Source organism: Leopardus geoffroyi, chromosome X, assembly GCF_018350155.1.
Source record: "Leopardus geoffroyi isolate Oge1 chromosome X, O.geoffroyi_Oge1_pat1.0, whole genome shotgun sequence".
NCBI classification, from domain to species: Eukaryota; Metazoa; Chordata; class Mammalia; order Carnivora; family Felidae; genus Leopardus; species Leopardus geoffroyi.
This window is the reverse complement of record NC_059343.1, coordinates 112,632,752-112,776,930: the sequence shown is the minus strand read 5'-3', so window position 1 is coordinate 112,776,930 and position 144,179 is coordinate 112,632,752. Positions and strand designations below refer to the sequence as shown.

At 44.8% G+C, this 144,179-nt stretch overlaps 1 protein-coding gene and 1 long non-coding RNA gene across 15 annotated transcripts; both read right to left on the bottom strand.

Moving 5' to 3' along the window:
• Positions 1-7,612: 7,612 nt before the first annotated feature.
• On the bottom strand, positions 7,613-13,123 carry LOC123594626. Its single transcript, XR_006710810.1, has 4 exons — positions 12,900-13,123; positions 11,179-11,277; positions 8,054-8,419; positions 7,613-7,705 (listed from the first exon to the last, which is right to left on the bottom strand). It is a non-coding gene; the product is annotated as an uncharacterized LOC123594626 (long non-coding RNA).
• Positions 13,124-39,911: 26,788 nt separating this feature from the next.
• On the bottom strand, positions 39,912-97,075 carry LOC123595371 (integrator complex subunit 6-like). Of its 14 annotated transcripts, XM_045473009.1 has the most exons (19): positions 96,994-97,058; positions 96,556-96,641; positions 96,337-96,414; positions 73,555-73,704; positions 72,692-72,781; positions 72,283-72,466; positions 71,895-72,023; positions 69,533-69,696; positions 66,941-67,093; positions 62,793-62,925; positions 53,850-53,944; positions 52,683-52,793; positions 50,215-50,433; positions 49,445-49,568; positions 47,542-47,684; positions 45,688-45,922; positions 42,870-43,247; positions 41,666-41,759; positions 39,912-41,084 (listed from the first exon to the last, which is right to left on the bottom strand). In XM_045473009.1, exons 2-19 carry the CDS (start codon positions 96,625-96,627, stop codon positions 40,976-40,978), a joined length of 2,661 nt encoding a protein of 886 aa, XP_045328965.1. In that variant the 5' UTR covers positions 96,628-96,641; positions 96,994-97,058; the 3' UTR covers positions 39,912-40,975. The 14 variants fall into 14 exon arrangements, with proteins under 14 accessions (XP_045328965.1, XP_045328964.1, XP_045328967.1 ...); XM_045473008.1 differs by having other exon boundaries at positions 96,556-97,062; XM_045473011.1 differs by having other exon boundaries at positions 45,820-45,922; positions 96,556-97,047.
• Positions 97,076-144,179: the final 47,104 nt, after the last annotated feature.

Genomic DNA, 144,179 nt, shown 5'->3' with positions numbered 1-144,179 from the left:
ACTTGTCACAGCAGAGTGGGGGCCCCTGGGGGGACGCGCTAAACAGAATCTTCACACGAAGCGCAAACTGTACTAAGAGCCCTGCCTTGTTCCGAGAGGACCCCAGGCTGTGGTAATGCCGAATGTGCAAACTGCTTGTGGCCAAGTGGCAATTTCGGGTGATTTCCACCTGCACCCTGTGTTTTCTCTTTGACTTGCCGCTGTGAACGCTGTTTTGCAAAGGTTGCTTTCAGGTGCAAGAGCACAGAACTCCCCCGTTTGGGCTAACGTGAGACAAGGAGCCAACAGCTAAGTGGAGATTAGCATCAAGTGAGGCCAAGTCCTATATTAATAGTATGACCAAAGTCCTGGCCTCTTCCCCACGTTCTCTTCTGCTTTCTGGAAGCCATTTTCATCCCCGTTCCGGCTCCTCCTCATGATCGCAAAGTGGCTGTCAGGGCTCCGCAGTTACGTGCTACTTAAGTCCCGTTTCCTGGGAGAGTATGGTGGCATCTTGCCTGGCGTTCCCAGGAGGGGTCCTAGGCTTTACTGGATGGAAACCTTTCGTGCACTTGTCCACCTGCACCAGTTATTTGCTCAATGGGGCTTCAATCAGAATGTGCCAATTTGCTCACTTCAGGCTCCAAAGAGCAAATGCATAGATTGAAAGATACCATGAGACTTCATCATGGCCTCACAACGACGCCTGTCTTCAAAAATCAGAATATCATTTCCCTAGGGGTGTCTGGGTGGCTCAGTCAGTTAAGCAGCTGACAGTTGATTTCGGCTCAGGTCATGATCTCACGGTTTGTGAGATTGAGTCCCTGGATAGGGATCTGTGCTGACAGCCTGCAGCCTGCTTGAGATTCTTTCTCTCCCTCTCCCTCTTTCTCTTCTCTCTCTGCACATCTACCTCTCGCACACTCTCAAAATAAATAAAAAAAAATTTTTTTAAATAGAGAGAAAAAGAGAAAAAAAAAAAAACAGTTTAAACACAGGTCTGTGTCGCCCACTGTTGCCATCATAAGGAACTTTTGGTGGGAAGTGATAACTCTATTCCTCTTCTTATGCTCCCTGACCATCACTTTTTGTGATTCCACGAATTGGATAATGAGCTGGTGGAAAGTCTACTGGAAGCAGAACATCAGGTATAATAAGCAGAGATCTGGGGCACCTGGGAGGCTCCGTAGGTTGAGAGTCTGACTTTGGCTCAGGTCATGATCTCACAGTTCGTGAGTTCAAGCCCTGCATCTGGCTCGCTGTCATGAGCACGGAGCCCACACCGAACCCGCTTCAGATCTGTCCCTCTCTCTCGCTGCACCTCCCCGGCTCATGCTCTCTCTCATAAAAGTGAATGAACATTTATTTAAAAGATATAAGCAGAAACCTGCTGCACATCCAAGGGCACAATTACATGGGACCCTGATTTTTGTTCATCCCACATGATCTACTTGTCATGTATTTGCTCTTTCCTGAATCATCAGGGTAGTTGTCATGGAAGGAGGGCAGGGAGATTAGCACCTGGGGTTAATTTCACCCCCCCCCCGCCATCAAAGCTCCTAAAACCATTATCTGGCTCCAGCGTCCCTGCTGGTTGTCTGTCCCCAATCAGTAAGAGTTGGCTTTGCCACTTGCTGAGAGAGCTGCCTCAGCTGTCCCCTCACCTGCCTTGGCCTGAATTTCCTCTTAACAGCAGGGGTGAATAATCTCCACCACATGGATCCTAAGGAGGCGTGGAAGAAGTCAGATGTTCTCAGGGCGTTGAGTGCCTGGACCCAGTGGCACCCAGAAATTTGTGGATTCATGATGAGGGTGATGACGAGGGGCAGCTGGGCTCCTTAGTGCTGGTGACCGCTACGTGGAGACACACTCTGGGGAACCCAAAACACAAGGGAGACACTCTAAATGTGCAGAGAGCTAGGCCACAGGTCAGCATGCTCTTGGGGGGGGGGGCAGGAACACCGTCCCAAGTGAGATGTCCGCTTTAGCTCAGCAGACTCTCCGCTGTCAATGTGAACTGGATTTCTGAGTCAGTCCCCTTGAAGGGACGTTGTTGTTCTAGGCGCAGGCTCTCAGAAGTTGGGCCATCCGTATCCCTTGACCCGCTCCGTGTTGCAGAAACTCCAAGTGTCTGCCTAGGGCCACTCAGCCTTCTGTGCCGGTCTCTTGAACCGGGGAAGCCTCAGGCTGTACTTGAAGATGAAAGGGGGGGACTTGCCGTGGACTTCTTGAAGTTTAATAAAGGGAAACTTCACTACGTTGGAGCCCAGAGACCAGAAGGGGGAGCGCTCGCTCCCTACCATCTGGGGCCAATAGCGAATCCAACAAGAAGACAGGTACCTGGCAAAGCAACAGTTTCAGCCACTGTGTTACTATTCCAGCCGGAGGCAGAAAGATCTTCCTCCGCCCCCAGCAACAGCCCAGCCAATGAGAGACCGTCACAGCTCAGCCAATGAGAGACCTTCACAGCTGGGAACTGTGACTTTACTGCTGGGGACTCGCTGTTTACCGCTGTCCCCTCTCCTCTGTAAGAGAGCCGGCCTCTGCTTTGTTCTCTGAATTCGCCTGTGGTTTTGCTGGAGCTTGCTTGGCCCGGATGGCAGTTCTCGGCTATTCCCAAATACGTGCATTTTGCTGGCGAAATAACTGACGGTTTTCTTTTGAAGGCTAGCAACTTCTTCACCCGGCGAGGCAAAGTCCGCACGCTCTTTGGACTTTGCATCTCAATTTAGTAAGGAATGGAGTTTCCCTTTTGTGAGGTCCGGGCCCAGAGCTGCGCGGCTCTCAAGAGCGCACGCAGTGGAGGGAGGGACGCCTGGGGTGAACTCTGGCTTCAGCTCCCAACCAGCTGTCTGACCTTGAGCAAGGACGTGCTCCCTGGGGGCTCAGGTTCCTCGGGTGTTGAGGGGAAATCGCAGCCCCTGCCTCATGAGGTAGCTGTGGGGTTGCGGTGAGCGGGATGGGCAGAAGCCCCAGCCCATCCTGGCACGATGTAGGTGCTCTGCAAATGTGCCGCTCGGGGTGGGTGCTGCCTATGGGAGACAGTCGTGGCCCAGAACCCAGGAGAGGCTACCAGCTCCGGGGCAGAGAGGGGTGCACGGTGGGTCATTCACTGATGGGCAGGGATCTCCTTTGGGGCACACACAGAGAGCAGACTCCCCTACGGGCGCGGCACTGGCTGAGGGACACAAGCTTAGGCCTGTGTGACAGGACAGGTGTCCCTGGGAGTCGTCAGTGCTGAAGGGCTGAGGCCGAGGCTGAGGCAGGGGAGAGCTAGGCCCTCCCTCCCCTGGGAGCTCCCATCAGGGAGGGAGAGTGAGCAGAGAATGTTCCAGATCCAGGGTCAGATGACAAATAGGGACCAGTGGGAGACTGTGGGCCAGGGGCAGCCAGAGGCTGTGGAGTCCAGGGGCAGCGTCGGAGGCGTGGAAAGAACTTGGCTTCAAGGGAGACCCGGCTCCCAGTGGTTCCTCCAGGGACCCCCTCGTTTGCTCCTGAACGGGGGCTCCGTACCCAGAGTCTTTGATTCTGCATCCCCTTTGGTGAACTGAGGCTCCTGACACCATCCACCTCCCATACTTGTTGTGACGATTAAAAATAACTCATTCAATGTTTGTCAGAAACCATTTTAGCACCATCTGCTTCACTAGGTGTGAAAGAACCATGAACTAGACCCTCTTCTCACGGATCATCCGTTCCAGGTGGGAGATAAAGACACTAATAAGCAGAAGAGCTGTCAGATAAGATTAGTGCAGTGCGGAAAAAAAGGTGAAATCATAGATTTGAAATAAGTATTGTGGAGCGTGTCTGATTGTGAACAACAGTCTGTGACAACTATCCTTTCCTACCATTATAAGGGACACAAAAGAGCAATGGGACTTGATGGCTCCGGTGGTACCCTATTCCTCATTGTTGTGCTATTTTGAGCCATTTAGCAAGTAACCTGAAAGCCTGCTAGTTTTGAGTGGGGCCTGGTTCCTGAGAAAGTCCTCTGCCCCTGCACCTATGGCCTCCAGGGGAGTTTCTTATGAACAGGTGGCTGGAGAACAGAAGCAAACCCCCTCAGGGGCGCCTGGGTGGCTCAGTTGGTTAAGCGTCTGACTCCGGCTCAGGTCATGGGATCGTAGTTCGTGAGTTCGAGCCCCATGTTGGGCTCCGTGCTGATGGCTCAGAGCCTGGAGCCTGCTTGGGATTCTGTGTGTCCCTCTCTCTGCCTCTCTCTCTCTCTCTCTCTCTCTCAAAAATAAACATTAAAAAAAATTTAAAAAGCAACCCACCTCAGCCCTGGCTTACTGTCATTCCCTCACAGCAGGCATGCAACACAGTATTGATTTTATTTTGGCACATGACAAATCATCACAAGTGGGGCAGCTGAAAACACTATGCATTGATCGCCTCACTATTCTGCACATCAGAAAAACCCAGAAGGCTCATCTAGTATCTGCTGCATGACTTACAAGGCCAAGTGAAAGCATCAGCTAGGCTGGTGCTTACCTAGAAGCTCTGGGATCCTCCTCTTTGACTCATTCAGACCTAACCCTTGAAGGGTGGAGAACGAGGTCCCCATTTCCTTGCAGCTGCCAACGAGGGGCTGCCTTCCCAGCCACCCCCATGCCTTCTCAGGGGCGCCGCTTTCTCCTCATAGTGGTCACTGCGTGTTGTGTGCTTCTTGTGTTCTGAGGCTCTCTGACTTCCTCTTCCCTTCCTCGGTAGGGAAAAGCTTTGAAAGGACTCCCTGAGTGGGTCAAGCCCGCCCACATTCTTTCTGTATCTCAGGATCAACTGACTTGGGATCTTAATTACATCAGCAAAATCCCACCAGAACGGCACTCGTGCATTGTACTCGTATGTTCGATACGAGAAACGGGAATACGGGAGGCCATGATGAGAACCTTGCTGTCTTTGTCTGCTCGGGCGACTATAATAAAGTACCATAGCCTGGGTGGCTTCAACCACAGAAATCTATTTCTCACTGTCTGGGAGGCTGGGAAGTCCAAGATTAAGGTGCTGGCGGATTCAGTGTCAGGTGAGGGCTCTCTTTGTAGCTTGCAGGTTGCTGCTGCCGTTGTCTGAATGTGTGTGTCCGTGCCCCCAATGCATACGTCGAAATCCTGATTCTCAGTGTGATGGTACTTTGAGGTGTGGGCCTTTGGCAGATCTTCATGAATAGGCTGTGTGCCCTTGTAAAAGGGGCCCTGGAGAGTTCCCCCATCCCCTCAGCCACGCGAGAACATGACAAGAAGACAGCTGTCTGTGAACCAGGAAACAGATTCAGTGCCTTGATGAGGGCCTTCCCAGCCTCCAGAACTCCAAGAAATTCATCTGTTTTTTCAAGTCACCCAGTCTGTGGTGTTTTGGTAGAGCTGCCCTAACAGACTAAGACAGCTGCCTTCTCGCTGTGTCCTCACAGGGTGGAGGGCGAGAGCAAGCTTTCTATTTTCTTCTTATAAGGGCACCAATCCCATCGTGGCTGTTCCACCTTCATGACCTCTCCCAAACCTAATTACCTCCCAAGGGCTCCATGTCCAAACACCATCACACTGGGGGTTAGGGCTTCAACACATGAATGTGGAGGGGGAGACACAGCCATTTAGTGCATAGCACTTGCCTACCACACAAGCCACAAGTGGACAGCTGCCGTACTACGGTCCCACCTGGGACAGCCCTGAAGGACATGAAGGGTAAGCCTCCCAAAGGGAAGATTTTGAGCAGAGGTACAAGTGTATGGCCATGCACAGGCTGTGTTCGAGTCATTGGCTGAATGGTCGGGGACCTCGAGGATACGTGGTTGAAAATGTGGGACAAGGAGGTCTGGAGAGGACGTATGTGGATATACACCCACCCAGACAGACATCCGATGTGAAGATACGTGTGTCTCATGAGGGTGATCAGCAAAGAATAACCTTACCGGTGCAGAAGTTTAGTGATCTAATGAATAAAGTATCCATTGTGTAGATCGCAATCAGCCTCTTCGAACACACTTGCATCCCCCCCAGTGGGCTCAAATGTAAAGTCGCCAATGTGGCAGGGGTGGAGATTATGCTAGAAGTAATAACTTCTTTTTTTTAATTTTTAAAAATTTTAATTTCTTTAAATGTTTGTTTATTTTTGAGAGAGAGAGAGAGAGAGAGAGAGAGAGCATGAGCAGGGGAGGGGCAGAGAGAGAGGGAGACACAGAATCCGAAGCAGGCTCCAGGCTCTGAGCCATCAGCACAGAGCCTGATGTGGGGCTTGAACTCACGAGTGGTGAGATCATGACCTGAGCCACAGTGGGATGCTTAACTGACTAAGCCACCCAGGCGCCCCTAGAAGTAATAACTTCCAAGAAGCAGTATTTGCTGTATATCAGCATCTGACATCATTTGTTTTTCCCTCCTGTAGTCAGGATTCACAGGCGTTGAAATCAAAGGGTGGAATGGAAGTACCCTCCTGTCACTTTATCCCTAAAACCTTCCCATGCCTCTTGCTTTAGGCTTTTCTGAACCAGAGGTCTTCATCCCAAAGGGAGAAAAGCTTTCACTGAGGAACACAGTCGTGATTCCATGGAGAGGGAATTGAGACTGCTAGCTGGCCATTTTGGTTCCCTCAGCCCTCTCCATCAAAGGCCAAAGAAGGGGGTCCCATACTGGCTGGGGTGATGAAAGCAGACAATCAAAGGGAATGGGTTCCTGCTACCCAAGGAGCTAAGAAAGAGTATGTCCAGTACGTCCAAAGAGCTTACTACTCTCACATCGTGTGATTCGATTGTGGAAAATTGCAACAACCCATTTAAGGCAGGACATCTTAGTGGCCCAGATGCTTCAGCAATTAAGTTTTGAGTCGTGCTACGAGGCAAAGAACCCTGACCATGACCTGAGATGCTACCTCAGGGGGAAGGGAATGAGAAATGGGTAGTGAAAGAAAGCAGGTTTAAATACCAGCTACAACCATGGGACCTGCCACAGAAACCGGCACTGTAATAATATTCAGCTTGATGAGTTAATACATCCCTCTCCCCAGGTAAGAAAACAAAGAAACAAACAACAAACTATGCTTTCATAAGAAATTCTTAGGGCCATAGCCCAGCTTTTATTGATGGAGAACCATAAAATTACAAGACTCCATTCCTTTTTATCTTAGCCTCTAGAAGGGAATTTTCTTGACTACAATATTTTGGGGAGCTTCAACCCTACCCTATTCCATCTTACAACATAGGAAATTCGCCTTTGCTTCTCAGTGGTCTTTGCAAGAACACAATTCTCTGCTTTTCTTGTGATTAACGTTCTTGAGATGGCAGCAGGATTCCAGGTTTTCTAGTACCTTCTTAAGCTGCTGAATCAAGACTGCTCTTTTAAACCTGAAAATAAAGACAAATTTAAGGAACCAGAAGATACCTAAAGCATCTATAATGTGCTAGTCATAGTAGTGGATACAAAATAGAGCCTACAATCTCCATGGGAATAGAAAATGCATCCTCTTGGGAAAATGTAGTCTAGCAAAATACCAAGAGTGTCATCAATTGAGGGCCCATACCCTCCCCTGCCCAGACTATGATGGCCAGGGCTTGGTTTTGCCCCTGTTCAGCATTGGGCACAACTGCTTTAAAAAAAATGAGGAGTTCTTAAAAAAAAAATGGAGAGTTTTTCCACCTACCTTGCAGCTTCCTTGATGGTAAATTCAACAAATTGTTTTTTGACTACAGGAGGCCCTTGAACTTCTTCAAACAAGGTGAAAATCCTTTCATACCCTGAAAATAATTTTTAAAATTCAGTATTTTTAAAAACACAAAGATGGCTTAGAACTCATTCTTAGTGCATCCACTGCCTCAGCAACCATCCCTCATGGGCTAGAGGGCTGCATAGGGTTTGTGTTTTGAATGCCTACTAAGGAAACTATTGTAAACACCAAGCAAGCCAAACAGACAATTTTAAGAGGTGTATCGGGAATTTCGAGACCAGTTAAAGAGAAACCATCCTAAATTCTGTAAAAACCCAATTCAGCCAAAGGATGAGTCCAAGAGGTGGGTTGGATCTATTCTAAATCATAGAATGAGACTTCCCATGGTTTTATTCAGAGCCACCCTGCCACTACTTACTTCGTCCAAACTTCCGAACTTCCTTCATTAATTGATGTTTTATATCATTATTAATTTTCTGTGCCAGAGCAGCACTCATTGGCACTTCCTTTGGCACAACTCCTGCCGAAGGCACCGCTGGGACTTTTGGGTCACCTACGGAGACACTGCTGTTTTTGGCTCCTCCTCCAGGTGAATTACTACCAGGTTTGTGAGACGGGCCGTCTCTCGCGAAGTCATCAGAGAGCGAACCCTGTTGGTTGAGTGGAATACCATTTCCTGCCACATTCGTAACTGCTGGTGCAGCGGCATTTGGCAAGAAGCCATCAGGTGGGGTTGGATTATTTTTCATCTTCTTGTCACGGACTTTGTGAGTGACAGTGGCTCCTGAAAACCAAATTAAGAGATTGAGCTGTGAGGCAGGTGCATTTCATCACCCCCAGGGGGACATCCCCGGGCTCTGCGCTTTTGAGAAAATTGTTTGTTTCTTAAAGCGGAAGTAGATACCAAGTGGAAATATCAGATCCCATGAGTAGGTCTCCATAAAGATCATACCATAAGTCACTTTTTCTCTCTTGGCACTAGGAATACATACAGAAATGCAGTTTGACAGTACAACTAACAAACACTCACAGAGCCCTGACACTCGTGATTTAATGCCTCCTCGATGCCCTTTACAAGGTGGAAAGCAGAATATCTATCTTACTTGATGCCAAGATATCTGATATTGGCACTCCATCACCAAGAATCCCAGTCCGTATATGATCCTCCCCATTTGTCTTTTCTGTCTCAGAAAGGTGAATTTCCTTTTGTTCCAAGTCTGACACCCCTGCTTCATATACTCAGCCCCCTCTGTGCCAGACACTGCCGAGTGCTGGGTGATCGGCATCGAGACAATCCCTGCCCTTATGGAACTTAGATCCTCGTGGGGAGGTCAGGTGGTACGAGTAAAAAGGGGAAAGGAAATAATAAAGTGTGAATTCGCGTTGGGAAGGAAGACATTGGGGATGTGACAGAGAGTAGGAGAGGGAGCCTCCAGGACCCTGGAGAGTCTGGAACAGAGTCTGGAACAGGAGACAGGCAGAGTCTGGAACAGGAGACAGGGCGGCCTGTGCACATGAGGAGGACTTCTGGCTGCCGTGAGGGCCAGTGCAGGGCCCTAGGAGGGGACGAGCCGGGGCCGTGGAGCAAAGGACAGAGGCAGAGAGAGCAAGGACGACACCCAGAGGACGCGTGCAGGAGAGGAGGGCAGGCCCGGGTCCTGCAGAGCGTGTAGACCAGCGTCAGGAGCTCCGATTCTGTTCTGAGTGCTCGGGGGAGTTGATGGCGGGTTTTGCGATGGACGTGGCAGGATCGGATTTCCGTGCGCACGGGGTCAGTCGGGCTGCAGGGCAGTGATGGGTCAGGAGGGTCAAGTGGGGGAGCAGGGGAATCAGATGAGAAGTTGTTGTAGCAGCTCGGGGACAGACGGTGGCAGCACAGACTAGAGGGAGAGAGACCAAGGGTGATCCAGGCAAGGGTGATACAAAGGGTGATACTGGGAGTTAAGCTGCCTGTACTTGCTAAGGGGTGGAGGTGAGAGATGAAGAACAGAATAACAAGAGGAGTCATGAGTGAATCTAAGCGTTTTGTCCTGAACCCCTGGAGAAATAATAGTGCCAGGTGTGTGCAGGCTGTTAGGCAATCGCTCACAAGTGTCACAGATGTGGTCGATCTGTCCCGATTCTGGTTCAGTGACCTCAGGTTGGTAGCTTGAACTAGTCCATGGTGGGGCTATTTACACTATGGATATCTGCAAATCTAAGTATTGGAGCTTCTAGGCCTTCCATGGCTCCCCTACGCTGGACAGCAGGTTGTTACACCTTTATAAATATCACACGAATGGCGTGTGGCTCAGTCGGTTCACCTTCTGACTTCGGCTCAGGTCATGATCTCATGGTTTGTGAGTTCAAGCCCTGCGTCTCACTCAGAGCCTGGGGCCCACTTTGGATTCTGTGTTTCCCTCTCTCTCTGCCCCTCCCCCTGCTTACACTCTGCGTGCGTGTGTCTCTCTCTCAAACACAAATAAACATTGAAATTTTTTTAAATTATTAAATAAATACATAACTAAGAAAACGTTACACCAACGGATGGTATTATTTGCTGAGATCGAGAAGGCTGAAGGTAGAGCATTTTTGGAGAGGAAGAAGGTCAGAAGTTCAGGCAGAACCAACTGTATTGTAGGTATGTAGTAGACGCTGATTGGAGGGGTCATGTAAGCCGTTGCATCTGAGTCTGAAGTTCAGGAGCAAGTTGTAGTCTAGAGGTACAAAGGTGAGAGTTCTTGCAGTAAGAATAATATTTAAAGTTCTAAGACTGTGTGGAGTCGCCTGAGGGGAGAGCGGGTTGAAGAGACAAGGGCCCAAGATCCAGCTTTGGGCCCCTGCAGAATTACAGGTGGGAAAGAAGAGGAAAAAATCAGAAAAGGGAGAAGGAAAAGGGGTCACTAGCCAGGGGATAAGGAATCCAGGAGAACGTGGTGTCTGGGAACCAAGTAGGTTTCCCTGGAGCCCAGAGTGAACAAATACATCACATGCTTCTGAGAAATGAATGCCAAAGTGTAGCAGCCACCGGTGAAATTGACGCTAACAGCCTCACTGGACTATGGTAAGAAGCAGCCAGACTGTACTGGGTTAGAGCAGGAACACAACGTGAAGACAAGGAGAATATGAGCAGATCCATCCTGGTGGTGAGCCCATCATCTTTTTGTGTGTCTGGAACCTGCTTATTCTACAGCTTTTTAAAAAACGTTTATTTATTTGAGAGAGAGAAAGAGAGAGAGGGAGAGGATCCAAAGTGGGCTCCGCTTTCAGTTGACAGCTGAAAGCCCGGTGTGGGGCTCAAACTCGCAAACCGTGAGATCGTGACCCAAGCCAAAGTCAGGCGCTTAACCAAATGAGCCACCCAGGCGCCCTGGGAACCTGCTTGTTCTAACTCTTACACTGCCCAAATGGTCGGACCCAACGTACAGACCTGCCCCTCCGCTTGCAAACATGTTCGTACCTGTCCATCCCTCAGGGACATAACTATATATTTCCTCTGACCTGGCTGAGCCCTAGAGATGGGGTTCCCCTCTCTTTCCTGTTCGCTTAACCTTGGTGACGTACTTGGCCTTCTCTTAGATGATGGGCAGCTGCTGGGCTTCCTAGGACATTTCATTTGTTTTTGTTGCCCTGCTTCAACCTGATATCCTTTGTCATTATTTGCTGAAAAACATCAGTGAACACATTCCATTCAAGACAAAATCCAAGCATTGCAAAATTGCACTCTTCATATGCACAGACAGCCATGCGTTTATATTATTAATATAAGTTTTAATCGTGGTCCAAAGATTTATATTCACTTAGCCCGCACCATGTTTTCAGAAAATGCGATCCAATTTTAGTATAACCTAAGTGAAATAAGGAGAAGGTAAAATACAAGGTTTTTGTACAAAACCAAACATGGGACAACCACGTTTGCTAAGATTGCTGGAGAATGAGTGGCTTTCATCAATCAAGCTTATAAACCCACAGTTACCTCTTTGGAGAAGTACACACCATTTTGCTTCAGCTTTTGTTGGGGAAAAAAGAAAATACCTTTTTTGTCCTTTTGTGCTTTAACTCTATTAACAAATCCTGATTAACACTTTATTAAATGCTACATGGAGACGGTAAAAGGTCGACTAGATTGAACGTGTAAATCTCCCCACCTCTAACCTTATCGAGATTTAAATATGTCATCCTTGGAGCTGGGTGGGTATAGGGAGTTCTTTTCAGTGTTGGTGGATAAAACAGGAAGTCAAGGGTGTAATAGGTTAGCTAAAAGCTGTTTTCATCAAAGGATAACTGCCTCATCTGAATACAGTTGTGATAAAAAAAAATATTTTCCCAGCACGTTTGTTTGCGCTTCCCATAAAAGAGGAATCCAGAATGGTGAAAACATTTTCATTGAGCATTTAGTCTCCAACAGGTACTGTTCTAAATGCTCTACGCTAACTCATTCCTCCACCAACCCCTCTGACTTAGGTGTGATTATTATCTCTCTTGTGAAAAATGAGGAAACCAAGGCACAGGAAATTAAGAAAAACTCCAGTTAACTGAGGAGTTTGGGGTGAGGTGGCTAACTTTAGGTCTTGTGTTGTTACCGAAGAATTTGTTGCATGTTCTGTGCCTTTATGTCAATGATCTCTCCAATGAGACCAGCTATGATCCTCTTTGCCCACGTGCTTCAATAGTCAAGTCAGTATGTCTCTCTCATGCACACTATACACATCTCCCATTAAGATGTCCATAGGACAATCCAACTATGGCAACATCAGCTAGCACTTCAATTTCAAGAGGAACACTTATTTTCTAGATAGAGCACTAATGACTTGAAAAATGGAAACAGAGAAAGTAAACTGTGATCTCAATACGAAGGGAGTTACTGCGGGGTGGGGTGGGAACAAATATAGACTCTGGAGCCAGAAAGATGTGGATTCAAATCCTGGCTCTATCTTTTGTCAACTGTGTCATTCAGAGCAACACGTTTGACCACTGTTAGCCTTGATTTCTTCTTATGAAAGGGGGGATAGTAATACTCATCTACAAAACGGTGGTAAGTATTAAACGGGATCATTTAAAACACCAGCTTCTACTCCAATAAATGGCAACCACTCTTTCTGTTCAACTAACACACTCTTGGATCAGGAGGCTCCTACTTTCTGTTCACATGAGATTCCTTGTGTCATACTTTGTCCCTTAAATAAACAGAAGTAGAGCACATGACTTACATTCATCTTTTGAAGAAGAAAATAATTATACAAAGAATACCACAATTTAGGCAGAAATAGTCATAGTTATCTTACCTTATTATCGTCTCGAAGCAGCTAGCTGAGAGTATAAAGCCTTTTAGGTTGTTCTGGATTAGCCTTTTGAGATGGAGAAGCTGTTGTCTTCAGATTCTTCTCATAGTTAGCTATTTGTTTAAGTAGAGCACTCCAATGGGAAAGTGGATAATCAGTGGAAAAGACTTTGATGCTATACAGCTTAAATGTACTATCCATTAGGGAGGACGTGGCCACCGTTGGCGACGTGCACCATGGCAACAAACAGAGTTTAGAATCTCATATCTATGATCTCTATTATATTTTAGAATCTAGAATCATCACCCCTCAGCGAAGTCATTATTCAGTCCACCATCACTACTGCCTATAGGCTCACCACTAGGTCCAGAACAATTCCCTTTTGCTTCAAGCTAGGTTTAAGAGTGGGCTGACCTCCCTTATACCAGCATCCCAACTAAAGGACCATACTTGTTCTCCTTTTGGAAGAACCTAAGCTCCATGGAATTCTTTTACACTTAGTCCATAGAACCTTGAGTACTGGGCCTTAACCTCTTTGGATGATTTGATTAAACCTACATTCTTCTCAGAAAGACCCCTTACAAACAAAACTCGATGTATAATTTCAAGGGTGTGCCCAGCCTAAGATCTGTTAAACTTAATGGACGGATGATCCCACTGAAAATCAACAAATGGGGCAAAGAAGCTTTATAGACTGACACAAATTATCCTGCATACTATCAGTTAAATTGTTTTCATGTAAATAAGGAATTCTCTGCTGAACTCATAACTGTAGGCAGTGTGATATAGTATTAGAGTGTGCAGTCTCTGGAATCTTATAGATCCACATTCCACCACTTTTCAATTGGCTAAACCTGGCAGAACCAGTTAAATTCTTATTCAAAATTTCTATTACCATAAAACAAGCGTAAAACAGTATCTACCTCATTGGGCTGCTTTAAGGATTACAAGAGATAAAGCATGAAGAGGATAGTGTATGTGATGCTTAACACACACCTCCCCTTATGCTTGAGAAAAATAAACGTGGACTGGGTAGATGTAGGGATTCAGTGAAAAAGGGTATTCTAAATATTAAAGTATTACAAAGTAACCTACTCACGCAATAAACATGCAAGCTAAACTTGATATTTTGATAATCCACAAATGTCCTAAACAAAATCTTGTCTGTCTTTAGCGGATCAATCACCTTCTAGTTAAGTAGTCTGACTACCACATGCAACATCATAAACATTTCCAGATTTCAAAACTTGCTACAAAGCTACAATAATTAAGACCATGTGGTACTGACGTAAGAATTGACATAGAGGCCAAAAGAACAAACCTGAGAGTCCAGAAATAAATCCTTAATCTGTGATCCGTTGAAATTCGACAAGGGTGCCAAGACTATTCAATGAGAAACGAAGTCTTTTCAACAAATGTTGCCAGGAGAACTGGACATCCATAAATAAAGGATGAAGTCAGACCCCTTCCTCACACCATAAACAAAAATGACCCAAAGTGGACCATAGACCTAAATGTAAGCAAATAGTAAGTGCCAACCGCAAAAGAGCTTTGTTAGCAGGAAAAAAAAAAAAACAACAAGAGCATTCACTCATGTTTTAATTCATTGTCAAAAATCTAAATTAAAAAATTAAAAATAAAGAAGGAGAAAATAAGCATAAAGAAATACAAAGGGGGCTCCTGGGTGGCTCAGTCGGTTAAGTGCTGATTCTCGATCTCGGCTCAGGTCATGATCTCACAGTTTGTGAGTTCGAGCCCTGCGTTGGGTTCTGTGCTGACAGCGTGGAGCCTACTTCGGTTTCTCCTTCTGGTTCTCTACCCCTCCCCCACTCTCTCTCACTCTCAAAATAAATAAACTTAAAAAAAGAAATACAAAGTAAAAGCACAAATTAACTTGCTAAATACAGTCCAAATATTATCTGTAATTATAATAAATATAAATAGACTACACTTGCCAGTAAAGGTTGCCAGTAAGGATTTTTTTAATATAATTTATCGTCAAGTTGGCTAACATACAGTGTATATAGTGTGCTTTTGGTTTGGCGGGTAGATTCCCGTGATTCATCACTTACATACAACACCCAGTGTTCATCCCAACAAGTGCCCTCTTCAATGCCCATCACCCATTTTCCCTTCTCCCCCACCCCCATCAACCCTCAGTTTGTTCCCAGTGTTTAAGAGTTTCTTACGGTTCACCTCCCTCTCTCTCTGTTTGTAACTATTTTTTTCCCCTTCCCTTCCCCCATGGTCTTCTGTTAAGTTTCTCAAGGTCCATGTATGAGTGAAAACATATGATATCTGTTTTTCTCTGACTGACTTATTTCACTTAGCATAACACCCTCCAGTTCCATCCACATTGCTCCAAATGGCAGGATTTCATTCTTTCTCATTGCCAAGCAGTATTCCATTGTATATACAAACCACATCTTCTTTATCCATTCATCAGTTGATGCACATTTGGGCTCTTTCCATAATATGGTTATTGTTGAAAGTGCTGCTATCAACATTGGGGTACAAGTGCCCCTACGCACCAGCACTCCTGTATCCCTTGGGTAAATTCCTAGCAGTGCTATTGCTGGGTTGTAGGGTAGATCTATTTTTAATTTTTTGAGGAACCTCCACACTGTTTTCCAGAGCAGCTGCACCAGTTTGCATTCCCACCAGCAGTGCAAGAGGGTCCCCGTTTCTCCACATCCTCTCCAGCATCTTTTGTTGCCTGAGTTGTTAATTTTAGCCACTCTGATTGGTGTGAGGTGGTATCTCAATGTGCTTTTGATTTGTATTTCCCTGATGATAAGTGATGTTGAACATCTTTTCATGTGTCTGTTGGCCATCTGGAGGTCTTCTTTGGAAAAGACATGTCTATTCATGTCTTCTGCCCATTTCTTCACAGGATTATTTGTTTTTTGGGTGTTGAGATTGGTAAATTCTTTATAGATTTTGGATACTAGCCCTTTATCCCATGTGTAATTTGCAAACATCTTTTCCCATTCCAGTGGTTGCCTTTTAATTTTGATGATTGTTTCCTTTGCAGTGCAGAGACTTTTATCTTGATGAGGTCCCAATAGTTCATTTTTGCTTTTATTTCCCTTGCCTGTGGTGACATGTCGAGCAAGAAACTGCTTTGGCTGAAGTCAAAGAGGTTGTTGCCTGTATTCTCCTCTAGGGTTTTGATGGTTTCCTGTCTCACATTTAGGTCTTTCATCCATTTTGAGTTTATCTTTGGGTATGGTGTAAGCAAGTGATCCACTTTCATTCTTCTGCATGTTGCTGTCCAGTTCTCCCAGCACCATTTGTTGGAGAGACTGTCTTCTTTCCATTGGATACTCTTTCCTGCTTTGTCAAAGATTAGTTGGCCATATATGTGTGGGTCCATTTCTGGGTTCTCCGTTCTGTTCCATTGGTCTATGTGTGTGTTTTTGTGCCAACACCATACTGTCTTAATGATTACAGCTTTGTAGTAGAGGCTAAAGTCTGGGATTGTGATGCCTCCTACTTTTCTTTTCTTTTTCAGGATTGCTTTGGCTATTCGGGGTCTTTTGTGGTTCCATACAAATTTTAGGATTGTTTGCTCTACCTTTAAGAAGAATGCCAGTGCAATTTTGACTGGGATTGCATTGAACATGTAAATTGCTTTGAGTAGTCATGACATTTTAACAATATTTGTTTTTTGAATCCATGAGCATGGAATGTTTTTCCGTTTCTTTGTGTCTTCTTAAGTTTCCTTCATAAGTTTTCTATAGGTTTCATCATACAGATCTTTTACACCTTTGGTTAGGTTTATTCCTAGGTATTTTATGGTTCTTGGTGCAATTGTAAATGGGATTGATTTATTGATTTCTCTTTCTGTTGCTTCATTATTTGTGTATAGAAATGCAAATGATTTCTGTACATTGATTTTGTATCCTGTGACTTTCCTGAATTCATGTATCCTGCGACTTTGCTGAATTCATGTATCAGTTCTAGCCGCCTTTTGGTGGAGTCTTTCTTGAGGGTTTTTATTAAGAAATGATGCCGGGGGCGCCTGGGTGGTGCAGTCGGTTGAGCGTCCGACTTCAGCCAGGTCACGATCTCGCGGTCCGGGAGTTCGAGCCCCGCGTCAGGCTCTGGGCTGAGGGCTCAGAGCCTGGAGCCTGTTTCTGATTCTGTGTCTCCCTCTCTCTCTGCCCCTCCCCCGTTCATGCTCTGTCTCTCTCTGTCCCAAAAATAAATAAACGTTGAAAAAAAAATTAAAAAAAAAAAAGAAATGATGCTGTATTTTGTCAAATGCTTTTTCTGCATCTATTGACAGGATCATATGGTTCTTATCCTTTCTTCTATTAATGTGATGTATCACATTGATTGATTTGTGAATATTGAACCAGCCCTACAGCCCATGAATTAATCCCACTTGATCATGGTGAATAATTCTTTGAATATGCTGTTGAATTCAATTTGCTAGTAACTTGTTGAGAACGTTTGCATCCATGTTCATCAAGGATATTGGCCTGTAATTCTCCTTTTTGTGGGGTCTCTGTCTGGTTCAAGAATCAAGGTAATGCTGGCTTCATAGAATGAGTCTGGAAGCTTTCCTTCAGTTTCTATTTTTTGGAACAGCTTGAGAAGGATAGGTATTAACTCTGCTTTAAATGTCTGGTAGAATTCCCCCGGAAGCCATCTGGCTCAGGACTCTTATTTGGTAGGGGATTTTTATAACTGATTCAATTTCTTCACTAGGTATGGTTCTGTTCAATTTTCTACTTCTTCGCGTTTGAGTTTGGGTAGTGTGTTGGTGTCTAGGATTTGTCCATTTCTTCCACGTTGTCCAGTTTGTTGGCATATAATTTTTTCAGAGTATTCCCTGATAATTGCTTGTATTTCTGAGAGATTGGTTGTAATAAATCTATTTTCACTCATGATTTTATCTATTTGGGTCCTCTCTCTTTTCTTTTTGAGAAATCTGGCTAGGGGTTTATCAATTTTGTTTATTTTTTTCAAAAAACCAGCTCTTAGTTTCATTGATCTGTTCTACTGTTTTTATTTTGGTTCCTATATTGTTTATTTCTGCTGTAATTATTTCTCTTCTGCTGCTGGCCTTGGGGTTTCTTTGCTGTTCTACTTCTAGTTCCTTTAGGTGTGCTATTAGATTTTTGTATTTGGGATTTTTCTTGTTTCTTGAGATAGACCTGGATCGCAATGTATTTTCCTCTTAGTACTGCCTTTGCTGCATCCCAAAGTGTTTGGACTGTCGTGTTTTCATTTTCATTTGCTTCCATAAGTATTTTTTATTTCTTCTTTAATTGCATGGTTGACCCATTCATTCTTTAGCAGGATGTTCTTTAGCCTCCATGCATTTTGAGGTTTTCCAAACTTTTTCTTGTGGTTTATTTGAAGTTTCATAGCATTGTGATCTGAAAATATGCATGGTATGATCTCAATTCTTTTATATTTATAGAGGGCTGTTTTGTGACCCTGTTTTGTGATCTATCTTGGAGAGAATGTTCCATGTGCACTTGAGAAGAATGTGTATTCTGCTGCTTTGGGATGAAAAGTTATGAATATATCTGTCAAATCCATCTGGTCCAGTGTATCATTCAGGGTCATTGTTTCTTTATTGGTTTTCTGCCTAGATGATCTGTCCATTGCTGTTAAGTGGAGTATTAAAGTCCCCTGTAATTACAGTATTCTTATCAATAAGATTGCTTATGTTTGTGAATAATTTATTTATACATTTGGGTGTTCTAAATTGGGGGCATAAACGTTTATAATTGTTAGCTCTTCTTGATGGATAGACCCCATAATTATGATGTAATGCCTTTCTTCATCTCTTGTTCCAGTCTTTAGTTTAAAATCTAGTTTGTCTGATATAAATATGGCAACTCCAGCTTTCTTTTGACTCCCAGTAGCACGATAGTTCTCCAGCCCCTCACTGTCAATCTGAAGGTGTCCTCAGGTCTAAAACAGGTCTTTTTTAGATAGTGTATAGATGGATCTTGTTTTGGGGCGCCTGGGTGGCTCAGTCGGTTGAGCGTCCGACTTCAGCTCAGGTCACGATCTCGCGGTCCGTGAGTTTGAGCCCCGCGTCGGGCTCTGGGCTGATGGCTCAGAGCCTGGAGCCTGCTTCTGATTCTGTGTCTCCTTCTCTCTCTGCCCCTCCCCCGTTCATGCTCTGTCTCTCTCTGTCTCAAAAATAAATAAACGTAAAAAAAAAAAAAAAGATGTTTAGATGGATCTTGTTTTTTATCCATTCCAATACCCTATGTCTTTTGACTGGAGCATTTAGTCCATTTGCATTAAGCATTATTATTGAAAGATATGGATTTAGAGTCATTGTGTTATCTGTAGGTTTCATGCTTGTAGTGATGTCTCTGGTTCTTTGTAGTCTTTGCAGCATTCCACTCACAGAGTCTCCCTTAAGATCTCCTACAGGCTGGTTTAGTGGTCATGAACTCCTTCAGCTTTTGTTTGTCTGGGAAAGCCTTCATCTTTCCTATTCTTAATGACAGCCTTGCTGGATAAAGGATTCTTAGCTGCCTCTTTTTCCTATTCAGCACATTGAATATTTCCTGCCACTCCCTTCTGGCCTGCCAAGTTTCAGTGGCTAGGTCTGCTACTACCCTTATGTGTCTACCCTTGTAGGTTAAGGCCCGTTTGTCCCTAGCTGCTTTCGGAATTCTCACTTTATCTTTGAATTTTGCCAGTTTCACTATAATATATCATTGAAAAGACCTATTCCCGTTACGTCTGAAGGAAGTTCTCTGTGCCTCCTGGATTTGGATGCCTGCTTCCTTCCCCAGATTGGGGAAGTTCTCAGCTGTAATTTGTGCAAGTACACTTCTTCCCCTTTCTCTCTCTCTTCTTCTGGAACTCCTATGATATGGATATTATTACATTTCATTGAGTAACTTAGTTCTCTAATTGTCCCCTTGTGGTCTAGTATTTTTTCTCTCTCTCTTTTTCTCAGCTTCATCCTTTTCCATAATTTTATCTTCTATTTCACTTATTCTCCCCTCTGCTTCTTCCAGCCTCGCTGTCCCTGCATCTAGTTTATTTTGCACCTCATTTATAGCATTTCTTAATTCATCATGACTATTATTTAGTTCCTTGATCTCTGTAGCAATAGATTCTCTTCCTTCTATGCGTTTTTCAAGTGGAGTGATTCATCTTCTGACTCTTATTCCAAATTCTTGATCAGATATATTGTTTATATCTGTTTTTGAGAAATTCTTTAGCTGTCACTTCTTCCTGGAATTTCTTTTGAGGAGAATTCTTCTGTTTCATCATTTTGGCTAGTTTGCTGTCCCTTATGTGTTTTAAAAGCTTGTTAAGTGCCCTGCACCTGCAAGCACGACTATATTAAAGAGGGATCATACACTGTCCAGGCCCTGGCCCTTCAGGGAGTGTTTTGGGAGTGTGTTACATGCTCTCTGCTGTTGTGACTCTGGTAGTTTTATCTTCCTACTCGTAGTGGTGGTTTGGACCCTCCACCACGTGTGGTTTGATTTGTGAGTTGAAGTAACCCTGGGAAAAAATTTTAAATGGGGGTGGTGGTGGTGGAATAAGCCTTATCCCATACAAAGAGACAAATGACAGGGGCAAGGAAAAAGAAAAGAAAAGAAAACTGACCAGGGAGAGAAACTATATGGCTTAATCCAGAGAGAAAGAGGAAAATAAAGAAGGAGATGCAGAACAGATGTAAAGAGAATAGATTAAGTATGTCTGCTTAAACAAACTAACAACCAGAATAACCAGACTAGAGAAGGAGAGAAATAAGAGGAAGAAAAGGGAGAAAAAAAAATTTATATATATATAAAATGTAGTAAGAATTGCCCCCAGATTAAATCAGAAAATGCAAAACTGCTGGGTGCCTTGGAACCAGTGGCAGCACTGGTCTGGAGGAGGGGTTGTCTGGTTGGTCAGCATCAATCTTAAATTTTAAAAAAGTTCATGTTTATTCATTTCTGAGAGAGAGAGAGAGAGAGAGAGAGAGAGAGAGAGAGAGCATGAACGGGGGAGGGTCAGAGAGAGAAGGAGACACAGAATCCAAAGCTGGTTCCAGGCTCTGAGCTGTCAGCACAGAGCCGGATAGGGGGCTGGAACCCAGGAGCCATGAAATCCTGCCCTGAGCTGAGGTCAGATGCTCAACCAACTGAGCCACCCAGGCGCCCCAGGTCAGCAATGATCTTGCTTGGGTAGACACGTAGTTACCAGGCATGGAAGGGCGTGGTTTGGTGTAAGCGGGCCCGCCTCCACCCTGGCCCCTGGCCCGTTCCCTGAAGCCCCCCACCTTGCTGGTGATTGGGAGAAAACTGGCGACACTCCATTCTCTCCTCCCTGGACTGGGTGTCCCAAACCACCCTGTTCAGGGTGTCCTCACAGTGCTGTGTGGGCGTGAGCGGCCATTGTTTTTTCACTCCACAGTCCCCCGCGCCTCCCAGGTGCTCGGCTGGTACCTAAACCCCGATGTCTTAAAGGGTCCCACTCTGTGCTCCCTGGTACCAGGAAAGTGCCGCTCTGCCCAGCCGATAAATGGCCTCTGGCTGGCGGGCGCAGTCTTTGTCCTTTGAGTGGTCATACACCTGCTTCCCCCAGCACTCGAGGGAGGGGACTGCTTTCTCCCACTGCCGACTGCGCCTCTGAACTAGTTACCAGTTCCGGGGCTGGCTCCCGCCTCCCCAGGGGCGCCAACTGGGCAGCCGGCCCCAGTCGGGAACGAGCCCTGCAGTTAGAGATTGGATCTTTCTCCGTTTTTTTCCAGTCCCCGGTCCCTGGTCTTTCTCTTGTGCAAATACAATCCTACACCCCCACAGCCTCTCTTTCTCTTCCCTCTGTCTCTCTGCAGAAGGGGATCCCTCCCCTGCGGGCCTACGCCACCCATTTCTCTCTCCCAGTTCGCAATCACACATCCGTGGCCCACCAAGTTGTCCCCGTGAGCCCCTGGAGACGTCTCTGTCACTCTTCAGCCCAGACTCTTGGAATTCCAAGTCCTCTGGCCTCAACAATGCTGTGTTTGAGGGACAAGGGCACTTCGGGTCCCCCTACTTCCCCGCCATGTTGATCACCTTCTCTAGTAAGGATTTTTTTTTTTAATTCTAGTTATATGTTTTTTAAAAGAGAAACATTTAAAATATGAGAACACAGAGTGATTATTAAAAAAATAACATTTTTTACCAGGCAAATATTTTTTTATACCAGGCAAATATTAAGCAAAATAAAGCTGAGGTAATTATATTAATATCAGATAAAAGAGACTTTAACAATGCATTATTACAGGAGCGCCTGGGTGGCTCAGTGGGCTGAGCATAGGACTTCGGCTCAGGTCATGATCTCACAGTTTGTGGGCCCGACCCCCTTGTCGGGCTCTGTGCTGACAGCTCAGAGCCTGGAGCCCGCTTTGGATTCTGTGTCTCCCTCTCTCTCTGCCCCTTCCCTGCTCACTCTTTCTCTCTCTCAAAAATAAATAAACAATTGCAAACAAACACTGCATTATCACAGTGCAAAACTCACTATAAAATAACTGCATTTTATTTCACCAGAAATGTTTGACGACTGTCCACTCACATAAACCTAATAAAATAGCCTCAAAGATACATAAAGCAAGAACAATTAGAACTACTGAAGGAAGTTGAAAAATTCACCTTTATTGTGGAAGATTTTTTAACACAATTCTCTACATTATTGTGAGTTCAAATAGACAAAAGATAAGTAAATGCATAAATGTTAACAATGCAAGTAACAAGTTTGATCTGTGGCCATTTATGGAAACTTATATACAACAGTAATAGTGTAAATTCTTCTCAAGCATATATATATAAAAATGGGCCATGGTCTCAATGACGTTCAAATACATAGTTTCATGCACCCCCATACTCTCTCAACAAAATGAAATTAAATTAGAAGTCAAGAACAGCAAAAGAATGTATTTTGAGATTTTAAAACACTCTTCTTTTTTTTTTTTTTTTTCAACGTTTATTTATTTTTTTTGGGACAGAGAGAGACAGAGCATGAACGGGGGAGGGGCAGAGAGAGAGGGAGACAGAATCGGAAACAGGCTCCAGGCTCTGAGCCATCAGCCCAGAGCCTGACGCGGGGCTCGAACTCACGGACCGCGAGATCGTGACCTGGCTGAAGTCGGACGCTTAACCGACTGCGCCACCCAGGCGCCCCTTAAAACACTCTTCTAAACACATAGAAATGATTAAGGAAAATATTACGTAACAAAACTTTTTGGATGCAGTGAAAGTGGACCTCAAAGGAATAGCCTTCCTTATGCTCTTTTGTTAAAAAAGAAAAAAAAGCCTGACAATCGGTTATCTGTATCCAATGTTAGAAGTTGGAAGAAGAGTAGAACAAACCCAAAGAAAACAGAAAGAAGGGGCTAGTAAAGATAAAGCAGAAATTCATGAAATAGAAACTGCAATAAAGTCAACAAAATCAAAAGTTTGTCCTTTGAAAACAACAAAAACACAGATAAACCTTTCATGAGATTGACCAAGAGAAAGATAATCCACCAATAAATAATATTAGCAGTGAGAAAGGAAACATAACAATGGATCCAGCACGTATTTTTAAGAGGGCATCGTAGGGGCCCCTGGGTGGCTCAGTCGGTTAAGTATCTGACTCTTGATTTTGGCTTAGGTCATGATCTCATGGTTCGTGGGTTCAAGCCTCGCATCAGGCTCTGTGCTGACAGCTCAGAGCCTAGAGCCTGCTTCAGATTCTACATCTCCCTTTCTCTCTGCCCCTCCCCTGCTCATGCTCTGTCTCTCAAAAGTAAACAAACATTTAAAAAAGAAGAGATGGTAAATAGTGTGAGCTTTATATTAAATTTGAAAACTTAGGTGAAATAGACAAATTCACAGGAAAATATAACTGCATATCTGTGTGGAAATGATAATCTTTTTAGTGAGTCCACTAGATGACCATATGGTAAAAATGAACCTTGATCTTTACATCATTCCATACATGAAAATTTATTTCAGATGCATCAGAAATCTAGAAGAAAGCTTGGGACTCCATGACTTTGGGATAGACATAGATTTTTAAACATGATACAAAAAATAAATCTAAGATTGGTTAATTGGACCTAATTAAGAACTTCTTTTCATTAAAAGACACTATTAAGAGAGTGAAAAAGTAAACCAGAGACTCATAGAAGGTCTTCATGATATATACATCTGACAAAGGAGTTGAGTTTAGAACTCCTACAAACTGATAAGAAAAAGACAACCCCCCAAAAATATGGACAAAGGGCCTGACAAAGTACTTCATAAGAACATTCCCCAAATGGCCACTAAATATATTAATAAGTATAGCTCATTAATCATCAGAGGCACATAAATTAAGGCCACAATGCAATGCCATTAAACACCCACCAGAATGGCTAAAATGTAAGACAGACAATGACCATATGTTTGTAAGAATCTGACATAACCAGAACTCTAATGCATTTTTGGAACCAGATTGATACACTGGTTCCCCAGTTCTCCGGTTGGCACTTTATCACAATCATCCATTGTGACAGTGTGACAAATTGTGAAGTTACGGCATGCCATGGATTACATTTATCCCATTTACCACTGGCAGGAAGCAGAGCACTGCACCCAAGCCCAAAGGCACAATCAAATAAACTCCAAAGTCTTATCTTAAGGGTCTACCTCAAGGACCATCCTACCCACAACACCAGCTCTGTTTCAGAATGCATCACATCAGTAGAGAGAAACCACAGAGTAATTTGAACAGTGAATGATTAATATAAAGAATTATGAACTATAATGGGGGAGAGGGGGAGTAGAGGAACAAGAGACTGGCTAGTAAGAAGTAAGGAGAGCTCTAGGAACACCTGGGTGGCTCAATCAGTTAAATGTTCGAGTCCCACGTTGGGATCTGTGCTGACTGCCCAGAGCCTGCTTGGGATTCTGTCTCCCTCTCTCTCTCTCTGCCCCTCCCTTGCTCTCTCTCTCTCTCTCTCAAAATAAATAACAATAAACTTAAAAAAAAGTAAGGAGAACTCTAAATATAGAAAGAGCAAATATAAGGAGCAGCTACTGTCCCCAAAACTGAAATAGAGCATCTATCTGCAATGGACTGAATGTTTGTGTCTCGCTCCCATAAATTCATATATTGAAATCCTCATCCCAATACCCAATGGTATTTGCAGGTGGGATCTTTGAGAGGTAACTACATTATAAGGGCTCCACTTTCATGGTAATTACATTATGAGGTCTCCTCCTTTACGGGAGTGGGATCAGTACCGGTGTAAGAACATTCTCTCTGCTACATGAGGATGCAAGAAATCAGCTGTCTGCAAGCCAGAAGAAAGCCCACACCAGAACCTGCCCCTGTTGGCACCCTGATCTTGAACTTCCAGCCTTCAGAACTGTAAGAAATAAGTTTCTGTTGCGTCTTAAGCCACCCAGTCTATGGTCATTTGTTATAGCACCCAAGATCGTCTATTCCCCTCCAACTTCCCCCTGCCATTGTGAAAATAGATCATTCAAGGAACTGCCCCTCCGCCCCCCTTTTTCCTTGGCCAAGTTAAAGCACTCAGAGAGGAACCTTCCAAGAATTGAGTTTGATCCCACAAGGAAGACTCTCCTGCTCAGAGCTGAGGAGCACCCAGGAAGTATCCTGTCTAGGCTAAGATAGAGCATATAAGGCAAAGCCCTTCTCACCAGAAGACTCTGATATATTATTATGGGCCCATGGAGGTGTAAGCGAAACTGCAGACTCCCAGAGTGTTGCGGGCACACTGCCCTGCAGCACCCCGCCCCGGAGAAGCTGCACGATGCAGAGCCTGGTGCTGGGGGCACCCAGGGCCCCCAGGAGCGGGCTCTGCCGGCCATCCAGCTCCAGGATGCAAAGTGTCCCTTTCATTGTCTCTGGCGCCCTCTATAGACAAGCTTCGGTAACAACTGCTGCAAGAAAACATTTCAACGACGCAGAACATTTCCATAGAGCAAGACAAGAGTGAATTTGGAGCTTATAGACAATATAACCAGGCACTTTATTAACACATCGGAAGAAGAATGTCACACAGTCATCCAAAAGAATGCAAAAAAACCCCACATGGAATAAAAAGCAATGACTATTCATGAAAAAAATTGTAAAGCATTTGTTTAGAAGGGTATACAAATCTACAGAAATCTACAGCAGACACTATTCCTAGGTGAAGAATTAGAAGTAGTCCTTGTAAGATCAGAAACGAAGATGCCCACTGTTGTCCCTTCTATTGAACACTCCCTACAGGGGTCCTGCCTGGCACCTTAAGATGGAGAACAGGGCTGTACACAAAAAGCAAGCTGTCAGACTGTTCAATTATGGGACAAGCCCCTGGAGTGGTGCTTTTCAAGGAGTCACCAGGCACGTCAAACAGTGAAAATTGTCTAGGAATAGAGATTGCTGGGGAGCTGCAATCACTTCTGTCCCCTCCAGTGGCGGACAGCTTGCTGGCGTTCAGAGCTACCCTGGATGTGAGGTCATGGGTTTCGAGGCCACCGCGGAGCTGGGGAGGGGGCGGTGGGAATAGTGCTGTTACCACAGCCCAAGGCTCGCTGTTCCTACTGGGATGTAGCCAGGTTTCGGGAGTAAACGCTCTTCTGGCCTGGCAAGCCTTGGGTTACTTTGCACAGTTGTGAGCCAGTTCGTTTAGATACGATGCCTGTGTTCATATTGCTTTTATGTTGGAGTGGATTTTCACAGGATCTCATTCCACTATCCCCCCCCCCCCCCCCCCCCCCCGCGCCTCTTCGTGTATGTTACATTTTGAACAAAGTCTAAATCCAGTGTATCCGGTTGTAAATTACTTACACTGTTTCTCTTCTTGTTTTGGAAGAAACTAGAATCGGCAGTCCTGCCTGTTAGGAAGAACTCCCCAATCCAGGCCTCATGCATTGCTTCTCCAGCCAACTGGTTTTCGTGAAATCCACATGGGCATATGTGAATCCCCTTTCGGAGAGGGTATTCGTTTTTTTATTTTGTGTCACAATTTGCCCCCAGTTTAGTGACTTCAAAACGTATACCAAACTTGGTGGATTGAAACAGTGTTTGTTATTTCTTCTCCCACAGTTCTGTAGCGTGAAGTCTGGCTAGTTTTGACTCGGTTCTCTCCTTTGGGGCTTGAAAGGCCGAGGTCAATATTTTAGCTGCGCTGGGTTCTCATCTGGAAGATCCGGGATGGAATGAGCTTCCACATTCACCGGGATTGTTGGCCGAAGTCAAGTCCTTTGTCCCGTGAGACCGGTCCTGCATTTCTCACAGGCTGTTAGCTAGGGCTCAGTGTCACCTCTAGAGGCCACTGTCGGGCCCTTTTCAGGGGCTCTGTCCATCTCCAAGTGAGCAATGACACATCAGATTCTTCTCGAGCTTGCTAACTACCTCGGCTGCCTGCAATGCTACCCAGCTGGAGGAGACTGCAGAAAAGGCTCAGGAGGGGAGCTCTGGCACTCCCATGAATCCCCCTCTAAAGGTCAGATGGGAGGACACCGATATGACGATGGGAGAACACCAGAGGGCAAAGGTCACGGGGAACATCTTCAAATTCTTCTCTTCTCTCCAACAGAAAGAAGTTAAGGTAGCAGGAGTCAGAGCCATGGGTTTTGGGCCCACTTCCTCGCGCAAAGCCCTTGTGGCTTCAGGACCTGCTTGAGTTGATCTCATACAGCCACTTGCATTGGAAAAGGGGTGCTTCTCTGCACACCCACTGCTGTGACTGGTGGGTCCCCCAGGTTAGGACGGGCAGCTCGGGTGACCTGGGAACTCGGTGTCCCCTGGTCAAGCATTCGTTCCTGCTAAGTCCCAGTGGTAGGCCAAATGTTGTTCAAAAGGACCAGGATGACATTTAATATATCAGGGATATTAGTGCCACTTCGGAGCTGGGGTCCTGTGATCTTGGATAAATCTGATAATTTCTTGTCTCCAGTGCACAGTCACACTGGTGAAGGGTTGCAGGCCCCTTTGGGTATGAATGGAAGAAAGATTAACAGTAGAAACTTTTTATTGTAGAAGGGTCTTTCTTCAAGAGGCCTCCCCTTTATACATGAGTTTTTGGATCTTTAACCAATCAAGGTTGGGCTTTGATTGACTGAGGGACCCTTCGTTGTAAGGGGAGTAAGCAGGTGTATGTCTGTAATGCCAGAGATCCTGCAGGGCATCTCCTAATACTCCCATGTCCACTCACTACGGTCAATGCAAACTACACCAAGCTAATTCACTTAGGACTGCTAATGGCCATGAACCTCGGGAATGAAGGTTTAGGTCACCCCAGTACAAACAGGACCTCTCCGGGAAAGATGCTTGCCAAGGGCTAAGGGAATGTGGAATGGGTAATTAGAAAAGTAACCACACAACCATTTGCAGAATGAAGGACTGTAATGATTCTGAGTGTTACTTCTTTATTTTAATATGAATAAGTTTACATACATATTAACCAAATATTTTGGGGTTTTATCCCTTCTCATCCCCTTAGCTGCTAACATAAAATGTGGTAATGAGAGCTAACTTTATTCTCAATAAATAAGATGCAGGATATTAAAGGCAGGGGTGGTTTAGGTAGCAAAAGAATGACAAAGATCTAAAGGCAAAAGTTGAACATTGTATCCTGTTTAGGAAAAGCGTTAACATGATATCAGTTATGAGCAGGGAGTCTTGTTGGCCCAGGAATATGGTTTTGTTGCTGCCTTTATTCAAAGATTAAGTGTGGTTTAAAGAGTTGGTCACTTGGGGTGCCTGGGTGGCTCAGTCGGGTAAGCATCTGACTTGGCTCAGGTCATGATCTCACAGTTTGTGAGTTCGAGCCCTGTGTAGGGCTCTCTCCTGACAGCTCAGAGCCTGGAGCCTGCTTAGGTTCTGTGTCTCCCTCTCTCTCTGCCCCTCCCCTGTTCACTCTCTGTCTCTCTTTCTCAAAAACAAACATTAAAAAAAACACCATTATTATTGTATTTTTTTTGCTGGTGTCTCTGCCTCTTTCTGTTTTTTAAATTTTAATTTTTTAATTTACATACAAATTAGCGTATCGTGCAACAATGATTTCAGGAGTAGATTCCTTAATGCCCCTTACTCAGTTAGCCCATCCCCCCTCCCACAACCCCTCCAGTAACCCTCTGTTTGTTCTCCATATTTATGAGTCTCTTCTGTTTTGTCCCCCTCCCTGTTTGTATATTATTTTTGTTTCCTTTCCCTTGTGTTCATCTGTTTTGTCTCTTCAAGTCCTCATATGAGTGAAGTCATATGGTTTTTGTCTTTCTCTGACTAATTTCACTTAGCATAATCCCCTCCAGTTCCATCCACATAGTTACAAATGGCAAGATTTCCTTCTTTTTGATTGCCCAGTAATACTCCATTGTATATATATATATATATATATATATATATATATACCACATCTTCTTTATCCATTCATCCATTGATGAACATCTGGGCTCTTTCCATACTTTGGCTACAGTTGATAATGCTACTATAAACACGGGTGTGTGTGTGTCCCTTCGAAACAGCACCCCTGTATCCCATGGATAAATGCCTAGTAGTGCAATTGCTGGGTCGGAGGGTAGTTCTATTTTCAGTTTTTTGAGGAACCTCCATATTGTTTTCCAGAGTGGCCGCACCAGTTTGCATTCCCACCAGCACTGCGAAGGGAGATCCTCTTTCTCCACATCCTCGCCAACATCTGTTGTGGCCTGAGTTGTTGATGTGAGCCATTCTGACAGGCGTAAGGTGGTATCTCATAGTGGTTTTGATTTGTATGTCCCTGATGATGAGTGATGTGGAGCATTTTTTCATGCGTCGGTTCTCCAAAGAAGACATCCAGGTGGCCAACAGACACATGAAAAAAAAATACCATTATTGATTGGAAGTGTCTTAGTTCAGGCTGCTGCAACAGAATACCATAGACACAGTGGCTTAAAAACAACAGAAACTTCTTTCTCGAAGTTCTGGAGGGTGGAAGTCTGAGATCTAGGTGCCAGCGTGACTGGATTCTCATGAGGGCCCTATTCCAGGCTGCAGACGGCTCACTTCTCATTGTGTCCTCATATGGCAGAAAGAGCACAAGAGAGGTCTCTGAGGTCTCTTTTATAAGGGCACTCATCCCATTCATGTGGGCCCCACCACCATGACTTCATCACCTCCCAAAGGCCCCACTTCCTAATACAATCACATCGGGGGCTACGATTTCAATTTGAATTTGGGGGTCACACAAATATTCAGTCCATTTTAGTAAGTAAATTTTTTTAAACTTTGTATTTTTAGAGAAGTTCTAGGTTCACAGCAAAACTGAGCAGATACAGAGAGTTCTCAAGTATCCCCTGCCCCACAGATGCATAGCCTCTCCCCATCAGCATCCCTCCCAGAGGGATACATGTGTTACAACTGATGAACTTACTTTGATGCATCATAATCACCCAAAGTCTGTAGTTTACATTAGGGTTCAATCTTGGTGTGGCACATTCTACAGATTTGAGTAAATGTATAATGGCATGTATCCACCATTATAGTATCACGGAAAGTATTTTCACTACCTTAAAAATAGCTTCTGTGCTTGGCCCATTCATTTCTCCTCAATCTCTCCAACTTCCAGCAACCGCTGGCCTTTTGTTGTCTCCATAGTTTTGCCTTTTCTGGAATGACAGATAGTTGGAATCAGGCAGTAAACGGCCTTTTCATATTGGCTCCTGTCACTTATTAATATGCATTTAAGGTTTCTCTATGTCTTTCCATGGCTTGATAGTTCATTTCTTTTTAGCACTGAGTGACATCCTGTTGTCTGGAGGTACCAGTTTATTTATCCATTCACCTACTGAAGGACAATGGTTGCTTCCAAGTTTTGGCAATTAAGAGTAAAGCTGCAATAAACACTCATGTGCAGGTTTTTGTGTGGCCATAAGCTTTAAGCTCCTTTGGATAAATACCAATGAGAGTGACTGCAAGATGGTATGGCTAAAGTGTGTTTAGTTTTGTAGGAAACTGCCAAACTGTCTTCCAAAGTGGCCGTACCATTTTGTGTTCCCACCAGCAATGAATGAGAGTTCCTGTGGCCCCACATCCTTGTAAGCATTTGGTGGTGTCAGCGTTCTGGATTTTGGCCAATCTATATGAGTATAGTGGTATCTCATTGCTGCCTTATTTTGCAATTCCCCAATGACATATACTGCGGATCATCTTTTCATATACTTATTTCCTATCTGTATATCATCTGTGGTGAGATGTCTGTGATCTCTGGCCCATTTTTTTTAGTTGGCTTGTTTGTTTTCTTATTGTAGGGTTTGAAGAGTTCTCCGAATATTTTGAAGACTAGCCCTTTATCACATATGTCTTTTGCAAATATTTTCTCCCAATCTGTGGCTTGACTTCCCATTGTCTTGACATCGTCTTTCACAGGGCAGAGGCTCTTAATTTTAATGATGTCCAGCTTCTCAATTTTTCTTTTATTAGTTGTGCTTTTGGCGTTGTATCTAAAAAGTCATCATCAGGGGCGCCTGGGTGGCGCAGTCGGTTAAGCGTCCGACTTCAGCCAGGTCACGATCTCGCGGTCCGTGAGTTCGAGCCCCGCGTCGGGCTCTGGGCTGATGGCTCAGAGCCTGGAGCCTGTTTCCGATTCTGTGTCTCCCTCTCTCTCTGCCCCTCCCCCGTTCATGCTCTGTCTCTCTCTGTCCCAAAAATAAATAAAACGTTAAAAAGTCATCATCATACCCAGAGTCCTCTAGGTTTTCTCCTGCGTGATCTTCCAGTAGTTTACTACTTTTGTATTTTACATTTCAGTCTGTGCTCCATTTTGTGTTAATTTCTGTGAAGGATGTAAGGTCTGTGTCTACATTTGTGGTGTGTGTGTGTGTGTGTGTGTGTTTGCACATGGATGTCTAGTTGTTCCAGCACCATTTGTTGAAGAGACACCTTTGCTCCATTGTATTGCTTTTGCTCCTTTGTCAAAGATCAGTTGACTAGGAGGGGGAGTTAAGATGGTGGAGGAGTAGGGGGACCCTAAGCTTGCCTCATCCCTTGAGCACAGCTAGATAAATATCAAATCATTCTTTTTTTTTTTTTTTTTAATTTTTTTTTTCAACGTTTATTTATTTTTGGGACAGAGAGAGACAGAGCATGAACGGGGGAGGGGCAGAGAGAGAGGGAGACATAGAATCAGAAACAGGCTCCAGGCTCTGAGCCATCAGCCCAGAGCCTGACGCGGGGCTCGAACTCACGGACCGCGAGATCGTGACCTGGCTGAAGTCGGACGCTTAACCGACTGCGCCACCCAGGCGCCCCGATATCAAATCATTCTTAACGCCCAAGAAATCAAGCTGAGGACTGAGAGAACAAAACCGCAAGTCCACAGGTAGGCTCATGGAAGGTAGGAGTTGCGAAGAGTTGATTTGGGGGAGATAAGAACTGCAGGTGCGGTGGGTGTGGTGGACGGCAGGGAGTCCTGCTTACAGAGACTACCACAAGGTATTATATGCAGCAGGACGCAAAATCTGAAGCCTCAGAAGTCCTCCACAGCCAGGGTCGTGCCTGGCGTAGTGGTGTTTCTGAGGGGAAGGAGGGAAGAGTCCCATGAGCCGACAGCATGGTCTGAGGATCCCCTGGGTCACTAGGGGAAAAACAGGTCCTCTGCTTGAAGTGCCTTTGGGAGTGGCAGCAAGGCTTCTCCAGGGACAGAACAGGTGGTGCCAGGTGCCACACTGTTCCCAGGCGTAGGAGCAGGGATGCCGGCTGAGGGCATCGAGACTTGGTGCCAGCTTTCCGCTCCACTTTACCATAAACTCTGAGCCACTGCGTGGTTGTGGGACCACTTGCCCGGGACCAGCCCGCAAATGGCAAAAGCGTGGGGAGACCCTCCCCCAGAGGATCCGCGCGGGGACCTGCTGCGCGAGTCCCTAAAATTTGGGGTTTAGAAACCCAGCTGTGTGCTGAGATAAAACAGCTTGGACACCAATAGGGGGTGAAGGCAGGGATCTGGTGGAAGCTGGGGACACAGGAGGGGTGACTGTTTGCTCCTCTTTGAGGACTTCCTGAAGAGGGGCAGGTGCGAGCTTTCTGCTCTGGGGATGACAGAGCAGGGTGAGGCCAATTTGCCCCCTGGCCATCAGCCCTGACTGACCCCAGTGAGCTAAGCAGCACCACCGAGTGGAGACTGGAGCCTCTTACACCAAGCGCAGCCCTCCTGCACTCTGCGGGGGCATCTCCATAAGGGCAAGTAGGCGTGAGAATCAGGACAACGGGTGCATCCTCCAGAAGACCACCACAGACCCCTCGCATGCACCAAGCCTACTGATCACAGAGTGCTGCAAAGCTTCAGCTCTAGGGGAAAAGAGGATCTGGCTTCCTTTCTGCTTTTATTTTGCAATTTATCTTATTTTTGATTACAACATTTTTTTCTTATATGTGCTTTTACTTTTAATTTTTAGATCTAGCTTCTTTTAGCAAGCAGCCCAAAACACACCTAGGATATCCCCCCCCCCTTTTTTTTCTGGACAAAATGACAAGCTGGAGGAATTCACCCCAAGAGAAAGAACAGGAAGTAGAAGTAATGGCCAGAGATTGAATGAACATAGTAATCAGTCAGATTTCTGGACTAGGATTTAAAACAACAATTATAAGGATACTAGCTTCTCGGAAAAAGTATAGAAGACCCCAGACAATCCCTTATTGCAGAGACAAAAGAGGTAAAATGTAGTCAGGCCAAAATTAAAAAGCTATAACCAAGATGCAAACCCGACTGGGTTGCCATAATGAGGATGAAAGAAGGAGAGGAATGAACCAGTGATGTATAAGATAAAATTACGGGAAATAATGAAGCCCAAAATAAGAGGGAAAGAAAGGTATTGGATCACAAAGGTATATGTAGGGAACTCAGCGACTTCTTAAAACATAATAATATTTATATCATAGGAGTCCCAGAAGATGAAGAGGGAGAAAGAGGGGAAGGAAGTTTATTTGAGCAAATTATAGCTGAAAAGTTCCAACTGGGGAAGGACACAGACATTGAAATTCACGAAGCACAGAGAACTCCATTAAATTCAAAAAAGCCAGCCATCACCTAGACATATCATAGTCAACCTCACAAAATACACAGACAAGGAAAGAATCCTGAAAGCAGCAAGGAAAAAAAAAAATTCTTCACCTACAAGGGAAGACAGATCAGGTTTGCAGCAGATTTGTCCACAGAAACTTGGCAAGCTGGAAGGGAATGGCAGGATATATTCAACGTGCTGAATGGGAAAAATATGCACCAAGAATCCTTTATCCAGCAAGGCCATCATTCAGAATGGAAGGAGAGATAAAGAGTTTCCCAGACAAACAAAAACTAAAGGAATTTGTGACCACTCCCCCAGTCCTGCAAGAAATATTAAAGGGGACTCTTTGCGGGGGGGGGGGGGGAGACAAAAAGCAACAAAGACTAGAAAGGAAGAGAGAACATCACCAGAAATACCAGATGCCATTAAACTCATATCTTTCAATAACCATTCTGAATGTAAATGAACTAAATGCTCCAATCAAAAGACATAGGGTATCAGAATGGATTAAAAAAAAAAACAATACCCATCTATATGCTGCCTACAAGAGACTCATTTTGACCTAAAAACACCTGCAGATTGAAAGTGAGGGGATGGAGAACCACCTATCATGCTACTGAATAATGTCTTTCAAAAGATAGACAGAATAGCCATACATATACCAGAAAAAACTAGATTTTAAAACAAAGACTATATAACAAGGGATAAAGAAGGGCATTATATCATAATTAAGGGATCTACCCATCAAGAAGATCTAACAATTGTAAATATTTATGCCCCCAACTTGGACACATAGATCAATGGAACAGAACAGATAACCCAGAAATGGACTCACAACTATATGGTCAACTAATCTTCGACAAAGCGGGATAGAGTATCCAATGGCAAAAAGACAGTCTCTTCAACAAATGGTGCTGGGAAAACTGGACAGGAACGTGCAGAAGAATGAAACTGGGCCACTTTCTTATACCATACACAAAAATAAATTCAAAATGGATTAAAGACCTAACTGTGAGACAGGAAACCATCAAAATCCTAGAGGAGAATATAGGCAGCAACCTCTTTGACCTCAGCGGGAGCAACTTCTTCCTAGACATGTCGCCAGAGGCAAGGGAAAAGCAAAAATGAACTATTGGGACTTCATTAACATAAAAAGCTTCTGTACAGCGAAGGAAACAATCAACAAAACTAAAAGGCAGTCTACGGAATGGGAGAAGATATTTGCAAATGACATACCTAATAAAGGGTTAGTATCCAAAATCTATAAGGAACCTATCAAACTCAATACCCCCCCCCCAAAATATGCAGTTAAGGAATGGGTAGAAGACATGAATAGACATTTTCCAAAGAAGATATCCAGATGGCTAACAGGCACATGAAAAGATGCTCAACATCATTCATCATCAGGGAAATGAGAATCAAAACCACAATATGATACCACCTCACACCTGTCGGAATGGCTACAATTAATAACACAAGAAACAACGAGTGTCGGTGAGGATATGGAAAAAGGAGAACCCTCTTGCACTGTTGGTGGGAATGCAAACTGGTGCAGCCACTTTGGAAAATAGTATGGAGGTTCCTCAAAAAGTTAAAAATAGAACTCCACTAAGGTCCAGCAATTGCACTATTAGGTATTTACCCAAAGGATACAAAAGTACAGGTTCGAAGGGGCACATGCACCCTAAGGTTTATAGCAGCATTATTACCCATAACCAAACCAAAGAGACAGCCCAAATGTCCATCGACGGATGAATGGATAAAGAAGATGTGGTATATATGTGCAGTGGAATATTACTCGGCCATCAAAAAGAATGAAATCTTGCTGTTTGCAATGACACGGACGGAGCTAGAAAGTATAATGCTAAGTGGCATAAGTCAGTCAGAGAAAGACAAATACCATAGGATTTCACTCATATGTGGAATTTAAGAAACAAAATGGATGAACATATGGAAGGGGGAAAAAAAAAAGAAAAAGGCTAACAAAGCATGAGAAACTCTTAAAGACAGAGAACAAACCGAGGGTTGATGGAGGGAGATGGGTGGAGGATGGGCTAGATGGGTGGCAGGTATTAAGGAGGGCACCTGCTGTGATGAGCACTGGATGTTATAAGTGAGGAATCACTGAATTCTACTCCTGATACCTCTATGGCACCGTATGTCAACTAACCGTAATTTAAACAAAAATTTGAAACGATAAAGATCATTTGACTATTTTAGGTGGGTCTATTTCCAAGTTCTCTATTATGTCCCACTGATTTATTTGTCTATTCTCGCACCAATACCACCCTGTCTTGATCATTGCACCTTTATAGTGAGTCTTGAAGTTAGGCAGCGTTAGCCCTCCAACTTTCGTCTTTGCTTCTTATTGCGTTGCCTCTTCTGGATCTTTTGCTTCTCCATATAAATCTTAGAATCAGTTTATCAATATCCAGAACCCAACTTGCTGGGATTTTGATTGGGATTGCATTGAATCTGTAGATCAAGTTGGGAAGAACTGACATCTTGACGATCAAAGACTGGAGTTTTTAACTCTCAGACTTGTGCACACTAAGCATCCAGGAATTTGTCAATCATAGTTCAGGTTTTTCTACCCCATTCTCATGGTGGTTTTCTATCATTAATCTCTGCTCCAGCAAGCCATGCCTCGCTGTTATTGACCTATGTCTCGCTAATCTTGGGGGTAGTGGTTTGCCCTGTGTCCTCCCCTCACTTATAGATCCAAGAAGAGTTGTTGATTTTTCAGTCTGTTCAGCCTTGTACTTGTTGGGAGGGAGTAGCAACTTCCAAGCCATGCGGGACCAGAAACCAGAAGTCAATGATTTTTTTTTTTAAGTTATTACACTTCTCAAAAAATTTAAAATAAAATTATCATATGATCCAATGATTCTATTACTATTCTATACTATTACTCAAAGAAAACAAAAACACTAATTTAAAAAGATATATACTCCTATGTTTACTGCAGCATTATTTACAATAGCCAAGATATGGAAGCAACCCAAATGTCCATCGAGAGATGAAGGGATAAAGAAGATGGCTATGTGGGGGGCGTGTGCATGCGTGTGTGTAATGGAATATTTTTCAGCCATAAAAAAGAATGAAGTCTTGCCATTTATACCAACATGGATGGAGCTAGAGGGTATTAGGCTAAGGGAAATGAGCCAGTCAGAAAAAGACAAATACCATATAATTTCACTCATATGTGTAATTTAAGAAATAAAACAAATGAACAAAGGCAAAAATACAAACAAATAGCCACTCTTTTTTTGGTTTATTTATTTACTTTGAGAGATTAAGAGAGAGAGAGAGAGAGAGCAAGGAAGGGGCAGAGAGAGAGAGAGAGAGAGAGAACAGACTCTTAAATGTAGATAGCAACCTGGTGGTTGCCAGAGGTAAGGTCAGAGGGGGATGTATAAAATAGGTAAAGGGGATTGGGGCGCCTGGGTGGCGCAGTCGGTTAAGCGTCCGACTTCAGCCAGGTCACGATCTCGCGGTCCGGGAGTTCGAGCCCCGCGTCGGGCTCTGGGCTGATGCCTCAGAGCCTGGAGCCTGTTTCCGATTCTGTGTCTCCCTCTCTCTCTGCCCCTCCCCCGTTCATGCTCTGTCTCTCTCTGTCCCAAAAATAAATAAACGTTGAAAAAAAAAATTAAAAAAAAAAAAGAGTAGAAAAAGTAAATAACATCTTTATTATAAAAAAAAAAATAGGTAAAGGGGATTAAGAGTATACTTACCATGATGAGCACTGAGTAATGTATAGAATTGTTGAATCACAATATTGTACATCTGAAATTAATGTAACACTGTGTGTTAATTACACTGGAATTAAAAAAAAACATTATGACACTTCATAATTTTGCAGGTCAGGAATTTGAGCAGGGCTGAGATGGCAACCATTCTGCTCCATATGGCATCACGTGGCATCAGATGTCACCTGGACTGCTCCAGAGCATTTTGTTGTTGCTGTTGGTGTTGTTGCAAATTACACGTAAAATGTACCGCTTTAAAATTTCCCACTCAATGGCATAAAGTTGTGCAACCCTTAAGGAACTCTCTGGTTCTAGAACTTTGGTACTCTCGCCAAAGGAAACTACACTGGCAGCCATTGCCCATTTCTTCCTTTCCCCACGCTCTCAAAACCAGGTATCTATTTTGTGTCTCTATGCATATGCCAGTTCTTGATATTCCGCCTAAGTGGAATCACACATATATGCCCTGTTTTGTCTGGCTTCTTTCACATTCTTTCTTCCACGATGCTTTCGATGTTCATCCATGCTGTGGCACGTGTCAGTACTTTATTCCCAGCGATGTATGAGGGCTCCAAGTTACTCTATATCTTCAACACACTTATTTCCTTTTTGACAACGACCGTCTTGGTAGATGTGAAGTGTTCTCTTATTGTGGTTTGGATTTGCATGTCCCTGATTACATGTTGACCATCTTTTCATGGGCACGTTGGCCATTTACACTTCACGTGCTCCTTTGTGTGTGTTCTTTGGAGATGGGTTTTTTCAAAAGTTTTTTGGCCTATTTTTCCTTAGATTGTTTGTATCTTTGTTGTCGAGTGGAAAGAATGCTTTTTATACTATGGATACTGGACTTTTATTAGATCTATGTGTTACAAATATGAAATACTCCCATCTTATGGATCATCCTTTCACTCTCTTGATAGTCCTTTGAGGTACAAAAGCTTTTAATTTTTATTTATTTTGAGAGAGACAAAGACACTAAAAGAGGGGGAGGTGCAGAGAGAGAGGGGGAGAGAGAGAATCCCAAGCAGGCCCTGCGCTGACAGCCTCACAAAGTGTGAGATCATGACCTGAGCCAAAATCAAGAGTCGGACACTCAACCAACCGAGCCATCCAGGCGCCCCTAAAAGCTTTTAATTTTGATGAAGACAAATTATCTATGCTTTTCCTTTGTTGCTTGTGCTTTTGGTGCCATATTCAAGAAACCATTGTCAAATGCAAGGTCATGAAGGTTAACTCCAAAGTTTCCTTCTAAGAGTTTTAGGGATTTAGCTCCTATTGATTAATGTTCGTTGATTTTTGTGTCTGGTATGAGATGAGTATCCAACTTCTGTTATTGATTTCTAGTTTGATTCCATTATGGCAAAGGAGCTACTTTGTATGGCTTCCATCTTTTAAAATTCATTGAGACTTGTTTTATGGCTTAGTAGACGGACAATCCTGGAGAGTACTTTGTGAGCACTTGAGAATATGTACCCTGCTGTTGTTGGGTGGGCGCCCTACAGGCGTCTGTTAGACCTAATTGATGTATAGCATTGCTCAAGTGCGCTCTTTCCTTACTGATCCTCTGACTAGTTTATCCACTATGGTGCTGAGCCTAACGCTTCACCAGAGGTGAAATCTTACGGTCTTCTCAGGTCTTTTCGACTCTGAGCCCTGCCCCGGGCATGCACATGGTTTTCTAGATACCCAGGTACACACACAGGAGCATTTCAAAGCCCTCATTCTCCAAGGTAACTCATTCCCCAGTTTTTCCTTCCAGGAGTTGGGTGAACCCGAAGCAATTGCCCCCCTTGCGTCAATCCTTCAGGGAGCTCCAGACAGGTTCAAACAGACGAACATAATTTCTTGGGACTGAGGTCCACTCTCCTCCCTCCAGAAGCGAGAACCCAGACATAGAACGTAAGCTGTCATCCTCAAGACTGGGGGGGGGGGGGTGGCAAGAATACGTTCAAATGCCACAAAACTCTCTTATCACGTTTCACTGGCGTTTCTCCTGATTCAGTGTTCGCTTGGTTGCTATAAACCTTTGCTATCTTCCAGAGTCCTTCATTGTGACAGGTGTCTTTTTCAGTGTTTTCAGTGTTTCTGGAGAGGGACTGACCCCCAGAATACCCTGCTCTGCCATTGCCCCCAACATCGCTGGGTTCTGTGAGTGATGTTTTGAAGTTTCAATCCTTATGTTAACATCTTCACTTTATAATGTGCACTCTGTTTTCTGAAAGGAGTAACAAGTCACAGGAAAGATAAAACTAGAAATGTCTCCAGCATTAACAAACTTGTGAAAACCAATAAAATGATTTATTTTATATATGCAAACTCAAAATCTCTTTGTACACTTAAATTTCTGCAAAGTAATCCAGACAAAACAATACTGCTCCATATAAACCTTTGTATAAACCTTAAAGGAAATATATACATTATTTTTTTTTTCTTTTAGTGCTCCCAAAGCACAGAACGTACAAGTCTGCCTGAAGACTTTCGGTCATCACACGCAAGAACAAATGTCAGGGTGGGGGTAGCCTCAGGTGCACTTTGTAATGTCTCCAGACAAAATAGAAGAGAGTTGGAGGTAGATCATTTGTGACTCACCCTGCCCCCTCCCCCAGGGAAATAAGTTACCCGCATAGCAGCTTTCTTACTCTTTGTTTCAAACTGTCCTGAATATTGCATGGTTTAAAAGGCACAACTAGGAATTGTTGAAAACTGTTCGGCACACACAAGATGACCACCAAGCAGCGCTCCACGTTACAGGTGGCTCTTAGTCACTCTGGAAATGCCCAGAACAGCAAAGTTCATATGAGGAAACCCTTGTCACATCTAGAAGGGGCGACAGTGGGGCGCCCGGGTGGCTCGGTTGAGCGTCCGACTTCGGCTCAGGTCATGATCTCGCGGTCCGTGAGTTCGAGCCCCGCGTCAGGCTCTGTGCTGACAGCTCGGAGCCTGGAGCCTGCTTCGGATTCTGTGTCTCCGTCTCTCTCTGCCCCTCCTCTGCTCACATTCTGTCTCTCTCTCTCTCTCTCTCAAAAACAAATAAAGATTAGAAGGGGTGACAGTGCTTACTGAAGTTGACCTGCTGAATTAATAACATCACCTTCCTCAACTGGGAAAAAAAACAACAAAACAACAAATTAATACTTTCAGAAAAACCCTTAGCCAGCTTTTACTTCCAGAGAATCATAAAAAAAAAAAAAAAAAAAAAAAAAAAAAAAAAAAAAGCTCCATGGCTTTTTCTTAGCTTCGGGAAGGCAATTCCCTTGCCTAAAACATTCTAGGAAGCTTTGACAATATCATCTTCCATCGTACAGCATAGAAAACTTGCCCTTTTTTCTCCTTGGTCTTTGCATTAACATGATGATCTTCTGTTGATGTGATTAACGTTGTTGAGGTGGTGGTGGGAGTCTATCTTTTCTAGTACCTTCTCAAGGTACTGGATTAAGACTCGTCTTTTAAACCTAGAAATAAAGAGAAATTTTATTAACCGAAAGATACTCGAAGCCTTTCCCATGTGCAAGGCGGAACTGGTGGTCTACACGCGGCTTAGCAGGGGCGCCCGGGTCGCTCAGTCGGTGGAGCATCCGGACTTCGGCTCAGGTCGTGATCTCGCGGCTCGTGAGCTTGAGCCCCGCGTCGGCTCTGTGCTGACAGCCTGGAGCCTGCTTCGGATTCTGCGTCTCCCTCTTTCTCTACCCCTCCCCCGCTCATGCTCTGTCTCTCTCTGTCTCAATAGACATTCGAGAGAAATTTACCAAAAACGAACAAAAAAAGATGCGGCTTGGCAAATACTGACAGTGCCAGCTTGAGGGCCTGAGCCCACCTCAGGCTGTGGTGAGCTTAGAAGATTCCACAGACGTGGATGAATGAGTTGGACCCCGATAATACCAATCTCACTGCCTCTGGAGACAGCCTTAACTACGAGAGAGAGCCAGGGTTTGAGAAAACCAAGGGACAGCTCATTCCACCCCCCGCCCCCATTCTGCATTGGGCCCTACCGCTTAACGGCAAGCGGAGACGAAGGTCTCCACTTTACACCCACCTTGCAGCTTCCTTGATGGTAAACTCAACAAATTGTTTCTTGACTGCAAGAGACCCTTGCACCTCTTCAAGCAGAATGAAAATCCTTTCATACTCTGAAGATATTTAAAAAAAAAAACCCAAGACCTCAGTATTCTTAAAAAATACGAATAGGAAATAAGATTCAATCCTTACACATCCTCAGTATATCAATCCTCACAGGTGGAAAGTGATCATTTGTATTTTAAACACTCGAACCCAAACATCCGCGCATCAGCTACTAAGGAAACTCTTGTAAACACTGAACAAATGTGGCAGACTGAATAATGGCCCCCAACGTTGTCCACACCTTACCTCCTGGAACCTGCGAATATGTTGCCATATGCGGCAAAAGGGACTTGACTTTGCAGATAGAACTGAGCTGTGGATCTTGAGATGGGGAGATTATCCAGGCTTATGCATCAGTGTAATCACAAATATCCAAATAAGAGGAGGTGGGGAGTAGAATTGGGGCCAGAGAGAAAAGATGTTAAGGACAGGAGCGCGGCTAGACAGGAGAGAAGGCCCTGACGTTACTGGCTCGAAGCTGAAGGAAGGGGCCAAGAGCTAAGGAGCTCAGACAGCCCGTAGGAGCTGGAAAGGGCAAGGAGACAGATTCCCCCTAGAGTCTCCAGAAGGAACACCTTTCTGTTAGCCCCGTGAAAATAATTTCAGAATTCCGACTTCCGTGACTGTAAGGGGAGTACAGTTTTGAGCCACGTGGTTTGTGGCAACTTGTTACGGCAGCAAAAGGAAACTATTACAATCAGTAAGGTGCAAAAAGAGAAAAGGGTGTATTGGGTCCTTTTAGTTAAAGCAAGAGGAATCACTTTACATTATGTGAAAACCCAGGGTGCTGGGTGGCTCAACTGGTTGAGCGTCCAGCTTTGGCTCAGGCCATGATCTCATGGGTTCATGAGTTTGAGCCCCACGCACGTCAGGCTTTGCGCTGACGGCGCGGAGCCTGCTGCATTCAGATTCTCTGTCTCCCTCTCTCTCTCCCTGCCCCTCCCCTGCTCGTGCTCTCTCTCAATCTCTCTCAAAAGTAAACATTAAAAAAATAATAATAATGTGAAAACCCAATACTTCCCCAATACCTCCAGAGATAGCATGAATCTATCCTGAATCATAGAATTATGAGAAGGACCTCCCATTATATTATTGACACTTGTGTTTTCATTACTTACTTCGTCCAAATTTTCGAACTTCCTTCATTAACTGATGTTTTATATCAGCATTGATTCCTTGCGCCATAGCAGGAGTTATTTGCAAGGGGTTCGGTACAGTTCCCAAAGTGGGTGTCACCAAGGCTTTTCGATCATCTACAGAGACACTGGAGTGTTTGCTTCCTCCTAGAAGTGCATGCGTACCAGGTTTGTGAATCAGGCCGTCTTTCCTTAGACTAGTGAAGTCGTCAGATAGAGAATCCAACTGGTGGTGGTGTGGAATACCATCGCCTGCCATATTCATAAGCTCTGGGGGAGCAGATTTTGACAAGAAGCCATCGGGTGGGATCTGACCATTTTCCCTCTTCTCCTCATGGACATCAGGAATGACAGTGACATCTGGAGGCCAAATCAAGAAGGTAAACTGTGAGGTGGGTGAGTTACGTCAACCCCACAGGCAGATCTTCACGTTTGAGGAAATTATTTGTTTCAAAAAGCAAGAAGGTGTACAGAGGGGAGGCTGAGACCCCTCAAACCGAGCCCAGGAAAATAATACAACAAGACCACCTTCTTTTCTTCACGGCACTCCCAATACATATGGAAACCGAGTCGGGCAAGACAACTACTGAGCGTTCTCAGGTCCCTGGCACCCGTGGTTTAGTGGCTGCTTGTGCTTTACAAGCTGAAAGGCAGCAAGTCTCACTTGATGTCATGATTTCTGTAATTTACATATAAAATGCCATGCTTAAGAAAATAAAGAAAATGCCAGGCTTCACCGAGCTTGCCACCAGACTACATGGGCCCCCTTCAATTTCTCTCCTCTCTATCTCAAAAGTTCTAAGAAAACAGAGGTGGCCGTTAGGCCTCGAGGTTCTACATGTAGTCTGTCACCAAAAATCTTTGTATGTGATTCTCATCATTCCCTTCTGTGACAAGGAAATGGGTTTCCTTTTACTCCAGGCCTGACACCTCTACTTCATATGCTCTGCCTCCTTCCTGCCAGGCACTGAGACAAAGCCAGAGGATCGGCAGTGAACGAGACAGACAAGAACAATCCCTAACCTTACGGAACATACATCCTCATGGGGACGTCAGATGGTATGTGTAATTTGGGCAAGGGGAATAATACAGTTAGAATTCTTGTTGGGAAGGAAGGTATCGGGGATGTGACAGAGAGCAGGAGGGGGAGTCTCCGTGACCCCGGGGTCGGGCAGGGCCCTCTGAGGAGGTGACCCGTGGAGCAGGAGACAGGGCGGCCTGTGCACGTGAGGAGGACTTCTGGCTGCCGTGAGGGCCAGTGCAGCGCCCTAGGAGGGGACGAGCCGGGGCCGTGGAGCAAAGGATAGAGGCAGAGAGAGCAAGGAGGACACCCAGAGGACGCGTGCAGGAGAGGAGGGCAGGCCCGGGTCCTGCAGGGCGTGTAGACCAGCGTCGGGAGCTCCGATTCTGTTCTGAGTGCTCGGGGGAGTTGGTGGCGGGTTTCGCGACGGACGTGGCGGGATCGGATTTCCGTGCGCACGGGGTCAGTCGGGCTGCAGGGCGGTGATGGGTCAGGAGGGTCAAGTGGGAGAGCAGGGAAATCAGATGAGAAGCTGTTGTAGCAGCTTGGGGACAGACGGTGGCAGCACAGACTAGAGGGATAGAGACACAGGGTGATCCAGGAATCGGACTGGGTGTCAAAGTGTCGGCACTTGCTAAGGGATGGAAGTAAGAGAAGAATAAAAGAGAAATCATGGTGACTCCGAGGGTCTTCACTGAACCCCTGGGGAAATAATGGTGCCAGGAGTGTGCTCTTCCTGATCTGGCCCAGTGACCTCATGTTGGCCTGACAGCGATCACGTTGGCATCTTTTACACTGTGGAAACCTGCAAACATTATAATCCAGGGCTTCACCCTCCCGGCCCCCACACACTCGGACAGCTGGCTGTTGCACCTTTACCAGCATACTGCCGGATGGTGTCACTTAACATTAAGAGTCGTGCCTGCGGCAGGCGGCAAGCAGAGCTGTTTTGGAGAGCGCGAAGGTTAGGAGTTCTGATGAAACACGTGAAACCGAATTTTATTGGTCTATGGGGCACCTAAGTGGAAATACCATGTCCATGGTTAAATTTAGGTCTGGAGTTTGAGGCAAGGTGTAAACACCCGAGTTGTTGACATGTAAATGTCCTGGAAAGCCCAAGACTGCATGGGATCACCTGGGGTGGGGGGGGTGGTGTCTGGAATCCAGCTTTGGGTCCCTACGCTATTCACAGGTGGGAGAGAAGGGGAGAAACCAGAAAAAGAGGGTGAAGAGGAGTTGCCATCAAAGGGAAAAGAAAACTAGGACGTGTGGTGTCTGGGAACCTGAGAAAGTTTCCAGGGAGGAGGGAGTGAACAACTGTGACAAGTGACGCGAAGAAGCCATGGCAACACGCAACAGACCCTGGGGGCCGTGATGACGCCTGTCTCAGTGCGGTGGGGAGGCAGAGCCAGACCGCACTGGGCTAGAGCGGGAGCAGGAGTTGAGGACACAGAGAGCCAGTGCAGACCCAGCCTCGTATTAAGCTGGTTTGCTCTTGCTGCGTCGAGAACCTGCTTCCCCGTTCTGACTCACGCAGCAACACGCTCCTATCCCCGTGTCTCCCCCTTGTGCTAGTTACTACAGAAGTATGGATCTTCTCGCCTCAGACAGTGACTCTGCTCCCCACGGGGCCCTTTGTACCTACCACATTGATGATTTAATAATGGTTTACTTAACGAACAAAAAGCGGATACAAAGGAAATGAACACAAAGGAAAATAAGGCTGTTTAGTGTTAGTCTTCTAGGAGCCATAAGGAAATCACAACCACTACTCTATACCTGTATGTACAAGGGTGGGTTTTATGAGGTTTGGATAAGATGGGAACCACGAGGCTGAGGGTGGTCCCTTTCCGCCCACATGGTTAGTTACAGTGGGTGGTGTTTGTGGTTTCGCCAACAGCAGGGACATACTCCGCCTTCTCTTAGATGACAGAGGACTGTTGGGTTCTCCGGGGCGCTTCACTTTGTTCTGTGGCCCTGCCACGAATTCATCTGCTTCATCAATCATCATTCCCTAGAAAACACCAATGAACACTCTCCATTAAAGAGCACAGCGCCCGCACGCGGCACGCGCACACTCAACCATACATCCTGTTACCAACACACGTCTTCATCACGGGCCAGAGATTTACCGTGCCCCACCTAGACCCTGTTCTCAGAAAGTGCTACTCCAGTCCAATCTTGACCTAGCCTCGGTGGAACAAGGAGGAGATGAAAAGATAACGTGTTGCCAAGGTCAAACACAATACCATCATGATTAACCAGAAAGCTTGAGAAATGAGCAACTCGCATCAACCGAAGAGGTTACTTTTCGGAGGAAGTACAGACCATTCGGAAGCGACCCTTGGCAAGTGAACCAATTCTCTTTTGTGCTTTAAATGCATCATTAAGAAATATTGACTATCACTGTACAGAACACTGCATGTGGACGGTAGAGAGCAGGTTGACAGAAAATGTCACTGCCCCAACAGCAACCTCACGGAGGTTCAAATATGTCCACCTTGGGGGCTTTTCATTCTTGGGGGTAGGTAAAGGAGGACAGCCAGCAGTGCAGAGGGTTAGCTAAAAGCTGTTCCCATCCAAGGATAACCCGAGAATATGAAAATATTTTCATAAAATCATGATAAAAGACTCTTCCAAGGCATTTTCCAAAGCAACACGGTACAGAAAGGGGAAACCATACACCCTGAGCATTTACTGCATGTAGGTCATGTTTGAAATGGGTACACGCACTAACTCAATACTGCAAAGGACTCTGGTAAGTGTAATCATTATCCCCGGGGGTTCAAATGAGGAGCCCAAGGCACAGAAAGATTAAGAAAAAGTCCAATTAATTGAGGATTGGGGTGAAGTGGAATATCTCTCAGTCTAGTTTTGTTACCAGACAGATTATTATATGGTCTGCAGCTTAACACCAATAGTCTTCTCCATGTGTGCAAAGAGAATCCCCATTTGTCTTCATCCTTAGATGGTCAAGTCGGCATCTCTCTCTCTCTCTCTCTCACACACACACACACACAAACACACACACACACACACACACACACACACACACACACCTCACATTTAGATCTCTACTTGGACAATCCAAAGAAAGCAGCATCACGTGGTACTTCCTATTTCAAGATGAACACTTCATCACCATCTGGCTAGAGCACTAGAGATCCGAGTAATGGAAACAGGAAATAACTGGTGATCTCAATATTAAAGGAATTAGTGTGCAGAGGTGGGAATGAATACAGACTCTGGAGCTGGAAAGATGTGGGTTCAAATCCTGGCTCTTCTCAGCTGTGCTACTCAGAGCATACCACTTGACCACTGTGAGCCTTGGTTTCTTCTTATGAGAGGACAGATGGTAACACTCATCTGCAGAACCGTTGTGGCCATTCAATGTGATCGCGTAAAACACCAACTCCTACTAGGTACTCAGTAAATGTCACTTACTCTTTTCTTCAAGCAACACACCTTTGTATCAGGAGGCTCCCCCTTTCCATTTACGGAGAGCCCTGGAGTCCTATTTTATCCTGTCAACCAGCAGAGGGAGAACCTCTGATTTATATTCACCTTGCCCAGAAGAAAGGAATTATAGCAAGACTATCACAACTTGGGCAGACTTAGAAATAGGTATCTTACCTTCTTATCTTGTTTGAATGGATTGCCAAAAGTATGTAGTCTTTTTGGTTGATCTGGATCAATCTCTCGAAGCGGAGAAGCCAGTGTCTTTAGATATTCCTGATAGTTACCCATTTGTGCGACTGGAACACTATGAAGGGAATCTGTAAAATTACCGGCAAAGAAACAAATGGTACACAGCTGCAGTGTGTGCATCATGAGGACAAGGGGACACGATCAGGGGCTCAGTAGGTTGAGCATCCTATTCTTGATTTCGGCTCAGGTCATGATCTCATGGTTTGTGGGATCGAGCCCCGTGTCAGGCTCTGCGCTGACAGCATGGGGCCTGCTTGGGATTCTCTCTCCCTCTCTCTCTGCCCCGCCCCTGCTCACATGTGTGCATGTGTGCTAAATAAATAAATAAATAAAACTTTAAGAGGGCATGACCATAGTCTGGTTTGGCAACGTGTACCTTGGCATCCACTAGTCTAAAATCTCAACTTTTGGGGGCACCTGGGTGGCTCAGTGGGTTAAGTATCTGACTTCAGCTCAGGTCATGATCTCACGGTTCATGGGTTGGAGCCCCGCGTCAGGCTCTATGCTGACAGCTCGGAGCCTGGAGCCCGCTTCGGATTCTGTGTCTCCCTCTCTCTCTGCCCCTCCCCTGCTCGTGCACGCGCTCTCTCTCTCTCTCTCTCTCTCTCTCAAAAATAAATATAAACATTTAAAAGCATCTCCTCAGGGTACCATCACTACTCCCTACAAGCTCAAATCACCAGGCCAAGTACAACGTCCTTAGGCCTCAAACCAGGTTTGAAAATGGGCTGACACCCTGTATGCCACCACCCAGCCTGAAACACCATATTTGTGCTGCATTTCAAACAGCCTGGCCTCCATGGTTCTCTCTTATCATCCAGAGACCTCGGTTCGTAGGCCTTCCATTCTTGGGGAATGTGACTAAATCTATAGGCTCCCTTCCTGGAGAAGCTTCCCTCCTCTCCACAGAACTCAGTATATAATTTTAGGAGGCCGACCAGGCTAAGATTGAACTCCTTTTAGTGGACAAATGACCCTGTTTCAAATGAACACAATGGAGTCAAGGGGAATTGTACACCATCACCAACTGTCCTCCACACTGCCAGCTTCATAATTTTCATGTGAACGAGGAATTCCGGACTGAATTCATCACGACAGGCTGGGTTGTGCCATTTCCAAAATCTGACAGACCTAGGTCCCGCCACTCTCCAGTTCACTAAACCTGGAGTGGCTATCAAAATGCTCGCCCTTGGGGCGCCTGGGTGGCGTAGTCGGTTAAACGTCCGACTTCAGCCAGGTCACGATCTCGCGGTCCGTGAGTTCGAGCCCCGCGTCGGGCTCTGGGCTGATGGCTCGGAGCCTGGAGCCTGTTTCCGATTCTGTGTGTCCCTCTCTCTCTGCCCCTCCCCCGTTCATGCTCTGTCTCTCTCTGTCCCCAAAATAAATAAACGTTGAAAAAAAAAAATGCTCGCCCTTGAGAGAGATATACCAAGAAACAGACTCTTAATCATAGAGGACAAACCGATAGTTACCGGAGGGGCGGTGGGTGGGGGGGATGGGTGAAACAGGTGATGGGGATGAAGGAGGGCACTTGTCACGAGGAGCACCGGGTGAGGTAGGCAAGTGTTGAATCACTGTATTATACACCTGAAACTAACATGACACCGTATGTTAACCCTACTGGAATTCAAATAAAAACTTTAAAAAATGCTCACTCTCCGTGAGCCAATGAATGCACACCTGCCCTACAACCTGAGAACAGGTGAAAATGAGCATTCTAAGCCTGAAAGTATTACAAAATAACCTACCCGTCATGCAATAAGCACCTTCATGTAAGTCAGGCTTGATATTTTCCTAATCAACAGAAAACACTTCTTTGTTCATTTACCTTCATCTTGTCCAACAATAAACTTGTGTGTTTTCAGCAGATTGGATCTCATTCTGGTTAACTGGTCTAAAAGACCTCTACGTGGAATATCATAAGCATTTCTGTATGTCTGAGGTTTCAAATCCTGTTTGAAATGGAACAAATAATTTCAGTTACTCCTGAGGCTTTTAATATAGAAATGTAATTCTTAATGCTGCAGTGTATGTAAAATCGTAGTGAAGAGAGGGATATTCAATACGATAACTACCATAGAATTTTGCCAGTGGAAACCTCGCCTTTGCTGGCCTTGTTCCAAATTCTAACATAGCCACAACATGCTCCAACCACTGAGAACATCCTTTCCCAAGTGTGTCAACTGGCCTGGCCACCTCTGCCCAACGTGGACCTCCTCTATGGGAACTCTTGGTGTTAGAGGTCCCTGCTGGGCTGGCCAAGACTTTCTCGAAGCTGCACTCCTGCCTGAGACCCTTCACACCCAATTCTCTTCCTCGTCCCCTCCTCTCACAGGTGCTAGATCAGCCGTGTGGCCTGAAGGTTCCCCCGCCAACTCCTGTTCTCTCTCCCCTTGATCCTTCACAGACATTACCCCCACACATATCTTGCACATTTAATTCCATATTGGCGTCTGCGGGCAGGGCAATTCCTAAACTAAACCGTTGATAAGTACGAAGTCCAAAACAGGATCGTAATTATTTCAAAACTAAAATACTATGGCATAAATGCATCAGACAAGCTCAAACAAATACAAAGTACTTATGTCCACAATTTACCTTGTTTAAGAGCCCTACTTGGAAGCCAGCAAATTCTTTGGTATTCAATTCTGTCAGTCTTGGTGCACTTTCCCCTATGATTTCTTTCAATAGTTTTCTAAAATTTTTACTGTGGGTAAAGGACACGCCACCTCCAGAATGATTTTTCACTTTGATTCCAATTTCCTGGGGAGGTTTCTTCCCCACGGATGCTAGTATCCGTTCTGACTCTAGTTTGGTCTAAAATGAAAGTACATAGTATGTTATGAAAAGATCTATATTATCACTGTTGTTTCTACTACTTAAGAAAGGGAACACTTTAAGAACCCCACAGAACACTTTTCAATGGTAAATCACAGGAAAATGGGTAATTAAACATTTCCCTGTGCTTCTCTGCACTATCACAGCAAACAGGGAGGTGGGGGTGAGAAAAATAACTTACTACATTTTTTCTCTTGTCTAATGGCAAAATTATGATTGGATCATGGAGAGAATGGAAACCATGGATAAGAATTACATTCATAGACATTTAAAATCACATTTTGTCGCTGTAAAATCTAGTCTAAGTCAGTATATTTATTTCAGACCCAGACATAAAGGTTTAAGACTCTGTATTTATAAATGTAAACTAGGGCTAAAATTCAGATTACACAGATTGGCATTACATCTGGAAATAATTCAGCTGTTTGTTTCTAATATCGGACCACCCCCCCAAAAAGTAATGCTTAAATTTAAGAAACGCTACCGCGCAAATGATCTGTAATATCTGCTCAGTAAGTTTCTAGCTAACTTACAAAAAAATCCTAATGGACGCTATTAAACCGCATTGATAAGTAGTGCCCGACGGTGACTCGTAGCAATATATTGGGCATATCTGGTGATTCACATACATGGTTCAAGGAACACTGGTGACACAGTTGTTATTAAATTAGTAATTCAATTAGTGATTAGAGTGATTACAAATTAGTAATAATTTGGTTCTTTGAAAGAAGGGATTCCACCAGTGCCCAGTAAGCCCAAAAGGGTTTTTCATTCCTTACGGTTAGGTCGGAGAGATTCATTAATTCTCACTATGATTGGAATTAAGTATGCTTCTTATCTTTGGCACAAAATTAAGTCATGAAATAAGGGACAAGAGCAAATGAAGGGTCTGTTTCCAGAAATGGTCCCGAAACCTCATTTAGAAAACTACACAAGCAACGTGTTCCAGAAGGTCCCAGAACTTGCACGACTCAACCCTGCTCACTATTCTTCCTGGTGGCCATACCCTGCTGACACAGCCTTAAAGGCCTAAGGTAGACATCAAATAAAAAAATATATGTAAATCAATAGGTCAATCACTCAATAAATAACCAAAACAAAACATTCACAACAACAACAAAAACCTATTGGCGGAGAGGAAAGGGGGTCACGGGGACGCTCGGTGGACCGGAAATCTAGGTCTGCCTGTGCTTTCTTTTGCATTTATGAGCACACTGGGCCGGCAGGAGCTGGTAAACTCCAGACCATACTTCCGTTTGTGCCGGATCCTAGCAAGGTGTGTCAGCGTCCCCAACTGCGGAGTCATTTTGGTTCTTTAGTGAAGTCTGACACTCTTTTGCTTACGGCCGTCTGTCTGCTAAAGGCCCAACTTCCAGACCTATGCGACTTAAAGCCTGACCGCCACTGCAGACGCTACCACTGCCCCCGACCTGGGAGCACCCTTGTGCATAAGAAGAAAGTAAATAGGCTGCATTAATTTGTCATAGGACGGAACCCACTCGTATGGCAGTAACGCTCTACCTCGGTAGCTCTGCAACACTTCCATCCTGCAAGAATGGGCTAGGTAGAGGTGAGAAGTATGGTAAGTAAGGGTGAGTGGAGGATGAGGTACTAATAGAGGGGCAGGCAAGGCACAAGGTGAATAATGGTGAATGAGGTGGGGCTATAAAGGAACGGACGGAGGGCAAGAAGAGAGGAGGTTGAACTCCACTCTTCGGGTCCCCAAGGGGCCTATCACCCTCCAGCGTGAGGAACACTGGTCTCATCTCCCCCTCGCCAAGAAAGAGCGTGTGCATATGTTTATTGCCTAAGAACTCATTTCAGGCCAGACGTTGAGGCACACCATGCCTCAGTGTGCCGACCTAAAGAAGGGGGAGGCGCTAGCCCAGTGTGATTGGAGGAGAAACTAGGTTGAGGATAGACAACATGTGACCCATGAGATCATTTTCTTAAGCCTCTGCCCCTCTTAGGCCACAAGATGTCAACCAGCTCGTGGGTAGCACAAACTGGCAAGCAGGAGAAACGGCACAGCATCCAATGACACTGACAGACCCTTAGCTGCAGCTTAATGGTGAAGCTAGAAGCCATAGAGAATCACATTATCACTAATCCATAAAGTGGAGAGATATATACACATTTAATTTGAAAAATGACAATTACACTAAAGAATAAGGAAATGCACTTCTGAGGGCAAAGGATTTTTGTTTGTTTGTTTTTACCAATACTACCTGTTGGCTGAGTTTTTTAAGGTAAGAGATAACACTGTAACTAAGTCCACAATCTAAATTATCTGATATCAGATTTGGAGCTCCCATCATCCTTAGTGCTTTCTTTAATGGCTATAAGGAAACAAAATACACAACAGTAAGAATAGAATAAATCTTAAAATACTCAAAGTTCAGTTATAAGGGGCAAAGGGACATGATTCATTTCTTAGAAGTCAAGGTGCTGCACATAAAACCAAACATGGAACATTAAAAAGTGGCAATGAAAATAGCAGAGGAGTAAGGAGCAGAAAGTAAAAAATAAAAAGCAAAAAAAAAATAAAAAAAATAAATAAATAAATAAATAAATCAGAAGAGAGTGGGATAAGAAGATCAAGAAACAGCATATTCAAACAGGTAAATTGCTTTCAGTCTTAATTCCCAAGTCATAAAGTCATGTCATATTGCATTTTATCGTGCACCCCATTCCTGCCATGGTAAATACTAACGCACCCCAATTTCTCCTTCCAGTGACACCAACAGTACCATTTAAGATTCTGCCTTTTCACCTCTAGAAACTTGGCTTAAGGTTTGCTACATCGGCCTCTGAAACGATTTTGGTAATCTTGATTTCGATTACATGACCAGTTCAAAAGCATCACGAAGATTTTTCTCAAGTTGTAAACACCCAAATGAGGCCAAGTAACTTTTGATTCTTTTTGGATTCCCCTCCCCCAACCAGCGGCCCTGCTTCCTGCTGTGTCTAGAACACATTTGACAGGCAATTGGCACATATGCCGCCTTCCAGAATTTCTTCTTTCAGAGGGAAACCCCACATTGAAAATTTCTAGAGTTAAAAAGGGAAGTTGACATTCACACACGAATCCAGACATATTTTTCGCAAATTCCAAACTTCCAATTTCACAAGGTTGCTTTTGCTAAGAGAAACAGAGATGTGTTTTTATAAAAATAACCATGGCAGTTAAAGGAAATAAAAGAAGCAATTCTCTTTTGTGCCACCATGACATCTCCAAGGTCTTACGCATAATTCGCGAAGACGGTGGCGATACAGATATTTAGAAATTAAAAAATCTGTCTCATTTCGGGGGTCAAGTTTTTGGCTCACTGACATTTCTTGCAACAAGAATCATCACTGATACAGTTAATGCACATATACGCAGAAATACATACTAATAAGTAGTATGGAGGCAGAGTTTTTAAGTAGCTGTCAAAAGCCTGTCGCCACTTCAGATTTGGCTTAAGCTTGTGAACTTTAAACAAGTCATCTGCAAGAGAAAACCAAACAAAATATTACGTTATTCCAATCCTAAATTCCAAGATCTAAATCAAGCACATCCGTTATAGCATTTCCTAGAAATCTCAGTGTAATTAAAACATTACATTAGACGAACCTTTCTTTGGAACTTATTTGATTGTCTTTTTTTGGGGGTGCTCTTTGCCAACATTATATATAGCATTTTTCTAGCAAATAAAACAAATTCTCAAGTTACCTACGCCTCTTCCATGTGCGAAGCTTACATAAAATCTAGTATTAAAGCACCACCTCTGAGCCACAGGAAATATTTTTCTGACCTCCTACATGCTGGTAACACTACTGTAGTTATGTGTACTGAGGGGGAATCCACGGACATTGGTTGATAAATGGAGGCTGTTAAGGTGTGCCTGGGTGGCTCAGGTTGTTAAGGGTCTGACTCTTGGTTTCGGCTCAGGTCCTAATCTCACATGAGTTCAAGTCCCGCCTGGGGCTCAGCACGGAGCCTGCCCAATTCTCTGTCTCCCTCTCTCTCGGCCACCTCCCCCCGGCTCTCTAAATAAATAAATAAATAAATAAATAAAGGCTGTTAAAGCAACAACAACAAAAAAATTAAACTCACAGAGAACAGATTGGTGGTTGCCAGAGGCTGGGTGGGGGAGAAGGGGGCAGGCGAAATGGCTGAAAGTGGTCAAATGATACAAACTTCCACTTACAAAATAAAGTCCTGGCGACTATAGTTAATAATACTGTGCATATTTGAAAGTTGCTCAGTGAGTAGATCTTCAAAGTTCTCATCACAAGAAATTTGTGACTCTGTGTGGTGATGGATGCTAACCAGTGTTCCCAGTGTTTTTTTCACAATAGGAATACAAATATTGAATCATTATGTTGTACATGGGAAACTAATATAATGTTACATGTCAGTTATATCTCAATAATGAATAGAGAAGTAAACAGTGAGTGTTACATTTTTGGCTGAAAGGTCAAGGTAAGAAGCTTTACAACGTATATGAGAACAAAAGCAAAGCCTCTAACTTTCAGGCAGAGACCGCAAACTCCAAATTATGCTTTGGATCCTCTTTAATAAGTCCATACTTTGTATAGTCCCTCCCCTCCCCCCCCCCCCCGCCTTCTTCATGTCTTTCATTTCCAAACTTTGGGTCTGTCAAATGCTAGTTACCAATTGGGTCATGACACTAGCAAAAGCTAGTAGAGATGTTAGGTTGTAGTTCAAAACTCTGTACAACTAAATATATTCTCTTGAATACTATGTGTGTTAATACCACTAAAGACACTGTCCTTAAGTAAGCAGATCTATCTTTTCACACTTAAATTTAATTGTTTTAATAATCTAAATGCATTCTATACACTACAGGAAAATTTTCAAAATATGTCATTATTCCCTTCTGAGGGAAAGAAAAAATATATTTTATATAATAATTCAAAATCAATAGCCCCACACATCAACAGGAGCCTGCCACGCTTACTATAAATACCAGAGATATTTCAAATCCGTCTTCTATTTTGTTTTTTCAGGTTTCATTGGCTCTCATCCAACAAAAATCCAAATGCTTTACTTCCAGGGACAAAAGCATCCCAACGCCACGTGCATAATTTCTCTACGATTAGGGCTATTCTTTGAAATTCTGAATTACTACAGTCAAGAAAAACAACTACACGTTTTCTTCCTTTTACTGCTATAATAAATGATTCACCCCTGCCGAAACTAATTTAAATGAATTTACAAAGTCATAAAATGTAGGTCTTTTGTTCTTTTGGTGCAGGGTAGAAAGAACAAAGAAAACCAGATCTGAAGAGATTTCTGGCTCATTGTAACATGCAGGTCCTTTAAAGACCATTCATATCTGGACAGAAAGGAATGAGAGACTGTGGAAATATCCTGTTACACTTGGGTCTTTATGTGGAGTCTGTTGGGAATGAAGCAGAGTTTTGGAAACTGACACATTGAAAGACCACAAGACCGGGGAGACATCTAGATATAAACAGATTAGATAGTGAAACGAGAATCAAGAATACTCTTAACATTTCTAGCAATGCCGACTGCAATGATTCCACCAATTAGTCTAATTCAGTCTAATTATTTCTTGCCGGAGTTTTTGAAAGGGGGGAAAGAAGACAGAGAATGTTCCACAATCTAGATTAAGGGTAGAGAACCACTGGGGTAGCACCCCTTTAGTCACATTCTCCGCAGTTCAGTGAATGATTTCCATGGCATGAGGTCGCCATTCACACGGAGTCTCCACAATGGGACCCCGAAGACGCCATAAACAACCAAGGCGTCAACATTTGAAAGACGAGGAGACCAGAGGATAGGAAAGTGAAGTGATAACTGCTGACACCTCAAAGACTACTGACATTTTCTCTTCCATTCCTTTCTCCCCATTTCCGGCAGCAAAAAAAAAAAAAGAAAAAAAGGGTGGGGGGAAGATGTGGGTTTGAGCTCCAGGCTCAGCCACACGCTTGGCAGAGTAAGCTTTGAGAAATTGCTTCCCTTTCTGGGCCTCCATTTCTTGTTCGCCTGATCATAACTGGTCTGAATCTGAATTTTATTTTTTGCACAAGTCCCAGTTCTTAAGTTAAAAGACAAAGCTATGGGGCGCCTGGGTGGCGCAGTCGGTTAAGCGTCCGACTTCAGCCAGGTCACGATCTCGCGGTCCGTGAGTTCGAGCCCCGCGTCGGGCTCTGGGCTGATGGCTCAGAGCCTGGAGCCTGTTTCCGATTCTGTGTCTCCCTCTCTCTCTGCCCCTCCCCCGTTCATGCTCTGTCTCTCTCTGTCCCAAAAATAAATAAACGTTGAAAAAAAAAAATTTAAAAAAAAAAAAAAAAGACAAAGCTACAACAAGTGTCTTCATTTCTGTAGTTGTTGGCCCTCGATAGAAAAAATAATTTCCTGGGGCGCCTGGGTGGCTCAGTTGGTTAACACGACTGACTTCGGCTCAAGTCGGGATCTCACGGTTCGTGAGTTCGAGCCCCGTGTCAGGCCTTGTGCTGACAGCTCAGAGCCTGGAGGCTGCTTCAGATTCTGTGTCACCTTCTCTCTCTCTGCTCCTCTCCTGCTCGTTCTCTCTCTCAAAAATAAATAAAAAGATTTTTAAAAAAAGAAAAGAAAAAATAATTTCCTTAGTGAGAGATAATCTTCTTGCCGACTGTGTTGTTCTGGTTGCCACCCTACTGACATGATTCCTGTGATAGCTCATTGACGCAATTAAGCCTCACTTACCCATTCCAGGTTAAGTTTTAGTGCTTCGATAATTAAACCTCGATTAACTACTTCTGATGGAAATCTTGAATTAATACAGAAAAAAAAACAAGGGTGACCTTAATGGACAGTTATGCAACTATGCAGTAATACAGTGATGTTCCTGGGCATTAGGAGGTATATGTGACTTAACTTGCCCTTTTCCTCAATGCCCTGTCCACCAAACTGCAAAAAAGCCCTATATCTTTATATAATGTCCTTAATATGGACTAGCAGTGCCTTTAAGAGCTATGAAGATAACATAGATATTAATTTATTTAATCCCAACTAAATGCCTTTGGGGTACCCCCCACTATCATTACCCCCCACTTTACAGATGAAATGCCTAAGGCACAGAGAAGCTATGTATCTTATCCAAGATCACAAAGCAAGCAAACAGCAGAGCCAAGATCCATACCAGGGCAGCTATGCTCTGTAGTCCATACTCTTAACACTATGGGGCTGCACGACCCAGAAAGCGAAGTCATGGTGGAAATGCTGAGAGTGTCCATTTCAGAACTCCACATGAAACTCAAGTTTGGGGTTTGGGGGCACAAGGACCTCCAGCCTCAAATGGTGTGAAAAACCCTGTGCTCCTGGGAAGACACAGGTTACAGAAAAGCGTGGGAATGGATATTTATTTTTTAATGTTTATTTATTTATTTTGAGAGAGAGAGCAGAGAAGGGGCAGAGAGAGAGAGAAAGAGAGAGAGAGAGAGAGAGAGAGAGAGAGAATCTCAAGCAGGCTCCACGCTCAGCACAGAGCCCAACTCAGGGCTCAATGACCATGAGGTCATGACCTGGGCCGAAATCAAGAGTCAGATGCTTTACCAACAGAGCCACCCAGGCGTCCCTGAAAATGGATATTTAAAGCCAAAGGGCAGAATGGGAACTAAGTCGAGGATGGACTGACCTTCAGATGGATGTGTGGGGCTGGAGAAGGGGGAGGAATCAAAGGTGCCTCTGGGGATTCTGGTTTGAGAGGTTTACCGAGAGATGGTGACGCTCTAGGCAGGGTGGGATGCTCCGTGTCACAGCGTAAGGAGGACCAGGGACAAACGAGGCCCGTGTATCTCTTGGGACAGAAGCGTTTCATGGAGAAAGGGAACTTGACACTTGGGGAAGAGAGCCATACCAGCCTCATGGGGGACCAAGAACACAGCGCCAGGACCTCACGTAGTACTGGGGAGTGAGAGGGTGCGACGTGCGGCAACTTAGGTGCGACGGGTTTTAGACAAAGGGAGAACAACTCAACCGTTATCCCACGTCCACATCTGACCTCTGCTACCCGCAAGACCACCAAAGGCCAGGCCTAGAGGGAGGGGCGTCTCGTGAAGTGCAGCACATCTCAGTTTCTAATGGGAGACCAGCTACTCTAGTTAGGGGCACTTTCGCATGATACTTTGGAAGGCAGGCTGAGCTTAGGCCAAAGATGAGGTCCTAAAATTTGGCCCAGAATAGTTCTATAGAACTTTTCCACTGCCCTCCGGTGATAAGGCCACCCCCACCCCTGCAGTGTCCATGTAGACCACGTGGGGAGGAGTAACAAGGAATTCCTAATTCTTAAGGTATTGTTCTAGTGAGGATCCAGAACTCCCACCCCCCACGGCAATAACAAGGAGCCCCTCCCTTTGAATGTCAACAGAGGCCAAGTGGGGAACCTGGACTTCTAACCCCCTCCTGGCACTGAGGAAAGTCAGTACCTACAATCTCTGCCAGGAGTGTGACAGGCAGCTAAACCAGAAGGCTTAAATAAGATAGAGACTCGTAACAGAATACTGAAAATGAACAGGATTCAACTGAAAATCACTCATCATACCAAGAACCAGAAAGATCTCAAATTCAAAAGACAATCAAGAGATGCCAACGCCGAAATGACAGACACATTAAAAATGTCCGATTAAGATTTAAAAGGAGCCGTCATAAAAAATGTTTCAACGAGCAATTATAAGCAGGCTTGAAACAAATGAGAAAAACTGAAAGCCTCATCAAAGAAAGAGAAAGTAAAAAGCAGAAGATGTAAAGAAGAACCAAATGGAAATCTTAGAACTGAAAAATCCAATAACCAAAGTAAAAAGCTCAATGGAACAGCTCAAAAGCAGAATGGAGGGGGCAGAGGAAATGATCAGTAAACTGGGAAAGAGAACAGTAGAAAGTACCCAATCTGAATAACAGAAAACAGAAAACCTACCCCCCTCACATACACACACACCAAAAAATGACCGGATACATGATTTGAAGAATTTCCGCCATTCCATAGCTTGCCTTTTCACTCTGCTCATTATGTCCTTTGATGCACAGAAGTTTTTAAGTTTGATGTAGCCCCACGTGTTTATTTTTGCTTCTGTTGCCTGTGCTTTCGGTGTCCTCTCTCTCTCAGTATTATTTTTTTATTGTAAGTTTTTATTTGAATTCCAGTTAGTTAGCATACAGTGTTATATTAGTTTCAGGTGTAGAATTCAGTGATTCAACACTTCCATACATCACCCGGTGCTCAGCACAAGTGCCCTCCTTAGTCCCCATCACCTACTTCACCCATCCCCCACCCACCTCCCCTCTGGTAACCGTCAGTTTGTTCTCTATGGCTAAGAGTCTGTTTTGGGGGGGGGGGGAGGGGCGCCTGGGTGGCTCAGTTGGTTAAACATCCGACTTCGGCTCAGGTCATGATCTTGCGATTCGTGAGTTCGAGCCCCACATGGAGCTCTGTGACGACAGCTCAGGGCCTGGAGCCTGCTTCAGAGTCTACGTCTCCCTCCCTGTCTGCCCCTCCCCTGCTCACATGCTGTCTCTCTCTCAAAAATAAATGAACATTATAAAATTTTTAAAAAGAGTCTGTTTCTTGGTCTCTCTCTTTTTATTTCCTTTTGCTCATTTCTCGTTTCTCAAATTCCACATGTGAGTGAAATCATTTGTCTTTCTCTGACTTACTTCGCTTAGTATTATACTCTCTAGATCCATCCATGTTGCAACAAATGGCAAGATTTCATTTTTATGGCTCAGTAATATTCCATTGTGTATATATACTACATCTTCTTTAACCATTCATTGATCGATGGATACTTGGGCTGTTTCCATATCTTGGGTATTAAAAATAATGCTGCTATAAACATCTAGTGGCATGTATCTCTTTGAATTAGTGTTCTTGTATTCTTTGGGTATGTATCCAGTAGTGTGATTATGGATCATATGGTAGTTCTATTTTTAACTTTTTGAGGACCCTCCATACTGTTTTCCACAGTGACTGCACCGGTTTTCTCTTATTATTTCTTACAATTGCATGTGAATCTACAATTATCTCAAAATAAGATATAGTCTTAAAAGTAGAAAAATAGGGGCGTCTGGGTGGCTCAGTCAGTTGAGAATCCGACTTTGGCTCAGGTCATGATCTCGAGGTTCACGGGTTTGAGCCCCACCTAGGGCTCTGTGCTGACAGCTCAGATTCTGGAGCCTGCTTTCGATTCTGTGTCTCCCGCTCTCTCTGCCCCTCCCCCACTCTCGCTTTGTCTTTCTCTCTCAAAAATAATTAAAGTTTAAAAAATAGAAAAATAATACCATAAAACAGTCTACGTGAAGATTATCTAGTCTAATCCTTCCCTTTATAGTTGTGAAAACTGAAGTCATAAAGGATGAGATTGTGACATGGATAGTTTTCTGCTAAGTGAAATAAGTCAGCCTGAGAAAGACAAATACCATGTGATTTTGCTCATATGTGGAATCTAAAAACACAAAACAAATGAACAAACAAAAAGGAGCATCAGACCTATAAATACAGAGAGCAAACCGATGGTTGCCAGAGGGGAGGGGGTGGGGGGGGATGGGAAAAATGGGTGAAGGGGAGAGGGAGGTGCGGGCTTCCAGTTATGGAATGAATAAGTCACGGGACTAAAAGGCACGGCATAAGGAATGTAATCAATGGTATTGTCATAGCGTTGTATGGAGACAGATGGTAGCTACCCTTGTGATGAGCACAGTGTAACATACGGACTTAGCCAATCACTATGTTGTGTGCCTGAAACTAACGTACCATTGTGTGTCAACTACACTCGTTTTTAAAAAATATTTTTAAGGAAATAAGTCACTAATAAATAATAAACTTATTTATGAATTTATACATGTTTGAATTTATATTTGTTATACTTATATTTATACTTGTATGAATTTATATTTGTTTATAATTTAAACAAATCCACAAAATATAGGTACTTTTTATTGGTACCCTTATTAATATCAAAGACATAACCTATATTTTATAGCAATGACAATCACCTTTCAAACTTTTTTTAATGTTCATTTAATTTTGAGAGAGAGAGAGAGACAGAGACAGAGCAGGAGTGGGGGAGGGGCCGAGAGAGAGGGAGATACAGAATCTGGAGCAGGGTCCAGGCTCTGAGCTGTCAGCACAGAGCCCGATGCAGGGCTTGAACCCATAAACTGTGAGATCATGACCTGAGCCGAGGTCAGAAGCTTAACCGAGTCAGTCCCCCAGGCGCCCCAATGACAATCACCTTTTAGAGGATATTTTTAGATGAGACTAAGAAGTGAAGTAGACTATGTACAAAACAACCATGCTAATCCATTTACGATGGCCCGTTCCTAACCTGCAACATTTAAAAGAATTGCTTTTTCAGTACATTTAGTACAAATAGAGTTCACCGCACTAAAAATCTCATGCTTTTAATGACTGGGTTAAACTTAAAGGTTGACACTTTTTGCAAAAACCCCACCAAATAAATATGTTCGCAATTCACAGCTAGGAGGATACCACGTGGTACTCTATTACTCTCAACAGATGCGGCTCTTTCAACGAGAAAAAAAAAATCTCTACTCACATTTTCAGTGATATCTCAGTAACAGCTGCCGAAGCTGTTCCTTGTAGAATTGTACCATGGAAACTGCAGCTTCTACAACTACAGTCATTACAGAATTTACCCTTGTACTTGTTTCCTTAACTTGCCTGAAACAGATGCCTCCAGAGCATTTAAGACTCGTTTGTGGAGGAACGAGTGGGAGCCAAAACCCGCACAGAAGGCCTACTTCCTGGAGAGGTTCTTGGAGCATTAACCCCAATCAATGGAATTTTGTGTCCCAAATTAGTCTACGAAAAAGCCAAGCGCACTTTAAGCCGGGGGCGCAGAGGGGGGCATGGGGAACGGCAGTATTGGAGCTAAGCGTCCCTTCTGTCTGATGTGAAAAAAAAAAAAAAAAAAACAGCAAGAAAATGAACAGAACAGAAAACAGTGTGTAAATGCTATCCTTCCAAAGCAGTTTTCAAACTTTTCTATATCCTGCTATCACTCTTGGACTACATTTAAAATGCTTAGGCCATTATCCTATTTTTCATTTCTGTTGTATTTTAAAGATGATAACGTGGGAGCGCCTGGGTGGCTCAGTCAGCCGAGCATCCGACTTCGGCTCAGGTCATGATCTCACGGCTCGTGAGTTCGAGCCCCGCGTCGGGCTCTGTGCTGACAGCTCGGAGCCTGGAGCCTGCTTCGGAGTTCCGTGTCTCCTTCTCTCTGCCCCTCCCGCCTTCTCTCAAAAATAAAATAAAACATAAAAAAGAGTTTAAAGATGATAAAGTGGCACATACTTTACTTACCTAAAAGAGGGAGTAAAACTGGGTAGTTGTACGGCATCACAAAGAGGTTTACACAAGTCAAAGTCGTACTGGCTTTTAAATAACCAAATGGATAACCAAGTTCATTGTATTTTCCACTGCTGGTAACAAATACCTAAAAACATGGAGTAATATATAGTTATGACAATAAGGATTTTATGCGAAACCACACTCCCAGCAACATCTAAGGCACAGCTAATTTATGTAATTTAAAAATGGCAATAGTGCTTCTAGCCTATGGTTATGCCCAAATATGGCATACTAAATCACATCGCAATTCCTGTATACATTATATTAAGAAATGAGGGGCGCCTCGGTGGCTCAGTCGGTTGAGCATTCGACTCTTGGTTTCAGTTCAGGCCCTGATCCCAGGGTTGTGGGATTGAGCCCCATGTCGGGCTCCACACTGAGCATGGAGCTTGCTTGGGATTCTCTCTCTCTCTCTCTCTCTCTCCCTCCCTCTTCCCCTCTTCCTCGCTTGGGCCCTCTTTCTCTCTCTCTCTCAAATAAATAAAATGAAAAAAAAAATTTTTTTAAGAAAAAGAAATGACACCGTACTGTGCAATAACCGCTCGGAGACCACAACGTCCAAATATTTACTTGGTTAGCACAATGGCAAACAAGGCTGAAAGAGTGCTAAGCGATAACCAGCCATTAAAACAAACTGACTTCTCAAAAGAACAAGTGGTGACTGGAGTGGAGGCTTTAGAAAAATGGAATCTGGCCCCATGCCTAAAGCATGCAATTACAAAAGCAAAGCCCGTTTAAAGTAGTATGCTAACACTCCTCACGTGTACGATTATCAGTCTTGCTCTTCTTCCTTTTGGTACCCCCATTCCCCTATCCATTTATTCATTTTTCATCCAATAATTTTTTTAATGTTTATTTACTTTTGAGAGAGAGAGAGAGAGAGAGAGCGTGAGAGGGGCAGGGCAGAGAGAGAGGGAGACACAGAATCCGAAGCAGGCTCCAGGCTCCGAGCTGTCAGCGCAGAGCCCGACGCGGGGCTCGAACTCATGAACCGTGAGATTATGACCTGAGCCGACATCGGATGCTCAACCGACTGAGCCACCCAGGTGCCTCTCATCCAATAAACGTTTATCAAGTAGCCTATGTTAAGCCAGGCACTGGTGCTAATTCTTTTGAGGCAGCAAGGAGATGCTTTGGTTCAGTCTGGAAGGCATTTTTGTCTTATAAATTATGCTGGTAGAGCAAACATTCACTAAAGATCAAAACATTAATCTTCATTCCGTGTGACTCCATCTTCTCCTTTATTGATATTCCTGATTTGCTATATATTATATTGTCAGTTCCCATACACTCGCTGTGCTGTGCTGAAGTCCTCTGGCTACCATGCCTTCTCAGTGTTCCGTGTTTGCTCTTTGGCCCAAATCAGGGCACCAACATATACTTTTAGGGACCTAGACTTTTGTCTTTTCCAAAGTCCTTCAGCAGGATCATTTAAGCCAAAAGTCAAACCCTGGTGCTAAAGAGAATCCATCTACCTTGCTAATTGCTGGTACCAGCAATATCATCTACCAGTTGAGTAAATTGTTGCTATGTTTAGTCATAGCTAAGAATAAATCTTTCCTGTGCCATTTATGACCCCACGTACAATGAGTTGCGCCGTAAAACAGGACTCATCTAGACTTTGGGTCATAATCTGAACCTTAATAGAAACAAATATCTGTAATAACACATGGTAGGTTTTGCCCTATTTCCTAAGTGTGTATAACAGAAGAGGAAAAATCATCATAAAGGATCAAAAGCATTACACACACTGTCAAGGGTCAGACCTATGATTCCCATGAAGGGAGAAACACTGTTTTGTTTCTCTCTCTCTCTCTCTCTCTCTCTCTCTCTCCCTTTTTCCCCTCCTTCCTTTCCTTCCTCCCTTCCTTCCTTCTCATAAGCCCTTCGAGTTCTTCCAAATTCCTTATCACTTGCAGATTCAAAGAACTTGGGGGTTCAAAGGGATCATTAGAGACTGTCTAGAGAAAGTAAGTATCTGGCCCAAGACCACATAAACTGGTGGCAGAGTTAAGGGTTGGAATCCAGTCTCCATTAGGAATTAGCCAAAGTTCCTGGCTCCTGGTTCATCTTATTCTTGTTCATCCCCACTAATTCATTGCATTAAAACTACTCTAAATCAAAGTAACGTAAGGTACGGGAGATAGGCATGTGGCATAGTTGAGGGGTGGTGCAGGAAGCCAGGGCAGGATTTAAGTTTCTTTGGATAAGATTTACAAGAAATGTGCCATTTGGAAAAGAGGGCTTATGTTAGCGGAAAGCTATAATTTGTATTTGCTTTTATTGCGAAATTTTTGTCAACGCATGAAGTCAAACCTCCTATCTTGATTTTAACATTCTACTATCCATAGCTCTACATTTCTAGCACATTTCCAGTGCACTTAACCGAAATATAAACATACATTCAGAAAAGTGCATGAATCATAAGCATACAGCTCAATGGGGGCTCCTGGGTGGCTCAGTCGGTTGAGCGTCCGACTTCAGCTCAGGTCACGATCTCGCGGTTCGTGAGTTCGAGCCCCGCGTCAGGCTCTGTCCTGGCAGCTCGGAGCCCAGAGCCTGCTTCGGATTCTGTGTCTCCCTCTCTCTCTGCCCCTTCCCTACTCATGCTCTGTCTCTCTCTGTCTCTCAAAAATAAAAAGAAAACATTAAAAAAAAGTATACAGCTCAATGAATGTTCACGAGGTGACTGAACATGTGCAATTGGCACCCAGACCAAGAAATAGATCGATGACCAGAAACCCCCTCATGTCCTTTGCTGGTCACAACTCTGCACCCGCAAGAAAAACCACTATTCTGGCTTCTGACAGAGTAAGCCAACTGTACCTTTTTTTGAATGTAGACCAAATAGAATCATAGGACGTGGGATCTTTTATGTCTGGCTTCTTTTGCTCACTATTATATTTATGAGATTGTTCTGTTTCTTGCACTTTTACAGGCTTGCTTTAAGCTTGCTCCTTTTTTTTCTAACCAGTTTTAGCATCTTTGGAGAATTTAAGTGGCTTAAAGACAGCTAGTAGCAATAATCGCACGTTTTAGGATGAAACAGACGGCAGTCTAAAAGTGTTTCTTGTGTAAATAGAACCTAACAATCACTGATTTGCTATATGGTGCTGTAGTCTAGAAATAGAACAAACATACTTCCAGCGTGGGGCCTCCTTATTATATCCAAATAAAAAGGCTGTGACTGCCGTGTCTGGATTTTTACAAACTAATATCCAAAGGTGAATCTATTAACGAATCAGCAAGCCCTTCTGGCTGGAGTACAACACCTGGAAGAGCCAGCATATGTGCATTTGCCTCGTCCAAGTAAAATCCACATTACACACGCCAATGTGCTTGGTACAGGAAGAGAAGTTTGGTTACATTACACTCATCCAAAAAGTAGTTTCAGGGCTTAAGGTTTGTGTGTGTGTCTGTGTCAAAAGTATTTTGTACACATGAAACTAATATTACCCTGTATGTTAACTAACTGGAATTTAAAGAAAAGCTTAAAAAAATAGATCTTGTGGGGCGCCCTAGTGGCTCAGTTGGTTAAATGTCCGGCTTCGGCTCAGGTCAGGAGCTCGCAGTTCATGGGTTCGAGCACCGCTCGGGCTGTGTGCTGACGGCTCAGAGCCTGGAGCCCGCTTTGGGTTCTGTGTCTTCCTCTCTCTCTGCCCCTCCCCCACTCACGCTGTCTCTCTCAAAAATGAATAAACGTTAAAATTTTTTTTTTAAAAACATAGATCTTGTACTTCCAATCTGTCAAGTTCACGCTAAGGTTCAGCTGCAGAAGCCACAGCTAAATAGAAGGACATCCTTTAGGTTAGGGATGCTTAACCTGGGGTCCCTGAATAGGCTTCAAGGGGTCCGCCAAATCCTCAAATACACAGGTGTCATCAGATTCCACTGCCTTAAATGGCAATGTCAGGAGGCTAATGATTCCTATCACACTGAAATGATTTGCTTGGCCCTGTTGCTTATTTGATAGGATTTGTCAGAAAAGTTATTAACAGATTCAGTCTAATTATTCCTAGATTAACCTTTGCAATTTCTCAAAACAATTCCCCGATCCCACAGTGATTACAGACATTGGGCCAACAGGTAAGAGGAAGTACCTGCCAGCAGGTATGGGGAGACTTTCGTTCCAGGATGTACTGAGTTAAGGGTGAAGGTTCAAGTTCATATTTGTCAAAAGGAAGTTTGTCTATTACCATTGGCTCACAATCTACACAGGAGAACCTCACAACAGGATGAGATGTTCGTGGAGGCTAAAAAACAAGAGGGGAAAATACGGTCCGTTAGCAAGTGAGCTTATATTTCTGACAAATCTGCAACCCCTTTCGTGTTTTTGTTAAACCATCGCTGAGATAAAACCAGCGCTTTGAAAAAGAGGGCATCACCAACGGCTTCCATCCGGGAAGGGCCCACAGATTCTTTATTTCTTCCATGTACTTGGCATTGGGAGGAGGAAAGGTAAATTCAAACACTTGTAACTACCGTTTCAGCGAAGTGAAAACTACAACTGCTTTGAATACGGTTAGGAAGTCACCGATGATCCATAGGATGAACCCTGATTTTCAACTCCGCTGTTGCAACCTCCAAGCATGACCCGCCCTTCATTCCTTTGTACCCAAAAGGTTACGGATGGGCCAGACGTGGCTAGCAAAGAAGAAATCCATGAAGATTTCTGATGAGTTGATGACAGACCGAGAGCCACTAACAAGCAAAATGAAAAACCGTAAAGGCATGGAAAGGGCAAGGCAGGTGCCCCCAAATGAGCCAGTCCCAACACCCAGGACTAGTGGAAATTTTTTTTTTTTAACTGAAATTTTTATAGCACTCCTCACACCCACACGCTTGCCTTGAACAGCTGGGGCTGGGTATGCTTTGGACTGGGCTGCAAAGGCCTCTGTGCCTGGGGTAGCAGAGCAGATTGGTGGGGCAGCCGTTTCGTTAACAGGTTTAGCTTGTGGGGATAGAGAGCGCCCGGGAGAGACATGGCGGCAGCAAGAGAAATCCCAAGAGATGAGAAGACAGGACCGGGTCCCGGGGACAAGGGTGAGATGTGGCTGCACCTGTTCTTGCCGAGAGCTCTCTAAGCCGAGCATGAATGTGACAAACCATCTCTGTTTCCCCTTTAAAGGGGAAAAACATGCTCCTCTGCCTTTATGGTTTACACACCTACAAGATGTGTTGGGAGTCGAAACAAACAGCCATCAGATGTGCTTTCAGAGCTGGAGGGATGGTAGGTAACACGGGTGATGTGGGAGTGAGCCGGAATTTCTTTCATTCCAGGTTTTTCCTGATTTTCATTTCAATTAGACTTGAGAAATATTTCTGGCTTTTTACATTTAAACCGATTTAAAAAAAAAAAAAAAAAAAAAAAAAGGCCATAAAGACCAAGTGAAGCCCCGTCACTGGCGACAATGAAGTAAATTCGTGACCAAAACATTCACTCTCTCGGGTTTGGAGCTGAGAGCAACTGGGCACCGGGATCTGACCAGTGTGTCACCTTGGAGCCCTGAGGGAAGGTGGAGGAGATGTACCCTCACTCCCAGCCGGGGCGGAAGTGGCCCTTCAGTCCTATAGTCTCATGGCCTCTCCTGAAAACAGGAGCCTAAAAGGAGTAAGCCAGGAGAAAATGCAGTTCACGTCAGAAATTTCTAAAACGTACACAGAACAGAGATGGGCTGAAGCAGTAAGGGGCTAAACTGAAGGCTCGGTGATTGTTTTGTGCCCACAGAAGGAGGACTGCTCTGGCCTTTTTACAGAGGCTGCGGGGAGGAAGAAGGGGGAGTGGGTTTCGTGCGCTTTCCCGTGTTAGCAGATACCTGTCTCCCACAAAAGTCCACTTCATCTGGGACTAAAAAGGAGCAACTACAATGTCAAACCCTCCTCTCCTGAATGCAGTGAAGAAAAAGGAAAGTCCTCATTGAGAGATAATTTTTAAAAGATCGCTTAGTTACGGCGCCTGGGTGGCTCAGTTGCTGAAGCGTCTGACTCTTGATTTTGGCTCAGGTCATGATCTCAGGATGATGAGATCGAGCTCACCATGTGCCAGGCATGGAGCCTGCTTGAGATTCTCTCTCTCTCTCTCTCTCTCTCTCTCTCTCTCTCTCTCTGCCTCCTCTCGAAATATATATATATATATATATATATATATATATATATATATATATGGCTTAACTACCCATCATTGAGAGGTACATTGCCAAAGAACACAAGTCCATTGACTACAAAAAGATGAAAAGCAGGTCCACAAAGTTCCACTAGGTGTCTAGTGACTCCCTAGAAAGATGTAGAAGAGCTTCTGTTTTGAATATGTTTCTAGAACCTACACAAGGTGCAAGCTAAATTGTAATTCCCTGAGGATGTACATGAAAATCAATGCTAGCACTCTTCAGACATTGCGTCTGCCATGTAAATCAAGTCAGCCACTCTGAAATAAGAGCCAAGCCACCGATCGCAACACCATCAAAAATAGCCATGCCCTAACATCCAAAGTGGGCAGCTCAAGTGGCAAAAGCCACTGAAAGGAAGAATGCCAGAATAGCACAAAGTCCTCTCTTGCTTTTTGGTACAAGCTTAGACTCCCAGCAAGAGATAGAAAGCATGGCTTAAAATCCTCAAAGTAATTTACAAGGGTCACTGTAATCAGGAAACGGAAAACCCAAATGATGTTTACCATTTTGTTTTATGCTACTTACTAGTGAAGGTAAATTCTGATCTGGCCAAAAAGATTCTGGAATTGGCCAATGTCCAACAGGAACACCAGTTTTAGAGTTAGGCCGTACATAAATCAGCTTATGGCAACTATGCCAGGGTTGAGCAGCAAATGAATTGCTTGGCCTGGATGAATCCGTAAGTCCATCTACAAGTTAAACAAAGACAGACACTAAGGCATACAGTTCTTTTTCCAGATGCTGATCTTCTTGTACAAAATTTTCAGCTAAAAGCAAAGTACAAAACAAACCAAAACACCCCGATCCTTAACTATGCCCCAAATGCGTAGTTACATCGAAAACCATTATAAAATTAATTTTCAATTTGCTGAGATTTGGACACATTAATTAAACACAGCACGCCAACTAGAGTTATTCTTCCAAATCAGGCAAATGAAATCACTCATCCCCTGGTATAGTTTTTACATTTGTGGAATCTGACAAAATAGGTCATAAATTCCATTTGCCTTTTCTTTCTAGTCCCCATTAAGTGGCAAAAATATGCTTGACTAAACCCACCCAATGACTACAAAAGCAAAATGAAAACGATCCAGATTCACCCCAAGATAGAAGGAATGTAGGGGCGCCTAGGTGGCTCAGTCGGTTAAGTGTCCGACTTCGGCTCAGGTCATGATCTCTCGGTTCATGGGTTCGAGCCCCGCGTCGGGCTCTGTGCTGACAGCTCAGAGCCCAGAGCCTGCTTCGGATTCTGTGTCTCCCTTTCTCTCTGTTCCTCCCCTACTTGCACTCTCTCTCTTTCTCTCTCTCAAAAATAAACAAAGATTAAAAAAATGTTAACATGGAAAAAATTAAAAAAAAAAAAAGAACCCTAGACAAAGGAGAAATGGAGCTAGAAAGAAAAATCTGAGCTATTTACATGACACCCAATCCAATAGGCTTCCAGTATGACCATCCCCAGTTCACATTAAGGTAACTGAACACAAAAGTATGGATGAAGCAGTGAATCGTTAGCAATACATAACATGTCCTTCCTTTACAATTATGTTAATGACCTTAAAACAGACTGTGAGGCCTCAGTCTTCTGTGGTGGGTGTTCTTAAACCGGAGTCCAAGAAACTCTAGAATTAAATACAAAATTGTGTTTGTGTGGCCTATGTCCGTTCTTCTAGGGAGAGAGGTCTCTATTTTTCCAACAGCTTCTCAAAGGGTTCAAGGCACTAAACATCAGAAAGGTCAGGAGCCACAGGATCCATGGCTTCCGACAGAGACGTATGTCTTTCTGAGCAGCTATGACTGATTGTGGCCACACAATTAAAACTCATGGATCAGGAGAGCCTCGCTGAGTCAGTCGAGATAGAGCATGCGACTCTACGTCTCAGGATTGTGAGTTCAAGCCCCACACTGGGCATGGAGCCTACTTAAAAAAAAAAAAAAAACGTATGGATCAGGTCAGACAGGCACGGTGGTAATGATGTGTGTGAGAGCACAGGAGCGAGGTGAAGTGCACAGTGCTCCAGGGCTTGTGGCGCAGGGATGATTTGAAGGAGAAGACCCTTCCCCTGTACGAAAGGACCTCTGCTATCATCCACTGCCATCATCTGTCTGTTTTGAGATGTGGAACATTCTGTGAGATGTCATTTGAAGAGAAAAGGTTCTGCAGTTAAACAGTGGCCAGAAAAATACTGGCGTAGGATCTTATAGGATATCAGCAGTTTCCGGATAAAGGTTCACGATCTCTTGCTGACATACGGTACCGAACACAGATTTCATAAAGATAGCGTGGCCCATTTGGCACTCACAAGACCAAAACCAGATTACTGGTTAAGCGGCACTCCTCCATGATTCTCCAGGTACTTCGTTCATAGAGAGGTGAATAATGCAGGGTATCCCAAGACTGGGACCAGGGAAGATGAAATGGGTAGGAAAAAGGAAGAATTTTCTTTTTTTTTTTTAATTTTTTTTTTCAACGTTTATTTATTTTTGGGACAGAGAGAGACAGAGCATGAACGGGGGAGGGGCAGAGAGAGAGGGAGACACAGAATCGGAAACAGGCTCCAGGCTCTGAGCCATCAGCCCAGAGCCCGACGCGGGGCTCGAACTCACGGACCGAGAGATCGTGACCTGGCTGAAGTCGGACGCTTAACCGACTGCGCCACCCAGGCGCTCCAGGAAGAATTTTCTTAAGAAGGTTTGCCACTGGATCAAAGTTGTTAGCATCAGACCACCTGACACGTGAACGCATGGCCATTGTTTGGATGGATGTTTGCAACCACACGAACGTGTGTGGATAGTACAGGCTGTGTCTATTATCAGTTTACTGTCTTTCCAACCTCAGATCATTCTCTGGGGCGCAAAAAAAAAAACACAAAAAAGTCACGTACTGTACCTTCTCCAACAGGAAGTGGATCTGGTCCCGTTTTTTCAAAGTTAATAACGACACCACTCTGAATTTTCTGAACTAGAGATTCTAAACACTGATTCAACATTCTTTGTGTTCTAACACAGTAGGAGCGACCTATACCAGAAGGAAAAGCAAATAGTGTCAGTTTGAGCAAATAAAATACTACTTAACAATGTAAGCATCTGAAATCGTAGAGTATATCTTGAACCAATCATAACTATGTTGGCTGCAAACATCACACTCATGATGAGCTTAAGCAGGAGAGCTGAAAGATTCTGAAGGAAAACAAGACAAGACAGGATACGGCATTTAAGCAAAACCATACTCTGCTGCTCTGAATTCTTCCTCTAGAAATATGAAATATTGCCAATACCTCCTGTGACTTCACACATCTGTGTGATGGCAGACTCATCAGTTGGTACACTCCCTAGATGCTCTGGTTCCGTAGAAGCCAGTCCAGGCAAACGCAACACCAGGGCAAATAACCTTTGATCCCAACGAAAAGGTTCTTTGGTTAGTTCACTTCCAGGCAGAGGAGAATTCAAAGGAAGATGAAGCTGATAAGGCAAAAGTTGAAAAGTTTCATCATAACAACCCATACAAAACTGAAGAGAGAGTCAAAAGGGTCATTTTTCTTTCATGTACTCGGTAATCTTTCAAGGATTGTGAAGACGGAAGGTCTGATCAAACTTATTCTTAACTGGAAACGTATGCCTCCCACAGAAATAGCTGCATGTTCTCCGCCATTTAAACGAAATTTACAAAAAAACATGAAATCTCACCTCTTCCTGAACACCAGCAGTACTTGTTAACTTGTTTCCATCTGTGATGGTAATTAAAATAGATGGTTCTAAAAAAAATGGATTTCTCCCCTAAAATACATTTAAAAAGTATTAGAGCCATGTAAAGTAATAAAATGGTATTTAAACTTTTACATCTGCCTGGCCAGTGATCTCTCAAGTGTGTGATAAAATTTGCCTGGATAAACAAGAAGGAAAAGATTAGGGATTGAAACGGGTGGGAAATCCAAGTAACAATCCCTGCAGAGGTAACATTCAGAATGGACTGAGGGATTCTTATCAGTCCGGAACTCCCTCAACTCGCATATCCAAAAACTCCTCTCCCTCTGCGGTCTAAGTAATCATAAAAGAAAGAGACTGGCAAATTCCTGGCACAGGTAGGGGGACATTAGTGACTCATGCTCTGCAATCTGGACTCTACTCTGGTTACTGTGAGCAGAGTTTCTAGGGCAGGAAAGGACACCACTATTTCTTCATCCCTTTATCCATCAATGGACACTTCTAGAACTTTTTCAATCGAATTGGGAGAGGCGAGAGGGAGCTAAGGACACTGAAAATTTCTCTTCAAATACCTTGTTCCAACACTTGTCAGCAATTTATTCATCCCATTCTCAGACACCTGATGACCTGAGGGGGAGGCAAGTGGCACTACACATTTTATGATCAAGCCACATACAAGACCCCCCAAAAGGGGGACATTTTTTTAAAGTATGTGTTTAAAAGATATGGACTTCCTTTGGGCTGTTGTGACAAGTAGCAGAAAACTTGGTAACCACGCCCAGTTTTAAATTCTTACCCCAAGTCACCAAAATAAATTAGCTGTACTCACTCAAAAGTTTTTTTACCTGTCCATAATTGTCTATTCCAGATATTAATCTATTGAGATTTAACAAATCAAATGAGGATCTTAGAGCCTGACCAAGAGTAGTCAGTCCAGAAGCCTGAAGATTTTTTAGTTCACTCATGAATGTTGCGTGATTTTCCTTCCAACCAGCCTGAAAACCAAACATTTACAAAGAAATTCCCGATTACACAATGAACAATATATAAAGTGCAAACAACCACTAAACAGCAAGTATCCAACCTCTAACAGATTCACTAGTCCCTCGATCTAATTCTAGTCTAGATCTTGGCTGATCGGAAAGATCTGTCGGCGTTAACGACCAAGAGCAAAGAGGCAAACGGTGCATTCGTCCATTATGGCTGGAAGGCTCTGGCTCAAGAAGTCCAATCTTCTAGTCAGGTCCAATCAAACCTACCCAAACACCTCAGTATTTACCTTAGTTTGACACTGATGATGAGCATGAAGAAAGGAGGAGAGGAGGGGCTGTTTTTAAGTGCGCTGTCCTTGATAGAGACAATTCGCTACTGAGGGGCTGAACTGCATGAACTTTTCTAACCAAGACTCTTCCCCCCAAACAATATGTTCACTTTAAATAAGAGTCGAGGGGGAATTCTAGGAATAGAGCCACCACTATTCGGAGACAACCTTTCTGGCATCTTCAAACATTCAGAAAGCCCCACGTCTAGCAAAAGGGGAGAAAGAAAAGAAATTTAAAAAGTTTTGGCAAAGAAGCAGCCCCCAGGCCCTCCCAGCAGCTATGAGCAGCAGCAAAGAACCAAAGACCCCAGGCCAGCAGCCAACATGCTGTGATCGAATGGTTTGGAGACCAGGAGGAAAAGATCACGTTGACTGGGGGCCGGTAATGGCTATAAAAACAAAGCAGCACCAAATGCAAAGAAGAGAAGCCAAAAGAAGAACTGGCAGTTGACAGCAGGTCACAGAGGAGAAGGCCAGCAAAGGAGAGAGCAAACAGCACAGCTTGGCAACTGGGTGGGACAAACAGCCACCTCAGTGTTGGTGACACTGAGGGCAGCAGTGTGATAGGTTGAATGCTGAAGTCATGCCAACCAGGCCGGTACAGCTGGAGGTGGAGGGCGAGAGCAAATAATAAGAGATCAACCAAATCATTTCAATTTCATGTCTGGCCGAAGGCACCCTGGCCATTATCCATACAACTCCAGCAAACGTTCTCTCTTCTAGTTTCATAGTCTCCAGAAGCAGTTTGGGTCAGAATGACTGAGATATCTGCATGACCCTGAGCGAGCCTGTTGGCCCCAGGGACCGAGATGGTATTCTCTGGAATTGGAGAGGATTAGGCAAGCAGGGACACTGTGCGAGGCTGTGCGTAATATAAGCAGCGGAAGGAGTCATTCACATTGGAATCCGACAGAATGGCGCCCCCTTCGGCTGAACCGTCCAGAACCCGCATAACCATACAGGGTGAAGGTCCTGGGTTAATATCCATTCCAGTCCAATAGTCTGAAATTCTGTGAAATTAAAGATGTGCTTAGCCGTTGTTGTTGTTTTTTTTTTTTTTTTTTTTTTAATATTCCTGACATATCCTACAGATCGAAGGGTCTAAAGGTAAAACCTTTCCACGTGTCCCTTTGGCCAGATTGTATATATGACTTTTAGTACCTAGGGAAAGCAGAGCATGAGAATTCCTTGTGGCCTAAGGAAAATCTTAGGCCACAAGCAATTATGGCCTTTTCACTAAAAGCGTAGTTACAAAGAAAGCTTGTGTGGAAATTGTCCTCCTCAAATACCTAGAACTATCAGCACGTTGCAAATCACACTGAATTAAAAGATGAGCTTTCTTCTTCGTGGTGGAAGAGAAAGGTATGCATTTGGGAGGGATACTAGCAATTCTTTCCTTTCTTCAACAAATTTGCATGGGCCAACTATGCCGTACTGGACAGAACACTACACGCTGGAGATCTAGAAAGGGAAAGGATCAGCCCTTGAGGAGTTCCTGTCACAGAGGCATGAGAAATGTATTTATGGGCACTATAAAGGACAAGTGACCAGAAGGTTAGGGAAGGCTCCTCACGGAAGATGGGGCATCGGAAGAGGAGCAAAGGACATCCTGCACTGATGGCAGGCGTGGAGGGGCAGGCCAAGGAAGAGAACAAGAGTCCACGGAAGGATAGGGCAGGAGGCAAGGCTGATAAGTGGGGTTCTGGCTGTACAATGCTTTGTAGTTTGGATTTTATCTGTTGGCTCTGGGAATAACTTGAGGGTTTTAATCAGGGCAGCGGCTTGATCAGATCTGTGTTTTAGCAAGATCGTTCTGCTGGGGAGTTGGAGAACAAACTGGGGGGTGGAGGGGAGGCAGGGAAACTGGTTTGGAAACTGTTGCCATAGCTTATGGGAAGAGCAGAGGGGAGGAGAAGGGGCTGCGGGTGAAACAAGAATTTCAGAGGCGGCGGCAGAAGGATTTGGGAGCTGATCAGAAGGGATGGGCGAAGGACCCAGGTCATCCATTAGGTCGAGCTTTGTGGCCTGGGCAAACCTGAGAATGGTGGGCCCTTCCCTCACAATCCACTTTGTAAAGTTGACTGCTTTCTCGGAGTTACTTCACGTAGCAATCTTACTTCCACATTGTAAATTCCGCATTATACCCACAGCGAGCGCTGAACTCCTGGGAGCCGCAAAGCAGTCCGCGGCATGACTAAAGAAAAATGAGCAGACAGCTTGGTTTGGTAAAGGGCTGGGGTGAGATGTGGGTACCACTTAGGCAAGCACCCTGTAACTCCTCCATATTGAAAATAACGTGTCCCGATTGTTCAGAGTCTTGCTAATTAACCTGTCGGAATGATTGCTCTTTCGATTTCTCTTTAGCCTATGGATTGGAAGGAAGCATTTTACAAATCATTCCTGCACTTGAATCGCTGGCATTCTGTTATCAGGTCAATCCCAATTCTTTGCGATGAACTGAACAACGCAAGAACTAAAAGCCCCTAAACGCATTCCTCACCATACTGAAGGGGAAAGAGCCTATGGATTAATCTCACTATCTTGAGAACTTCATTAATGTGACAAATTTCTTCCCAAAAGATAATCATGAAGAGCCAGTGGCAGAAAGTCTGTGTTTCTATTTCTCGCTCATTGTTTGGAGTTGATTTTCTTTTTCTTTTTCTTTTTTTTATAGAAATGAATTCAGGACAGCCCGTTTCCTAATACAGTCTTCTTAACACAGTCTTTTCTTTCAAATGACTCCAAAGGTACGCTACTCTCAGGTCAGTAAAATCTTGACTCACGATAATGAGTTCCGTACATTCTTATGGAAGCGTTACAGCTTACCAAGTACTTTCACATTTCACATTTGGTTAGGACAACCCTATAAAATAGGCATGGTATTACCGTCCCTATTTTGTTTGCCGAAACCAGGAAGAAGTAAGACTTAAGTCGGTCTTGTTTGTGGGGGTGATAGTGGCAGGATTGGGGATCGAGCCTCGCATCGGCTCCACACTGAGAGCAGAGCCTGTTTGGGATTCTCTCTCTCTCCCTCTGCCCCTTCCCTGCCCTCTAAAAAAAAAAAAAAAAACGAAAACAAAACCCCCAAAACACGGCTAGTCTGACTTGAGATGTGAGGTAAGTGTAAAATCCATGCGGCGTTTGGAGGACTTAGAAGAAAAATAAGAATGACAGTATCTCAGTATTTACTTTTATATTGGTTATGTGCCGAAGTGATAGTGTTTTAAATTTTCGCAGTTAACTAAAATGTATGACTAAAAGTTCCACCTGTTTCTTTTTACTTCTTAACGTGGCTACTAGACGAGGTTACCATTTGTGTATGGCTGGCATTATATGTCTGTTGGATGGAGATGTGCTAGAAGGACCTGGAGGTCAGGCAAGGGAGCTCGGCCTGGCTTCGGCAGACAATAGACTCATTACGGATTCCAGGGGAGGGGGAAACGGGATCAAAGCAGTGTCTCAGGAAGGTCAGTCTGGCAGTGACACATAGGACAGATTGGGGAAGGAAGGCAGGCTACAGATTTCTGTCCATAGCCAGCAAAAAGAAGCTAGGAGCCTTGACTAGTAATCCCAGCCTGAGGGAATCAGGACCTGAGTTAGCCTGGGAATGAAGAGGAAGGCAGAAACATTTTAAACCAACAAGATAGGACTTGGTGACAGACCGCCCATGTGCGTGAAGGAGAGAGCGCAAAGATGGTTACAAAACTTCTAGCCCGGGAGACCAGAGGGACAGAGGTTTGGGATGAAGGAGCAACCTGAGACGAGTGAACTCCTGAACTAAGGGTTGACCGTCTTAGGTCAAGTTGTAAAAGTCTCCCTGAAATAAAGTCACAACGATGATGAAGACAGTAATGGTGGTCAGTAATAATCATAGGGAATGTGCATCTGTGCTTATGTGTCAGGACCTCACTTAGGCTCAGCATACCATTCTATCTGTAGCCTCATCTGGGCACCTTCACCACCCCACGAAGTAGGTGCTGTTATTACTTCCATTTGATAGATGAGCACACTGAGGCTCAGAGAGGATAAGCAACTTGTCCAGGGCGAACTAGGAAGTGACACGGCTGGGATCTGAACGCAGGTAGCCTAATTCTAGAGCCCACCAATTTAAACCACTATACCCGAGAATCTTCTAGGTAGTCCACAGCCTCACCTTGGAGACAAGTCTTGTTATAGCTCCAAAGTCATACACTGAATGGAACTTCCAAATTTCCTTTCAGTGAAACTTCCTTTCCCTCATGTCTAAATGCAGACCAGTTGCGCGTGGGGAGCAGTGACCTAGGACTTGGAAGACCCTGGTCCATTCGTGGCTATAGCCAACTAGCAAAGCAACTGGTCCAGAGTAAGTCGTTTATCCCTTACTGGGGCTGTTGTCTCATCTAAGCAACGAAAAGGTTGAAAAACCAACTGGAAGGTCCCTTTGGGTTTTTGTATCTTGTAATTCCATACCTTTATATAAATCTGACTTACAGAAAGAAAACGACTCACGTCTGAATCAGTACGTTAGTTCGGGCCTGGTTGAAATGTGTATTGGCAACTGAAAACGTCTTTGAATGCCAACAGAAGAAGTGTGGGCTGTTCAGTCTACCAGTGCCTTGGGTTCTGTCCCAGCTCCAGACTAGCCACTAGCCATTTATCGTCCACTCATATCACCACAGAAAGGAGAGAATCTGCCCTCCTTTCCTTGGAAGGGCAAAGCCTAAAAGAAATATGTCCTACTATCCTCTGCAACCTTATTAAGGCCCTGCTCCCATCTCTAAAGGTCACTTGTAATCCAATTCCAAAATACAAATGACCTTGTTAGGCTTAGTGTCATGTGCAAATTTAAGGAACACGCTACGAATCTCCTCATCTAAGGTAACTGAGGAACATATTTAGGGCAGCTACGTCTAACTTTCCACAAGAGAAGTGCCCCTTGAAAATGACATGAATGGAATAACTTGCAAATCGAGAAATAAATGAAGGGGTGCCTGGGTGGCTCAGTCGGTTAAGCATCCAACTCTTGATCTCAGCTCAGGTCTCGATCTCAGGGTCGCGAGTTCGAGCCCTGCATTGGGCTCTGTGCTGGGTGTGAAAGGGAATTACAGTGAATCTTTTCAAAGAGCACAAATAGTCCTTCTATATTATAGGTTGTCACATGCCAGGCTCTCTCTCTGTCCCTCTGACTCGGTGCTGAGCCACTGCACTGACCCATTCTGGGCACACACGCCCGAAAGCCCATTTGGATGCTCCCCTGAAAAGCTCCGCCCAAGTCTTCCTGGGATCCAGGGAGAGAAAATACAAGTTGCTTCCCTCTCCTTGACAAGACTTGTTTAAAAAAATCTTTTATTCAAGGAAATGAAATCAGGCTGGCAACATTTGCCCTTCAGAGTCCCATACAGAGGGGGCTATCCTGGACCTTGGGCTCTTCTTCGAGGTGATTACAAACTAGATGATTAACGGATTTGAGTATTTTCCCAGATGTCGCAAGTTAAAGCCAAAGAGTTTAAATTTAGCAGGGCCACCATTTCTCTTGTTGAAAGATAAACTAGTTTCCTTTTTCCATCTGTTCTCCACAAGTTGGGGGTGGGGGCGGGGAACTGGTTCTGCAACAACTCAAGACAACCTGACTAAATCGACTTCAACAGCATTTTTCAACCAACTCACTTTCTTCTGCAACCTGACATTCTATCGACTTTGTCACGGCATATCGTCCTTGCATTGGTAACCGGACCAGTGAGACAGAATGACATGGAAAGGAAGAAGCCCTGCTTTTCCAATCAAGTCCGCCTCCCAAGGAGACACATGACTTTTCCCTCGAGCCTTATACGGAATATCCGTGTGAGTTAAAGCTTGAAAAGCTTCTGGAGTTTTCTCCTCACGACTGAAACAGACTCTAATTCGGACAGAGAGGAGACACGGTTTACTTGGCCTCCTACGTAAACAGAACACTGTGACAGCTGAATCATCTTAAAATGTTCAAGCATCTTTTTCAATTGTGTTTACCTGCAGCACACCTACAAAGGAGGGTGCTAACATGATGAACGCAAACATTAGGAAGACGCTGTATCGGTGAAAGAACAGAACTGTCTTGCTTCTCGTATCTCTTTTAAAACTTCCTTCCGGGGGCGCCTGGGTGGCGCAGTCGGTTAAGCGTCCGACTTCAGCCAGGTCACGATCTCGCGGTCCGTGAGTTCGAGCCCCGCGTCGGGCTCTGGGCTGATGGCTCAGAGCCTGGAGCCTGTTTCCGATTCTGTGTCTCCCTCTCTCTCTGCCCCTCCCCCGTTCATGCTCTGTCTCTCTCTGTCCCAAAAATAAATAAACGTTGAAAAAAAATTTAAAAAAAAAACAAAAAACAAAAAACTTCCTTCCGGCATTGCATTCTCTGACCCTGACACAACTGTTTTCCCCCTTAGAGCTCCAGCAATTTGGACTGGTAGCGCTTTTTTGTGGTTTTTCTCCCTTGGCTCAAGGTACTGGTACGCTTCCAGGTTCGACAGGGGCTATCTAGGATTCTGTGTTTGATGTGCACTGACACAGCTTCTTCTTATAAAATTACTTAAGACCATCCAGTTCTCTTGGATTCCTTCTTGTCTAAGTTACTTCCCCAGGGGCGCTTGGTGTCCTGAACTTGCTAAAAGCCTCAAAGTCCATTTGATTTGATTGCATCAGTTCTCTCCCTGAGACAACTGAAATAATACCAGTCAAGACTATGCAAAAGAATTCTAGCTTACTTGAATCTCCTAGTTTTTAAGAGACATTCTTAAGAAATTGACTCCCTAGCATGATGCTAAGCAAAATTAGTCAGAGAAAGACAAATATCATATGACTTCACTCATATGAGGCCTTTAAGACACAGAACAGATGAACATAAGGAAAGGGAAGCAAAAATAATATACAAACAGGGAGGGGGACAAAACAGAAGAGACTCATAAATATGGAGAACAAACAGAGGGAGGGGGGATGGGCTAAATGGGTAAGGGGCATTAAGGAATCTACTCCTAAAATCATTGTTGCACTATATGCCAACTAACTTGGATGAAAATTTTAAAAATAAATTAAAAAAAGGACATTAAAAAAAAAAGAAATAGACCCCCATACTACACTGCAGAAATGTATTTGACAGTCTATGGCCTGCAGGATTGTTTTTCCAGCAGATGGCTAAAGGCCCACATCATGAGCACCTATTTTTAAGTAAACTGGGCAAAGAAATGATCCACAGTTTGAGTCTACTGACACAAAGTTCACGATTTTGCATCATGGGTCTCTAGAATACCTAGTATGAGGGATTTTTTAAGGGGATAAACAATCCTAGCGGTAAGTCTAAAATATCTGCAAAATGCATTTTTGAGTTTTCAAAATTTCTCTTGCCCCAGAGAATCAGGAAGAAATTATGAGATAGAAGCCACATTTTAGAAACTTTTCTCCTTTCTCCAAGAGTCAATTATATTGTTAGTGAAAGAAAAATATCTTAGAGTAGCAAAGACTTTGCCAAACTCGGTCAGATACAGTGTTAAATGTTTCCTCTCTCACTCTCAGACCATTTCAACTGTGGCTATTGACCTATTATCAGGAAAAAAAAAAAAAGCTATTGTGCAGATCACATGCTCAATTGTTCAGACTTTGGGTTCGGATAGGAGACATTTTATTTTTATTTATTTAAAAAAATTTTTTTAATGTTTATTTTTGAGAGAGAGAGACAGAGTGCAAGTGGGGGAGGACAGAGAGAGAGAGAGGGACATAGAATCTGAAGCAGGCTCCAGGACCTGAGCTGTCAGCACAGAGCTTGAACTCACGGACCTCGTGATCATGACCTGAGCTGAAGTCGGACGCTTCACCGACTGAGCCACCTAGGCGCCCCCAGATAGGAGACGTTTTTATGAACACATACACAAAATAAAAATGAGCAAAGATGGCCTTGGAAAAACGCAAGGACAGGAGTGAGAGCCACCCAAACACTGCAGAAAGAACTGAACAGAGGAGGCCGCAGAAGGGCCATTCATTACTTTCCAAAGTATTACATGGCATCTCTTTCTTCCAATTTTTAAAAATTATTTTCTCAAAAAAATTTATGACCATTTTAAAATTTTGTTTTATTTTTATTTTTTTAATGTTTATTTTTGAGAGAGAGAGACAGAGACAGAGAGACAGAGTGTGAGCAGGGGAGGGGGGCAGAGAGAGAGGGAGACACAGAATCCGAAGCAGGCTCCAGGCTCTGGGCTGTCAGCATAGAGCCTAACGCAGGGCTTGAACCCATGGAGGTTGAGATCATGACCTAAGCTGAAGTCAGTCGCTCAACTGACTGAGCCACCCAGGCGCCCCATGAGCATTTTTTTAAATGTTTATTTTTGAAAGACAGCATGAGTGGGGGAGGAGCAGAGAGGGGGGGAACCAAGGATCTGAAGCAGGCTCTGCGCTTACAGCAGAGAGTCTGATGTGGGACTCGAACTCACAAACCATGAGATCATGGTCTGAGCTGAAGTCGGCTGCTCAACCAACTGAGCCACCCAAGTGTCCCTATGAGCAGTTTTTTACATTATGCAAGTAACACACATTCAATGTTAAAAATTCCAACAGAAATATGAGGCCAGTCAATACCTTCCCCAAACTCCCAGGGCCACCCTCTTGAGAGGTAACCATTGCCAGGAATCTGTCTTGATCATTGAACTGTTATCGGCAAACAGAAATGACACCAATGAGATGGAGTCCCATTTACCAATGAAAATGGAGTGACATTCATCAACATAATGAGTAAGTGTCCAAGAAAGCACAAGTAAGCATGGCCAGGAACCGTTTTCTAAAATTTAAAAAGCAAGTTTGAAATCACCCTGAAATCCATACCTCAATTATTCGCCTTCCTGCCTTTCAGTTACACCGTTCTCGCCTATACTTTTTTTGGAAAGAACACTGGAAATAACCTAATCTAATCCCTTCGTTTTACAGATAAGAAAACGGACCACATAAAAGGTAAGTGACTTACTTGCCCAGGGTCACGTATCTATCTAGTCAGTGGCAGACTGTGGCTAAGAGTTGAAGTGACACCCCTTGCCACACGTACACGACAGTGCGTGGGGTGATCTACCAGACAGGATGTACCATGACCATTTTTTTAAAACCTGATTTTTGTAAAAGTACCTAGATTTAAACAGACTTCTAACACACAGCTTGGAAACGTCACTATGAAATGGAGGTTACAAGTAAGCTTTTAAGAAACACGGAGAGCTTTGCCCCGCACATCTTCAGCATTCTTCCATAAGAAATAAAACAGGAGGGCCCCCCACTTCCCAATGCCATGGCTGTATGAAAGCCTAGATTTTTTCCCCTGGAACCTGCAGTCTGCTGTCTAGTTATGCGGGCTCCCTTTGGCACAGACAAATGCAAAGAGAGATGGGGCTCCAGATTAAACCGTGCCTCCAGGCAACTTCAGGCCAATTTAAATCACAACCTATTGGTCTAGTTCAGACTAATCAACCTCTAAAGGTCATACTCCAGCCTCTTCCCTCCTCCTTTAGCAACTTTGCTTCATTATAATAAAGCACCTTTGGTCACATCCTCCCCCTCGAGTCACACCCTCACTGGAATGCTGCCAGTTCACTCCTCCCTCCCTGCCTCCCCCGCTTCGTTTCTCTGTATCTCCCTCCTTCTTTTGGTTCACTGATGCTCGAAGGGAGACCAACTCAGGGGGTGGAAGAGACAGGTCTGGCTGATGCAGGGAACTCCCGTGGGCAGATGACGGGGAATAAGTTTCTATGCACTCATGGAGCAGATTGCAGAGGGCTCAGGATGGCATCCATAGGCCTAGGGAGTCTTTGGAGGCTTGGTTGCGGGGACAGGGGTCGAAACCATCTTTTTTCGAAACTTGGTGGTTGGTGTGGGAAGAGTAGGAATTTGGGGGGTACTTTGGAGAACCAAGTCGAAGGTTGTTAACAGTGGTCAAAGAACCAACTTTCAGGATCTGGACTCAGGTGATGGCAGCAGAAATTGGGATGAAGGAACGTATGTAAGAAGCATTTCCCAGGGATGATGGACAGATCTCAGAAGAAATGGAAGGACAGGGTCAAAGGTAAATAATGCCTTGCTTTCAACCCTGGGTGACTAAAAGCTGGGAAATATGGAAAAGAGGATAGGTTTAGAACCACAGGGTCTTCTTGACATGGTCACTATGAGCTGATGGCAGGACAGACAGCCAAGTGGAGATGCCCTGTAGTCAGCTACAGGTGCCTGGGTAAGAGACTGAAGATGGGGAGCCATCGGTGTGGAAGGAATACTTGAAACCGCGAACAAGGCAGTCAAGGGCAAAGAGAACAAACATTAGTAACTCAGCCCTGTCTTACTCATACTGTTCCTTTCTTGCACGAACATAAATGCGTTCTGCCTTTGGTTCACTCGCATTCAAGTCCAAAATGTGGCTCTTGGTACTAAGTTTACTGAACTATTTGACCTATGGGGCAGGATATAAATAACAACAACAACAACAACAAAACAAAAAAACAACTGCCATTAACGACTCATATAATCAGGAGCACATGGTTTAAGAAACAGAACCCCCACTTTTTCTCCCGACATCTGGCACATCAGTACAAAAGCCTTCGTATACCTTTTCTCTGGTTAGGACCCCAGTGGCTGAGTGGGCGGCATCGCTGTTCCTTCTTGGAGATCCACCCTTCCCAGCTTAACTAAGCAGGAAGGAGAAATAGGTATCTGGCTCCGGAAGGGGTCGGGGATTTGGGGAGACTGGGAGATGTGGAGGGAATGAGAATGTCAGGTAAAGGCACAGGCTGATACATAAAACTCCGTAAAGGTGCTTATGGTGCCTTCCAGCCTTTTCCAAGCCGCTCTGCCTCCCCACAGGTTGTGGATTGGAAGAAAGCAACGGTTACTGTGAAGTATCCCAAATGTCTTTCTTTTCCTTACCAGAAACACATTTGTCAGGAGACTGATAAAGTCAAAGTGGCAAAATCAGATCCTGGCGGCCACTAGAAGGCCAAAGACTACCCTGCTGCTTTTTCAAGCCTACTGCTTCTCCTATAGGGTCTACTCAGCCCAGACGAACCGTCCTCAAACTCCACCCCCGACATGGACACACTAACCAATCTCAATCCCCACCAACGCCACACGCTGCCAGGGTAGGGGCAGACCTGTGGCCCATCAAAAGCCAAACTGTTTCACAAACGAATGCACTGTGATACTCGCCTAGAAATCGTCAGAAAAAAAAAATAAAACTAGTGACTCTGGCAGTAATAATGTTCAGTCAGTGAGTGCTTGCTATCGTGCCAAGCACTGCTATACCCAAAACAACCGTATGTAAGAGCATGACAGTTCTGTCTAAATAACATGGCTCCAGGACATATATCATGACGAGAAAATACAAGTGAGAAGTTATTAAAAGGAATGTTCTCCCACGACTGATAGGAAAAGTAAAGCGGCTCTTACCGAAGCCTCTGGAATAGAGACAGACCCGGGTCACTATTTGGCTGTGTTACTTAACCTCTCTGGGCCCCGGTTTCCTTATCTGTTAAACGGGGATAACAACAGTACCTCTGACTTAGGCTGGTTGGGAAGATAAATAAAATAAATACCTTATATTCACTGGCACATTGCCCAGTGCATAAGCATTACTCTATAAATGTCAGCTGCTGTTATTAGAAAGCTTTTGTATTATTGTTCATTATTACAAGAAAGTAGTTATATGTCCAATCCTATCTGTAAAAGTCGGATAACACCTTCGACTACAAGGGAGGGTTTTAGAAGGACCCCAAACTATATATGAAATGTTATATGTAAAATACGTGCCATTCAGTACTTTTGTCCAGACTCGGGATTAAACATTGCTTTTGCTTCCTTAAATGGAAGTCATTACAGTAACAAAAAATAACGTGGTCACTTCTGTAACCCCCATTAGGAGGACTGAGGTTAGAGAAAGTAATAATCATGGGAGTTCTCCTATCGTGTGAACCTGGACCCACCCCCACCCCCCCTTTCAATGCTACTGATGACATCCCATGATATAAGACAAGGGCTTGCTAGGGAACATCCAGAAAGTCTTCAATAAGAGCAGTGATACAAACCTCCCTTTGTTTCTTAGGTTTTGTACTATGCCAAGCTAGAGAATTTATCCTTTATCCTACTTTTATTGATGAATACTGTTCCTAAGAATTCTTGGGCCAAGGAGCTCTCTAAGTCAAATGAGGGCTATGTCACATATTTCTAATAACACTAAAAGCATGGAACATTTCGAGCCACTGGTGAGCACACATTACCAACAGAATTCTGAATTCCCGCATTTACATTAGGAGTTCACACATATATTCTATTGTACTTAGCCTAGGAAAACACTTCTAACCCGACCAGTTAGATCACCAAACTGGCTTTCAATACAAACAAGAATGGGATGCTTTCATATTTTGCCCCAGGGCCAAGGGTTATCAACCCATCAACTCTGAACTGTATGATAACCTTTCATACACAAATGAGTCCATTATGGTGTCAATTTTAAACAGAACTTGAAGAGAAAGGAACTCCCTTGGCAAATAATTTCTAGGATGCGAAAGTCAGAAATATCTTAAGAAAGAATAGAAACTAACACCGCTGTCCAACGGAAGTATAGTGCATGCCACATATGTCATTTTGTATTTTTAAGTAGCCACATTTTTAAAAACTGAGGTAGGTGAAATTGACAGTATATTTCATTTAACCCAATATATAAAAAGTATGGTTGCTTAAATTTGTAATTGATCTAAAAGTGGTTAATGAGATGTTTTATACATTTTTGTACCGAGTTTTCAAAATCAAGTGTTTAAATTACATTTAGAGCACATCTTTTTTTTTTTTTAATTTTTAATGTTTATTTTTGAGAGAGAGAGAGAGAGAGAGAGAGAGAGAGACAGAGCGCGAGCTGGGGAGGGGCAGAGAGAGAGAGGGAGACACAGAATCCGAAGCAGGCTCCAGGCTCCGAGCTGCCAGCACAGAGCCCCACGCGGGGCTCCAATTCATGTACCGTGAGATCGTGACCTGAGCTGAAGTGGACGCTTAATTGACTGAGTCACCCAGGCGTCCCACAGTTACAGCACATCTCGATTCAGACAAGTCACCTTTCAAGTGCTCAAAAACCACATGTGGCCAGTGGGTACTGTTCTTAACAGGGTAAATCTAGCCAATCTAAAACATGAATGGTATATTTGAAGAGCTGTGCCTACTCTCACCAACACCTCAGCCCTTCACCCTCATCACTGGAGCCTTAATAATGTCGCCCCCCGCCCCCACCATCCCTGAGTTGTGAAAAAGAAGGGGGAAGGATGTGTTTTTAACAAATCACCTTGGAAACCCAAATCCATTTCCCCCCGTGGAAACAATAACAAACACAATCGTTCTCTGGCTAACTGACATTAAGGGTTAAGAAGGCTTTCCTGGGGAGGAAGGTCTGGGAACCTAATCACCATTTAGAACATTGTATCCAGGAGATAGTGTGGTCCAGCTCACAGAAAGTACTCACACCAAGGGACTGCCTGGGTCTCTCATTTACACTCTCGGTGAAAGAGAACCAGACAGAGGCCATGTTTACAAAGAATTCTTCATTTAAGAACTTAAGCCAGGGGGTCCCGTCTTCATCCCTGTCGCTCCCCCCATACAGAGGGTCCTTCGACCCTGCCTTTCTCTGGGAAGCGCATCTCTCCCTGAGTCGCGGGACCTGTAGCCACGTTTGACCACTCCGTGCACCTAAGAACCCTGTCTCGTGAGCCGTTCCGATTATCTTCTCGAAGCACAGGCAAACGGAGGACAATATCTGCCCTGGCCTGACACGCGCCCTGCCCTTCTGCCATCCCGTCCACCCCGATCCCAACCTCCAGGCCAAAAGCTCTCACGCGATCAGCACTGATGCAAAACGAGGCAACTGCAACTCCATTTTGGGGGTCGCCTCCCCCTTTCCTTCTGCCCACTCCCTAGCCCACCTCAAGGCAGGCCACTGCGCATAAGCAAACACATGTACAGACAGCAAATCCACAGTTAAGCGTCTGACTCCTGATCTCAGCTCAGGTCAGGATCTCACAGTTCCAGAGTTCAAGCCCCACATCGGGCTCTGTGTTGACGGTGTGGAGCCTGCTTGGGATTCTCTCTCTCCTTCTCTCTGACCCTCCCCCGCTTGTGCTCTGTCTCTCTCTTTCAAAATAAATAAGCAAACTTAAAAAAAAACAAAGAGTCCACTGTTCTGCACACACCCCATACCTGAATCCACTGTTTCCAGTCACCTTTTTCCAATGTCCATTCTCAAGAACTTTGATGACTAGGACTGCGTCTTTTACTCTGCTGGTCTCTCCCTGGGCCAGGACTTTCTGGCCTATGTCATAGGCCCCTGTAACAGACCTGGTCCAGAGAGGGTGCTCAGTGAACATACGGCAAATGAACAGCTAGACTGCTACAGTAGCACTCCACTGGCAGACTTCTCTTCAGGAAACACCATTTTGATCATATCACCACAGTGGTGACAAAGGTCAGACCAACAGTTACCTGCAGGAAGGAAGGGATCACAGGAAGAAGCATTTTCTGAGTTGACAGAAATGTTCTGTATCTTGGTCTGGGGTGGAGGTTACATGAACGTATAAAGGTGTAAAAATGCATTGAGTTGTTAAGATTGCTGTGTTTTAGTGTATCAGTTATACTTCAACCAAGAACGGGGATGCATATACATTGGTCTTGTAAAAAATACAATTCTGCTACATTACTTTTTGCCTATTTACTGAGTACCTGCTAAAATCTAGGCACTCCCTTAAGCGCTCAGGGTTCCGATAGCAGTTCAAGTATGTGCCCTTGAAAGAACTCACATTAGGGAGGCCAACATGAACACCGGGAATCACCACATGACACGCTAATTGCTAAGGTGAAGGTCTGGACAGTGTCAGGGGATCACAGTGGGAGTTGTCACACTGCTGGGAGTGTGGGTGGGGCAGAGGGCCAGAATGACTTTTGAGAATGTAGGATCAAGAGTTGAGCCACGTCAGGTCAACAAGTGTGTCCCCGGCACAGGGAACAACATATGCGATGTCACAGAAGCAAGAGGCATAGTAAGTCTGGGGAAGACAGCCTTCTCGCTGTGGCCGGAGGCTGAGGTCCAGGAGAAGGGAAAGGAGTGGAAAGACACAGTTGAGAAGGCGAGCTAGGGTCATGGAAGCCTTGGAGGAGTCTGGCTTTTACTCTGAAACGTACTGGGGAAGCCACTGAAGGATTTTAGGAGGGGGGTGACTTTATTTTACTTTTAAGAATGACCGATTTAGGGGCACCTGGATGGCTCAGTTGGCTGAGCATCTGACTCTTGACTTCAGCTCAGGTCATGAGCTCAGGGTCCGTGAGTTTGAGCCCAGCGTTCGCCTCTGTACTGACATCGTGGAGCCTGCCTGGGGTTCTCTCTCGCTCTCTCTCTCGCTCTCTCTCTCTCTCTCTCCCTCTCTCTCTGCCCCTCTCGCGCGCTCTCTCTCTCAAAATGAAATAAACTTAAAGAAAAAAAAAGAACGACCAATCCGGTGGCAATGAGGGGGAGGAATCAGTGAGGGGCAGGACCAGACCAGAAGCAGGGAAACCAGTGGAGTGGCTGTTGCAAAAGCAGTCCAGGTGAGGAAGGACCAAGAGTGAAACAAGGGAGAAGCAGGTAAGAATGAATGGCTAGAGGAGAGATTTGGGGGTACAGAACACACAGGACTCTGCAATTCTGCCAGCACTCCCCGTCACCTGGCAGCGGGTGCCCAGTCTGGAGGCAGCATTTACTCCCCTGGCCAGAGATCTAGTCTTTTATAGAAAACTTCGCTTGTTTTTTTTTTTTTTTTTTTTTTTTTTTTTGAAGAAATATTTTATTCACTGCAAAACAACCAGCAGAGGTTCAGATAGAGTGGCATATATGAGCGATGAAGGGTTATTTGTATAGGCTTTTCACTAAAGTTCTAATTCCTGGCATAAGGGAAAAAAGTGCTACTACTCACGGTACCTCACTCTTAAAATTCTTTCCGGGAAACTACATTTAAATCCTAAGTTGGACAAAAGTCTGCAAGCATTTACGTCGTAGGTATGTGTGTATAACTGACATATTGTTATATTAGTTTCACGTATACAACATACGGATGTGATATTTGTATATATTGCGGAATGATCACACATTAAGCCTGGTTAACATCCACTGCCATGTATAGCCACAACATGGTTTTCTTTCTTGCCTATGATGAGAACTTTTAAGATTTACTCCCTTCGCAACTTTCAAATATGCAACACAGTATTTTAACTATCATCACCATGCCACACATTACAAAAAAAAAAAAAAAAAAAATCCCCGTGACTTATTTATTTTATAACTGGAAGGTTGTACCTTTGGAGCCCTTCAGTTATTCTGCCCACCTCCCACTTCCCGCCTCTGGCAACCGCCGATCTGTTTTCTGTACCTGTGAGCTTGTGTGTTGTTTTCGTTTTTTTGTTTAGATTCCACATATAAGTGAGATCAGATAGTATTTGTCTTCCTCTGTCTGACTTACGTCACTTAGCATGATCCATGGTTTGCCAATGGCAAGATTTCCTTCTTTTGTGCAGCTGGATAATACAGGTATCACTATTTCTTCATCCATTTATCCATCAATGGACACTGATGTTGTTTCCATATCTTAGCTATTGTAAATAATGCTGCGATAAACACAGGGGCCCGGGGGTGCAGGTAGCTTTTTGAATCAGTGTTTTTGTTTTGAGATAAATACCCAGAAGCAGAATTGCTAGAGCATAGGGTAGTTCTATTTTTAATTTTTTGAGGAACCTCCACACTTTTCCAGAGTGGCTGCACCAGTTTGCATTCCCACCCATAGCACACAAGGGTGCCCTTTTTTCCACATCCTCGCCAACACCTGCTATCTCTTATCTTTTTGAAGACAGTCATTCTAACTCGCATGAGGTGAGACCTCATTGTGGTCTCGATTTGCATTTCCTTGATGCTTAATGACCTTGAGCATCTTTTCATGCACCTGTTGGCCATCTCTAGGTCTTCTTTGGAAAAAACGTCTATTCAGATCCTCTGCCCATTTGTAAATCAGATTGGTATTTTGCTACTGCGTTGGAGGAGTTCTTTACAGATTTTGGATATTAACCTCTATCAGATACATACGTGATGGGCAAATATTTTCTCCCATTCAGTGGGTTGCCTTTTCATTTTGCTAATGGTTCTCCTCCCTTTTCTAATTTCAAAATAACTATCATCGCATGCTTTGAAGGGCCAGTGAGGAAGGTGAAAAGGAAGCTAGGTCAGGGGAGACACAATTCATCATAAAAGTCAATGCACCGCCTTTGTGGCATTTTGCGTGTAGAGTGCACCCTCTACTCTCATGTTGCTCTCACAGGCCGTGTGGCTACTGTTTCACCCAAAAGCACTTCCTTAGCTTCCAACCACAGTGAAAGGCTCCCCTAAAGGTCACTCTTCTGTCCAAATAAGGCCCATAAAATACACTTGTGGGCATATGAAAAAGTTATGCATTCGTTAAAATACCAATAAATGCTGGGAACACAGGTCATTTAAAAAGCCCAAGTTTAGGGGCGCCTGGGTGGTTCAGTCGGTTAAGCGTCCGACTTCGGCTCAGGTCATGATCTCACGGTTCATGGGTTCGAGCCCCGTGTCGGGCTCTGTGATGACAGCTCAGAGCCTGGAGCCTGCTTCGGATTCTGTGTCTCCCTCTCTCTCCGCCCCTCCCCTGCTCGCACTCTGTCTCTCTCTGTCTCTCAAAAATAAATAAATGTAAAAGAAAAATTGTTTAAAAAGCCCAAGTTTACTTCCTAAATCTGTAAGCCAAAATACTGCCTTTGCTGATACATGTTGATAAAGGCATACAGATACCAGTAAACACAACTAGCTACAGGATGTGAAAAAAAGCAACACTCAAGGGAAAGTTTCACTTTTTCAAATGCTCTATGTTTTCAAATTACAGACTTGGGCTAGTTCTTTGAAACATCTCTTCCTATTTATATATATATAAAAAAAAAACACTTCTGCCCACTATTTATACATGTGTTTCAGCTATTTCTAGAAAAGTGACTCAGGTTTATATTAAAAAAGCATTTCCTTCAATAAAAAAGATATCATTTTAAGAAAGTCACTTCAAACATCAAACTATTTTGAATATTTATTATGTTCCCCAGTCTTATGGTTCACTTTCGTCTTGGTGCCCTCAATTTGCTGGGAGCTGGTAGTACCCACAGGCTTACCTCAGCTATCTTTCACTGAATAAAAGGAAATTGTGATTCATGGCAAAACAACACACACAAGGCAGCGGAACCTCAGCCAAAACTATTAGGAACTAGTATGCAAAACAAAGCCCACTTAAAAAAAATTTTTTTTACTGTTTATTTATTTTTTTTTGAGAGAGAGAGACAGGGAGTGCGTGGAGGAGGGGCAGAGACAGAGGGGAAACACAGAATCCGAAGCGGGCTCCGGGCTCTGAGCTGTCAGCACACAGCCCGGCACGGGGCTCGAACCCACGAACCCAGAGATCACGACCTGAGCTGAAGTCAGACCCTTAACCAACTAAGCCACCCAGATGCCCCTAAAGCCCACTTTTTAAAATCATGTATTAGTCTTATATGGATATACTCGAAATTTTAAACTATTAAACAGGGTTTCATCCCAGCTGTGTAAAGATACCGTTGTACGAAAGTAGTGTTAAGCCTTGTGACACTATGTATAAAACGTGTCTACAAAGCAAAGCTTGAAACAGATGTAGCACAAAATGCTTGCATTCCACATGCTTTCTATATGGTCCCCAAATCAAACCGAATTCCATCCACGCCAGACTGCAAGTAACAGGTATGACGAATTTTAAAAGAGCACAGAGCCATCCCTAAGTGCAGTTAAGAATCCACTCAGCCCTACGTGAAATACTATATTCATGTACACAACAGTATACATCAGAGAAAAATTCCAGCCACTGTAACTTTTGACAAGATTTATTGTCAGAGCCTGTAAGTGGATATACTGGGAAGAGTTCCACGCCTATTAGAAAAAAAAAAAAAAAAAAAAAAAGCCCTCCCAAATGCACAACTCATGCCTGTTTACACCACCAACAGCCCTGAATCTTCCAGTAGCACACACACACAAAGAAAAATTCGTTCGGGGGGCGCCTGGGTGGCGCAGTCGGTTAAGCGTCCGACTTCAGCCAGGTCACGATCTCGCGGTCCGTGAGTTCGAGCCCCGCGTCGGGCTCTGGGGCTGATGGCTCAGAGCCTGGAGCCTGTTTCCGATTCTGTGTCTCCCTCTCTCTCTGCCCCTCCCCCGTTCATGCTCTGTCTCTCTCTGTCCCAAAAATAAATAAACGTTGAAAAAAAAAAAAAATTCGTTCGGCAGTGTTTGGAGCTGGATATAACCAAGACCTGAGAAATAAGTAGTTATTTTGAGAAGAGATAAACAATGACCCTCCAACTGGAGAGCAATTGAGAAATACAGTTCACCCTATTCTGCCGAAAAATAAGCTACCAGCAAAGCCCTATGTAACATCACTGGGCTGAAGGGACCCAGACTCTTAACGGAGAGTGAAGTTTTGAGTAGGGACCAAGATGCCTGCTGACAATCAAAGAAAGACCAATTTGATAATCGGTGTGACGGAAAACAGACCTTTCTGGCTCCCAGCTATTAGCTAATGAAAGACTCAAGTAACTTTTAAGAAAAATTCACCAGATGTTCTAAAATTTCAGGCCTTCCCAAATGCCTAGATCCTAAAAGCCAAAGAACAAATAGTTACCACATGCTGAGGGGAGGGGTGGGGGAGGCAGAGGACTGGCTGAGGAGACCCAGAAAAAGAAAATGCTACCAAAGATGTATGTACATCGTTCGTGATTCAGGTACGGACAGCAACATGACGAGAACATCATTAAGGTAACTAACCAGTAACCATTTTCTAGCGCATGTAAGTATCATGTGAGATTAAAATGAAAAACCTGAGCAAACCTTTGAAAAGCACCAAGACTAAATCATAAGCTAACTAATGATCGTTAATTAAAAGTATTACACAGGGTGCCTTCTCCTATCCCATCTACAGAAGAAAACAAAGATCAAATTCAACTTGGAAGGATGCTTTTTTTCTAAAGGGGAAAAAATGTGATATATAACATGGCAGGATTAAGAGAGCTGAGAGATGAAATTTCCACTAAAAACAAAGTCCAACTTTCCCCCTCTGTTCATAGAACTATCTGGAGCCTCTAAAATACCATGGATAAGTTACACAGCCACTAAAAATTTTAAGTATGAAGACTATGTGGCAACCCAGAATAATTCATGGGACAAAACAGGCGGGAAAAGCAGGACATAAAGTAACATGTATATACCATGATAAAGATGCTAGGTAAAAAGATGTCACCATGGTTGTTGGGGGGGGGGGGGGCTGTGGGATGGGGTGGGAAGGTGAGACTTTCTTTTTCCTTTCCAAAGATTCTGTAAATATTGCCACGAAATGTTTCTAGATCAAAAACAACAACAACAACACTTTTAAATGGCAAGTCTTGGCATTTCAGAAAAATGTTAAGTAAGTTATCCTTTAAAGAAAAAAAAAAGCCACACGGCTTTGTGGCTTATCCTTTTTCCTACTTCAAATTAAGGAGAATTTCAAATGGCCACCCTACAAATGGTGGGTTCTTATCTGTATTAGTACTCAAAGGGTGTAGACTTTCAGACTTAGGACGTACAAACATCTGCTTTTCTATGTGGAAAAAAAAAATGGTCACACCCTTTTGGGAAACTGACATTTTTTAAAAGCTTGTGGCATTTTGGAAGCGGTCTACTTGCTGCAGTTTTTAACACAGATAAATCACAAACTGAAAACAAAGCCCCCAAACCAGAACAGTTTGAAGGGGAACCTAATAATCAAACCGTGAACCCAAGCTACGAGTTACAAAATTAAAGCCTCCCTTTGGCTTTATTTCTGAAGGCACGCTCTCTCTGGCCAACTCTTCAGTTTGGTAGGTTCCATTCTTTTAAACACTTCCCTCGGCTGAAACGGATTACAACATGTCCCGACTGCAGCTCCCCAGCACAATTAAGATAATTCTGAGAAAAAGAAGGCGTCTAGCAAAAGACGTCAAGGATTATGGTAATAGATTTTTGAAATTTCAACATGCAAGCAGGACTCTCATGCAGGTTGACTTAATAGTCTGAGTTCTAGTTTATCGAGCCACTGCAGGCAAGGCAGTTCTTTATCTCCTCACCATTAGGAACATGAACTAACTACCCCACGGAGGTTAAATCCTCCCTACTTTTCGCCTGTAGGTCAGAATCCCGTGGATCGAATCATCGAATTGGACTACCGCAGCCTCGCGCAGTCGAGTCCTCCCCCTTCCTTCCTTTCTTCTCCCCGGACAAATCCCTGCGTGGCTAACAGCAACCTAATTTAGGATGTAAATAGGTAGGCCAGGTCCTTAAAAAGCTCGGGCCCCCAGTGAGTTCCGATCCGCACGTCCCCGCCCCAGCCCGTCGCGGCTTCGGCGGAGTCTGCAAGGAAACACTAACAGTCGCTAAGGTGCCCGAGAGCGGGCTGGAGCGGACCGATCCCGGGGGAGAAATGAGAAGTTTCTCCGGGTCTAGGGTGGGGGGAGGCTAGCTCCGCGGGCAGATCTGCCATCGGGTGGGGCGGGGTAGAGACCACAGACGTGCACGGGCTCCGGCTCCACTCCGAAGGCCGGCGGCTGGCTCTGCCACGCTCTCAGCAGGAAGGGGAGGGGAGCGGGAGGAAGAAGGGGGAGGCGCGGGGGGGGGGGGGGAGGGGAGGGGCGGGCAGAGGAGGGGGGAGGGGGAGGAGGCTGGGCCGGGAGGAGGAGGAGCCGGCGCCGGGAGAGCCCGCGCGCCGGGCCCGCAGCACCTCGGGGCGGAGTCGCCCAGCCCGCCCGGCCCCGGGGCCGCCGCCGCCGCTCCCGGTGCGCCCCGAGGGGGCGGGCCCATCCCGCAACCTCCCTCCCGGTGTCGGGTCTTCCTTCCCCTCCCCTCCCTCCCCTCCCTCCTTTCCATCTCAGCAGCGCCCTCAGTCTCCCTCTCTGGCTCATACAAAAGCAAAATGTCCGCCATGTTCCGAGGCCGCTGCGGTCGGCGCCGCCGCCGGCTCGGCCTCCGCGCCGTTCGTCCCGGGGCCGCCCCTCCGGCGTCCCCCGGCCCCGGCCCCGGGCGCCGCCGCCGCTCCGCCCGCCTTCCGCGCGCCCCCCCCCCCTCCCCGCCCGCCGGGCCCGCGCGCCCCGCCGGGCGCCGCAGCACCGCCTCGGGCGGGGGCAGGGGCGGCAGCCCCGGGGAGCCTGGCTCCCACTTCCCGCCCGCCCACTCCCTCGGTGGCCCCTTTACCTTGATGCAGTACGGGGGTTCGTCGTAGGTGACCAGCATGTACCTGTCTCCGCGGCTGGCCGGGTCCCGGGCGCGCAGCTGCGGGACGAGGGATGACGGAGGGGGCCGCGAAGGGAAGGAGGGAGGAGGGGGCGATACAGACGTTACAGAAGCACCTAGATCCACCACCACCCCCATCCCTCGGGAGCTCTCCCCAGCTCTCCCCTCCCCTCCCTTTACCTTCAAGAATAACTCCACAGCGCCTTTGGCAATGTCCAAATAGGAGGTGCCCAGGTCAGTGCGCTGGTTCATAGAGGCGGACGTGTCTATGAGGAACAGCAGGATGGGCATCTTCCCCCGCACCCCTGGCTCCGCTGCCCACTCTCCTGGCCCTCTTGCCCTCACTGCCGCGGACTGCCACCCGAACCCTCAACTCTCGCAGAGGCAGGGTGCAAGGAGCAAGAGGAAAAGGGGGAGACGGGACGGGACGGATGGAACTGTTCCTGGCCTCCTCTTTCTGCAGCCCCACCTCCTCTCCCTCCAAGGGAACTTGAAAGTGGGAGCGTGTGTAGCCCTCGGGGCCCTCCCCCTTTCCCCTCCCCTGCCACCACTACTGCCGCCGCCGCCGCCGCCGCCGCCGCCGCAGGGACTACTGCCCAAGCATCCGTCCACGCTCACTCAAGCGCTCGCCCCAGACTGAGAGCTGTCTCTGTTCACCGACACACAACTTCTGTCCGCTCACCTACCATGGGCACCATGTGACCAGAAACCACGCCATTGGCTGCCAATTATGTGGTATTTGCATATTCATTAGATGACAGGGCAAGGGGCGGGACTTGGGCGAACCCTGGGAGTTGAAGTTTGAACCCAAGCAGGGGGTAAGTGAGGGGAGATGTTAAGGACCCTCCTTTAAACGACTTGGAAGCCGTTAGGATACTTAGGGTGGTTTGGATGGATATTCTCTTGCTCTTCAAACACGAGGGCTCGAAAGGAAGAGTGAATTTGAGCAACAGTTGCGCAGCACTACAGAAGCAGATGCTTGGACAGGCTGCACAGAAAACGCTCTGCTAACTGCAATCGATCAATCCTGCCAGTGGCTAAGACCAAAACATTTCAGAAGCAGCAAACTTCTTTCCTGGCAAGACCTACTCGCATTCCTTTCGATGCCTCCCCACTCTTGATCACTATTTGTAAGGCGGCTGCTGGCCTTGCATTCCACATATATCTACTTAGAAAGAAAACTAAAGCTTGGAACAAACACGGTTACCTAAACTGGCCTTTTGTATCTACAAGCTTCTTCAGTTTCATTGAGCTTTTCAAGTATTGGCCTGCCTGTGATAATTCCACCCATGGTTGTGCCTGCTACAGCCTTTACACATGGGAGGTTTCCCACCCTAGGTTCTGATTCGACTCTCACTTATTGAGCACCCATGATGTGCCGGGCACCCACGTTGGCTTTATCTAATCTTTGAAATAATTGGGCTAGATGGCGTTATATTTGATTTCCAGTAAAGGAAAGTGCAGCTTGCTAGAATTAGGGTAACACTGAGGGATATTCTCAAGTCTGGTTCCATGGAGAGGCTCAGTAGAGGGCCAACCGTGCTCGGCTGACTACTTGGTGTAACACAACTTTTAAATATGGAGGTGTGATCCCAGCAGTATGCTATGCATAACATGGAATCCTGAGCTTCAATGAGCTTACAATTCATATGTGCTTTGTAATGTAATACCTATATACGCACACACGCACATGTATACATATATAGTACATGCAGACACATTCAATAACATTTTCAGAAAAAAATAAGATTTCAGAAGAGGCGCCATGGCAGCATTTGAACCAGACACAAACAAGCAATGCAAATAAAGAGTGCAATGAAAGCAATGGTCTAGTGGTCTGGAAGTTCGGAAGGTTTCATGGAAGGGGCACCGAGGCAGAAGGGAGGGATTCTGGGTTGGAAGGAATAGGGTGAACAAAAATTCAAACCAGTAACAGTTATATGCATGGGGCGTTCCAGGCCAGTCTGGTGGGATACACCTGGTGGGAATTAATGAGGAAATCAGGATGAAAAAGACACTAGCAGCTTCCATTTCCATTCTGATACAAATATGGTTAGAGCAGGGCAAGGTTCACATGGGCCAACGAGCTGAAAGTGCAGGACTGGTTGGGGCACTGGTGTGTTAGTTTTCTACTGCTGTGTAACAAATTACCACAGAGTCAGCAGCTCAAAACGACATGCATATTTGTTACCTCACTGTTGCCATGAATCAGGGGTCTGGGCATGGAGCGGCTAGATTCTCTGCTCAGTCTCAAAGGCTGCAATCAGGACGTCGGCCAGGCTGTGTTTTCATCTGGAGACTCGACCGGGAAGGAATCAGCTTCCAAGGTCAGTCAGCGTGTTGGCAGAATTCATTTCCTTGTGGCTGTCTTTTTGCTGTTGTGACCCTCTCCGGAGGCTGTCCACAGCATGGCTATCTGCTTGCTCAGGGCCATCAGGGAAACTGCTTGCTCCCATCTGCTGAGATGGAGCCTTATATGACGTAACTTAATCTTCAGTGACACCCATTACCTTTGCCGTATTCGATTGACTAGAAGGAAGTCACAGGTCTCATCCACACTTAAGGACAGAAGATTATACAGGAAGTAACATCGGGGGGTGGACATCATGGGAGTCATCTAAGAATTCTGCCTAACATTAGGTGGGGGTGGGATTATTACCTAGAAACAAACTTTCCCTGGCTCACAGCTTTTGCTAAAGTCAACTCCAAGTAATAATATGCCACTTTCATTCCATGAGATCAATGCATGGGGATGATTGGTTGATTTGGTTGAAGATGTACAAGATTTCCTATCAGGAGTTTATATCATATATATATATATATATATATATATATATATATATACATACATATATATATGATCATAATATATATAGAAAAAAAATATATATATGATATATATATTATATCAAGATTTCCTATTAGGAGTGTATAGAATATTATATATATTATATAATAATATATAATATATATAATTTAATAATATGTAATAATTTAATATATGTCATATAATACACATAAAAATACCATTTGTGAATTGAGGCAGATCACACTCCCTATTTATGCATTTATATCTATATAAAATACTTATTTATAGTAATAAATATAATAAATATTTAATTATAAACATTTATATTATATTATATTATATTATATTATATTATATTATATTATATTATACTATATTATATTCTATTATAGATGGTAGGTAGGTAGATAGAGGTATGCCCCAGTTCACAAATGGCATTTTGAGATGACATACAAAAAATCTTTATACTTTCCTCCCAACTTTTCCACAATGAGTGCCCTACTTTTATAATCAGAAAAGAGATTATGTTACAAAATTGCATACAAAGTATTCAAAACAATCCCTCCAAGGTGAATACTATTGAAACAGTTTTCAAAACGGCTTCAGCAGTATTCCAGAAGCACACATGGTTTCAGTCAGGCAGTGCTCCCTGTGTTGGGGGCAGGCGGGCCCCTCAGGACCATCCTTAGGATGTGCTCCCCATGCAGGTAAATGCCTTTTCATGGTTTTTTTCCCCCCTAACAGGGCATGTTATTGATCTTTCTCGGCATAAGGACAAATGGCATTGAAATGATATAAATATAGAATCTGAAATATATCTGTGTCTCATTATAAAACTATAAAAGTGACGATATATAAAAAGATAGCCATCTAGTGGATTTATTGGCTTCTTCAGATCGCACCAAACCCCAAGCCCACAGCATACAACCTCTCTTCTTCGCTTCCTGGAGGAAGGTAAACCTTGTATTGTGCTTGAGTGTGCATATATACCTCTTTATTGCATTTCTCTGGCACACATCAACACTGAACCCCTCAGAGCACTTCCTTTTTACGTCTTTTTCCACCCTGGACCACCAGTCCCCTCTGTTATAGGTTAAGTTGTGCTTTGGCTTTGCCTCCTACTGGAAGGTACTCTCCTGGAGAGCAGATAGAGCCTATAACCAGTGCCTGGTGCAAAGAGCCTGCTCAGCAAATGGTTGTTGAAAGAAATTGCTCGCGGCACTGTTTTTCATTGTCTTCCTGGGTGCTGCTTTCCTTGGGTTCCCAGCCTGCCTTGTTGGCCCCTGCCTGCCACCCCCCCCACCACCCCCGCTTAAGCAGGATGGCTCCCTGTCTCTTTGGGGTTTGAGCACCACTGGGCTTCTTCAGGCCGAGCCCCTGAGCTGATGATCCCCACCACGCCCACAAAAACAAAATAAAACAAAACAAAAACAAAACCCTGCTGCTTCCCTGTGGTTCTTCTACTCATGCTTCCTTCCGAAATGACTCTTCTTTGGGCCACTGCTCACCGTTTACCGCCCCCCCCCCCTCCCCGCCCCCAGCGAAACCCTGTGCCTGACTACTTTCCCATTTCAGGCCCATTTTCACTGCCAGGCCTCTGGCCAGGTAACAGGATTCTTTGTTCTTTGCAGCTCTATGCCCTGCACTGACCGTCCTGTCTTCTTTCTGGTTTCCTCATGCTTTTTGAACTCGTGAGCTCTTGAAAAGAGTTTCCTCTTTCCTCTTCATGTCTCTGCCCTTTGTCTGCTTTTCTTTCACTGGTAGCTTCTAAATCAATTTGCTTTAATACCTCACCATACTCCCCGATTCCAGATCTGTCTACCTTATGGCTGGGGTTAGCAGACATCTCTCCGGAAAAAGTTCCTACCAAGCACTGCCCTCCTGGCCTTCATTCCCTTCACAACAAATGTTAGCATGCTTTGTCCCACGTTTACACTCCCTGGCATTGGCCGTGGTGGGGTATTTGGGTGACAGCTGGTTTGACTTCTCACTTCCCAAAAATGTGTGACCCCCTGCCTTTAAGTGGACCCCGATCACTGCATGTTAACAAAAAGACCCGACTTAACCTGATTGTTCCCCCTTCCCGAGTCGCCTGTCGTGGCTCGGAGGGGAGTCAAATTTGTCTGGCTTCTGCAGCACCTACTGCCTCCTCAGCCTTGCAGTCTGGCTTCTCTTCCCAGCACTCTTTGGAAACTGCTCCGATGTCCCCCAGGGCCAGCTCCTGGCCAGATCCCATGGTCTGGTCTAGATTTCCTTTGTTGAAGGCAGAGCTATCTGTCACTGGCCATTCTGAGCTCTCCCTCCCCGGCCACCTTTTCTTTCATCACCTGCCACTTCTCTGGGCGTCTTCCTTACCCTTTGGACTCTTTGCTTTCAACTCCTCTGACTCCTAAACTTACTCTCTGTCTCAGTGTGTGGCTACCTCTTTTCCCTCTCCTACTGTTCCACAAGAGACTTTGCCATTCCCATGGACAGTATCCATTTAGTCATTCTTTTTTTTTTTCTCCAAATATTTCTTGGGTGCACCTGCTATGTGACAGGCAATATCTTGGTGAGGGGCGCCTGGGTGGCTCCGTGGGTTAAGCATCCGACTCTTGATTTTGGCTCAGGTCATGATCTCACCGTTTGTGAGTTCAAGCCCCGCGTTGGGCTCTGCGCTGTCGGGGCGGAGCCTGCTTTGGATCCTCTCTCTCCCTCTGTTTCTCTCTGCCCCTGCCCCACTCACAAGCGCATGTGTGCTGTCTCTCAAAATAAGTACATAAACTTAAAAAATAAAGGGAGAGAGAATACTTTAGTGAACAAGGGAACTGGTGTATTAGAATGGTTGAGAGCTTGGATTTGGGGGTTCAAATCCCAGCTCTCCCCATTACTAGCTCTATGACCTTGGGCAAGTTCCTTGACCTCTCTCTGCCTCAGCTACCTTGTCTGTATAATGGTCATAACAGTATTGCCTCATAGGACTGTTATGAGGATCAAAGGAATTAATATTTGTAAAGAGTTTCTAGAGGTGCTTAGCACAGAGTCAGCTCTATGTCAGTGTTAAACCAAAGCAAGAACAGATATCATCCGTGGCCATGGAGATTATATTCTATTGGGGAAAATAATTAAAAGAGTAGATGCAGTGTATGTATGAAGTGCTGTGAGAGAGGCAATGCATTGTGTTATGGGGACACTGGGAAGGAGCATACGCTCTGCAGGGTGTGGAGAGGTCAAGGGGACACACAGAGAAGGTCTCCTGAGGAGATGACTTTGAAGCTGTCACTCAAGAGGAACGAAGGGAGTAGCCTGGTGAAGGAGGGCTGGTGCAGGTGAGGCATGGCTCAAGGAGACGAGGGACAGTGTTCTAGACAGGGAATGGTGAGGTGGGCAAGATTCTGAGAGACATTAAAGGAGACCTAGTAGATGAGCAGAGAGAGAAAGAGAGAGAGAGAGAGAGACACCTAGTAGAGGGGCACCTGGGTGGCTCAGTCAGTTAAGCGTCTGACTCTTGACTTCAGCTCAGCTCATGGTCTCGTGGTTCGTGGGTTCGAGCCCCATATCAGGTTCTGTGCTGATAGTGTGGAGCCTGCTTGGGATTCTCTCTCTCTCTCTCTCTCTCTCTCTCTCTCTGGCCCTCCTCCACCAGATAAATAAATAAATAAACTTAAAAAGAAAAAGGAGACCCAGTAGAAAAAGGAAAGTTCTGTATTATTAAAGGGCAGGGAGGGCAGAGGAGCAGGATGGGCACAGAGGTGAGCAGGGGCCACGCCACGAGCGCCTAGTAGGCCCTGCTAGGGAGGGACTTTTATTCTGGGGGCAGTAAAGGACCGCTGAAGAATTATTTGGGTAATATCAGTCCATCTTCAGCATAGACAGTGGGTTAGGTGTGGGCAAACATGGAATCCGGAAGACAAATTAGGAGTCTCTTTGTTTATTCTGAGCGAGCCAGGTTGTCATGTAAACAAGGGGATGAGGGGAAGTGCATGGGTGCCAGGGACCCTTAGGTGGTAGGACAGTCAGGTGTTAACCCTTGATTGATTGTGGGTGTGAGGCAAGGGAAGGAGCTGAGGAGGACCAGTACCCTGGCTTGGGCAACAGGGCAACTGCGGGGCCACACGCATATTGGGGGGGTGGCTCATGCAACAAATGTTTATTAAGCATCTACTACGCATCGGACATTGTTCCAGGAGCTGGAGAAACACCTGTGAACAAGACAGGCTGAGCTCTCTGCCCTCAGGAATGGAGGGTAAGTGAGCAAGCAAATATCTAGTGTGGGAGATGGTGACAAGTGCTACGGAGAAAATAAAGGAAGGAGACCCAAGTATAAAAGAAGTCGGAGGCAAGCTGGCCGGGTAGAGTATAAGAATAAGCCTCCAAGGGACGAGAAGCCACCCCGTTCTTGCAGAGTTGGGGGGAACACATCAGACTTATGGGTGCGTCGTTACTTAAGCGCGAACTATGTGCAAAGCAAGGTGCTTGGCGCTTTGCACACCTAATTTCAGGGCGAGAGTCCTGTGAGGTGAGGCCTGTCCATCCCATTGTGCCGGGGCCGGAAACTGCAGGCCCTCAGGGGCTCAGCTGCCTGAGCCCGGAGCCCCAGCTCTCCTTCCCCACTTGGCAGGAACATTAGCGGGATGAGAGGGTACGTGCAGGTGCCTGAGAGCCCACCCCCGGATTCGAGGCAGCCCAGCAGGAATCAGCTCACCAGCAGGATGCAGAGGGGCCTGAGAGAGGAGGGCGTGAGTGGTCCACCAGCCCCAGGCGGCACCACGGGCCCGCAGACTGCCATCTCATCCCCCAGGGGTAGGCCTTGGATAACCCATCCTGCGAGGTGGTGTGGGACCTGGGTTTGCTGTGATCTGCCTGCCGGCGGCTGTTGATTTACCTGTGCCCAGGGAACCTTCTTTGTGAAACCTGATAGGAGGAGGACTGGTGAGGTAACCCGAGGGGTGTGAGATCCAGGCCGGTGCCAACCGTGGGCGGCAAATTGCCCAGCACAGGGGCCGAGCACCATCCTTTTTAGCTGCTCCTTTCTGCCCTGAGCTCAGACACAGCGAGTTGTATGGACATTTATAGACCTGGTTACCCTGAGAGGTGGTGCAGGCTACAAATAAAAATAGCTGGTGATGAAGTTTGGCCCAGAGCAGCCCCTGGACAAGGTCCCCAGAGGTTTTTGCCACTTGGGCAACTTCCTGTCACCAGCCGGGGTGCAGGAGGCTCTGGGCTGAGGTCCTGGGATCCCAGTGTTTCCCCTTCATATCTTCTGCTGTGCTCGCCTCCTTCCTCCTCACTGCCCTGAGGCCACTGCCCCAGTCCCCGTCGTCGTGTGGAGCCTCAGTCAGACACCCACAAGGCAAGAACACCGGCACTCTGTGGCGCTCCAGCGGCGTACGTCAAACGCAGAATGATTCCAAGCACAGCAGCAGGGCAACCGGCCTTGGCCTTGGCCTTGGCGTGTCTGGCCTCTGGCAACCTGGAGCCCTTTTCCTCTGCCTTCCCCCACATCCACCAGGTCACTGAGCACCCAGGAGCCTTTATCTTGTAGGTATGACTCAAACTCATCTCCCTCCTTATCCCTGGATTCAGGCCCTTTGCGTCTGAGTTGCCAATGGCACGGACATAACTTTGGTTTCTCTTTGTACGTCCTAGCAGGATTAGTGCTGTGACAAACTCTCCCACAGCTTACACCGAGCCACAGCTGCTAAAAAAAAATCACTTCTCTTCCTGTGGAAACACAGATTTCATCATCTTTCCCTCTTCACCTGAACACTGTTGTTTTTTTTGAGTTTTTTTAAATGTTTATTTATTTTTGAGAGAGAAAGAGAGACAGAGCATGAGTGGGGGAGGGGCAGAGAGAGAGGGAGACACAGAAGCAGGCTCCAGGCCCCGAGCTGTCAGCACAGAGCCCGACGCGGGGCTCGAACTCACGGACAGCGAGATCATGACCTGAGCTGAATGCTTAACTGACTGAGCCGCCCAGGCGCCCCTTCAACTGAAAATGTAAAGCCAAACATTTATAGACAGAATCCCCATGAGGCCACCCAGGCACCTCAACACTGTTGTTTTTTTAAAGTGACAACATTTAAACCATGTTAGAACATATTCTTTAAAATGTGACAATAGGGGGGCCTGGGTGGCTCAGTTGGTTGAGCATCCAACTCAGGTCATGATCTCACGGGTTCGTGGGATCGAGCCCCATGTCAGGCTCTGTGCCGGCAGTGTGGAACCCACTTGGGATTCTCTCTCTCTCTCTCTCTCTCTCTGCCCCTCCTCTGTGCATGAGCGCACGCTTTCTCTCAAAATAAATAAACTTAAAGAATTTTTAATGAGTAAAAAAAAATTAAAAATTAAATGTGACAATACTAGGACAGTATTTGTACTTAGGGGTGGGGAGAAACCCTTCAGCTAGTTTATTTGTCATAATCACTTAATTTGTCACAAATATATTAACTAGATTCCCCACTCTCCCTCCTACTACATGGGGACGGAAAAGCTCTTGACAGCAGGGCTGGCTGGCTGAGCACCACCCCCTTAAGAAGCCACTTACCTGGTGTTCAATTCACCAGCTATTTATTTAGGCCCGCTTCACCTGGCACTCTGCCAAGCGCCTGGGGCAAAAAGATGAATTGATGTGGTTCCTGCCTTGGTGTCTACCCGTAGGGGAAGTCTGGTAAATGCTGAGCTCTGGGGAGAGTCTCACAGGGTTCTATGTGAGCACAGAAGGGTAAGGTGTAGTCAGCTAGTTATCAGGGAAAGCCTCCTGGAGGAGGTGATACCAGCGAAGAAACCAAGAGGCAGTCGTATCCCAGGATAAAGGACTAGTACGAGCCAGAGTCTGAGGGCTTGAAACAGATTAACGTGCACGATGGCCTTTGCTGGTGCCCTGCCCCAAGTCCCCACAGCTGCTGTGAATGTGGGCTGCTAAAAGCTCCCAAGTTCTCTCCCTTCTCTGGAAAATTGCCCTGAGGTGTGAGAGCTGCCTTGGTCCAGAGGTCAGGCACCACGCCACGCGGGCAGCCTGCCTGCCTGCCTCCCCTCCTCCAACCTGCGGCCAATGACTGATGGACACAGTTCCCTTGCCTTAGAATGGGATCACTTTGTGGTATCAAACATCCTTCATAGGGATCTGGGATCTGGCCAAAGCTAGACTCCAAATGGGACCACATCCTTCCCCAGCTCCGTTCCCTGCTCCAGGGGACATCCCTTATTCCCTTCTTCCTGGGAGCTCTCCCTCAGTAAATTACAAGCACCCAGATCCTTGTCTCAGGCTCTGCTTCTAGGGAACCCGGCCTGAGATGGTATGTTTGATGAACTTCTAGAAATGTGGCCTATCTTGTATTTAAGGTATGAATCTAGGAATAATTGGAAGATTAAACCAGATTAAACCCAAGAATTAGGCAAGAGCCAGATCATAGACAACCTTGTATGCTGTGTTCAAGACCTTCGAGTCTTTTTTATTCTTACATTAAGCCTTTTATATTAGACTACAGCACTCTTCCTCAAATTACGCCTCCCACTTTGATGACATAGCCTCCCCACATTCACTGACTTATTCATTTAGGCCAAGGCATAGGGGACTACCGGAGTCCTTAGCTAAATACAGAGCTCTCTGAAAGTGATAATCCATTGAGACATTAATAGTGTAATTCACCTTAAGGTATGATGTAGGTGTGAGAGATTGTATTTTCCAAAGATAGTCACACCCATGGATCTTGCTCATGTGCTCTTACCATGTGGCTAACTTTCTTCCCAAAGTGAGGTCTGTTCTTCCTGCCCTTGAATCTGGGGATAAGGGCTTGAGACTGCACTGGCCAATGGCACGCAGTGGAGGCAGTGCCGGGGGACGTCCAAAGCAAGGTCACAAAGGCAATATGGTTTCCACCTGGGCCCTTCTTTCTCTCTTGCTCTCTTTCTGTCAGGATGCTCATTCTTGGAACTCAGCCACCATGCTGTGGGGAAGCCAGGCCACCTGAACAGGCCACAAGTTGGCATTCTGGTTGATACCAGCACCAATCTTCAGACACTCGAGTGAGGGAAACATCAGACGATTCCAGCCCCCATATTCTGGATCTTCCAGCAGAGGGCACAGATGTCATGGGGCAGAAACGAGTTTTCCTCCTTGTGCCTAGTCTGAATTCCTGACCCACAGAAACCATACAGATGCCACATGATTATTGTTATCTTAAGTCACTAAGTTTTGGAGGAACTTATTTTGCTGCAATAGAGAACTGGTACACTTGTCTAGACTCTGCAGTTACGATAGCACCTTTAAAATTCTTCCTTTAGCTTCCCTATCCAGGGAACTGGTATCCCCAGGTTCTTTCAGTGACTTAGCTCTCAGTTTGCATATAATTAGTCATGAAGTCCTGTAGATTTTCCTCTATAGAGTATGTCTGCCATCGGTCCTTTCTCTTGGTGCTTGTCTCTCTCCAGATTAAAGCCCTGCCTGAATCATGTTCAAATGTCTCCAGAACTGCCAACTTTCACAAAAGCACAACTTCCAGATGGAATTGTACAGTTCCAGCTGCAATTTATATATTCCATATATATATATGTACATATATATATATATATACACATACACACACATAAATTACACTTTGCTTGTTCATTGTAATAAATTTAGATTTGTTACAATACAGATGTATTTTTTAAAAAATGAACATCTCACTCACCAAAGGGAATTACCGTTAACATTTGCTATGTTCTATTGCAAACATTTTTCTAGGGGTGTGTGTGTGTATAAAAATGTATATGTTATATACACATACACAATAGATATGTTTCAGAAACATTTTTTTTTATTAAATTTTTTTTTCAACGTTTATTTATTTTTGGGACAGAGAGAGACAGAGCATGAACGGGGGAGGGGCAGAGAGAGAGGGAGACACAGAATCGGAAATAGGCTCCAGGCTCTGAGCCATCAGCCCAGAGCCTGACGCGGGGCTCGAACTCACGGACCGCGAGATCGTGACCTGGCTGAAGTCGGACGCTTAACCGACTGCGCCACCCAGGCGCCCCAGAAACATTTTTTTTTTTTTTTTACAAAACTAAGATCACAGCACACACGATGTTCTGCAATTTTGCCTTTTTTTTTTTTTTTGCAATTTTGCCTTTTTACCTAACATTACTTCCTGCTTCTCTTTTCATGACAGCACATGTGGATCTGCTTCATTCATTTTAAGAGTTACACAGTCTATTGCACCATCATTTATTTAACCATTTCCTTGTTGAAAAACATTTGGTTGTTTCTACATTTTGCTACCAACTAGTGCTGCAATGGGTACCGTTGTGCAAATGTCCTGATGCCCTTGTGCCATTTCTGTGGAAGTGGTTGGAGTCCTGGAAATGTGACCACTGGATCGTAAGGTGTGGAAAATTTAAATATTTTTTACAGTTTTTTTAAGAGAGAGAGAGAGAGAGAGAGCGTGAGTGCAAGGGTGGGGGAGAGGGGCAGAGGGAGAAAGAGAGAGAATCCTGAGTGGGCTCCATGCTCACACGTGCAGGACTCAATCCCACAACTCTGGGATCATGACCTGAGCTGAAATCAAGAGTCAGATGCTCAACCCGCTGAGCTACCCAAGCGCCCCGACAATTTAAATATTGATAGGAAATGCAAGATTGTCCTAATGGGGTCGGACCAATTGTCACCCACATAACACTTTAGCCAAAACAGGGTACTATTAAGGTTTGCTAATCTTTGCCCTATACAGTCATTAATATGGACAAGGTAGCTCTTGAAAGCACTGTCAGGAGAAGGTGTTCACCAAAGTAAGGGGAAAAGACAGAAGGCACAGTGTAATTCCATTTTTGTGTGCATGCGGAAAGTGTCTGAAGTATATGTAACACAGCATTAACAGAAGTTCCTTCTGGGAAGTAGGCGAGTCTGTGGAGAGCTTTAATTTTTTTCCCCTTATAGTTAAAAACAATTCTGTTTAATACTGTCAGGAAAGATCTTTTCCATTTTGAGAAACACTGCATAAATAATGTAAATGTTAGAAACGTGCTACGCATGGCTAAAAGAAAAAAGGAACAAGACGGGGAAACAATGAGCAAGCAGTTAGAAATCTACAGTTGACATCAATTCCCTTCTGCGAACTGTGGGAACCGACTACAGAGACATAATTAGACTCAACATCAAATGGGCTTTATAAATACACAGCCCGTATCCCATTGTTTAACATAGCTCACGTGTAAGGGCGCTGAATGGCTCTTTGGCAAACGTGTGGTAAATCAAAATTCTCATTAAATTAACTCTATTCTAATAAGCTGCTGAAACAATGAAACATTTTGGAAAATAACAATCCTCAATTAAAAGAGAATAAACCTTCAGTGGCTTCCCTTCACTTAAGATGCTGTTTTTTTTCATTGTGGTGAGCACAGCATAATGTATAGATTTGTCCAATCAGTGTGTTGTGCACCTGAAACTAATGTCACATTCTGTGTTAACTGTACTTCAGTTTAAAAAAAGAAAACAAAAACTTTTAATCAAAAAGAAATCTTTATTCGAAAAAAAAAAAACCCCAAAAGATGGTGTTTCCCAACCTTACTTGCATGTCAAAATCATTCCAGGTATTTTAAAAGAACAGATATTTAGAGGCACCTGGGTGGCTCAGTCTGTTGAGCATCCGACTTTGACTCGGGTCATGATCTCACAGTTCGTGGGTTCGAGCCCCACGTCAGGCTCTGTGCTGACAGCTCAGAGCCTGGAGCCTGCTTCGGATTCTGTGTGTGTCTCTCTCTCTCTGCCCCTCTGTCATTTCTCCGTTTCTCTCTGCCCCTCCCCTGCTCTCTCTCTCTCTCAAAAATAAATAAATATTGAAAATTTTTTTTGGAAAAAAAAAAAAGTACAAATGTTGCACCTGGACGTTTACAAATTTCCATGACTTCTGGCAGCATTTGTAACTCAGTGTGAGGCATGATGCTGCGTTGTTCCAGTTGTTGGACCATTCAGGATATCACCTAGGAGGAATTTGTTTTAATCAAGGTAGAATTCTCATACCATAAACTGCATCGTTTTGAAGAGTGCCATTCATGGGTGATGGGCATTGAGGAGGGCATTTGGGATGAACGCTGGGTGTTGTCTGTAAGCCAATTTGATGATAAATTATATTTAAAAAATTAAAAAATCAAGAGTGCCCTTGCATTTAGCATTTTCACAAAATCACGCGACCATCATCACTGTCTTATTCCAGAACATTTTATGCCCAAACGGAAACCCCATGGCCATTAGCAGGCACTTCCCGTTTCCTCCCAATCCTACCAGCCCTGGCCACCACTAATCTAAGTTCTGCCTCTATGGATTTGCCTGTTTTGGACATGTCATATAAATGGAATCATAATATGTGGGTGGCCCTTTGCATCTGACTTCTTTCATTTTACATAATGTACTTCATTCGTTTCCGTGGCTGAATACTGTTCCATTATGCGGGTATGACACGTTTTGATTCTCCGTTCTTCAGTTGATGCGTGTAGGGGTTATTTGCACTCTTTGGCTATTATGAACAAGGTCTGGGGAGCTTTTAAAGCTACAAAATTTCTGGGGCTCACCTCAGACCAATGGAAAGAAAGTACTGGAGGGGTGGGGGAGAGGTGGTGGCTGAACATTTTTGTTTTAAAAGGATCGAACTCACTGGGCTAGCCTAAGGAGAAGCCAGAGTTGAGAATCACTACAGAGATATCCCTAAGGGAGTGATCTTAAAATGTAGTCCCCGAAGCTGCAGTATTGGCACGGACTTGACAGGCGCATTTCCAAACCCCATCCCACATTTAGCCAATCTTAATATCTGGGGAATGTGCGCAGCAAATCGTGCTTTTAGCAAGCCCTCCAGGCAATTCTTTTTTTTTTTTTTTTTTTTTTTAATGTTTACTTATTTTTGATAGAGAGAGGGAGAGAATGAAAGCGAGCACAAACAGAATAGGGGAAGAGAGTGACGGAGCCACAGAACCCGAAGCAGGCTCCAGGCTCTGAACTGTCAGCACAGAGCCCGACGCGGGTCTCGAACTCACGAGCCGCGAGGTCATGACCTGAGCCGCAGTCCGCTGCTTAACCGACTGAGCCACCCAGGAGCACCCAGGCAATTCTGATGCAGGCTCAAGTCTGAGAATCACCGTGCCTTCAAATCCCCCCAAATTCAGAATTTCAACACATATCTGTAGACTTCCATTTCCAGAAGGATGGAGTAGATGTGCTTCCCCCTCGTGCTCCCACTAAGTACAGCTAAAACCCCTGGACATTACTTATGAAACAAACCCAAGAAGACACTTAAAGGTGGGAAGAAAAAGGCAGGTGGAGGAGAAAACACGGGATGCAAAGAACTGAACAGTGAAGTCTCTCCAGACTGGGTTCTGGAGAGGCTGGCGACCCCGGATGCCAAAAGGCACAGACAAAAATGCTCCAAGCTCTCCCTAGCCAAAGACCAAGGAGAGAGGCAGCCTAGCAAGGTGGAAATCTTTCAGACAATAACCACTCTAGCCAAACCCCACGGAAAATCCTGAAGCCTCAACCCAGCCATTCTCATGGGGTCCCGGTGCAGAGCCTATACTCCGCCCCCAAGAGGCTGTCCCAGAGCTGTCTCCTCCCCCTGCCAGGGTGGAGTTGAAAAGGCCTAATGAGGGGTCAGGACCTCTAGCGGAATATAGGTCACCCCACACCACCCACAGTTCCCGAATAGCAGCGAAGGCCCTGTGAGAAGTAAGCAACAAAGCCTTCCAACCTTTTCCACCCGAGCGGGTATCAGTGGAGACCATGCGAAGAGCCAGAATTACCATCCCCGCACAGCAGTAATGGGGAGCCACCCCAGGCAGAGACTTTGCTTCCCTTTACCTCCCCCCATTTATAATGTCATTGTCTTCATAAATGACGACCGGGTCAAGGTAGCGTTTTCGTCTTTGCTTCGATTGTCAAACACCATTTAGAAAACGTGTCTCCTTTTCAGGTCTCTCAGTTATGTTTTCTACGCTCGCCCAAACTGGGGAAATGATGGTACCCGTAGACTGTGATGAGTTCTATAGGCATCAGGCCCAGAGCAGCCACTAAAAGGTTGTAAAAGAAGATACACTAAAAAACACTGTCTTTGCCTCAAAATGGGATTCTAAAAAAAAAAACAAAAAACCAAACATTCAAATAACCTACAGGAAGCACTGTAAAACAGAGAAAAGTATCAGGGACAGAGGAGGAGCATTACATAATGATAAAAGAGCCAATCTGCTAAGAATCCCGAATGTGTATGCACCAAATGGCACAGCTGAGGAGTTTGTGAGGCCAAACTTGATAGAACTGAAAGGAAAAATAGATCCACGATTTTAGTCGAAACATCAACACTTCGCTCTCAACAACCGATAGAACAACCAGGCAGAAAATCAGCAAAGATACAGAGGAACCAAACCATCTACCAAAAGGATCTAATCAACATTTATAGAATATCCCATCCAACAACAGAGGAATGCACATTCTTTCCAGGCCCCCGTGACACATCATACCAAGAGAGACCATACACTGGGCCATACAACAAACCTCAACAGATTTGAAAGAATTGAAAGCACACAGTTTGTTCTCTGACCACAATGGGATCAAATTAGAAATTAGGAAGAGAAAGCTAACAGAAACATTTTAAAACACTTGGAAACTATAGAACACGCTTCTAAATAATCCAGAGATCACAAGAAGAAGTTTCAAGGTGAAATTAAAAAAATACATTGAACTGAATGAAAATTAAAATCTGACATATAATTTCTGAGACCCGGATAAAGCAGTGTTAGAGGGGAAATTTATGGCACCAAATGTTTACAATAGAAAAGAAAAGAATCAGGGACGCCTTGGTGACTCAGTCGATTAAGTGTCCGACTCTTGATTTCAGCTCAGGTCATGATCTCACAATTTCTGAGTTCAAGCCCCACATTGGGTTCTGTGCTGACAGCGAGGAGCCTGCTTGGGATTCTCTCTCCCTCCTTCTCTCTCTCTCTCTCTCTCTCTCTGCCCCTTCCCCACTCTAAATAAACAAACAAGCAAGCAAGCAAAGACACATTTTTTTAAAAAAGGAAAGGATCAAATCAGTAATTTAAGCCCCAATTTTAAGAACTCAGAAAAAGAAGAGCAAAATAGATCCAAAGCCAGGAAAAGGATGAAAATAATAAAAAAGCAGAAATCAATAAAATTGAAAGGAGAAAAAAATTACATAAGATCAATGAAACGAGAAGCTGGTTCTGTGAAAAAGTATATAAAATTTACAAAGCTCTAGCAAGACTGAAAAAGAAAAGAAAGAGAGAAGACACAAACAACTAACATCAGGAGCAAAACAGGGGACGTCACTACAGACTCTGCAGCCCTTGAAAGAATAATAAGAAAATACTACAAATAACTCTACACATGGAAATCTGAGAACTTAGATAAAAATGGACCAATTCTTGAAAAGCACAAACTACCAAAACTCACCCAATAGGACATAAATAATTTGAATAGTACTACAACAATGAAAGAAATTGAATTCAGAACTTTACATCTCTCTAAAAAGACCTCTCCTGGCCCAGTTGGTTTCATTAAAGGATCTTACCAAACATTTAACAGACAATTAACATCAATAATCCACCATATCTTCCAGAAGAGGGGAACACTTTTTCAACTCATTTCATGAGGTCAGTTTTACTTTAATATCAAAACCAAGCAGAACACACACACACACACACACACACACACACACACACACACAAAAAACCGACCAAAAAGTATAGACTAATATTCCTCATGAACCGAGACGCAAAAATCCTCAAGAAACTATTAGCAAATAGAATCCATCAATATAACAATTCTACTACATAACCAATTGAGTTTTACTCCAGAGATGCAAGGCTGGTTCTGTAGTTTTAAAAAATGAATCAATATAATCCACGATAATAACTGGCTCAAGAAAATCACATGATTTTTTTAAGCTTTTATTTATTTACTTTGAGAGAGAGAGAAACAGAGGGGCAGGGGTAGATAGAGGGGGAAAGAGGATCCAAAGTGGGTTCTGCACTGACAGCAGCAAGCCCGTTGCAGCACTCAACTCACGAACCCTGTGATCATGACCTGAGCCGAAGTTGGACACTTAACTGACTGAGCCACCCAAATACCCCCAACCACATGATTTAAATTTTTTTTTTTATTTTAGAGGGAGAGAGAGAGAGAGAGAGAGAGAGAGCTCGAGCAAGGGAGAGAGGCAGAGGAGACAACAGAGAGAGAGAGAGAGAGAGAGAATCCTAAGCAGGCTCCACGCTCAGCGGGCCTTAATCCAATGACCCCGGCATCATGACCTGAGCCAAAATCAGGAGTCAGACACTCAACTGACTGAGCTACCCAGGTGCCCCGAAAATCACATGATTATGTCAATCCATGCAGAAAAAATATTTGACAAAATTCAACATCTAATTATAATTTTTAAAACACTATTAAAAATAAGAATAGAGGGTAACTTCCTTAACTTGATTAAAAAAAAAAATCTGCAAAAATCCTTCATCTAACATCATGCTTCATGGGGAAAGAATGGATGTTTCACCCCTAAGACTGGGAACAAGGCAAGGATATCTGCGCTTACCACTGCCATTCAACATAGTGCCGGAAGTTCTGTACGGTGCAGTAAGACAGGTTCATGGATCTCATCTCCCACTCTGGGTGTAGAATCTAGGAGTTCGCATTCAACAAACTCCCCAGCAGATTCAGGCAATGAGAGGACCACACATGAGAACCTCTAGTTAGGGTTAACGTGCTCGGCCAAGGGCCGAGAAGATCCCAGATGTCCAACCTTGTTGCGTCTTGCACTATTCTTTCTAGTTCAGCATCTCAACCTTGGCTACACATTAGAGTCATCTTGGGAACTTTAAAAAATCTGCCTGTCGGGACCACGTACCAGAACGATTAAAACCGAATAGCTAGGGGAGGGGAGCCCAGAGTATCAGTATTTTTAAAGGCCCCCTAAACAATCCCACTGTGTAGCCATGGCTGGGAAACACAGTGAAAACAGGAAAGGCAATGACCTGGTCAGGATGTAGTCTAACATAGGGAGACAGCAGAGAGAAGCAAAGTGATCAGGCTAGGGTGGTACTTCTCGGTCCGTGGACTCCATGGGGGCAGGGACTATCTATCCTGTTCTCGGCGGTATCCCCAGCACCCAGTGCCAATGAAGTATTTGTAGCATCAACTAAAGCATGAGTCTCATTTTAGGAGCATCTGCCTCAGAATCACCTAGGGCAGTCATTGAAACAACAGATGTCCTTCATTGTTGCACGACTGCTCTATTTTGCGTGGAATACTTCTAATGCTCCCTTGTCGTTTTCATTAGGCCAGTCTTCCTAGCAGCTTCCAAAGTATTCCATTAGAAGACTTTCAAGGTCATTAGCAGAATGAGAGCATTCGTTCATTCACCCAATATTTATTGGCCAATGAGCTCTGCACTCTGGAGGCAGCAGCCTTCTAGTAGGGAATATTACACAATAAACATATGAGTACACTAGGAAACATGTAACTATAAATCACCAGAAGCTCCATGAAAGAAAAGAACATGATGTGCTCTGTGAATGAATAACAGGGGAATCGAACAGACTGGAGAATCAGAAAAGGCCTTTCTGAGGAAGCAACATTCTAGCAGATTTGTAGGATGTGTGAATTAGTCAGTAGAAGAAGGACAGAGATGAGCTCTCTGGGCAGAAGACATGGCCTGGGTGATTGTCCAGAGTCAGGAAAGAACTTGGTGCTTTTGAAGTGAAAGAAAGCCCGGGTGGGCAGAGCACAGTAGCAAGTGGCAGAGTGGCTAGTGAAAAAGGCAGGAAGAGCTCATTCGGGGATTTGTTGGAGAGAGGGAAGAGCTTGGATTTCTTCCTGGATATGGCAGGAAGCCACTGGAAGGCTTGATCAGGGGAGTGGTACGTATGGTCCGGTTGACCCAGCTGCTGTGTAGACAAAGGATTGTAGCGGGGCACCACTGGAAGGAGGGAGTCCACATGGGAGGATCCCAGGGTACTCTGGGTGGAGCAGTGGAGGCAGGAAGGAGTAGATGCATGGGATGTTTTTGCTGGAGAAATGAGCCTTTTTCCCCATTCTGGTCCTTTCTGTATCTGCAAGCGAGGAATCACATAGAGCTCCGTGTTAGGACACAGGGGCACACACGTGTAAGGCTAGAAATACTCTGGTTGGGAGAATTGTCTCAGTTGCACAAGAACAGCCCACGGGTGGTGACAGCCTTGCTTCAACCACTCCAGTTGGAAAGGAGGGCATCTCAGGAGAGATCAGTGACCCACAACAGATTCTTTTGAAATGCGATGGAGCCATTGGTTCTTGAATTTATTTGTTTCACTGAGGCACAATTTAATTCCGTTGAAGGCACAGATCTTGCCTGCCCAGTCTTATGATCTTTGCAAGACGTACACAGCCATGTTACGATTACCCAAGTAATCCCAGAGAGCCCCCCCCAACCCGTGCCTATTTCCAGTCGATGCGTACCCTCTCATAGGTACCCGCTATTCCAAATTATATCACCATCAGTTAGTTTGGCCTGTTCTTTAGCTTTCTATAAATGGAATCATACTGCATATATTCCTTCATGCCTGGCTTTTTTTCCCCACTCATCATAATGTTGTTGAAATTGTGTCGTGTGTATCAGCAGAACATGCCTTGTCACTGCTGAGTAGCACTCCATCGTATGAATACATCCCAAATGGTTTCTCCATCCTTCTGCTGATGGGCATTTGAATAGTTTCCCAGTGGCTGTCAGTCTGAATTTCATTAAAGTTTTGTTACGGGGTAAGACGCAGCTTCAATTCACTTTTCACTTGTTTACCTCACCACGTTCTACCTCAAAGTATCTACTCATCCATCCATCAGCTCCCTCCCTTACCATCGTCTAACCTTGTCAGTGAGAATAGTCTTCTGTTCTTACTTTTTCCAGAAATGCACGGATTCTCACTCCAGTTGTGTCTATCCCTAGAAACCGGACGAGAAACGTCAGCTAGATTCTTACTTAGAATACCTTCCTTCGCAGGGAGAAGATTCACAGTTGTGATAGGAATCCAAGTAGGTGATGAAGTCTGTGTCCCATTTGCTATTTTAATCTCGTATTGAGGATAAGCGTTTCTCAGAACTGGCAACAAGAATTTTTTTCCCAAAACACCTTACACTTTCCAGAACAGAAAGAACTAGTGAGAAAAGTGGTGTTGTCTTGCATTTTTGAAACTCTCTTTAATGTCTGGCATAATAAAAGATGGCTAGATTCTCAAAGTGGCTTCTGCGGTCAGTCGGTTGCCATATGCTGTTTTGGTTACAGGATGTAAAGAGAATCGGGCCTCCTATAGATATGTAGTTGGAAAAAAAGATTAGTGTTTTAATAACTTTTTCAGATAACCAGGGATATTTTCCTTTGCTACTACACCGTGTATTCTGCTAGATCTGGAGACTTTGGAAGATAAGAGGTTGGAGTAATCCAGTGTTTGAGGTGTCGAAGGAGCTATACACTTTCCTTTAGATGCTGTAGATGGGCCAGGCTTCAACCAGGGCAAGATTTCTCAACCTTGGCTCTACTGACATCTTGCATAGGGTCATTCTTTGTTGTATGTTGGAGTGGGGGAGCATTATGTGCATAGTAGGGTGTTCACCAGCACCCACTAAATGTCAGTAACACCTCCCCCACAGTAGTGACAACCAAAGATGTCTCCAGACATTGCCATTGCCAAATATCGCCTGGTGGGGCAATGTCACCCCCCATTTAGAACCGCAGAACAGGCACCCCAGAAAGACCCTTTAGGCTGGACTAAACAATTCCAGATGAAAGCTATGTAAGGAGCTTTACTTTGACCATTTTACTTAAATTTCTGTGTTGGAAAGACAATTGAAAACAGCTATCGTTTCCTAAGTGTCATTAGGCACTTTGCAAACATTAACTAATTTACTCCTCACATCGACACTATGAGGTAAGTATTAATATCCCCATTTTACAGATGAGGTCATCAAAACTCAGAAAGATCATCATGTGCCCAAGAGAGGGGGAAGAACTGGGATTAGTATCTGTGTCTAATTGATTCCTCTGCTTATGCTCTGAACCACTATAGTGTTTGTTTTGTTAGAAATGTAGTTTCCTCTGTGGATGTTAATATCTGGCACACGTTGTATAATTCTGTCCAATGACCTTATTGAGATAACGGAGTCGTGTACGATTTTAGATGGGAAGTAGAATCAGGGGTGACTTCTTGACCTAGTACCTGGAATGGCTTTGGGATAAACTTAATTGAAGCATTACGTTGATGGATTGCAGAGATTTCTGGGGTAAGATCAAAGAGACATAACTATAAGGCCTTGAGGGAGCAAATTACCCATCTCATTGGTTCTAGAAGCCATGGCAATAATTAATCAAGCAGTCTTGTGAAGGTGCTGGCAGGACTTTTCTGATACCTCTGATTATCTCCCCCAAGGGAGGACGTTACTGCTTCTGATTGACCCCAGGCCTGGCTGTTAAGCTTTTTGCTTTAGCGGAGGAGAAAAATGTTTGAGGAAATGGTAACCATGAACTCTAACCTCTAGGGCAGTGTTCTTCCAACTGCCCATCACAATGCTTTCGGGGTCATAAATTTAGTGGCTCATGAACAGCGTTTAAGAACAAATAGAGAAGACCAGAGCAGAAAGCATCCCAGCCCCCCCCCCCCATTAGAGGCAGGACTGGCTACAGAATATGGAAAATATGGGGTTCCTCATCAAAAGGCGGGACAAAGGTGGTATGAAAGGCATGTAAATATAAAGCTTTTCCCCTTCTTCTGCAGTCTTTGTTTTGACTTATCACAGAATTTTTACATACGCTTTATCTGTTATCATCCTAAGGAAACAAAAACTTTGGTCATTGACATGAATTTTACCATACGTTTTTATGTTTTGCAATGCCAGGTTAAAATGCAAATGTAAATAAATAAATAGATAGATAGATGCATAGATAGATAGATAGATAGATAGATAGATAGATAAAATGCAAATGTAACGGGGCACCTGGGCAGCTTGGTTGGTTAAGCGTCCAACTCTTCATTTGGGTTCAGGTCATCCTCCCAGGGTGTGGGATAGAGCCCCACGCTGGGTTCTGCACTAAGCCTGGTTCGTGAGTGCGAGCCCCACATCAGGCTCTCTGCTGTCAGTACAGAGCCCGCTTCGGATTGCAGTCCCCCTCTCTCTCTTCCCCTCTCCCCCCCCTCTCAAAAATAAGTAAACATTAAAAAAATTCTCTCTCTCCCTCTGCCCCTTCCCTCCCGCTTGCTCACACTCTCTCTCTCTCTCAAATTAAAAAATAAAATGTAAATGTAAGAACATCTAACCAACAGGCCGAATCACCATGCATGCACGTATACTAAGTATTCAGTTCCTACCAGAATAGTGACCACACTTCACAAAACTCATTCAGCTGTTTTGATTTCATTTCATTTTCTAAATTTTTATTTCGCGTTCTTTAAATGTTTGTTGGGATATAATTGACATATATAATGATACTCGTTTCGGTTGTACAACACCATGATGTGCTATTCTCATCCCAAGGGAAAAAATGTTATTTCCTTTCTTGATACATGTCCATTTCACCAACAGTCTCCACCTTCAGCTTCCCGATGAGTAAGGATGGATGAAAGGAAAGGGTGGGTTTCTCTTTGCCTCCTGCGTCATTATTTCCAGCATCCATGGTTAGCTAATACGGGAATGTAACTCACTGGGGTATGCTGGGGTTCCTGGGTCTCCATGCTTCTCAGAATGCCACTGACTTCTTTCTGTGCTGGAAACAAGCTCTGGTTCGAAAGGAAAAGTGTGGCCTCTGGTTTGTCACCACCACCTTACGCAGTTGTAGATGCGACGCGCTCACTTTGTCCTGGCCCGGAGTCTTGCTGAACTCCGCTGCACCACGGGCCCGCCGGAGTGCGGCGCCCCGGAGCGTGGGGGGGGGGGGGGGGGGGTGGCGGCATCCGCAAAGCCGTGGGCAAACGAGCGGCGGGAAATGACAGCAGACACGCATGTTGCCCGAGTTTCATCTGCGCATGGGCAGGCACCACTGTTCCACCCGACTTCACCTGCAAAACACAAGTTCAAAAATAAAATTACGCAGAATTTCAAGACAGCAACAGCAGAACATTAAACCAAGTGTGGGGGCCCTTCTGAGCACGGACCTCTGTGCTACTGTACTAGCCACATGCCTGGGAAGCCGGCCTTGATTATAAGGTATTGTTTACGAATGTTTTGTTTTAGGGGTGTGTGTGTGTGTGTGTGTGTGTGTGTGTGAGACAGTGTGTGGTATGTGTGTACTGGGATTGTCACCAAAGTCTTCGAGTCCCTGCTTTTGCCTTTCCCCTCCCCTACTGGGAGTTGGAGTTTTTCTGAAAATAGTAAAGGGATTTTAGAACAGGATTGAAGCCAGCTTTTCAGTGTGATGCAGGTTCTCTCTGTATCCTTTTAACCCCTGCGTCTCATGTGGCTGTTATGACAAGACAGACCAGGGTCACCTCCTGTGATGGGCAGGCACCCTTGACCTCACCCAAAGAGGAAATCATAGTGGGCCAAGGAGAAAAAGGCAGGCCTACCTCTAGCCTAAATTCCTTTAAGCTGAAGGACAAGAGGTGTCCTTTCATGTCACTTACACTTCGGGCCAGTTTACCAGGAAATGTAACCACTTAGAGACTCAGTACTACGTTGGCTCTTTCCTTGGGCATCTTTGGGATTCGGGAATCTGCAGGGTTTGGCCAGCAAGACGGCCTTCAAGGATCCGGAGAACTTTAGCCATACTTGTCTTTTTCATTGTTCACATAATAGGCCTTGACATTAGGGGCGCCTGGGTGGCTCAGTCGGTTAAGCGTCCGACTTCGGCTCAGGTCACGATCTCCTGGTTCATGGGTTCAAGCCCCGCGTCAGACTCTGCGCTGACAGCTCGGAGCCTGGAGCCTGCTTTGGATTCTGCGTCTCCCTCTCTCTCTCTCTCTGCCCACCCCTCCCCCGCTCTCGCTCTCTCTCTCAAAAATAATAAACATTAAAAAAATTAATAGGCCTTTACATTACCTTTATGTTTTACATTGTAAAAGTTTTACAAGTTCTGTAGAGAACTGAGAAGATACAGAAAATTATACAGAAGAAAATAAAAATTGCTTACTGTCATAACCACTATGAATATATTTTATGTGTTTTCTACCATTCATTTTTTCTTTTTTTTCAAGTTTATTTATTTAAGTATCCTCTACACCCAACTTAGGGCTTGAACTCACGACCCCGAGATCAAGAGCCACATGCTTTTCCAACTGAGCCAGCCAAGGACCCCTGCCGTTCATTTTTCTATGTGTGTGCACTACAATTAAAGACAATGGGGGGCGCCTGGGTGGCGCAGTCGGTTAAGCGTCCGACTTCAGCCAGGTCACGATCTCACGGTCCGTGAGTGCGAGCCCCGCGTCGGGCTCTGGGCTGATGGCTCAGAGCCTGGAGCCTGCTTCCGATTCTGTGTCTCCCTCTCTCTCTGCCCCTCCCCCGTTCATGCTCTGTCTCTCTCTGTCCCAAAAATAAATAAACGTTGGAAAAAAAAAATTTAAAGACAATGGTACACTGAAACTAATGTAATGTTATGTCAATCATACCTCCAAAAAGGCAATGGATGCTCTTGTGTAGACAGGTTGAAATCCGGTATTCCACTTAATATTATATGAGATTCAGTTTGTCTCTCCCTTAGACAATGCTGCACACGCACAGAAAGAATCTCTTTCTCTCTCATACTGTTGTCTGCATATTATTTCTTTAGATGCATTAATATCATTGGTTCAGCAAAAGTCAATTTTTAGTTGTTCCTCGTAAACTAGGAAACATTCTTTCCACCTGTTAATTTCCCTGTCCAAATTTCATCTCTGCTCTTGTAATTTGCACCCTCTTCCACGAGATAATGGGGAAAGGGAGAAGATTTTCCCTTGGAGCTAGAACCAGACTTCTACACCAAGTTCAACTTTTCATCAAAAAGTATATCCTTGTATTACAGTTTTATGAGTACCAAAACTTTGAATGCAATACCCATTAAATCTGTTGATCAAAAATAAAATATTAATTAGGTATGTCTTTTTTTTTTTTTTTTCTGAGTACCTTGGCAGCTCTTTGTCCTTTCTCACGTTTAAAACCTGACTTAGGGGCGCCTGGGTGGCTCTGTCGGTTGGGCGTCCGACTCTTGATTTTGGCTCAGGTCATGATCTCACGGTTCATGAGTTCAAGCCCCACATAGGGCTCTGCACTGTGTCATGCCAGAGCCGGCTTGGAAGTCTCTCTCCCTCTCTCTCTGCCTCTTCCCCATGCTCTCCCTCTCCCTCTCTCTCTCTCTCTCTTTCTCTCTCAGTCTTTTCAAATTTTTTTTAATAAATAAATAAATAAATAAATAAATAACCTGACCTAAGTGGTAAGAATTTCTCTTGTCCTCATGCCTGCCCGCACTCGCCTTGGCCTCTAGACTCTAGAGGTTGCACCATTTGGGTCCCTGGCTTCAGGTGTACTCCCCAATTGGGAAGGCAAAGACGGTGTTTTACTGATAAATCCAGAACCGTGGTTTTAAAATTTTTTTAAATAGCTGGAGCACCCGGGTGGCTCAGTCAGTTAGGCATCCTGCTCTTGGTTTTGCCTCAGATCACGATCTCAGGGTTCGTGAGTTCAAGCCCCGTCTCAGGCTTTGTGCTGCCGGCACTGGGCCTGCTTGGGATCCTCTCTCTCCCTCTCTCTCTCCAAAGAAATAATTTTTTTAAAAATTTTAGTAGCTGAATTATAATAGGAATTATAAAAGGTCAATACGTCTTTCCCCAGAACATAACTTTTTAAACACGTTTATGCACAAGAAAAACCGAGGTTTCAAAATAAATACAGCAAGAGTTCCTTCCCGCTGTTAGAGGCCTTGGCTGATCTCACGGTTCTTGAACCAAATTTTCTTCCCCTCATGCTCCTCTTCCTCCCACTTCTGAGGAGTGTTACCCAGAGTCCTCATTCAAGTCAACACTAGTCAGAGAAGGTGGGATGGTCAGGCCCCAGTGTATCCCGTTATGTCTAAACAAGGAAAGAGCATTTGAAAAGAATTTCTAAGGAAATGCCTCTGTCCCTATTGTGATCATAAGTCTGTTCGAGAATAGATGAGAAATGGTGGTGGCCACTATCCAAGGATCTCATAGCTCTAGTTATCTGGAGTTTGCGGACTCTGAACATCATAGAGTGTCCAACTCTGGAAAGCATCCCATTCTGTGGTTCGTTTCAAAGACACAGAAAAGATTCAGAAAGCGAAGGAAATTGCAAGCCACCTATCTAGTTAGTGGCAGATCTGAGGCCACGAGGCCATGTTGCCTGATTCTGAGTTCAGCACTTGCAACTCTGCCAAATTGTCTTACCCCTGCATAAGGACTTTTAAATTTTATTTTCTTTTAGGATTTTAGGCTCTGACGAGCAGCAAAGTGCTGAATGGCAGAGGAGCTGGCGACATATGCAAATTGGTGGGGCCCTTGCTAAAAGGGAAATAGATTTATTTGTTCGTTCAATTCCACAAATATTTACTGTCAGCCTGGCCCGTGTAAAGCAAAGTGCTGCACTCTACGGGGGAGTTCAGACCTTCATGCGGCTCATAGCTTCTTAGGGAGGTCATAAAAGAAAAACCACGTTGTAAGAAAGTGTCAGTGCCACGGAGGCAGAAGTGACACAACCCCGCCGGAGTTTCGGGGAAGGACAGTTTGATGCTTTCCAATAGGGATCTGGAAGGAGGGGGTGATGGAGAAAGGGCAGGTGAACTTGGCTTTGCAAGACAAATGGTTTAGGGTTTCTTGAAATGGAGACGAAGCAGAAAATTCAATATTAGATCTGGCTAACGATCTAAAGCCTGAACTCTTAAACATTTGCTGTCTAAGCCCTTTGACAAGGTTGGGACTGAGGGCTGGCAAATCGCATAGGGCCTTTACTGCCATGCTAAATGATTTGGACGTATTCTGCAGGCAACTGGTGGCCATGAAAAGTTTTAAAGAGTGTGGTCGGATGAGCGCTGTGGTCTCATCCCCAAAGTGCTAAGCACTTAGAACTGTGGGTCCTGAGAGCAGATCAAAGACGACAGTGCAAAGGCCAGGGTTCCATCAGAAGCTCTGGTAGCTGGGAATTATTCTGCAACTTTAATTGCTCAGAGCCTTTTGCTAAGCTCCACTCTGTTACACTTGGCTGGTCAAGTTAAGAGCTGTCACATCTATTCCCTGAGCTATGGAGTGAACCAGGATTTTCTCAGAAGGCGGGTTTTATTCAAAGAATTTTATTATAGGTTTTCTTGGAGAAAGGTTTTATATCCTTTTTTAGATGAGAAAAAAAAGTAATGTCGTTTCCTGATTCCAAAATTTTCTAACATTATGGAACTCTGCAAATATTATAGAGAGTGAAAGTGTCCCATCATTCCAGCCCTCGAGAGATAACAACTGTTAAGTTAGTATCTAGTCCTCCAAACATTTTTTCTTGTATGTATAATAGCATTTATTAAGAAAAAAAACCATTTATAAACAAACTATTCATGCAATTTGTAAACTTTCTTCACTGATCTATATGGCATGGACATTTTCCCATATCATGTAAACCCATCTAATTTTTAAAAAATAATGCAGCATTGTATATTTTCTCAGTTCTTGTATGAATAGACATTTGGATTCAACATCCTTGTATATAAATCTTTGCAAATTTGTGGCAAATTTCTTATCACATTTGTGGTACATTTTTAGCACTGGAAATGTGGATTCACTGGGTCTGAAAAGTTATCTTTTTTTTTTTTTTGAGAGAGGGAGAGAGAGAGAGAGAGAGAAAAGTTATCTTTTTTTGAGAGAGAGAGTGGGGGAGGGGCAGAGAGAGAGGGGGACACAGAATCTGAAACAGGTTCGAGGCCCCGAGCTGTCAGCACAGAGTCCGATGAGGGGCCTGAACCCACAAACCGTGAGCTCATGACCTGAGCCAAAGTTGGACGTTCAACCCACTGAGCCACCCAGGCGCCTCTGAAAACTTATCTTTCAATAAATGCTATCCAATTACCCTTTGAAAATGTTATACCAATTTTCACTTTCAGCCAGAGGCTGCCGGTTTGTTCACATCCTCTTCAATATTATCAAAGTTTTAAACCTTTCCTAGTATGATGGACAAAAAAAAAAGAGAAAAGGTATCTTATTGTTCCAATACTCCATAGATGCTAAAAATCCCTATTTAGGGTGAATTAGGAAACATCACTATTTAGGGGGTTAACTGGCCTCTGTCATTCTTCCATATAACCTGCAAACATCTTCAGAAAGTTATTAGGGCCATTTCTCAGGGCCTGGCATGCCAGATGTCCACTCTGCAAACACGCTCTAAGACAAACGTTTGGTAAATATTACTTCATAGAGTTTCTAGATAGGAAATATAGACGGAAATGGATAATAGGTGTAACTCAGGGCGTACACTAACCTAATCCAAGGAGATAGCCGAATCACCCATCAAAAGGCACAAAGAAAATCTTTATCGGGGAACAGCGATCTAGAGAGCGTAGGGGGTGTGCCCCCCGGGTCCGCCACTTAGCGGTTTGTCTCGTTTCATTTACACCATGTACAGATCACACTTTCCAAGTGGTGACAACAGCATCACTAACACTGCGGCTCAAGGAGCGGGAATCACTTTGCCAGATGATTTAGCGTTGTTGGCTCAAACCCAAGAACAGATGATGGCATACTCTCCAGTCAGGAAAAACGACTGTAACAAAACCATTCAAGCTCAAACATTTGAGTGTTTGGCTCTCTAGATGCAATAACCAACAAACGAACTTGGTGTACAATAAACATAAGTGGTATCTGCTTAGGAGAAGTCTAGTGCTCACCCAGCTGGTGTCAGTCTAACTGGTCTTCTTCTTCTGAGGGAGGGCCCTGGAGGATTCCAGCTCCCCACGCCCCTTGGTTATTGGGAGGAGCCAGGGGACTCAGTGTGGCCAATGAATTGTGAGATGAAGGGATGTATTTCATGGCCAGGGCCCTGAATTGCCTGTGTGAGACCCTATGCTTTCTGTCTACCTTCCTGTAGTGATCGTGGAGGCACATGTGGAGATGTGGGTACCACAAAATGACAGCAACCGGTATGACTGAGTCACCACATGGCGGAAAGCTGCCCCCACGTGTCACCTGGGCTAAATTAGTCAGCCACTGAGATTTTGGCATTGGTACTACAGCATGATTAATACATCATCCGTTGGTCACAATGAATCCGCTAAATGGCCTAGCAGGGGGAGAGGCAGAAGGGTCGAGTAAGGATCATTCATGAGTGTTTCTTAGGCGCCCAGGAGGCTGTGTGGTGCCCATGCATGACGCAAAATGTCTGAAACATATTCAGACCCCGCCGTCTCTGTTTGTCTTTGATTCCCTGCTTCCCAGTTGGGTTCCTATCACACTTTCACCTTCCTACTCTCAACCCTTCGGCCGGAACCGAGGTACCGGCAGTTCTGTGAACAGGTCCACATCTCTCTCCAGGCCTTTGTCCACGCCGCTCGTTCGACCAGGGAATGTCACTTGTACTCTCTAGCCCCTTGCCCAGCTAGCTCTGACTCATTCCTCATGCCTCAGGATTATTACACCACTTCTTGAATCCCTCCTTGCTGCCCTGGGTCTGGGTCAGGTGCCTCTCTTCCGGCATCTCGCTGCTCACTTAGCACGCTGCCGGACGGTTGCCTTTTTGTTCACCTCTACCAGATGGCGAAGGACCGTCCTGTTCACCTTTGGGATCTAGCACCTCATCAAGATCCTGGCACAGGGGCGCCTGGGTGGCGCAGTCGGTTAAGCGTCCGACTTCAGCCAGGTCACGATCTCGCGGTCCGTGAGTTCGAGCCCCGCGTCGGGCTCTGGGCTGATGGCTCAGAGCCTGGAGCCTGTTTCTGATTCTGTGTCTCCCTCTCTCTCTGCCCCTCCCCCATTCATGCTCTGTCTCTCTCTGTCCCAAAAATGAATAAACATTGAAAAAAAAAGTTAAAAAAAAAAAAAAAGATCCTGGCACAGAGTAGGTCTGTAAGACATTTTGAGTGAAGCAAATACGGTATTTCATCGTAGAAGAGGCATGTTAGGCGTTGCAGGGAAATAAGGGCACGGCGGCCCGATGGGGGGTGATGGTGGCGGAATCTTGGTGGCTAACATAGAAGTTTCGACTTTCTGCTACTGGAAATCTGAAACATTTAGCCCAGGGGAGTGAGTGTCACATGTGACGTTGAGGGATCACTACTCTGGCATCCGGTACTTGGGAGGGACCGAAGGTGGGAGTCATTGGGATTATCCAGGTCAGCTGGTGACCATTCAGGTAGGAGAAAATGAGAGCCTGAGCTAGGTTGGCAGGGGTGGGGCTGGGGAAGAATAGATGGTGCTAGAACATTTTGAGTCATCAGGCATAGGAGCCGGGAAAATCACCTCACAGTGCCTTCCCTGATCATTGCAATTTATGTTTCAAATCCAGAGGCAGGCAAGTTAAAATGCACATCGGGATAGCTTTAGTGGGAAAAGGAGTCAAAGAGCAGGGTGACTGAGTGGCCGCCAGGGAAGCTAGTCTCTCGCCACTTTCTAGACTCAGTTTATAAGCCTCAGGTAATTTTATTTTTCTACGTCAGGGACTTATTATCTCTCCCAGCACACCCCTTACATAAGCTCCAGCACGTTGGGCCCCCAAAGCCATCTCCCCAGTTGGCCTTAAGGTAGGGATGATTTTGTTGACTTGACCCAACCCAAGTCGTGTGTGTGTGTGTGTGTGTGTGTGTGTGTGTGAGATAGGTCTCTCACAGCAAAAGTATCTAGAAACACAAGGGTTTTGGGTCCTTAATTTAATAGATCTTCTTTTTTAATGTTTATTTTTTTAGAGAAAGAGAGAGAGAGAGAGAGAGCAAGTGGGGGAGGGGCAGAGAGAGAAAGGGACAGAGGATCAGAAGCAGGCTCTGCACTGACAGCAGCGAGCCCGACGTGGGGCTCAAACTCACGAACTATGAGATCATGACCTGAGCCGCAGTCAGATGCTTAATTGACTGAGCCGCCCAGGTGCCCCCGTTTATAGATCTTCTGAGCTGAATTGTTGCTCAATACACACTCATACGTGTGCACATGTGCATACATACACATGCATGCACATATACATGCGCAGTCCTAAGTAAGAAGAGTGGATGAATTAATGAGTTAGCTCAAATTAGAGAAGTTTGCCATACAACACAGAAATAGAGGAATTCTGGTTTCTCTGCATAAATTAATGACAGGGGGTCCTAAAGCCATTTAAAATAAGCTAAGAAGAGGTATCCAGAATGAACATACAAATACTAATAGGCATATACAACAGCATAGTCGACTGACATGCAGGCATAATTTTCTCAGTCAATATTGCATGGAACTCATTAGGGTGCAGAATTTAAGAGACTAGACCCCAGCTGGTCAGATCTGGTCCCCGCCACCACTCACTAGCTGTGTGTACTTTAACCAATATGCACCTGTCTCCTCAGATGCCAAATGGCATAATAATAACACTATTTCCATAGATTTTTGGTGAAGATTGCTATCATAGATACAAACAGGCTGATATACAGTAATACTACACAAGAGCTATTGGGGTGCCTGGGTGGCTCAGTCAGTTGAGCGTCCAACTCCTGATCTCAGGTCGGGTCGTGATCTCAGTGTCGTGAATTCAGGCCCGTGTTGGGCTCTGTGCTGGGCATGAAGCCTCCTTAAAAAAAATACAAGGATACTTGGGTGGCCTAGTCAGTTAAAGGTCCGACTTCAGCTCAGGTCACGATCTGGTGGTTTGTGAGTTCAAGCCCCGCATCGGCCTCTGCACTGACAGCTCAGAGCCTGGAGCCTACTTCTGATTCTCTGTCTTCCTCTCTCTCTCTTCCCCTCTCCCATGTGTGCACTTTCTCTCTCTCTCTCTCTCTCCCTCAAAAATAAATAAACAAACATTTAAAAAATACATAAGAGCTTTTCTTCTTTAAATACAAATGTAAGGTTGTATGTCCTTTATAAGTCATTATATTTTGTCAGCTGGCCATATGGCAGACCACCACAGTGGAGTCAGAGGAAGTAATGAAGGCAAGAAGCCAGAGAAGAGAAGAGTCTCTGCTGAGGTATGAATGACCGAGAACCTTCCCCACACTCACCTGTGTCTGGAGAATTTTTATAATAATTGATTCATACTGGATGACTGTCTATAATAACCTAGTGTACTTTGAAAAAGCCATCCACATTATTAACGAGGGTCTGGAATGTGAAATTATGTTCAAAGGCTTTTCTCTCTCTCAATTGTCCTAGCTCAAGACTTGGAATACCTGAAGGGCTGCCGTTCAAAGAGTGTTTCCTTTTTACTCGAGTGTAGTCTGAAGAGTATGGACTCTGAATCCAACCTATCTGGACTCCAATACCCCAGAGGTACCATTTGATAGCTATGTTGTCTTGGGCAATTTGTTGAACCTGTCTGTGCCTTGAATTCCTCATCTGTAAAATGGTTAAAATAATACTACCCCCCCTCACAGGATTGTTATAAAGATTAAATGAGCTATTCCCCATGCTACTCTGTATTATTATCTTTCTATTTACATTTACTGCCAGGACCTGTGTCCTAATCATCTTTGAAGATGATGGCCAAAAGACATTTCTTTTTGATTATGAGGAAACCTGAAGTAATATGTTTCCTTGATGCGTCAACATTGAGGAGCGCCTGGGTGGCTCAGGCGGCTAAGCGTCCAACTCTTGATTTAGGTTCAGGTCATGATCCCAGGGTCATGCGATCAAGCCCTGAGTTGGGCTTTGCGCTGAGTGTGGAAACGGCTTGGGCTTCTCCCTTTCTCTCCCTCTGCCTCCTTCCCCCTCGTGCACTCTCGCCCTCTCTCTCTAGAAATAAAATTTAGAAATACATCGATATTGAAAGACAGATCTCTGCAACTGACATGGGGTAGGTTTTAGTTGACACTTTCTACTTAAACTGAAAGTAGGTCAACGAAATGGGTCACCGGCCACCCTCGCTCTATAGAACAAAACAAGACGTTTCTCATACGGTAACGACTGTCTTCCCTACAACTTGGAACCCGGTATATGGCATGAAATTCTGGCCTCGTTTTGAAGCAATTCCAAAAGGTCAAAGTGTTCTTAGCAAAGTAAAGGATTTCTGCTGTGGTTTTGGTAATCTAGGACTTTTAGTTTTGCTTCCTAAAGAAAGTGTGCTGTTCTGGAGAGCATGTAATTGGCTACAGATGGATCTATCCTGATTTGTTGCCTAGTGACGGCCAAAGGAAGTCACCCTATGGTGAACCGCAAGTCTGTTTGCCGTTACAGCTTCATACAAAATGGCCTCATAGCAACGTTTGGTGAAGGCAGTGCAGTGCTCATTTGATCTCAAAATGGTTACCTTGGGGAGGTCTTACATTCTGAACCCCTGGTTTGCTCCCTAGGACCCCCACCGAGGCTTGAGATGACATAGGAAAGAGTCCAGTGGCTCCAGTGAAGCCCCCTAAGTTACTCAGCATCGGACCCTACAAATCTAGGTCTTTCAGAAACTCCAGGGGACTGATGAGTCTGTACACCCCCTCAAGATGATCCAACTGCCGCAGGGGTCTGTCCCCAATTAGAATGTACTCTTTAATCAACTCTCATCCTTCTGGCTCTTTGACTCCCTTACTCTCCACATTTGTAGTATTAGTTTCCTAGGGCTTCTGTAACAAGCACCACAAACTGGGTGGCTTAAAATAACAGGAATTTGTTGCCTCACAGTTCTGGAAACTAGAAGTCTGAAATTAAAGTGTCAGCAGGGTCATGCTCCCTCTGAAACCTCTATGGGATTTCTACCTTGCCTCTTACTAGCTCCCAATGGGTTGCCAGCAATCTTTGGTTTTCCTTGGGTTATAGATGCATCTCTCTAATACTCCGTCACATGGCATTCTTCTTGTGTCTTTATATTGCCTTCCCTCTATACACGTCTGTCTCTGTGTCAAATTTCCCCATTTTATAAGGACATGTAACGTCATATTGGTTTCGAGTCCACACTAATGATCTCGTTTTAACTGGATTGCCTCTGTAAAGACCCTATTTCCAAATAAGGTCACATTCTGAGGCACTGGAGGTTAGGACTTCAACATCTCTTTTTGGGAGGGGGAACACAATTCAACCCATAACATACCATTTGTTGTTGTTTTGGTTTGGTTGTTTAATCTCACCAGATTCCAGCTCCCCGGTTCTTCCACATTCTCCTACTCAGTCAACCCCTTTCTGTCATCAATTCTTTCCCAATCCAGACTAGACTGACAGTACATCATGTGATGACTCCCTGTCTTATTCCCCTTATATTTCCATTCCATTTCTCCAGAAGTCCGATCCTGGATCAATCTAACTACATCTGCCTTATTTCTGCCTCCTTATCTAGAGCTGCCGAGCACTTCAAGAGAAAATCCTGCAACCATATGGATGGGTAGACTACAAATTCACGGTCTCAAACCTCCACCGAGTCCTTGATGCCATCCAGCAACCCTTCTCTGTGTTCCAAGCCAGCAGACTCAGCCTCTAACTGTAGGTTCTGTCAGAGTTCTCTAGAGAAACAGAACCAATAGGATGTATCTTGACCGATCTATCTATCTATCTACCATCTATCTATCTATCTATCTATCTATCACCTATGTACCCATCTATCATGAAAGAGAGATTATAAGGAATTGACTCACATGGCTTTGGGGCTGACAAGCTGGAATTTGACAGGATCAGCCAGCAGCCTGGAGACCCAGGGAAAATTTGATGTTGCAACTAGAGTTCTAAGGCAGTCTGTGAGCAGAATTCCTTCTTCCTCCGGGGACCTCAGTCTTTCCCTCTTAAGGCCTTCACCTGATGAGGCCCCCCCATATTATGGAGGGTAATCTCCTTTACTCAAAGTCTACTGACTTAAATGTTAACCTCATCTGAAAAAAAAAAAAAGTCTTCACGGCAACATCTAGACTAGTGCTTGACCAAATATCAAACTGTGTCCTAGCCAAGTTGAACCATAAAATTAACCGTCACATTTTTCCATGCCCCATAAAAACTATTTGAAACCTTCTCTACTCGTAACCCTCGGTGGTAATAAAAGAAGTTTGCTTCCCACTCCTCAGAGAAAATGGGGACACTGTTGGGCAGGAAGCCCCTTAGCTTCCTACCTCCCCACCACTAAAAACTCACCCATTTCAGCAGGCCATCCTTGCCTCCTCTCGTCTTGTCATGTTGGAAGAGAAGTTGCTCCACCTGAGCCCAGTCTGTCTGTCCATCTGTGCTCTGGGTCTGGATTACCATTGCATTTTCAGGACCTATATAATGCAGGGAATATGGCAGCCCCTTAAGCACTTGTTGAGACTGAATCCTCACTTGTCCCCTCTCCTTGGTTTCCACCCTTTCCCCCCATTTTCTTTTTTTTTTTTTTTTAATTTTTAAATTTCATGTATTCTTTTAAGTAAGCTCTGTGCCCAACATGGAGCTTGAATTCGTGGTCCCGAGGTCAAGAGTCACACGCTCCCCTGACTGAGCCAGCCAGGCGCCCCTTACCCTCTATTTTCGATCTCTCTCCACTCTTTAATGTGTCTCACCAGCATTTAAACAAACCCAAGTCTTTCCCATTAAAACAACATCAATGTAACCAACACCTTGACTCTGGCCCTCTCTAGCTGTTGTCCTTTCTTCTTCCTTCACAGTCATGCTTTTTAAAAGAATTGTCTGTATTTGCTGTCTCCAAATCTTGCTCGCCTATCCACTCCTCAGCTGCTGCAATATGGCTTCCACCCTTATCACGCAACTGATATCGGTCTTGACAAAATTCAGACATTTTCCTTCTGGTCATCTACCTAGTATTGAATGCTGTTGACCACCGCCCTCCTCCTCTGCACCATCAAATTTCTCTTTCTGTGACATGACTTCTTATCCAGGCTGGACTGCCTAGACAGACTCCAGTCCTTCTATTACTTTCTTGCTCAATTTCTGCCCCTCCCCCTTACCCTTCAGTCTGAACTACTTGGGAGAACCCCATCACACTGTTGTTACTGACACACCTCCTGGTTTCCCCCATGGTGTTCATTTCTCCTCACTGTAATGAGTAATAAACCCAACCTGTTCAACTACGGGTGTGCTCCTGGTGGGCACAGGCTGAAGGTCAAGGGCACTTTCAAGTTGCCCAAGTATTGGGGGCATCAGAAGCACTGGCAGACATCAGAAAAACTAAAATCAAAGTATGGGAAATGTTCACTCCTCCAGCTCCACCTCACAATCCGACATTATTTGACACCCATTCAGGTGAACTCACAAGAACACAATGATTTGATCTTTCCATTGTCAACAACTGAAACTATCCTGTACAGAAATTGGTCCCCTGGAAGTGGGGTCTGGCAAAGGCCAGGCTGAACAATGTAGAATTGACTAAGGCAAGGGTAGGTAGATGGCAGTGAAGAGCTCTCTATCCTGTGTTGGGCAATGGGCAAACTTCATTATGTGGCTTCAAAGTGGTCTTTTTTATTTTTATTTTTTGGTAAACTGTGTACCCAGCAAAGCTAGGGCCTTATAGGGCTTTGTAGAGGGTTGAGATATAGGTGTTCTTTTGGTTGCTCCTTGTGGCATTCAGAAAGGTTCTACAGGGAAGAGACAAGTTTTGGATGGTGAAACTGATCCATCTGAAAGCAGACAGAGAAGAAAATAGGACCCTTGCAGCCTACATTCCAAGACGGCTGAATCAGACAACTGTGCAAAGTGGACCAAGCCCAATTATCTGCCCCAGGGTGAAGGTGGGACCAGTTAAGGCAGAGACCTAAGAGGAGCCAAGTCTAATCCTCCCAGCCTTTTCTAAGCACCTCAGGCTGGACATTCCTTGCCCGGGAAAAATACCAATTATCCCCATAGACCCTCTCCATCTCAGGCTATTGTTTAGAATTATCCTAAAACAGAAGCCTCGGAAGGTTATTAAGCTGAGGACCAGGGGGATTGGACTTAGCAACAAAGAATGATGGTAAGAGACAAAACCACCCAATCTGAAGTCTATGGTTTGGTGAGTGTCCTCTTGAATCATTAGGCCATAGAATTGGCCAGAAGCAAAGAGATCCCAAACCTCCTAAATTGATAGAAGGGTCATCTTGCTGGAGAAACTTCCAGCCTCACAATCAAGGACCTGAATGCTTACCCCCACCAGGCATCTAACCTATCATCAGGAAGGAGACTGCTACACCCCCCAGAAGGGTACTCTTTTCCCTGTGCCATTCTCAGATGTGGCCAGGACAAGGATGGACAAGGTTTTCTTCCCAGAGAGCAGAAACCAGGAGCAGCAGAAATGTGGCCCAAGCAACTCATTCCTTCATCAGAATGGGGAGCCCCTGCTTTTTCCTGTCTAGCAGAATGCGAGATACGTGACATTTCGGGGACCACCATAGGTGATTTCTTCCCTTCCTTTTCTAAATGGACGTCGTATTACAGGTTTTCTGTTATCTTACTCTCGTCTTGTATTGGGACTCTTGGGGGTAGGTCGTGTCCTCTTTTAACTGCAGGTGAAATTATGAATTAAGAAGCGCCACACCTAGACACGAACAAAAGGAAAGACCATCACCCAGAGGTATTGCGCTTGAAGCTTGATGTAAAACAAAAGACGAGATTATGGGTTGTCTCCTTTGAGAAGGGGGTGGGTGCCTTTGGCACAGTGCATGTGACAGTGACGCATTAAGGGGTACTTTTGCAAATAAACGAATGGCAACTAGAGCGTGTGTGCACAGTGCTGGGCAGCTGGTGGGGACTGGGGAAGTGGGGAGGGGGTGGCCTATAGTACATCAGTTATTTTGCACACCTTGTGCATCATTTCCCTGTATTCTGGTGAGAGTGGTGACACTGGGATGACAATCTGTGCACGATGAACTTTCAATCATCTGGCTCATTTCGTGAGGACAAAGTCTCCAAAATGGAAATGGCTAGGTCAGAGGTTACACTTTCGTGGCTCTTATTGAATCCTTGAAAACTGTTTTCCTAAAGGGTTAAAGCAATTGACACTCCTACCAGGAATATGGGAGACTGTTAGTGGATATTTCGTCAACTGCTTCTGAAGTTTAATGCTCCGTGAGTACATCCTTCAGCCCCCAAGGTGTAGGTGAGCCTCTATGGTGATGATAGTCTACATAGACTAAGAATTGTCCCCCAAAGATTTTTTTGATTCATTTGGTAAAGTTGCACCCCAAACGGGATCTTCTCCCAGTTTCCCTCGGCTCAATTCTGCTGCCTCCACCAGAGGAATTAATGCATTTCTCTCTCCTCTCCTTTCTGGCTGAAGCCCTTCCCTCTCAAGCGTTTCATTCAATCAGAATACTCTGAGATGGCACCTGAGGCATCAAAATCTACCCAACGGTGGCACGAGGCATCTCAGGGCCCCAGGTAGGGGCACTACATAGACGACATCTCACTTGGCAAAAACTAGCTCCTAAGTCACACTTTGCTGAGTTTGGGAAACGTAAACAAAGGTTTAAATCCTAAAAGATGCATGCTTGGGAGTGTCATTAGGCCAAAGCTCGTAGTCTGCAGGGAAGGAAATGAGACCTCAAAAGGCTTAAGGGCCAAGTGCACATAGCTAGTGAGCCATGGACGTGGGATGCTGGTCAACTCTCCCTATATGTTATGCTTCTGCCTTGTTCTGGCCCATTTCACTTCAGGCTGGGCTGCCTATCTCCCCCAGTCCTGGCCCTTGGTCCTATCTTGGCTGGTTCCAGGGGCAATTCCTCCGAATCCAGTAACAACTGAATCTATGAAGGTTCCTAACATAGCAGTTACTCGTTGGTCCACACATCCAGAAACATCCAGCTACCCTCTTCTCGAGGCTCCACAGCCTGGGGAAGACTGGGGTTACTCTCAAAACTGGGACAGATCCTTCTCCTTGAAGACCCTTCCAGGTCAGGAGCTTGGAAGCACCCTTCTGTTTTGTCATGTTTTCCCACCGCCAGCTCTCCCCTCGGTGCTCCATCTGTAAGGAAGGAAAAATTGTCCCTCAACCCTTCAAGGTCTTCCAGCTGGACTAAGAATTAAATCAACGTAAGACAGATAAACAGGAGACAAAACTAAAAATTTTATTACGTGTGCACGGAGACTCAATAATGGCACCGAGATCTAAAGAAATGACCAACGCAGGCAGTTTTTATCCTTTTTGGTCAAAGAGACAATAAATCTGTGAGGAATTGGCAGGACAAAGACAACTTAACTTTGGGAGCTTTAGGTAGTAAGAAATTCTAAACAGAATTTGGGCTGGGGTAGTACAACAGTAAAAAGTAACAAGGGTTGTTTCTATCGCCTTCTGGGCTCTCAATTTCCCACCTCTGGCGATGAGTATGTCTCTTTACCTCCTGGAATGGGAAGGGCACCTTTCACATGAGAAATTTATTTCCTGCTTTGGGGGAGACAGAGGAGATTCTGAGTGTCCTTCTTGCACAGGCTGTCTCTTAAGCAACTTTTGTTTTAAATAATCAGATGCCAAAACGGCACATCTTGGGGCAGCCTGCCCTTGGCCCCTACACATCCTCTGACTGGACACAGTATCCAAAAAACTGCAGGTACAGGGATTACCCTAGACTCAGAGCTGTCTTTGCAGAATCTCGGGGGAGGCGAGGGAAAGGAATGCCTTTCATCGGTCTGGTACTTCCTAGTCTCAATCCAGCAAACCCTTAGATCAGTGGATTTTATATTTCTTTTGGCCACAAGCCACCTCAGGAAGCTGATGAAAGCAATGGACCCTCTCCCAATTCACATTAGCACAAAACTGTACCTGCAATTTTAGGGCCATCAAAGACGATCCGAATCCTATCCATGGTCCACAGATAATTGTGGGGGATTTTATCACAGTGGTTACTTCCTGGTCTTAAGCAGAGATACTTTCCAATAATTATGGGAGAATTTGAACCCTGCAGGTTACTTCCTGGTCTCAAACAAAACATGAATAATTGTTGTGTCTGGAGTGGGAGGTGGGGAATTTTGTTCATGGCAGGTTTTTTCCTCAGCTCATTCACACAGATGGCCTCCTAAATAATTGTGGGGATGTTATCACAGTAGGTGGCTACCTAAAGCCTTCCTGCTAATATACCTCTTGGGCACAGCAGGCATTATTCTGCCCTGTCAAAAATAGTTTCAGGCTTCAGACTGGCCTATAACAGTGGGTACAAAAATCTGCTTATGATGGTTTCTGGTTGAGCTGTTAACCAGAAACTTCTGGTTAGCTATTAGGGTTATAGATGAGTTAACTCATAGTGATTTTTGCAAAGAGTAGTAGAGTCAGCTTGCCCAACAAACCCCTACACTGTAGTGTTTCTCCACTTGCTATGGTTATGTCTCTGAAAACCACCATGGGAAGAGAATTTATAGTTGACAAACTTAGAACTGTGTGGGGAAAAGTAGAGTCAGGAACCAAAGGTCAGATGGGAGTCTGCAAAAGCTCTTCGAAACGTTTTTTGGATGTTAGTAAAATGAAATGTTAAAGATGGCTCATCAAATACAAGGAACGTCAATGTATTATACAGGTCGTAAGCTAGAAATAGTCAAAATAGTTCTGTACAATTTCTATCTATCATCCCTTAATCACTAGAGCATTTTCAGGAACTCTCTCTTCCTGTATTTGATCTTTATTTGTATTATTTGTTTTTATTTTTCATGTTTATTTATTTATCTTGAGCGAGAGAGAGAGAGAGCAGGGGAGGGGCAGAGAGGGAGAGAGAGAATCTCAAGCAGGCCCTGCACTGTCAGCACAGAGCCTGATGTGGGGCTCAATCTCATGAACTGTCAGATCATGACCTGAGTGGAAATCAAGAGTCAAACGCTTAACCAAGTGAGCTACCCAGGCGACCCTGCTTTATTTTTTTAAAAAATTTTTGATGTTTATTTATTTGGGGGGGGGGAGGGGCAGAGAGAGAGGAGAGAGAGAATCCCAAGCAGGTTCTGCACCATCAGCACAGAGCCCCATGCAGGGCTGGATCTCATGAACCATAAGATCATGAGCTGAGCCAAAGTCAAGTGTTGCACGCTTAACCTACTGAGCCACCCAGGCGCCCCTGTATTATTTATTTTTAAAGTAACACTCTTGTGGGGCGCCTGGCTGGCTCAGTCAGTAGAGCATGCAACTCTTGATCTTGGGGTCATGAGTCTGAGCTTCACATTGGGGGTAGAGTTTACTTAATAAAAAAAATTAAAGTAATATTCTTGTAACAATTTAATTATATAGAAATGCTATAAAGTGAAAAGCAAAAGTTGCTCAAATTCCCGCTCGGATCATCAATCAGTATTCATGGGAGGATATTCGGACTGTTTTCCATTGTGGCTTTTTTGTTTTTAGGCTTATTTTTTAGGTGCCTGGTTTTTATAGCTATGGTGATTGCAAGGTGGGTTTGAAGACTCCTGTGAAGCTGGGGAGAAGGGGATGGGAATAGTCCAAGTTAAAAAGCCATAAACCCTCCGTTGTTACTGAGATTCAGCTGTTTTTCTCAAATCAAAGCTCCTCAGGTTGTTGCAAGCCTTGGGTTAATATCCGGAGTTCTGAACACGATGCCTTTGACAGTTTCATTGCTTTTCTGGAGGAGCAGGTTCACGAAGGTCCTCGTGCTGCCATTCCAGACTTCCTCTCACCTCGAGCCAAGCCTGATGCACTTCTCTCTTTTTAAAAAAATATGGGGGCCACTTGGCAAGGAACTGTGGACAGCCTCTAGAAGCCGAGAGTGACCCCCAGCTGACAGCAAGAATGTCCTGAACCCCCGAGGAAAGCTTCAGATGAAAAAGTGCAGACTGGTTTGGACCCAAAGCAGAGGAGCCAGCTCACCCGCTCCCAGACTCCTGACCTCTGTCCTTTTCATCCTTGACCTGCCCCCTTCCCCTGTCAAGGCCCCAATTCAGAGCCAATACCATTAATCCAGAATATTTAAGGGGCTTTGCAATAATGGGGCTAGTTTCCCCAAATATCTTCTACGACCCATGCAAACCACAAGTCTTTCATTCTTGGTACTTTCTGGGAGGGGCCAGAAGGCAAGGAAAGAACTCTTTCTTCAAAGCAGTGCTTCCGACGCGCCCCCGCCCCCGCCCCCCCCCCCCCCCCGCCCAGGATACTAATAGCCGCCTGTAACTTACAGAGAGGCCTGGAGAAATTACTCTGGTTAAGGGGGCTTATTGTTCCCCAGCTTCACTCAGCTGTTACTTCACTTCAGGTTATTCCAAGAACCTGACACAGAGAGCTCTATGCAGTCCCTGTCCCCAGACACGCTCTGCTTCGTGTGTTGAAATCTAACAGGAACACCTGAGACATCATGAGATGTACCTCAAATTCTTAAAACCCCAGCCATGGGTGGCTAGTCATAAGCCATCGGCCAGAATGAGAGGGCTCACGCAGCAGCCCTGAATGCAAGACGCACTACCCGGCAGAAGGACCTCAGGCACATTCAGACCTTGCCAGCCTTCTTTCTTACGTCTGCGGTTGAAGACGTGCATGGACTCGAGTTTGGAAATGTTCGCAACAGTCTCCTAACAGAAGTCATTCACCCCTAGCAGATTATGTCCCAAGTGCTTCAAGTCGTTTCAAAACGTAGTGGGCTCCTGCCCGATCCATCAACCCCACATCCCCTTCCTGCGCTCCTGCCCGATGGGTTCTGAGAGTCCTGAGGTGACTCAGACCAAGCCCGGGAGGAGGGAAGAAGGTTCTAGGGTTTGTTTTCTTCCCTCCTCACCTCCATCTGCTGGTAGACTGTTGCAGTTCAGGTGTGTATGGAGAGTGAGTCCAGTTAAATATACACTACCAGCCTGTTGGTGGCAACAGGGTACCAGGACTTTATAGAGGGAGCCATTCTTGCAGTCCTGGGTCAGGACGCACCATACCATAGCCTCCATGAAGCCCTACTCTTCGTTTTAGCCAGGCCGGGGGTGGGGGGCCCAAGACAAGGGCTACATTAAGCATTCCCAGCCTCATGGGAGTGCTTCAGGGATCAGAAATAAAAAATCTAAAGCTTTCTTTTTAAGAATATTCTGTGTATCCACTGTGATTTAAAATGGCCTTGGGGCACCTAGATGACTCAGTCCCTTAGGTGTTCAACTCTTGATTTCGAATCAGGTCACAATCTCACGGTTTGTGGGTTCGAGCCCCGTGCCAGGCTCTGTGCTGACCGCGTGGAGCCTGCTTGGGATTCTGTCTCTCTCCCTCTTTCTCTAAATAAAATAAAATAAAATAAAATAAAATAAAATAAAATGTTCTTTAGAAGGAACAGGGCTGAAATGTCTGTTGTCGGTGGCAAGCATCCTGCCTAACAGCCTTGGCAGAAGCAGAAGCAACCGGTGATCACGTGGCCAAGGAACTGGATATCAGACTCCACATGGCTCATCCCAGAACCTGCCAGAAACTGGAATCTTAGTCTTGAACTCCAACCTACCTGGGGACACCCTGATGCCAAATGTCTACCTTCTTAGACCTTTTCCCATTAGACTGCTCGACTCGTCAAAGACAGTTTCTAGCAGGGACTGGGATGAGGAATGTGTTGGGAGGGGCGAGTAAGGCGGGGGGGGGGGGGATATTCTTGAACCCAGCTCTGGAGGAACTTGGTGTTAGGTAAGGAAGTAAGTTACAGATTTAGTTTCAAGGACATGGGACAAGGGCCCTGTTATCACCACCAGGCGGAAGGCTGGGGCTCGGTGCAGAAACAAAGCATCAGCCTGGCCACTGGGACCCAATGAGAAATCTGCCACAGGGTGCAATTGACGAGAGTGGTGCAGAAATGTCTAGGCTGAAGGTCAGGCAACCTGGTCACCCACCTGGGCTCTCCTGCCTGCTAGTTGTATGGCTTTGTGCACATCATTGTGAGCCTTCTCTGGTTCATTTGTAAAATAAGGAAGTTCACTTGCAGACTCTGTAGCATCAAGCTATCACATGCTTTTCAAATTGTAATGTGGGGGCCTCAGAGTCACAAGCCCCCAAGTGGTGCTGTCGCTACTGGTCCCTAGACCACACTGGAGTAGTGGGCCAGCATAGAGGACTACAGAGTGGCTGAGGGCTGGTGTGGGTAGAAGGCCAGAGGCAGAACTCTAGTTACCAGCCCCCAAGCTTCAGCCAGAGCAGCTCGCCTTTGATTTGATTTGCATATTAGGGTTCCAGTTTTAACATCTTATTTGAAAAATAAAAGGGGTCTTTTTGTTTATTTTTTTTAAGCTCATTTATTTATTTGAGAAAGAGGGGAGGGGGAAGGGGCAGAGAGAGAGAATCCTAAGCAGTTTCCATGCTGTCAGCACAGAGCCCGATGTGGGGCTTGACCTGAGCCAAAACCAGGAATCGTAGGCGAAACCGACTGAGCCACCCAGGTGCCTCTGTTTATTTTTTTAAAGAGCTTGGAAACCATTGGATTACAGCCCTTTGGGGGGGGGGGGCGGGGCTATTTTAACCTACTTTTATTCTGGAAAATTTCAAACACACACCAAATTCAAAAGGGAAGTATAACAAACTCACATGTACCCACTACCCAGAACATTATCTGAGAGCTGTTGACAACAACGGGAGATTGGTCTCCCAACAAGGAAGTGCATAAGCTGTACAGAGGCTATTGACAAACAGGGAAATTTCAATGAGCATCTTTAAACATGAAGCAATAGAAAAAGATCATTGAAAGAACTTCAGATAGAAACTTCCAATTTCTGTGTCTTACTCTGTTATATTTCCCAGACACTTGCTCCCACCCTCATAAGAACGTGATGGATGCGACTTAGTTTCACAACTTTGCCTTTTTATTAATTAATTTTTTCATTTAAATCCAAGTTAGTTAACATTTAGTGTAATAATGATTTCAGGAATACAATTTAGTGATTCATCACTTACATGTAACACCCAGTGCTCATCCCAACAAGTGCCCTCTTTAATGCCCATCACCCATCTAGTCCACCCCCCCCCCACCCAATATCCCACCAGCAACCCTCAGTTTGTTTTCTGTACTTAAGAGTCTCTTATGGGGCGCCTGGGTGGCTCAGTCGGTTGAGCGTCCGACTTCGGCTCAGGTCATGATCTCACAGTTCGTGAGTTCGAGCCCCGCGTCGGGCTCTGTGTGGACAGCTCAGAGCCCAGAGCCTGCTTCCGATTCTGTGTCTCCCTCTCTCTCTCTGCCCCTCCCCTGCTCATGCTCTGTCTCTGTCTCAAAAATAAATAAAACATTAAAAAATTAAAAAAAGAGTCTCTTATGATTTGTCTCCCTCTTGTTTCTATCTTATTTTTCCTTCCCTTCCCGTATGTTCATCTATTTTATTTCTTAAATTCCACATATGAGCGAAATCATATGATATCTGTCTTTCTCTGACTGGCTTATTTCACTTAGCATAAAACCCTCCAGTTCCATCCATGTTGCTACAAATGGCAAGATTTCATTCTTTTTGATCGCCAAGTAATATTCCGTCGTATATACCACATCTTTATCCATTCATCAATCGATGGATATTTGGGCTCTTTCCATACTTTGGCTATTGTCGATAGTGCATTGGGGTGCATGTGCCCCTTAGAATCAGCATTTTTGTATCTTTTGGATAAATACCTAGTAGTGCAATTGCTGGGTCATAGGGTAGTTCTATTTTTAATTTTTTGAGGAAACTCCATACTGTTTTCCAGAGTTTATTCCAGATCTTTCTGCCACTTCGCACTTGTATACTGAGACTGGAAAGGGAGGTGAGGTTGTAAGTTGTACTGAAAAAGAGATTGCAAATAAAAATCAACAAATCAACAAATATGAAAGCCCAGGAAAACCTATCTGTATCTCTGGTTTTGCTGGAGTTTTATGTTTTTATATACTGAAAACGATCTTTTGAAATAAAGATTATTCTGACTCAAATAGAATGTAATGGCAAGTTAAACAAATGGGTGGTAGTTGGGGATAGTCTTTGTTTGGGGGGGTTTCAACTTCATATAATTCATACTTCATGGTAAAATTGATTTTTCACATATGTGGGACATTGTCCTTCAAAACTTTTAAGTACACTTTCACATTATCATGCAGTGAAAACTAGTTATGCCTTTGTGTTTTTTTCATGCTTCTAATAAGTCAGATGTTTGAACTACTGGATGATAAATATGGAATGTATCTGAGAAAACATTCAACATTTTATTAATCTAAGATTCTAAGAAGTGGCAAAATTCTGAACATTTACTATGTGTAAGGAAACGTACATACACAATTTTTAAAATTTTTTTTCAGTGTTTATTTATTTTTGAGAGACAGAGTCAGAGTGTGAGTAGGGAAGGGGCAGAGAGAGAGGGAGACACAGAATTCAAAGCAGGCTCCAGGCTCCGAGTTGTCAGCACAGAGCCCGACACGGGGCTCAAACCCATGAACTGTGAGATCACAACCTGGGGCCGAAGTCAGACGCCCAACCAACTGAGCCACCCAGGTGCCCCATTGCACATACACAATTTTCATGGACTCTTCCTGACAACTTTGTAAGATAGATTTTTATTAGCTCCATATTTTAAATGAGGGACTTGTCTATTATATATATATAGAGAGAGAGAGAGAGAGAGAGCGCGCGCACAAGCAGGGGGCGAGGCAGAGAGAGTATCTTAAGCAGACTTCATGCTCAGTACAGGGCCCAACATGAGGCTCAATCCCATGACCATGAGATCATGAACTGAGCCAAAATCAAAAGTTGGATGCTCAACCAACTGAGCCACCCAGATGCCCCTATTTCTTTTGTTTAAAGATTGTTTTTTAAGTTTTAAGTACAATCTACCCTCCAATGTGGGGCTCGAACTCATGACCCCAATGTCAAGAGTCACATGCTCCACTGGCTGAGCCAGCCAGGTGCTCATTAAATGGGCAACTCATTTAAATGAGTCCTGAGTAGTTGAATGATTGATCAGCATCACTATTAGTAAGTGAGAGTTGGCATTTCCACCTAGAGCACCTGACTCCAGAGCTTATGGTGCCTGAGTGCTACGCTGTCTCTATGAAAAGCCCCCAAATGCCAAGAAGTGTCAAGACATTTCCGCTACATTATAAATACGATTCGGTAGTCACTATAGAAACTTAAC

What these genes read in the sequence shown, in the direction of transcription:
- LOC123595371 (XM_045473008.1), bottom strand. Translation starts at nt 96,666, where the DNA reads ATGCCCATCCTGCTGTTCCTCATAGACACGTCCGCCTCTATGAACCAG. An exon ending in TTAAAAAACTCAGCCAACAG is followed by an intron (nt 50,434 to 52,682) that starts GTAGTATTGGTA and finishes CTTTCATTTTAG; the next exon opens with ACCAAACTAGAGTCAGAACG. An exon ending in CATTCAAACAAGATAAGAAG is followed by an intron (nt 45,923 to 47,541) that starts GTAAGATACCTA and finishes GGTGTTTTCTAG; the next exon opens with GGAATGATGATTGATGAAGC.